Raw genomic sequence first — 144,179 nt, 5'->3', positions numbered from 1 at the left:
GTGAGACTGGGCAGGACGCACCGGAGTGTGCATGGGAGTGCGATGTGTGAGACAGAGAAGAGACTGGGTGAGAAATATGTGTGTGTGTGTGTGTGTGGTGGGGGGTGGTGAGATGATGATGGCATTTGTTAAGCGCTTATTATGTGCCAGGCACTGTACTAAGTGACGTGTGAGTATGTGTGAGAGAGAGAAGAGACTGGGTGAGAAATATGTGTGTGTGTGGTGGAGGGGTGAGATGCTGATGGCATTTGTTAAGCGCTTATTATGTGCCAGGCACTGTACTAAGTGACGTGTGAGTATGTGTGAGAGAGAGAAGAGACTGGGTGAGAAATATGTGTGTGTGTGGTGGAGGGGTGAGATGCTGATGGCATTTGTTAAGCGCTTATTATGTGCCAGGCACTGTACTAAGCGACGTGTGAGTATGTGTGAGAGAGAGAAGAGACTGGGTGTGAAATATGTGTGTGTGTGGTGGAGGGGTGAGATGATGATGGCATTTGTTAAGCGCTTATTATGTGCCAGGCACTGTACAAAGCACCGTATGTGTATATGTGTGTGTGAGAGAAGAGACTGGGTGAGAAATATGTGTGTGTGTCGGGGGGGGTGAGATGATGATGGCATTTGATAAGTGCTTATTATGTGCCAGGCACTGTATTAAGCACTGTGTGTGTATGTGTGTGTGTGAGAGAAGAGACTGGGTGAGAAATACGTTGTGGGGGGGGAGGTGAGATGATGATGGCATTTGTTAAGCGCTTATTGTGTGCCAGGCACTGTACTAAGCATCGTATGTGTATGTGTGAGAGAAGAGACTGGGTGAGAAATATGGGGGGCGGGGGGAGGTGAGATGATGATGGCATTTGTTAAGTGCTTATTATGTGCCAGGCACTGTAATAAGCACTGTGTGTGTATATGTGTGTGTGTGAGAGAGAGAGAAGAGACTGGGTGAGCAATATGTGGGGCGGGGGGCGGGGGGGGAGGTGAGATGATGATGGCATTTGTTAAGTGCTTATTATGTGCCAGGCACTGTACTAAGTGACGTGTGAGTATGTGTGAGAGAGAGAAGAGACTGGGTGAGAAATACGTGTGTGTGTGGTGGAGGGGTGAGATGATGATGGCATTTGTTAAGCGCTTATTATGTGCCAGGCACTGTACAAAGCACCGTATGTGTATATGTGTGTGTGAGAGAGAGAAGAGACTTGGTGAGCAATATGTGGGGCGGGGGGGGGCGGGGGGAGGTGAGATGATGATGGCATTTGTTAAGCGCTTATTATGTGCCAGGCGTGGTACTAAACGCGGTGTGTGTATGTGTGTGTGAGAGAGAGAGAGAAGAGGCTGGGTGAGAAATACCACAGTGTGTGTGTGTGTATGTGTGTGAGAGACACTGGGCGAGAGATACCACAGTGGTGGGGGGGGGGGGGGGGGTGAGTGAGAGACAGAGAGACTGGGTGAGAGATACTGCACTGTGTGTGTGGTGTGTGTGTGTGTGTGTGTGTGTGTGTTTGTGAGTGAGAGAGACTGGGGAGAGATACTGCACTCTGTGTGTCTGTGTGTGTGTTTGTGTGTGTGTGTGTGTGTGAGTGAGAGAGACTGGGTGAGAGACACTGCACTCTGTGTATGTGTGTGTTTGTGAGTGAGGGAGACTGGGTGAGAGATACTGCACTCTGTGTGTGTGTGTGTGTGAGGCTGTGCTAAAGACAACACGTGTGTGCGAGAGAGAGAGAGAGACTGGGTGAGAGATACTGCACTGTGTGTGTGTGTGTGTGTGTGTGTGTGTGAGTGAGAAAGACTGGGTGAGAAATACTGCACTCTGTGTGTGTGTGTGTGTGTGTGTGTGAGACTGCGCTAAAGATAACACGTGTGTGTGTGAGAGAGAGAGACTGGGAGAGAGATACTGTGGGGGGGGTGTGTGTGTGAGTGTGTGTGTGTGTGTACTGGGAGAGAGATACTGGGGTGTGTGTGTGTGTATATATACATCTATATATATATAGCTATAGATATATCTATATATAGATATATAGATATATATAGATATATACATAAGAAAGACTGGACAAGAGGAAGCAAGGCCTCCCAGAGCCGCCCGGCCTGGAGAGCCAGCGGCGAGGGCGAGGGCGGCGAGGAGGCCTTGGCCCGGGGAGGTCGTCCGTCCGTCCGTCCGTGTCCGTCCGTGTCCGTCCGTGTGCGTCCGCGCGCGTCCGTGTGCGGTTGGGCCTCGGGGCGTGTGGGTCGGCGGGGCTAGGAGGAGCCCTGGCGCTTGTGGTACTGCTGGCGCAGCTGGTCCAGGCGTTGGGCGCAGTGGGCGCGGGCGCGCTGCAGGGCGCGGTTCTCCTCGCTCAGGGCCGCAAACTCCCGGCCCAGCTGCTCCGCGTCCACGTTCTCCTCCTCCGCTCGGTCCAGGCGCAAAAGCAGCTCCTTCCTGCCGGGATGGAAGGACGGATGGACGGATGGATGGGGGGGACACCGGGAGGGTCCGAGGGCCCGGACCCCTCGCCCGCCCCACACCGCCGTCTCGGGGGACGAGAGGCCGCGGCCTAGCCGGGAGAGCCCGGGCCCGGCAGTAGTCGGACGACCCGCGTTCATTTATTCATACAGTCAATCCTATTTAATAATAATGATGGCATTTATTAAGCGCTTACTATGTGCAGGGCACCGTTCTAAGCGCCGGGGAGGTTACAAGGCGATCAGGTTGTCCCACGGGGAGGCTCACAGTCTTCAGATGAGGGAACTGAGGCCCACAGAATAATAATAATAATAATGATGGCATTTATTAAGCGCTTACTACGTACAGAGCACTGTTCTAAGCGCCGGGGAGGTTACAAGGTGATCAGGTTGTCCCACAGTCACAGTCTTCATCCCCATTTGACAGATGAGGGAACTGAGGCCCACAGAATAATAATGATAATGATGGCATTTATTAAGCGCTTACTACGTGCAGGGCACCGTTCTAAGCGCCGGGGAGGTTACAAGGTGATCAGGTTGTCCCACAGTCACAGTCTTCATCCCCATTTGACAGATGAGGGAACTGAGGCCCACAGAATAATAATGATAATGATGGCATTTATTAAGCGCTTACTATGTGCAGAGCACTGTTCTAAGCACCGGGGAGGTTACAAGGTGATCAGGTTGTCCCACAGTCACAGTCTTCATCCCCATTTGACAGATGAGGTCACTGAGGCCCAGAGAAGTGAAGCGACTTAATAATAATAATAATGGCATTTATTAGGCGCTTACTATGTGCAGAGCACTGTTCTAAGCGCCGGGGAGGTTACAAGGTGATCAGGTTGTCCCACGGGGGGCTCACAGTCTTAATTCCCATTTTACAGACAAGGGGACTGGGGCCCAGAGAAGTGAAGCGACTTAATAATAATAATAATAATGGCATTTATTAAGCGCTTACTATGTGCAGAGCACTGTTCTAAGCGCCGGGGAGGTTACAAGGTGATCAGGTGGTCCCACTGGGGGCTCACAGTCTTAATCCTCATTTTACAGATGAGGGAACTGAGGCCCAGAGAAGTGAAGTGACAATAATAATAATAATAATAATGGCATTTGTTAAGCGCTTACTATGTGCAAGGCACTGTTCTAAGCACTGGGTGGATACAAGGTGGTCAGGTTGTCCCATGGTGGGGGGCTCACAGTCTTCATCCCCATTTTACAGATGAGGGGACTGAGGCTCGGAGAAGTGAAGTGACTTAATAGTAATAATGATAATGGCATTTATTAAGCGCTTACCATGTGCAGAGCACCGTTCTAAGCGCTGGGGAGGTTACAAGGTGATCGGGTTGTCCCACGGGGGGCTCACAGTCTTCATCCCCATTTTCCAGATGAGGTGACTGAGGCCCAGAGAAGCGAAGTGACTTGCCCAAAGTCACCCAGCTGACAAGTGGCGGAGCCGGGATTTGAACCCAGGACCTCCGACTCCAAAGCCCGGGCTCTTTCCACTGAGCCTGAGCGGCGCCAGCGCTTAGTCCAGTGCTCTGCACACAGTAAGCACTCAATAAATACCATAAATACCATTCGGGGGACGAGAGGCCGCGGCCTAGCGGGTAGAGCCCGGGCCCAGCAGTCGGACGACCTGCGTTCAATCAATCAATCAATCAATCAATCGTATTTATTGAGCGCTGACTGTGTGCAGAGCACTGTACTAAGCACTTGGGAAGTACAAATTGGCAACACATAGAGACGGTCCCTACCCAACAGTGGGCTCACAGTCTAAAAGGGGGAGACGGAGAACAGAACCAAACATACCAACAAAATAAAACAAATAGGATAGAAATGTACAAGTAAAATAAATAAATAAATAAATAAATAAATAAATAAATAAATGCGTTCATTCATTCGTTCATTCAATCCTACTTAGTGAGCGCTTACTGTGTGAAAAGCGCTGTACTGAGCGCTCGGGAAGAACAAATGGCCAACAGATTGAGAGGGTCCCTACCCAACGACGGGCTCCTAATCCTCCCTCCGCCCCTCGGCTCTGGATTATCCACCGGCTGCGGGCAGGGAAGGTGTCCATTAGAGAGGCCGAGGGGATACAGCCCGGGCCTCGGAGTCACAAGGGCGTCTATCAATCAATCAATCAATCAATCGTATTTATTGAGCGCTTACTATGTGCAGAGCACTGTACTAAGCGCTTGGGAAGTCCAAATTGGCAACACATAGAGACAGTCCCTACCCAACAGTGGGCTCACAGTCTAAAAGGGGGAGACAGAGAACAGAACCAAACATACCAACAAAATAAAATAAATAGGATAGAAATGTACAAGTAAAATAAATAAATAAATAAATAAATAGACTAATAGACTGTGAGCCCACTGTTGGGTAGGGACTGTCTCTATATGTTGCCAACTTGTCCTTCCCAAGCGCTTAGTACAGTGCCCTGCACACAGTAAGCGCTCAATAAATACGATTGATTGATTGATTGAGCCGACTGTTGGGTACTGTCTCTATATGTTGCCAACTTGTCCTTCCCAAGTGCTTAGTACAGTGCTCTGCACACAGTAAGCGCTCAATAAATACGATTGATTGATTGATTGATTGAGCCGACTGTTGGGTAGGGACTGTCTCTATATGTTGCCAACTTGTCCTTCCCAAGCGCTTAGTACAGTGCTCTGCACACAGTCAGCGCTCAATAAATACGATTGGTTGATTGATTGATTGACTGAGCCGACTGTTGGGTGCTGTCTCTATATGTTGCCAACTTGGACTTCCCAAGCGCTTAGTACAGTGCTCTGCACACAGTCAGCGCTCAATAAATACGATTGGTTGATTGATTGATTGACTGAGCCGACTGTTGGGTGCTGTCTCTATATGTTGCCAACTTGGACTTCCCAAGCGCTTAGTACAGTGCTCTGCACACAGTCAGCGCTCAGTAAATACGATTGATTGATTGATTGATTGATTGAGCCGACTGTTGGGTGCTGTCTCTAGATGTTGCCAACTTGTACTTCCCAAGCACTTAGTACAGTGCTCTGCACACAGTCAGCGCTCAATAAATACGATTGATTGATTGATTGATTGATTGAGCTGACTGTTGGGTGCTGTCTCTATATGTTGCCAACTTGTCCTTCCCAAGCGCTTAGTACAGTGCTCTGCACACAGTCAGCGCTCAGTAAATACAATTGATTGATTGATTGATTGATTGAGCCGACTGTTGGGTGCTGTCTCTATATGTTGCCAACTTGGACTTCCCAAGCGCTTAGTACAGTGCTCTGCACACAGTCAGCGCTCAATAAATATGATTGATTGATTGATTGACCGACTGTTGGGTACTGTCTCTATATGTTACCAACTTGTCCTTCCCAAGCGCTGAGTACAGTGCTCTGCACACAGTAAGCGTTCAATAAGTACGATTGATTGATTGATTGATTGAGCCAACTGTTGGGTACTGTCTCTATATGTTGCCAACTTGTCCTTCCCAAGCGCTTAGTACAGTGCTCTGCACACAGTAAGCGCTCAATAAATACGATTGATTGATTGATTGATCGAGCCAACTGTTGGGTACTGTCTCTATATGTTGCCAACTTGTCCTTCCCAAGCACTTAGTACAGTGCTCTGCACACAGTAAGCACTCAGTAAATACGATTGATTGATTGATTGATTGATTGAGCCGACTGTTGGGTACTGTCTCTAGATGTTGCCAACTTGTCCTTCCCAAGCGCTTAGTACAGTGCTCTGCACACAGTCAGCGCTCAATAAATACGATTGATTGATTGATTGATTGAGCCGACTGTTGGGTGCTGTCTCTATATGTTGCCAACTTGTCCTTCCCAAGCGCTTAGTACAGTGCTCTGCACAGAGTAAGCGCTCAATAAATACGATTGATTGATTGATTGATTGAGCCGACTGTTGGGTGCTGTCTCTATATGTTGCCAACTTGTCCTTCCCAAGCGCTTAGTACAGTGCTCTGCACACAGTCGGCGCTCAATAAATACGATTGATGGATGATGGATGAGCCCGTTGTCGGGGGGGGACCGTCTCTCTATGTCGCCGACTTGTCCTTCCCAAGCGCTTAGTCCAGCGCTCGGCACGCGGTAAGCGCTCAATAAATACGACTGAATGAATGGACGAAAGGACCTGGGTTCCAATCCCGGCTCCGCCACTTGTCTGCTGGGTGTGGCCTTGGGCCGGTCACATCACTTCTCTGAACCTCAGTCTCCTCATCTGTAAAATGGGGATGAAGACCGCGAGCCCCCCGTGGGACAACCTGATCGCCTTGTATCCCCCCCAGCGCTTAGAACAGTGCTTGGCACATAGTAAGCGCTTAACAAATACCGTCATTATTACTGTATTGTTATATTGAACTCTCCCAAGCGCTTAGTACAGTACTCTCTACAGAGAAGCAGCGTGACTCAGTGGAAAGAGCCCGGGCTTGGGAGTCAGAGGTTGTGGGTTCTAATCCCGCCTCCGCCCCTTGTCAGCTGTGTGACTTTGGGCCAGTCGCTTCACCTCTCTGGGCCTCAGTGACCTCATCTGGAAAATGGGGGTGGAGACTGTGAGCCCCACGGGGGACAACCTGATCACCTCGCATCTATCCCAGCGCTTAGAACAGTGCTCGGCACATAGTAAGCACTTAAATACCATTATTATTATCATTATTAAAGTGTTCAATAAATATGATCGACTGGCTAACTGCTGGGTGACCTTGGGTGAGGCACTTCACTTCTCTGGGCCTCAGTTCCCTCATCTGTCAAATGGGGATGAAGACTGGGAGCCCCAAGTGGGACAACCTCATCACCTTGTATCCTCCCCAGCGCTTAGAACAGTGCTCGGCACATAGTAAACGCTGAACAAATGCCATCATTGTTATTATAAGCGTTCAATAAATAGGATTGACTGACCGCTGAGTGAACTTGGGTGAGGCACGTCACTTTTCTGGGCCTCAGTTCCCTCATCTGTAAAATGGGGGTTAGGACGGTGAGCCCCACGTGGGACAGGGGCTGCGTCCAACAAGCGCTTAGTACAGTGCTCTGCACATAGTAAGCGCTCAATAAATACGATTGATGATGATGATGATTTATCATGTATCTACCCCCAGTGCTTACTACAGTGTCTGGCACGTAGGAAGCGCTTAACAGTTACCAGTATTGTTACATTAGTTATCATGATATAATGACAATAATAGGTTGTCTCTCCCCCAGCGCTTAGTACAGTGCCTGGCACCTAGGAAGCGCTAAACAGTGACCACTATCATTACATTAGTAATCATGATATAATGACAGTAATAAGCTGTCTCTCCCCCAGCGTTTAGTACAGTGCCTGGCACCTAGGAAGTGCTTAACAGTTACCATTATTGTTACATTAGTAATCATTATATAACGATAAGTTGTCTCTATCCCAGCGTTTAGTACAGTGCCTGGCACGTAGGAAGCGCTTAACAGTGACCACTATTATTACATTAGTAATCATGATCTAATGACAATAATAAGCTGTCTCTCCCCCAGCGTTTAGTACAGTGCCTGGCACCTAGGAAGCGCTTAACAGTGACCACTATTATTACATTAGTAATCATGATCTAATGACAATAATAAGCTGTCTCTCCCCCAGCGTTTAGTACAGTGCCTGGCACCTAGGAAGCGCTTAACAGTGGCCACTATTATTACATTAGTAATCATGATATAATGACAGTAATAAGCTGTCTCTCCCCCAGCGTTTAGTACAGTGCCTGGCACCTAGGAAGTGCTTAACAGTTACCATTATTGTTACATTAGTAATCATGATATAACGATAAGTTGTCTCTATCCCAGCGTTTAGTACAGTGCCTGGCACGTAGGAAGCGCTTAACAGTGACCACTATTATTACATTAATAATCATGATATAATGACAATAATAAGCTGTCTCTCCCCCAGCGTTTAGTACAGTGCCTGGCACCTAGGAAGCGCTTAACAGTGACCACTATTATTACATTAGTAATCATGATCTAATGACAGTAATAAGCTGTCTCTCCCCCAGCGTTTAGTACAGTGCCTGGCACCTAGGAAGCGCTTAACAGTGGCCACTATTATTACATTAGTAATCATGATATAATGACAATAATAAGCTGTCTCTCCCTCAGCGTTTAGTACAGTGCCTGGCACCTAGGAAGCGCTTAACAGTGACCACTATTATTACATTAGTAATCATGATATAATGACAATAATAAGCTGCCTCTCCCCCAGCGTTTAGTACAGTGCCTGGCACCTAGGAAGCGCTTAACAGTTACCATTATTGTTACATTAGTAATCATGATATAATGATATATAATGATATAATGACAATAGTAAGTTGTCTCTCCCCCAGGGTTTAGTACAGTGCCTGGCACCTAGGAAGCGCTTAACAGTGACCACTATTATTACATTAGTAATCATGATATAATGACAATAATATGTTGTCTCTCCCCCAGCGTTTAGTACAGTGCCTGGCACCTAGGAAGCGCTTAACAGTTACCATTATTGTTACATTAGTAATCATGATATAACGATAAGTTGTCTCTATCCCAGCGTTTAGTACAGTGCCTGGCACGTAGGAAGCGCTTAACAGTGACCACTATTATTACATTAATAATCATGATATAATGACAATAATAAGCTGTCTCTCCCCCAGCGTTTAGTACAGTGCCTGGCACCTAGGAAGCGCTTAACAGTGACCACTATTATTACATTAGTAATCATGATCTAATGACAGTAATAAGCTGTCTCTCCCCCAGCGTTTAGTACAGTGCCTGGCACCTAGGAAGCGCTTAACAGTGACCACTATTATTACATTAATAATCATGATATAATGACAATAATAAGCTGTCTCTCCCCCAGCGTTTAGTACAGTGCCTGGCACCTAGGAAGCGCTTAACAGTGACCACTATTATTACATTAGTAATCATGATCTAATGACAATAATAAGCTGTCTCTCCCCCAGCGTTTAGTACAGTGCCTGGCACCTAGGAAGCGCTTAACAGTGGCCACTATTATTACATTAGTAATCATGATATAATGACAGTAATAAGCTGTCTCTCCCCCAGCGTTTAGTACAGTGCCTGGCACCTAGGAAGCGCTTATCAGTTACCATTATTGTTACATTAGTAATCATGATATAATGATATATAATGATATAATGACAATAGTAAGTTGTCTCTCCCCCAGGGTTTAGTACAGTGCCTGGCACCTAGGAAGCGCTTAACAGTGACCACTATTATTACATTAGTAATCATGATATAATGACAATAATATGTTGTCTCTCCCCCAGCGTTTAGTACAGTGCCTGGCACCTAGGAAGCGCTTAACAGTTACCATTATTGTTACATTAGTAATCATGATATAACGATAAGTTGTCTCTATCCCAGCGTTTAGTACAGTGCCTGGCACCTAGGAAGCACTTAACAGTGACCACTATTATTACATTAATAATCATGATATAATGACAATAATAAGCTGTCTCTCCCCCAGCGTTTAGTACAGTGCCTGGCACCTAGGAAGTGCTTAACAGTGACCACTATTATTACATTAGTAATCATGATCTAATGACAGTAATAAGCTGTCTCTCCCCCAGCGTTTAGTACAGTGCCTGGCACCTAGGAAGCGCTTAACAGTGACCACTATTATTACATTAGTAATCGTGATCTAATGACAATAATAAGCTGTCTCTCCACCAGCGTTTAGTACAGTGCCTGGCACCTAGGAAGCGCTTAACAGTTACCATTATTGTTACATTAGTAATCATGATATAACGATAAGTTGTCTCTATCCCAGCGTTTAGTACAGTGCCTGGCACCTAGGAAGCGCTTAACAGTGACCACTATTATTACATTAATAATCATGATGTAATGACAATAATAAGCTGTCTCTCCCCCAGCGTTTAGTACAGTGCCTGGCACCTAGGAAGCACTTAACAGTGACCACTATTATTACATTAGTAATCATGATCTAATGACAGTAATAAGCTGTCTCTCCCCCAGCGTTTAGTACAGTGCCTGGCACCTAGGAAGCGCTTAACAGTGGCCACTATTATTACATTAGTAATCATGATATAATGACAATAATAAGCTGTCTCTCCCTCAGCGTTTAGTACAGTGCCTGGCACCTAGGAAGCGCTTAACAGTGACCACTATTATTACATTAGTAATCATGATCTAATGACAATAATAAGCTGTCTCTCCCCCAGCGTTTAGTACAGTGCCTGGCACGTAGGAAGCGCTTAACAGTGACCACTATTATTACATTAATAATCATGATATAATGACAATAATAAGCTGTCTCTCCCCCAGCGTTTAGTACAGTGCCTGGCACCTAGGAAGCGCTTAACAGTTACCATTATTGTTACATTAGTAATCATGATATAATGACAATAATAAGCTGTCTCTCCCCCAGCGTTTAGTACAGTGCCTGGCACCTAGGAAGCGCTTAACAGTGACCATTATTATTACATTAGTAATCATGATATAATGACAATAATAAGTTGTCTCTCCCCCAGCGTTTAGTACAGTGCCTGGCACCTAGGAAGCGCTTAACAGTTACCACTATTATTACATTAGTAATCATGATCTAATGACAATAATAAGCTGTCTCTCCCCCAGCGTTTAGTACAGTGCCTGGCACGTAGGAAGCGCTTAACAGTGACCACTATTATTACATTAATAATCATGATATAATGACAATAATAAGCTGTCTCTCCCCCAGCGTTTAGTACAGTGCCTGGCACCTAGGAAGCGCTTAACAGTTACCATTATTGTTACATTAGTAATCATGATATAATGACAATAATAAGCTGTCTCTCCCCCAGCGTTTAGTACAGTGCCTGGCACCTAGGAAGCGCTTAACAGTGACCATTATTATTACATTAGTAATCATGATATAATGACAATAATAAGTTGTCTCTCCCCCAGCGTTTAGTACAGTGCCTGGCACCTAGGAAGCGCTTAACAGTTACCACTATTATTACATTAGTAATCATGATCTAATGACAATAATAAGTTGTCTCTCCCCCAGCGTTTAGTACAGAGCCTGGCACTTAGGAAGCGCTTAGCAGTTACCACTATTATCACATTAGTAATCATGATATAATGACAATAATAAGCTGTCCCTCCCCCAGCGTTTAGTACAGTGCCTGGCACCTAGGAAGCGCTTAGCAGTGACCACTATTATTACATTAGTAATCGTGATCTAATGACAATAATAAGCTGTCTCTCCCCCAGCGTTTAGTACAGTGCCTGGCACCTAGGAAGCTGTTAACATTTACCATTATTATTACATTAGTAATCATGATATAATGACAATAATAAGTTGTCTCTCCCCCAGCGTTTAGTACAGTGCCTGGCACCTAGGAAGCATTTAACAGTTACCATTATTGTTACATTAGTAATCATGATATAATGACAGTAATAAGTTGTCTCTCCCCCAGCGTTTAGTACAGTGCCCGACACGTAGGAAGCGCTGAGGTGTGTGGGCCGGGGGCCCTCGTGTGGCCAGGGACCAGAACTGCAGGCCGTCCGGGGGTTGGGGGGGGGAACGTATTGGACCCCAAAGAAAACATCTTGTTTTTTATCAATCAATCAATCGTCTTTATTGAGCGCTTACTGTGTGCAGAGCACTGTACTAAGCGCTTGGGAAGTCCAAGTTGTCAACATATCCCACTGCTATTTTGTCTTTTGATGATGCTGGGGTTTGAGAAGCGCTTACTATGTGCCAAGCACTGTTCTGAGCGCTGGGGGAGACACAAGGCGATCAGGTTGGCCCACATGGGGCTCCCAATCTTCATCCCCATTTTCCAGATGAGGGAACTGAGGCCCAGAGAAGTGAAGCGACTTGCCCAAAGTCACACAGCTGGCAGTTGGCAGAGGCGGGATTCGAACCCGTGACCTCCGACTCCCAAGCCCGGGCTCTTTCCACTGGGCCACGCGGTGGGTGCTCATTACAGAGAAGCAGCAGCGTGCTGTAGAGGACAGAGCCCGGGCTTTGGAGTCAGGGTGTCTTGGGTTCGAATCCCGGCTCCGCCACTTGTCCGCTGTGTGACCTTGGGCAAGTCACTTGACTTCTCTGGGCCTCGCTTCCCTCATCTGTCAAATGGGGATGAAGACTGTGAGCCCCACGTGGGACAACCTGATCACCTTGTATCCCCCCACAGCGCTTAGAACAGTGCTTGGCACAGAGTAAGCGCTTAACAAATACCATCATTATCATTATTATTATTCTCTGAGCCTCAGTTCCCTCATCTGTCAAATGGGGATGAAGACTGTGAGCCCCACGTGGGACAACCTGATCACCTTGTATCCCCCCTCAGCGCTTAGAACATTGCTTGGCACAGAGTAAGCGCTTAACAAATACCATCATTATCATTATTATTATTCTCTGAGCCTCAGTTCCCTCATCTGTCAAATGGGGATGAAGACTGTGAGCCCCACGTGGGACAACCTGATCACCTTGTATCCCCCTACAGCGCTTAGAACAGTGCTTGGCACATAGTAAGCGCTTCACAAATACCATCATTATCATTATTATTATTCTCTGAGCCTCAGTTCCCTCATCTGTCAAATGGGGATGAAGACTGTGAGCCCCACGGGGGACAACCTGATCACCTTGTATCCCCCCTCAGCGCTTAGAACATTGCTTGGCACAGAGTAAGCGCTTAACAAACACCATCATTATCATTATTATTATTCTCTGAGCCTCAGTTCCCTCATCTGTCAAATGGGGATGAAGACCGTGAGCCCCCCCGTGGGACAACCTGATCACCTTGTATCCCCCCACAGCGCTTAGAACAGTGCTTGGCACATAGTAAGCGCTTCACAAATACCATTATTATTATTATTATTCTCTGAGCCTCAGTTCCCTCATCTGTCAAATGGGGATGAAGACTGTGAGCCCCACGTGGGACAACCTGATCACCTTGTATCCCCCCTCAGCGCTTAGAACATTGCTTGGCACAGAGTAAGCGCTTAACAAATACCATCATTATCATTATTATTATTCTCTGAGCCTCAGTTCCCTCATCTGTCAAATGGGGATGAAGACCGTGAGCCCCACGGGGGACAACCTGATCACCTTGTATCCCCCTACAGCGCTTAGAACAGTGCTTGGCACAGAGTAAGCGCTTAACAAATACCATCATTATCATTATTATTATTCTCTGAGCCTCAGTTCCCTCATCTGTCAAATGGGGATGAAGACTGTGAGCCCCACGGGGGACAACCTGATCACCTTGTATCCCCCCCTCCAGTGCTTAGAACAGTGCTTGGCACATAGTAAGCGCTTCACAAATGCTGTCATTATTATTATTATGAAAACTGTGAGCCTCACGTGGGACAACCTGACCACCTTGTGTCCCCCCGCAGCGCTTAGAACAGTGCTTGGCACATAGTAAGCGCTTCACAAATGCCATTATTATTATTATTATTATTATTCCTTGAGTCTCAGTGACCTCATCTGTCAAATGGGGATGAAAACTGTGAGCCCCACGTGGGACAACCTGATAACCGCCCCGCCCCCCCCCCCCCCCAGCGCTTAGAACAGTGCTTGGCACATAGTAAGCGCTTCACAAATGCCATCATCATCATTATTATCATTATTCCTTGAGTCTCAGTTCCCTCATCTGTCAAACGGGGATGAAGACTGTGAGCCCCACGTGGGACAGCCTGATCACCTTGTATCCCCCCCCCCAGCGCTTAGAACAGTGCTTGGCACATAGTAAGCGCTTCACAAATGCCATCATCATTATTCCATATTTATTACTCTATTTATTTTACTCGTACATATCTATTCTATTGATTTGATTTTGTTAATACGTTTGGTTTTGTTGTCCGTCTTCCCCTTCTAGACTGTGAGGCCACTGTTGGGTAGGGACTGTCTTTATATGTGGTCAACTTGGACTTCCCAAGCGCTTAGTCCAGTGCTCTGCACCCAGTAAGCGCCCAATAAATACGATTGATTGATTGATTGACTGGTCCCCTCCCAAGGTGGGAGCCTGAGGCAGGGTGACAGGGGGACAAGGGGGGGACTCACTTCCTCTCTTGAAGCCGGGCGATCTCCCTGTTGACCTCGTGGTATTCTTCGGCGATCTGGCAGTGCTGCTTGAACACTTGTATGGACTCCTTGTTGCCATGGCAGGGAGGGAGAGGCTTTGGGGGAGAGGCCACACCACATCACTGAGGTCTGTGTCACCATCAGCGTCCACCAAGTCCCCCCCCTCTCGCCCCCCAAATCCTCCAGGGTCCCCGCGACCCCCTGAGTTCACTCGTTCAATCGTACTTATTCATTCCTTCATTCAATCGCATTTATTGAGCGCTTACTGGGTGCGGAGCACTGGACTAAGCGCTTGGGAAGTCCAAGTTGGCAACAGAGAGAGACGGGCCCTACCCAACGGCAGGCCCACATTCATTCATTCATTAAATCGTATTTATTGAGCGCTTACTGGGTGCAGAGCACTGGACTAAGCGCTTGGGAAGTCCAAGTTGGCAACAGAGAGAGACAGGCCCTATCCAACGGCGGGCTCACATTCATTCATTCATTAAATCGTATTTATTGAGCGCTTACTGGGTGCAGAGCACTGGACTAAGCGCTTGGGAAGTCCAAGTTGGCAACAGAGAGAGACGGGCCCTACCCAACAGCGGGCTCACATTCATTCCTTCATTCCATCCTATTTACTGAGCGCTTACTGGGTGCACAGCACTGGACTAAGCACTTGGGAAGTCCAAGGTGGCAACATAGAGAGACGGTCCCTACCCAACAGCGGGCTCACAGTCTAGAAGATAATAATAATAATAATAATAATAATAATAATAATGACACTTGTTAAGCAGCGTGGCTCAGTGGAAAGAGCCCGGGCTTTGGAGTCAGAGGTCGTGGGTTCAAACCCCGGCTCTGCCACTTGTCAGCTGGGTGACTTTGGGCAAAGTCACTTCACTTCTCTGGGCCTCAGTTACCCCATCTGTAAAATGGGGATTAAGACTGTGAGCCCCACGTGGGACAGCCTGATCACCTTGTATCTACCCCAGGGCTTAGAACAGTGCTTTGCACATAGTAAGCGCTTAACAAATACCAACATTATTATTATTATTATTATTATTAAGCGCTTGCTATGTGCAAAGATACGAGGTGATCAGGTTGTCCCACGGGGGGCTCCCAGTCTTCATCCCCATTTGACGGATGAGGGAACTGAGGCACAGAGAAGTGCATTCATTCATTCATTCATTCATTTGTATTTATTGAGCGCTTACTGTGTGCGGAGCACTAAGCGCTTGGGAAGTCCAAGTTGGCAACATCTAGAGACAGTCCCTACCCAACAGTGGGCTCACAGTCTAGAAGATAATAATAATAATAATAATAATAATAATAATGACACTTGTTAAGCGCTTGCTATGTGCAAAGATATGAGGTGATCAGATTGTGCCACGGGGGGCTCACAGTATTCATCCCCATTTTACGGATGAGGGAACTGAGGCCCAGAGAAGTGAATTCATTCATTCATTCATTCAATCGTATTTATTGAGCGCTTACTGTGTGTGGAGCACTGGACTAAGCGCTTGGGAAGTCCAAGTTGGCAACGTCTAGAGACGGTCCCTACCCAACAGTGGGCTCACAGTCTAGAAGGGGGAGACAGACGATAAAACAAAACACTTTAACAAAATAAAATAAATAGAATAAATATGTCCAAGTAAAATAAATAGAGTAATAAATCCCGTCTCCGCCACTTCTCAGCTGTGTGACTTTGGGCAAGTCACTTCACTTCTCTTGGCCTCAGTTCCCTCATCTGTAAAATGGGGATGAAGACTGTGAGCCCCCCGTGGGACAACCTGATCACCTTGTATCCCCCCAGCTCTTAGAACAGTGTTTTGCACATAGTAAGCGCTTAACAAATACCATTATTATTATTATTGCTACTGCTATTTGTGGTTTGGGGGGATTAATCAGGGAAGACCTCCCGGAGCAGGGGGGAGAGCAGTGGTCTGGGCTTGGGAACGGAGAAGCGGCGTGGCTCAGTGGAAAGAGCCCGGGCTTTGGAGTCAGAGGTCACGGGTTCAAATCCCGGCTCCGCCAATTAATAATAATAATGATGATGGCATTTATTAAGCGCTTACTATGTGTAAAGCACTGTTCTAAGCGCTGGGGAGGTTATAAGGTGATCAGGTTGTCCCATGTGAGGCTCAGCGTCTTAATCCCCATTTTACAGATGAGGGAACCGAGGCACAGAGAAGTGAAGTGACTTGCCCAAAGTCACCCAGCTGACAGCTGGCGGAGCCGGGATTTGAACCCACAACCACTGACTCCAAAGCCCGGGCTCTTTCCACTGAGCCACGCTGCTTCTCTGATTTGTCAGCTGGGTGACTTTGGGCGAGTCACTTCACTTCTCGGAGCCTCAGTGACCTCATCTGCAAAATGGGGATGAAGACCGGGAGCCCCACATGGGACAATCTGATCACCTTGTATCCTCCCCGGCGCTCAGAACAGTGATTTGCACATAGTAAGCGCTTAATAAATGCCATTATTATTATTATTAATGGAAGCGGAGGGGTCACTGAGGTTCCCGAGGTGCATCCGGTGGCTGGACGGATTTAACAGGCTACCAGAACCGCTCCGGGAACGTGGGCCCGGCCCGTCGGCACGTGGCAGACCTATAATAGAGCCGACCCAACCCTCGGAAAGTCCCTGGCGTCCATCCCTGGGCCCAAGGTTGGGAGTTCGAGGGCACCGCCCCACGGTCGGGGCGTTGGACGGGCCGGGCCCGGTCACCGGGGGAGAGCCAGGGATGGGTGGACGGACAAGGGACAGTCAGCGTCCTAGCCTGTGAGCCCGCCGTTGGGTAGGGACCGTCTCTCTATGTTGCCAACTTGGACTTCCCAAGCGCTCAGTACAGTGCTCTGCACACAGGAAGCTCTCAATAAAGACGACTGAATGAATGAAAGGGTTCGAATAATCTGCGCTGGTCACAGGAAGCGCTCAATAAATACGACTGAATGAATAAAAGGGTTCGAATAGTCTGCGCTGGTCACAGGAAGCGCTCAATAAATACGACTGAATGAATGGAAGGGTTCGAATAGTCTGCGCTGGGCACAGGAAGCGCTCAATAAATACGACTGAATGAGTGGAAGGGTTCGAATAGTCTGCGCTGGTCACCGGGGGACAGCTGAGGATAATAATAATAATGGTATTTGTTAAGCGCTTACTATGTGCCAAGCTGGGGGGGATACAAGGTGATCGGGTTGTCCCACGTGGGGCTCCCGGTCTTCATCCCCATTTTCCAGATGAGGGAACGGAGGCCCAGAGGAGTGAAGTGACTCGCCCAAAGTCACCCAGCTGACAATTGGCGGAGTCGGGATTTGAACCCGTGACCTCTGACTCCAAAGCCCGGGCTCTTTCCTACTGAGCCACGCTGCTTCTCCAGGGATCGTCCGGTTGGCTCTTCCATCATCATCATCAATCGTATTTATTGAGCGCTTACTAGGTGCAGAGCACTGTACTAAGCGCTTGGGAAGTCCAAGTTGGCAACATATAGAGACAGTCCCAGACGGTTGAGCCCACTGTTGGGTAGGGACCGTCTCTCCATGTTGCCAACTTGGACTTCCCAAGCGCTTAGTACAGTGCTCTGCACACAGGAAGCGCTCAATAAATACGATTGATTGATTGATTGATTGATTGATTCCGACCCAGACGCACGATTTCGGAGGGGACTGATGGTCTTTGGGGCGGCGGGCCTGACGCTGGCCGCTCCGTCCCCTCTCTAGTCCAGTGCTCTGCACACAGTAAGCGCTCAATAAATACGATTGAATGAATGAAAGGGTTCAAATAGTCTGTGCTGGTCACCGGGGAACAGTCGGGGATAATAATAATAATAATAATGGTATTTGTTAAGTGCTTACTATGTGCAAAGCACTGTTCTAAGCGCTGGGGGGGATACAAGGCGATCAGGTTGTCCCACGGGGGGCTCACAGGGTTCATCCCCATTTTCCAGATGAGGGAACTGAGGCACAGAGAAGTGAAGTGACTTGCCCAGAGTCACACAGCTGACAATGGGCGGAGCCGGGATTTGAACCCATGAATAAGTGCTTAACAAATGTCACAATTATAATAATAATAATAATAATGGCATTTATTAAGCGCTTACTATGTGCAAAGCACCATTCTAAGCGCTGGGGAGGTTACAAAGGTGATCAGGTTGTCCCATGTGGGGCTCCCAGTCTTCATCCCCATTTTCCAGATGAGGGAACTGAGGCCCGGAGAAGTGAAGTGACTAGCCCAAAGTCACCCAGCTGACAATTGGCGGAGCCGGGATTTGAACCCACAACCTCTGACTCCAAAGCCCGGGCTCTTTCCACCGAGCCACGCTGCTTCTCTAATTATGTTGTTTCTTAAGCGCTTACTATGTGTCCGGCACTTAGAACAGTGCTCCAGCGCTTAGAACAGTGCTTTGCACATAGTAAGCGCTTAATAAATACCATCATTATTATTATTATTCTTATTCTCTGGGCCTCAGTAAGCCCACGTAGTAAGCGCTTAACAAATACCGTCATTATTAATCTAAACTCTGGGATGGATCCAAGGTCATCAGATTGGACACAGTCCCCGTCCCTCGTGGGGCTCGCGGTCAGTCATTCGGTCTTATTTATTGAGCGCTTACTGTGGGCAGGGCACTGTACTAAGTGCCTAAATAGGAGGGAAAGCGGGAGGACTGAGGCCCGGGGAAGTGAAGTGACTTGGCCAAGGTCACACAAACAAACGAGCCTGGATTAGAACCCAGATCCTGCGACTCTCAGACCCGGGATCTTTCCACCGGGCCACGCTCCTCCAGGCTGCGGGCGCCTCGTGGGCAGGGAATGTGTCCGTTTAATAATAATAATAATAATAATAATAATAATAATAACAATTATTATTATTATTATTATAACGTGGCTCAGGGAAAAGAGCCCGGGCTTTGGAGTCAGAGGTCGTGGGTTCAAATCCCGGCTCCGCCAATTGTCAGCTGTGTGACTTTGGGCAAGTCCCTTCACTTCTCCGTGCCTCAGTTCCCTCGTCTGTAAAATGGGGATTAAGACTGTGAGCCTCCCGTGCGACAACCTCATTCATTCGATCGCATTTATTGAGCGCTTACCGAGTGCAGAGCACTGTACTAAGCGCTTGGGAACTATAAGTTGGCAACATAACCTCATCACCTTGTAACCTCCCCAGCGCTTAGAACAGTGCTTTGCACATAGTAAGCGCCCAATAAATGCCATCATTGTTATTATTATTATTATTATTATTAATGGCATTTATCAATCAACCAATCATATTTATTGAGCGCTTACTGTGTGCAGAGCACTGTACTAAGCGCTTGGGAAGTACAAGTTGGCAACATAACCTCATCACCTTGTAACCTCCCCAGCGCTTAGAACAGCGCGCTGCACATAGTAAGCACTCGATAAATGCCATCATTATTATTATTATTATTATTAATGGCATTTATCAATCAATCAACCAATCAATCGTATTTATTGAGCGCTTACCGTGTGCAGAGCACTGTACTAAGCACTTGGGAAGTACAAGTTGGCAACATAACCTCATCACCTTGTAACCTCCCCAGCGCTTAGAACAGTGCTTTGCACATAGTAAGCGCCCGATAAATGCCATCATTGTTATTATTATTATTATTATTATTAATGGCATTTATCAATCAACCAATCATATTTATTGAGCGCTTACTGTGTGCAGAGCACTGTACTAAGCGCTTGGGAAGTACACGTTGGCAACATAACCTCATCACCTTGTAACCTCCCCAGCGCTTAGAACAGTGCGCTGCACATAGTAAGCGCTCGATGAATGCCATCATTGTTATTATTATTATTATTATCATTAATGGCATTTATCAATCAATCAATCAATTGTATTTATTGAGCACTTACTGTGTGCACAGCAGTGTACTAAGCGCTTGGGAAGTACAAGCTGGCAACATAACCTCATCACCTTGTAACCTCCCCAGCGCTTAGAACAGTGCGCTGCACATAGTAAGCACTCGATAAATGCCATCATTATTATTATTATTATTAATGGCATTTATCAATCAATCAACCAATCAATCGTATTTATTGAGCGCTTACCATGTGCAGAGCACTGGACTAAGCGCTTGGGAAGTACAAGCTGGCAACATAACCTCATCACCTTGTAACCTCCCCAGCGCTTGGAACAGTGCTTTGCACATAGCAAGCGCTTGGTAAATGCCATCATTGTTATCATTATTATTATTATTAATGGCATTTATCAATCAATCAACCAATCAATCATATTTATTGAGCACTTACCGTGTGCAGAGCACTGGACTAAGCGCTTGGGAAGTACAAGCTGGCAACATAACCTCATCACCTTGTAACCTCCCCAGCGCTTGGAACAGTGCTTTGCACATAGCAAGCTCTCGATAAATGCCATCATTGTTATCATTATTATTAATGGCATTTATCAATCAATCAACCAATCAATCATATTTATTGAGCGCTTACCGAGTGCAGAGCACTGTACTAAGCGCTTGGGAAGTACAAGTTGGCAACATAACCTCATCACCTTGTAACCTCCCCAGCGCTTAGAACAGTGCTTTGCACATAGCAAGCGCTCGATAAATGCCATCATTGTTATTATTATTATTATTATTAATGGCATTTATCAATCAATCAATCGTATTTATTGAGCACTTACTGTGTGCAGAGCACTGTACTAAGCGCTTGGGAAGTCCAAGTTGGCAACCTATAGAGACGGTCCCTACCCAACAGTGGGCTCACAGTCTAGAGCGCTTATCAATCAATCAATCAATCGTATTTATTGAGCGCTTACTATGTGCAGAGCACTGTACTTATCAAGCGCTTACTATTGTTGTACCGTTCTCTCCCCGGCGCTTAGTACAGTGCTTCGCACCCAGTAAGCATTCCACCAATACGACCGAAGAGATGAATGAGTCTTCCTGTCGAAAACATTGATCGCACCCGCTCCACCGTGGTGGGCCCCATCCGAGGAGGGGAAACCGAGTCACGGGGGCGCCCCCTTCCCGCCCCACGCTCCGGCCCGGCGTTGAGGGAGCCGGCGTGCGGAATTCCTCCCCGGCTATTCCTGCCCAGGGCTGTCGGGACTCGGTGGAAATAGAAGCACCGCTTATTACAGGCCCAAACACGCACACATTCCTGGCCTAGCGCCGGGAAAATCCCGGAGGTCAGCGGCCCGGTGCTCACGGAATGACCTGGCTAGGGAAATAAATCATTTGGCGCGGGGTTCGCGGGCCCTCTCGTTGGCTCCCTTTCCCAATCCGGAAAGTCTAATAATGGTGCCCGGCATTCCAGAGCCATGGAGCAAGTGGCTGGGAGTGAAAGGGGCGAGGGAGCTCCGGTGCCCGCGATCCATTCGCTCATCCCATTCCACCCTATTTATTGAGCGCTTACAGGGCGGGGGGCACTGGGCTATTTCGGTACATATTTATTACCGCATTTACTTCATCAATGATGCGTAGGATGTCGAACGGCTGTCTCCCGGCGGGCAAGAGGGCAATTGAACGAGTTAAAGGACTTTACTGATCAATCAATCGTATTTATTGGGCGCCTACTGTGTGCAGAGCACTGGACTAAGCGCTCGGGAAGTCCAAGTTGGCAACATATAGAGACGGTCCCTTTTAGATTGGGTCTCTATATGTTGCCAACTTGGACTTCCCGAGCGCTTAGTACAGTGCTCTGCACGCAGTAAGCGCTCAATAAATACGATTGATGATGATGATGATGGTCCCTATCCAACAGTGGGCTCACAGTGTGCGGTGAGGAAAAATGGTTTCAAAGAGACGTTTTTCCCTTGGGAAGGGAAAGGGAAAGGCTGTGGTTGCCTCGGCTTATTTTTCGCTCAGACAGTAAGCCCCATGTGGGACAAAGACCATGTCTTATTTTATTTTCTTTATTTAATTTGTTTATTTTTCTAGACTGTGAGCCCGCCGTTGCGTAGGGACCGTCTCTATATGTTGTTGGGTAGGGACTGTCTCTATATGTTGCCAACTTGTACTTCCCAAGCGCTTAGTCCAGTGCTCTGCACACAGTAAGCGCTCAATAAATACGATTGAATGAATGAATGAATGAATGCTGCCAACTTGGACTTCCCAAGCGCTTAGTCCAGTGCTCTGCACACAGTAAGCGCTCAATAAATACGGTTGATTGATTGATTTTGTTAATATGTTTTGTCTTCTAGACTGTGAGCCCACTGTTGGGTAGGGACCGTCTCTATATGTTGCCGACTTGTGCTTCCCAAGCGCTTAGTCCAGTGCTCTGCACACAGTAAGTGCTCAATAAACACGATTGAATGAATGAATGAATGAATGTTGCCAACTTGGACTTCCCAAGCGCTTAGTCCAGTGCTCTGCACACAGTAAGCGCTCAATAAATACGATTGATTGATTTTGTTAATATGTTTTGTCTTCTAGACTGTGAGCCCGCTGTTGGGTAGGGACCGTCTCTAGATGTTGCCGACTTGGACTTCCCAAGCGCTTAGTCCAGTGCTCTGCACACAGTAAGCGCTCAATAAATACAATTGATTGATTGATTTTGTTGTCTGTCTCTCCCTTCTAGACTGTGAGCCCACCGTTGGGTAGGGACCGTCTCTAGACATTGCCAACTTGGACTTCCCAAGCGCTTAGTCCAGTGCTCTGCACACAGTAAGTGCTCAATAAATACGATTGATTGATTGATTGATTGATTTTGTTGTCTGTCTCCCCCTTCTAGACTGTGAGCCCTCTGTTGGGTAGGGACCGTCTCTAGATGTTGCCAACTTGTACTTCCTAAGCGCTCAGTCCGGTGCTCTGCACACAGTAAGCGCTCAATAAATACAATTGAATGAATGAATATAGAGGAGCAGCGTGGCTCAGTGGAAAGAGCCCGGGCTTTGGAGTCAGGGGTCATGGGTTCAAATCCCGGCTCCGCCAACTGTCAGCTGGGTGACTTTGGGCGAGTCACTTCACTCAATAAATACGATTGAATGAATGAATGAATGAATGAATGAATGAATGAATGAATGAACTTCTCTGGGCCTCAGTGACCTCATCTGGAAAATGGGGATTAAAAAACTGTGAGCCCCCCGTGGGACAACCTGATCACCTTGTAACCTCCCCAGCTCTTAGAACAGTGCTTTGCACATAGTAAGCGCTTAACAAATACCATCATTATTATTATTATTATTATCCATTCACTCATCCAATTCCACCCTATTTATTGAGCGCTTACTGGGTGTGGGGCACTGGACTATTTTTGTACATATTTATTACGCCATTTATTTTATCAATGATGATAGAGGAGCAGCGTGGCTGAATGGAAAGAGCCCGGGCTTTGGAGTCAGAGGTCATGGGTTCAAATCCCGGCTCCACCAACTGTCAGCTGTGTGACTTTGGGCAAGTCACTTCACTTCTCTGGGCCTCAGTTCCCTCATCTGGAAAATGGGGATGAAGACTGTGAGCCCCGCGTGGGACAACCTGATGATCCTGCATCTCCCCCAGCGCTTAGAACAGTGCTTGGCACGTAGTAAGCACTTAATAAATGCCATCATTATTATTATTTATCTATTTTGATGGTATTGACGCCTGTCTACTTGTTTTGTTTTGTTGCCTGTCTCCCCCCCCCGACTTATAAGGTAGGGACCATCTCTATCTGTTGCCGAATTGTACTTTCCATGCGCTCAGTACAGTGCTCCGCACACAGGAAGCGCTCAATAAATACGATTGAATGAATGACTCAATGCACGAAGACTAAGCTTGGGAGACTACAAGACGACAACAACCAACAGACATTCTCTTTCCAGAATAACAATATATGACACATTCCCTGTCCACGTACTCTCCGAAGCGCTTAGTACAGCAATCTGCACGCAGTAAGCGCTCAATAAGTACCACTGATTGATTCATTGGCTCATTGTGGGGAGGGAACGTGCGTACTGACTCTGTTACCAATTGATCGGTGGTATTTATTCATTCATTCATTCATTCAATTGTATTTATTGAGCGCTTACCGGGTGCAGAGCACTGTACTAAGCGCTTGGGAGACTACAATGCAACCATAAAGAGATATCCCCTGCCCCACAGAACGGTAGAAGACACGTTCCCTGCCCACGTACTCTCTGAAGCATAAAGTACAGTGCTCTGCACACAGTAAGCGCTCAGTTAGTACCACTGATTGACAGATTGAATGAGTTTACTGCTTGCAGAGCACTGTACTAAGCGCCTGGGAGAGTCTTATCTTGTGCCGTCTCCCTTCTTAGCTCACCGGCGTGGGCATCAATGGCCCCAAGGTACGGGTACCATCAGTCGGCCTCCCGTCCCCGTTAGCTGGCAAGCAGGGCGCCGTCCGTATTGATCAATCAATAATCAATAAATAAATATTAATAAAACGACAGATTGATCAATAATGATAGCTTAATAAATGTCATTATTAATCAATCCATCGTTTTGATTAATATTTATTCACATTAATGTCTTGTCTCCCCCTCTAGACTGTCAGGGTAGTACTGCCCTACACACTTGGGAGAGTATACTGTGATTTTATTTATTATTTATTTTATTTTTATTATAAATTATATTTATAAATTATATATTTTATAAATTATATTAAAAGAAATTATTTTATTGTATTTATGTATCCGTTGTGTCGTCCTCTCCCGAACGCGTGGTGCTCCGCACGTAGTAAGCGTTCAGTCAATACCACTGATTGAATGATTGATTGGGCACTTACTGTGCACAAAACACTGCTCTAAGCATGTAAATTATATATTTTATAAATTATATCAAAAATAAATTATTTCCTTTTCTTTATGTATCTGTTGTGTCGTCCTCTCCCGAACGCGTGGTGCTCCGCACGTAGTAAGCGTCAGTAAATACCATCGATTGAATGATTGATTGGGCACTTACTGTGCACAAAACACTGCTCTAAGCATGTAAATTATATATTTTATAAATTATATCAAAAAAAATTATTTCCTTTTATTTATGTATCTGTTGTGCCGTCCTCTCCTGAACGCGTGGTGCTCCGCACATAGTAAGCGTCAGTAAATACCATCGATTGAATGATTGATTGGGCACTTACTGTGCACAAAACACTGCTCTAAGCATGTAAATTATATATTTTATAAATTATATTAAAAATAAATTATTTCCTTTTATTTATGTATCTGTTGTGTCGTCCTCTCCCGAATGCGTGGTGCTCCGCACATAGAAAGCGTTCAGTAAATACCACTGATTGAATGATTGATTGGGCACTTACTGTGCACAAAGCACTGCCCTACACGCTTGGGAGAGCATACTGTGATTTTTTATTTTATTTTATTTTAATCATAAATTATATTTATAAACTATATATTTTATAAATCATATTAAAAATAAATTATTTTATTTATGTATCTGTTGTGTCGTCCTCTCCCGAACGTGCGGTGCTCCGCACATAGTAAGCGTTCAGTAAATACCATTGATTGAATGATTGATTGGGCACTTACTGTACACAAAGCACTGCCCTACACACTTGTGAGAGTATACTTATGTACGTAGCTGTGATTTTATTTATTTTTATTAACGTCTGTCTTCCCCTCTAGACTGCAAGGATAGGGAATGTTTGTGCTATTTCTGTTGTGTCGTCCTCTCCCGAACGCATGGCGCTCTGCACATAGTAAGCGCTCAGATTGAATGATTGATTGGACACTTACTGTGCACAAAGCATTACCCTACACGCTTGGGAGAGTATGCTGTGATTTTATTTATTATTTTATTTTTTTATTATAAATAATATATTTTATAAATTATACTATTATTATACTATTATACTATTATACTATTATTTATGTATCTGTTGTGTCGTCCTCTCCTGAACGCGTGGCACTCCGCACATAGTAAGCGCTCAGATTGAATGATTGATTGGACACTTACTGTGCACAAAGCACTGCTCTGCATGCTTGGGAGAGCATACTGTGATTTTATTTATTATTTTATTTTATTTTTATTCTAAATTATATTTATAAATTATATATTTTATAAATTATACTAAAAATAAATTATTTTATTTTATTTATGTATCTGTTGTGTCATCCTCTCCCGAACGCGTGGTGCTCCGCACATAGTAAGAGCTCAGATTGAATGATCGATTGGACACTTACTGTGCACAAAGCACTGCGCTACACGCTTGGGAGAGTATGCTGTGATTTTATTTATTATTTTATTTTATTTTATTTGTAAAGTATATATTTTATAAATTATATTAAAAATAAATTATTTTATTTAATTTATGTATCTGTTGTGTCGTCCTCTCCCGAACGCGTGGTGCTCTGCACATAGTAAGCGTTCAGTAAATACCATTGATTGAATGATTGATTGGGCACTTACTGTGCACAAAACACTGCCCTAAGCACTTGGGAGAGTATACTTATGTACATAGCTGTCATTTTATTTATTTATATTAACGTCTGTCTTCCCCTCTAGTCTGCAAGGATAGGGAATGTTTGTGCTAATTCTGTTGTGTCGTCCTCTCCCGAACGCGTGGCGCTCCGCACATAGTAAGCGCTCAGATTGAATGATTGATTGGACACTTACTGTGCACAATGCACTGCCCTACACGCTTGGGAGAGTATGCTGTGATTTTATTTATTATTTTATTTTTTTATTATAAATAATATATTTTATAAATTATACTAAAAATAAATTATTTTATTTTATTTATGTATCTGTTGTGTCGTCCTCTCCCGAACGCGTGGCACTCCGCACATAGTAAGCGCTCAGATTGAATGATTGATTAGACATTTACTGTGCACAAAGCACTGCCCTACACGCTTGGGAGAGCATGCTGTGATTTTATTTATTATTTTATTTTATTATAAATTATATTTATAAATAATATATTTTATAAATTCTACTAAAAATAAATCATTTTATTTTATTTATGCATCTGTTGTGTCGTCCTCTCCCGAACGCGTGGCGCTCCGCACATAGTAAGCGCTCAGATTGAATGATTGATTGGACACTTACTGTGCACAAAGCACTGCCCTGCATGCTTGAGAGAGCATGCTGTGATTTTATTTATTATTCTATTTTATTTTTATTCTAAATTATATTTGTAAATTATATATTTTATAAATTATATTAAAAATAAATTATTTTATTTTATTTATGTATCTATTGTGTCGTCCTCTCCCGAACGCATGCTGCTCCGCACATAGTAAGCGTTCAGTAAATACCATTGATTGAATGATTGATTGGGCACTTACTGTGCACAAAACACTACCCTAAGCACTTGGGAGAGTACACTTATGTACGTAGCTGTGATTTTGTTTATTTTTATTAACGTCTGTCTTCCCCTCTAGACTGCAAGGATAGGGAATGTTTCTGCTATTTCTGTTGTGTCGTCCTCTCCCGAATGCGTGGCACTCCGCACATAGTAAGCGCTCAGATTGAATGATTGATTGGACACTTACTGTGCACAAAGCACTGCCCTACACGCTTGGGAGAGTATGCTGTGATTTTATTTATTATTTTATTTTATTTTATTTGTAAATTATATATTTTATAAATTATATTAAAAATAAATTATTTTATTTTATTTATGTATCTGTTGTGTCGTCCTCTCCCGAACTCGTGGTGCTCCGCACATAGTAAGTGCTCAGATAGAATGATTGATTGGACACTTACTGTGCACAAAGCACTGCCCTACACGCTTGGGAGAGCATGCTGTGATTTTATTTATTATTTTATTTTATTTTTATTCTAAATTATATTTATGTTATATATTTTATAAATTATACTAAAAATAAATTATTTTATTTTATTTATGTATCTGTTGTGTCGTCCTCTCCCGAACGCGTGGCGCTCCACACATAGTAAGCGCTCAGATTGAATGATTGATTGGACACTTACTGTGCACAAAGCACTGCGCTACACGCTTGGGAGAGTATGCTGTGATTTTATTTATTATTTTATTTTATTTTATTTGTAAATTATATATTTTATAAATTATATTAAAAATAAATTATTTTATTTTATTTATGTATCTGTTGTGTCGTCCTCTCCCGAACGCGTGGTGCTCCGCACATAGTAAGCGTTCAGTAAATACCATTGATTGAATGATTGATTGGGCACTTACTGTGCACAAAACACTGCCCTAAGCACTTGGGACAGTATACTTATGTATGTAGCTGTCATTTTATTTATTTATATTAACGTCTGTCTTCCCCTCTAGTCTGCAAGGATAGGGAATGTTTCTGGTAATTCTGTTGTGTCGTCCTCTCCCGATCGCGTGCTGCTCCGCACATAGTAAGCGCTCAGATTGAATGATTGATTGGACACTTACTGTGCACAAAGCACTGCCCTACACGCTTGGGAGAGCATGCTGTGATTTTATTTATTATTTTATTTTATTTTTATTCTAAATTATATTTATGTTATATATTTTATAAATTATACTAAAAATAAATTATTTTATTTTATTTATGTATCTGTTGTGTCGTCCTCTCCCGAACGCGTGGCGCTCCGCACATAGTAAGCGCTCAGATTGAATGATTGATTGGACACTTACTGTGCACAAAGCACTGCCCTACACGCTTGGGAGAGTATACTGTGATTTTATTTTTTATTTTATTTTATTTTTATCATGAATTATATTTATAAACTATATATTTTATAAATTATATTAAAAATAAATTATTTTATTTACATATCTGTTGTGTTGTCCTCTCCCGAACGCGTGGTGCTCCGCACATAGTAAGCGTTCAGTAAATACCATTGATTGAATGATTGATTGGGCACTTACTGTGCACAAAACACTGCCCTAAGCACTTGGGAGAGTATACTTATGTACGTAGCTGTGATTTTATTTATTTATATTAACGTCCGTCTCCCCCTGTCAAATACGATTGAATGAATGAATGAATGAAGTGGCGGAGCAGAGATTTGTACCAATGACCTCTGACTCCCTTCATTCATTCATTCATTCAATCGTATTTATTGAGCGCTTACTGTGTGCAGAGCACTGTACTAAGTGCTTGGGAAGTACAAGTTGGCGACTCCAAAGGCCGGGCTCTTTCCACTGAGCCACGCTGCTTCTTGATAAAACAGTAACCGACCTCCATTTTCCAGATGAGGGAACAGAGGCCCAGGGGAGCGAAGCGACTTCATTCGTTCATTCCGTCATATTTATTGAGCGCTTACTGTGTGCAGAGCACTGTACTAAGCGCTTGGGAAGTCCAAGTTGGCAACATAGAGAGACGGTCCCTATCCAACAGCGGGCTCACATTCAATCATTCATTCCATCGCATTTATTGAGCGCTTACTGTGTGCAGAGCACTGGACTAAGCGCTTGGGAAGTCCAAGTTGGCAACATAGAGAGACGGTCCCTACCCAACAGCGGGCTCACATTCATTCATTCATTCTATCGGATTTATTGAGCGCTTACTGTGTGCAGAGCACTGGACTAAGCGCTTGGGAAGTCCAAGTGGGCAACATAGAGAGACGGTTCCCTACCCAACAGCGGGCTCACAGTCTAGAAGGGGGAGACAGAGAATAAAACAAAACATATTAACAAAATAAAATAAATAGAATAAATTTATGCCCAAGGTCACCCAGCAGGCAAGCGACGGAGCAGGGATGAGACCCCCCGTAAGTCCCCGTGTCACCCGGGCCCGGGCTTCGTTCCCAGTGGATTTACCTGGAGCTGCTGGTCCAGGTCTGGGAAGGCCGAGGGAACGGCTTCTTCCTGGGAATCGGCGTCTGCAGGGAAGGGAGATCGGAGCGGTGAGAGGTGTGAAGCGAGGCCGCGAAGGCCGGCCTCGCAAACACGCACACAAACACACTCCGGTGACACTCTGCTGGGGTCACCATCGGATCTCTAGGCCGTGAGCTCGTTGCGGGCGGGGAATGGGCCCATTTCATTCCTCCGTTCTGTCCGTAACAATAATAATTGTTATATTGTTAAATAATTAATTGTTAAATAATTGTTAAATAATAATAATAACAATAATAATGATCACCTTGTAACCTCCCCAGTGCTTAGAACCGTGCTTTACACATAATAATAATAATGATAGTATTTGTTAAGCACTTACTATGATGAGGATGGCATTTATCAAGCGCTTACTACGTGCAAAGCACCGTTCTAAGCGCTGGGGAGGTTACAAGGTGATCAGGTGGTCCCAAGGGGGGCTCACAGAGAAGCAGCGTGGCTCAGTGGTAAGAGCCTGGGCGTTGGAGTCAGAGGTCATGGGTTCAAATCCCGACTCCACCACTTGTCAGCTGGGTGACTTTGGGCAAGTCACTTCACTTCTCCGGACCTCAGTTTCCTCATCTGGAAAATGGGGATTAAGTGTGTGAGCCCCACGTGGAACAACCGATCACCTTGTATCTCCCCAGCGCTTAGAACAGTGCTTTGCACATAGTAAGTGCTTAATAAATGCCATCATCATCATCGTAGTAAGTGCTTAACAAATACTATCACTATTATTATTATTATGTGCAAAGCACTGTTCTAAGCACTGGGGGGGTTACAAGGTGATCAGGTTGTCCCATGGGTGGGGGCTCACAGAGAAGCAGTGTGGCTCAGTGGAAAGAGCCCGGGCTTTGGAGTCAGAGGTCATGGGTTCAAATCCCGGCTCCACCAATTGTCAGCTGGGTGACTTTGGGCAAGTCACTTCACTTCTCTGGGCCTCAGTTCCATCATCTGGAAAATGGGGATGAAGACTGTGAGCCCCACGTGGGACAACTGGATCACCTTGTATCTCCCCAGTGCTTAGAACAGTGCTTTGCACATAGTAAGCACTTAATAAATGCCATCATCATCATAGTAAGCGATTAACAAATACTATCATTATTATTATTATTATTATTATGTGCAAAGCACTGTTCTAAGCACTGGGGGGGTTACAAGGTGATCAGGTTGTCCCATGGGTGGGGGCTCACAGAGAAGCAGCGTGGCTCAGTGGAAAGAGCCCGGGCTTTGGAGTCAGAGGTCGTGGGTTTGAATCCTGGCTCCGCCACTTGTCAGCTGGGTGACTTTGGGCAGTCACTTCACTTCTCTGGACCTCAGTTACCTCATCTGGAAAATGGGGATTAAGACCGTGAGCCCCCCGTGGGACAACTTGATCACCCTGTAGCCTCCCCAGCACTTAGAACAGGGCTTTGCACATAGTAAGCACTTAATAAATGCCATCATTAATGAATTAATTAATCTCCATGGGGGATTAAGACTGTGAGCCCCCCGTGGGACAACCTGATCACCTTGTAACCTCCCCAGTGCTTAGAACAGTGCTTTGCACAAAGTAAGCACTTAATAAATGCCATCATTAATTAATTCATCCCCATTTTACAGATGAGGTAACTGAGGCCCGGAGAAGTGAAGTGACTTGCCCAAAATCACACAGCTGACAACTGGCAGAGCTGGGATTTGAACCCATGACTCCCTTCTAGACTGTGAGCCCACTGTTGGGTAGGGACCGTCTCTCTATGTTGCCAACTTGGACTTCCCAAGCGCTTAGTCCAGTGCTCTGCACACAGTAAGCGCTCAATAAATACGATTGAATGAATGAATGAATGACCACTGATTTCAAAGCCTGTGCTCTTTCCACTGAGCCACGCTGCTTCTCTGGGAGCTTACTGTGTGCACGGCACTGTACTGAGCGCTTGGGAAAGCACGATACGATAATAAATGGACACATTCCCTGCCCACGACGAGCCTACAGTCTAGATGAGGGAGACAGGCATCGATACAAATAAATAAATAGGGATATATGTGCTTTAGGGCCGGGAGCGGGGGAAGAACAAAGGGAACAATTTGGGGTGATGCTGGAGGGAGGGGGAGAAGAGAAAAGCAGTGTGGCTCAGTGGCAAGAGTCAGGCTGGGGAGTCTGAGGTCATGGGTTCTAATCCCAGCTCCGCCACTTGTCTGCTGTGTGACTCTGGGCGAGTCACTTCACTTCTCTGGGCCTCAGTTCCCTCATCTGTAAAATGAGGATGAAGACTGCGAGCCCCCTGAGGGACAACCTGATCACCTTGCCTCCATCCCAGCACTTAGAACAGTGATTGACACAGAGTAAGCGCTTAACAAATACCAACATTATTATTATTAAAAGGGGGGTGCCTAGTCTGGAGGAGATAATAATAATAATGAAGGCATTTATTAAGCACTTACTATGTGCAAAGCACTGTTCTAAGCGCTGGGGAGGTTACAGGGTGATCAGGTTGTCCCACCGGGGGCTCACAGCCTTAATCCCCATTTTACAGATGAGGGAACTGAGGCACAGAGAAGTGAAGTGACTTGCCTAAAGTCACACAGCTGACAATTGGCAGTGCGAGGATTTGAACCCATGACCTCTGACTCCAAAGCCCGGGCTCTTTCCACTGCTTCTCTAATGGGTCTTCAATAAGGCTTTGAAAGAGGGAAGAGTCATTGTCCATTTATTAACGTATCGTCCTCTGTCCGGCACTTAGTCCGGTGCCCTGCACAGAGTAAGCACTTAACAAATACCAACGTTATTATTATTATTAATATTATTAATAAAAGGGGAGCACCTAGTCTGGAGGAGATGGGCCTTCAATAAGGCTTTGAAAGAGGGGAGAGTCATTGTCCATTTATTATCGTATCGTCCTCTCTCCGGCACTTAGTCTGTTGTTCTACACAGAGTAAGCGCTTAACAAATACCAACGTTATTATTATTATTATTATTATTAATAATAATAATAATAATAATAATAATAATAATAATAAAAGGGGGGTGCCTAGTCTGGAGGAGATAGGTCTTCAATAAGGCTTTGAAAGAGGGGAGAGTCATTGTCCATTTATTATCGTATCATCCTCTCTCCGGCACTTAGTCCGGTGCTCTGCACAGAGTAAGCGCTTAACAAATACCAACGTTATTACTATTATTATTATTAAAAGGGGGGTGCCTAGTCTGGAGGAGATGGGTCTTCAATAAGGCTTTGAAAGAGGGGAGAGTCACTGTCAATCAATCAATCAATCAATCATATTTATTGAGCGCTTACTGTGTGCAGAGCACTGTATTAAGCGCTTGGGAAGTACAAGTTGGCAACATATAGAGACATTATCCATTTATTAATGTATCGTCCTCTCTCCGGCACTTAGTCCAGTGCTCTGCACAGATTAAGCGCCTAACAAATACCAACGTTATTACTATTATTATTAATAAAAGGGGGGTGCCTAGTCTGGAGAAGATGGGTCTTCAATAAGGCTTTGAAAGAGGGCAGAGTCATTGTCCATTTATTATCGTATCGTCCTCCCTCTGGCACTTAGTCCGGTGCTCTGCACAGAGTAAGCACTTAACAAATACCAACGTTATTATTATTGTTATTATTATTATTATTATTATTGAAAGGGGGGCTCCTAGTCTGGAGGAGATGGGTCTTCAATAAGGCTTTGAAAGAGGGGAGAGTCATTGTCCATTTATTAACGTATCATCCTCTCTCCAGCACTCAGTCCAGTGTTCTGCACATAGTAAGTGCTCAATAAATACTATTGATTGATGGATCTAAAGTGCTCCTCTAACCATGTTCACCTATTTTTTTAAAGTGGTATTAAGCACTTCCTACGTGCCAGACACTGTCTTAGGCGCTGGGGTGGATGCAAGCAAATTGGGATGGGCACATCCATTCATTCATTCAATCGTATTTATTGAGCGCTTACTGTGTGCAGAGCACTGTACTAAGCGCTTGTAGTACATGTCCCTGTGGCACATGGGGCTCACAGTCTCCATCCCCATTTTCCAGATGAGGTCACTGAGGCCCGGAGAAATGAGCTTATTCCTCTGCCCGCCCCTCCAGACTGCAATCTGGGTTGCAATGAACTCTCTGTCGCTTAGTACAGTGCTCTGCACATAGTCAGTGCTCGATAAATACCACTGACCGATTGATTGCACAGCCACACTGACTCCCAATCAGTCAACTGTATTTCCCTTCTAGACTGTGAGCCCGCTGTGGGGTAGGGACCGTCTCTATATGTTGCCGACTTGGACTTCCCCAGCGCTTAGTACAGTGCTCTGCACACAGTAAGCGCTCAATAAATGCGATTGATTGAATGAATGAATGAATGAATGAGCGCTTACTGTGTGCTGAGCCCTGTACTAAGCACTTGGGAGAGGACAATATAACAGTAAACAGACACAGTCCCTGCCCACAGTGAGCTTTCAGCCTAGAGGAATCCAATTTTCTGAATCAAAGATTGTATTACCTTTCACTGACTGTTATATTGTTATAAATTATATATATATATATATCTAATAATAATAATAATAATGGCATTTATTAAGCACTTACTATGTGCCAAGCACTGTTCTAAGTGCTGGGGTAGATACAAGGTAATGAGGTCACCCCACGTGGGGCTCGCAGTCCTCATCCCCATTTTCCAGATGAGGGAACTGAGGCCCAGAGGATAATAATAATAATTAGAATGATGGCATTTGTTAAGCGCTTACTATGTGCCAAGCACTGTTCTAAGCGCTGCGGAGGTTACAAGGTGATCAGGTTGACCCTCGGGGGGCTCACAGTCTTCATGCCCATTTTCCAGATGAGGGAACTGAGGTGTAGAGAAGTGACTTTATTTTATTTATTTTATTTTGTTAGTATGTTTGTTTTGTTCTCTGTCTCCCCCTTCTAGACTGTGAGCCCGCTTTTGGGTAGGGACCGCCTCTAGATGTTGCCAACTTGTACTTCCCAAGCGCTTAGTACAGTGCTCTGCACACAGTAAGCGCTCAATAAATACGACTGAGTGATTGATTGACTTGACCAAAGTTACACAGCTGACAATTGGCGGAGCCGGGATTTGAACCCACGGCCTCCAACTCCAAAGCCCGGGCTCTTTCCACTGAGCCACGCTGCTTATGTTTTAATAATAATAATATTATTATTATTATTATTATTAAATGAGTCACACTGCCTACTTGTTTTGTCTAGTCTGTCTCCCCCTTCTAGACTGTGAGCCCACTGTTGGGTAGGGACCGTCTCTATACGTTGCCAACTTGGACTTCCCAAGCGCTTAGTACAGTGCCCTGCACACAGTAAGTGCTCAATAAATAGATTGGATGAATGAATGAATGAATGTAGTTATAATGTGTCTGTTATATTATATTGTCCTCTTCCAAGGACATAATACAGTGCTCTGCACACAGTGAGCGCTCAATAAATACAGCTGATTGACTGACTTCCTTCCAAGCCCCCTCTTCAAGGATGCTCACCTCACTAATCTCCAAATCCCTGGCCCTGTCTTCCCAATAGCCACCTCAGCGCTTTACTGGTTTATTGATTCATTCACTCAACCGTATTTACTGAGCGCTTGCTGTGTGTAGAGCACTGTACTAAGCGCTTGATGATGATGATGGTATTTGTTAAGCACTTACTATGTGCCCAGCACTGTTCTCTATTCAGAGAAGCAGAGAAGCGGCGTGGCTCAGTGGACAGAGCCCGGGCTTTGGAGTCAGAGGTCATGGGTTCAAATCTCTGCTCCGCCACTTGTCAGCTGGGTGACTTTGGGCGAGTCACTTCACTTCTCTGGGCCTCAGTTCCCTCATCTGGAATATGGGGATTAAGACTGTGAGCCCCCCGTATCCCCCAGCACTTAGAACAGTGCTTTGCACATAGTAAGCGCTTAATAAATGCCATTATTATTCACTTCTGTTCATCTCTTTCCCTCAATTTTACCATGACTCCTCTTCTACCTAGGTCTATTTTGCGTTTGCCCGCCACCGCCATTAGAGTGGAAGCCCCTTCAGGGCAAGGAGCATTTCTCCTCTAGATTGGAAGCTCGTTGTCGGCAGGGATCGGGTCTGCTAATTCTGTTGTATTGGGCTCTCCCGGGGCTCTGCACATAGTAAGCGTTCAATAAATACCGTTGATGGATTGATTTAATTGTGTGTTCTCAAGTGCATAGGACAATGCTCTGAACACAACAGGTGTCCTGTCCAGTGCTTAGCACACAGCGGGAGTCCGGTAAAACGCCTGCTTGGGGAGTAAGGGGAGGAGAGGGATGGAGTGGACGGGGAAAAAGTGGATGGAATGGACGGGGAAAAAGTGGATGGAGTGGACGGGGAAAAAGTGGATGGAGTGGATGGGGGAAAAGTGGATGGAGTGGATGGGGGAAAAGTGGATGGAGTGGACGGGGGAAAAGTGGATGGAGTGGATGGGGGAAAAGTGGATGGAGTGGATGGGGAAAAAGTGGATGGAGTGGTCCGGAAAAAAAAGTTGTGGAGGAGAGAAGCAGCGTGGCTCGGAGCTTGGAGTCAGAGGTCATGGGTTCTAATCCCGCCTCTGCCACTTATCAGCTGTGTGACTTTGGGCAAGTCACTTAGCTTCCCTGGGCCTCAGTTCCCTCATCTGGAAAATGGGGATTAAGATTGTGAGCCCCCCGTGGGACAACCTGATCACCCTGTATCCCCCCCAGCGCTTAGAACAGTAAGTAAGCGCTTAACAAATACCATTATTATTATTATTATTATTAGAAGGGAAAGGACCTTGGAGATGGAGAGTTGTATTAATGCCCGTCTCTCCCTCTGGCCTGTAAGCTTCTTCTGGGCAGGGGCCATGTCTACCAAGGCCCTCGGTATGGCGCTTTGCACACAGTGGGTGCCCACTGAATGCGGGTGAGGGTGGTAGTGGGGTGAAGAGGGAAGAAGAACGGGGGCTGGTAAGCATGCGGCCAACAGAGGGAAAACCCAGGATGGGCCTGGGGGTCTTCGGTCCAGCGGGGATGGACAGCGCGGCCCCCAGACCTCCCTTGAGCCGGAGGTCGAGAGGCCGGGATGGGGAGACCAGAGGTGTCAGGGAGGCTGGGGGTAATAATAATAATAATAATAATTGTTCTAAGCGCTGGGGAGGTTACCAGGTGATCAGGTTGCCCCGCGGGGGCTCACAGTCTTCACCCCCATTTTCCAGATGAGGGAACTGAGGCCCAAAGAAGTGAAGTGACTTGCCCAAAGTCACACAGCTGACAATTGGCAGAGCCGGGATTTGAACCCATGAACTCTGACTCCAGAGCCCGAGCTCTTTCAACTGAGCCACGCCGCTTCTCAAGCTGGGGAGGCTGGAGGGGGGACCAGAGAGGTCCAGGAGGCCGGGGGAGATGGACCAGAGAGGTTTTGGGGGGGGAGACCAGAGACGTCAGGGAGGCCGGGGGTGGACCGGAGAAGTTGGGGAGGTTGGAGGGGGGACCAGAGAGGTCCAGGAGGCTGGGGGGAACGGACCAGAGAGGTTTGGGGGGGGGGACCAGAGAGGTTTGGGGGGGGGACCAGAGATGTCAGGGAGACCGGGGGTGGACCGGAGAAGTTGGGGAGGTTGGAGGGGGGACCAGAGAAGACCAGGAGGCCAGGGCGACAGATCAGAGAGGTTTAGGGGGGAAGACCAGAGATGTCAGGGAGGCCGGGGGTGGACCAGAGAAGTCGGAGAGGCTGAAGGGGGGACCAGAGAGGTCCAGGAGGTTGGGGGGATGGACCAGAGAGGTATAGGGGGGAGACCAGAGAAGTCAGGGAGGCCGGGGGTGGACCGGAGAAGTTGGGGAAGTTGGAGGGGGGACCAGAGAAGACCAGGAGGCTGGGGCGACGGACCAGAGAGGTTTAGGGGGGGAAACCAGAGACGTCAGGGAGTCCAGGGGTGGACCAGAGAAGTCGGAGAGGCTGAAGGGGGGACCAGAGAGGTCCAGGAGGCCGGGGGGGACAGACCAGAGAGGTATAGGGGGGGAGACCAGAGACATCAGGGAGGCTGTGGGTGGACCAGAGAAGTCGGAGAGGCTGAAGGGCGGACCAGAGAGGTCCAGGAGGCCGGGGGGACAGACCAGAGAGGTTTGGGGGGGAGACCAGAGACGTCAGGGAGGCCGGGGGTGGACCAGAGAAGTCGGAGAGGCTGAAGGGGGGACCAGAGAGGTCCAGGAGGCCGGGGGGAATGGACCAGAGAGGTATAGGGGGGAGATCAGATACGTCAGGGAGGCCGGGGGGTGGACTACAGAGGTTGGAGAGGCTGGAGGGAGGCCCAGAGAGGTCGGAGGGAGGAGAGGACGGGGTCATTTCCCCCCCACCGTCCCCACCCCCCGGGGGTTCGGGTGGTACCTGGGGCATCACTGAGGCTGAAGGCGATGCGCACGGGCCTGTGGGCGGCCACCGTGGCCGTCGGGATCATGTGGGCGCCGGAGGCTTCGCTGTCCTCGGAGGCATCCAGCTGCACGGACACAAGCGGGAAAGCATCCTCAGAGGCCTGGGGAGCGGATTCCCGCGGCCCCCCGGGGGCTCTTAGAAATGAAAATGGTATTCGTGAAGCGCTCGCTATGTACTGAATAAGCGCTGGGGTCGATGCCGGGTAATCAGGTTGGACACAGTCCCTGTCTCATATGGGGCTCACGGCCTTAACTCCCATTTTACAGATGAAGCGACTGAGGCACGGAGAAGTGAAGTAAGAATAATAATAATGATGGCATTTGTTAAGCGCTTACTATGTGCAAAGCACTGTTCTAAGCGCTGGGGAGGATACAAGGTGATCAGGTTGCCCCGCGTGGGGCTCACAGTCTTCATCCCCATTTGACAGATGAGGGAACTGAGGCACAGAGAAGTTAAGTGACATGTCCCAAGTCACACAGCTGATAAGCGGCGGAGCGGGCATTTGAACCCGTGACCTCTGACTCCCAAGCCCGGGCTCTTTCCACTGAGCCACGCTGCTTCTCTGAAGTGAAGTGACTCACCCAAAGTCACCCAGCTGACAAGTGTCGGAGCCAGGATTTGAACCCGTGACCTCTGACTCCCAAGCCCGGGCTCTTTCCACTGAGCCACTCTATTTATTTATTCATTTTACTTGTACATATAACTATTCTATTTATTTTATTTTGTTAATATGTTTGGTTTTGTTCTCTGTCTCCCCATTCTAGACTGTGAGTCCACTGTTGGGTAGGGACCGTCTCTATATGTTGCCAACATGTACTTCCCAAGCGCTTAGTACAGTGTTCTGCACACAGTAAGCGCTCAATAAATACGATTGATTGATTGATTGATTCTAGACATGCGGACACATGGGGGGAGTTTACCCGTCCCCCCACCTCGCCGCTCTCCTCCGCCAAACCAGCCCGCACACTCGGTTCCTCTAATGCCAACCTCCTCACTGGGCCTCCATCTCACCTATCTAATAATAATGGCATTTATTAAGCGCTTACTACATGCAGAGCCCTGTTCTAAGCGCTGGGGAGGTTACAAGGTGATCAGGTTGTCCCACGGCGGGCTCCCAGTCTTCACCCCCGTTTTCCAGATGAGGGAACTGAGAGAAGTGAAGTGACTCACCCAAAGTCACTCAGCTGACAATTGGCGGAGCCGGGATTTGAACCCAAGACCTCTGACTCCAAATCAATCAATCGTATTTATTGAGCGCTTACTGTGTGCAGAGCACTGGACTAAGCGCTTAGCACTGTACTAAGCCCAGGCTCTTTCCACTGAGCCTCCTCCTTCCTCTCCCCCCCTCCTCCTCTCCATCCCCCCCCGCCTTACCTCCTTCCCTTCCCCACAGCACCTGTATATATGTATATATGTTTGTGTGGATTTATTACTCTATTAATTTATTTTACTTTTACATATCTATTCTATTTATTTTATTTTGTTAATATGTTTTGTTTTGTTGTCTGTCTCCCCCTTCTAGGCCGTGAGCCCACTGTTGGGTAGGGACTGTCTTTACATGTTGCCAACTTGGACTTCCCAAGCGCTTAGTACAGTGCTCTGCACACAGGAAGTGCTCAATAAATACGATTGAATGAATGAAGGAATTTATTGAGCGCTTACTGTGTGTAAAAGCAGTGCACTAATTGCTTGGGAGTGCACAATACACCAGTAGACAACTCCACACTTGTGTACTCACTGTGGGCGGGGAATGAGTCTGCTTATTCATTCATTCATTCATTCAATCGTATTTATTGAGCGCTTATTGTGTGCAGAGCACTGTACTAAGCGCTTGGGAAGTCCAAGTTGGCAACATACAGAGACGGTCCCTACCCCACAACGGGCTCACAGTCTAGAAGGGGGAGACAGACTCCGCCACACGTCTGCTGTGTGACCTTGGGTAAGTCACTTAACTTCTCCGGGCCTCAGTTCCCTCATCTGTAAAATGGGGATGAAGACTGTGAGCCCCCCGTGGGACAACTTGATCACCTTGTATCCCCCCCCAGCGCTTAGAACAGTGCTTTGCACATAGTAAGTGCTTAACAAATACCATCATCATCATTATTATTATTATTAAAACACAACATGACATGTGGACGGGTGTCAAGTCGTTAGAACAAATAGAATTAAAGCTAAATGCCCATAATTAACAAAATAAATAGAATAGTAAATATGTACAAGTAAAATAGAGTAATAAATCTGTACAAACGTATATACAGGTGCTTATTGTTCTAGTGTCCTCTCCCAAGTGCTCAGTACAGTGCTCTGCACACAGTAAGCGCTCAATAAATACGACCAAATCAGTGACGGAGTACTTACTAGATACTACTTCTGAATGTATCGCTTTACCCTCGTGGGCTGGGAATTTACCCTCAGTGCTGAGGACAGTGTCCTGCACCCGAAGGGCACTGAGTGAATGCCACTGCTGCTACTACCGACATAATACTAATACTAATAATAATTATGTTTATAATGATAGTAATAATAATAATAATGATGATGGGGGTAGATACAAGCAGCATGGCTTAGTGGAAAGAGCCCAGGCTTGGGAGTCAGAGGTCAATCAATCAATCAATCGTATTTATTGAGCGCTTACTGTGGGCAGAGCACTGTACTAAGCGCTTGGGAAGTACAAGTTGGCAACATAGAGAGATGGTCCCTAACCAACAGTGGGCTCACAGTCTAGAAGGGGGAGACAGAGAACAAAACAAAACATATTAACAAAGTAAAATAAATAGAATAGATATGTACAAGTAAAATAAATAATGTCATGGGTTCTAATCCTGGCTCCACCACTGGTCAGCTGTATGACTTTGGGCAAGTCACTTCACTTCTTTGTGCCTCAGTTCCCTCATCTGTAAAATGGGGATGAAGACTGGGAGCCCCATGTGGGACAACCTGATCACCTTGTATCTATCCCGGCGCTTAGAACAGTGCTTTGCACATAGTAGGCGCTTAACAAATGCCATCATTATTATTATTATCATTATCTGTAAAATGGGGATTAAGACTGTGAGCCCCACATGGGACAACCTGATCACCTTGTATCTATCCCGGCGCTTAGAACAGTGCTGTGCACATAGTAGGCTCTTAACAAATTCCATCATTATTATTATTATCATTATCTGTAAAATGGGGATGAAGACTGTGAGCCCCATGTGGGACAACCTGATCACCTTGTATCCCCCCCAAGTGCTTAGAACAGTGCTTGGCACATAGTAAGCGCTTAACAAATGCCATCATTATTATTATTATCATTATCTGTAAAATGGGGATGAAGACTGTGAGCCCCATGTGGGACAACCTGATCACCTTGCATCCCCCCAAGTGCTTAGAACAGTGCTTTGCACATAGTAAGCGCTTAACAAATGCCATCATTATTATTATTATCATTATCTTTAAAATGGGGAAGAAGACTGTGAGCCCCCCGTGGGACAACCTGATCACCTTGTATCCCCCGCAACGCTTAGAACAGTGTTTTGCACAAAGTGAGCGCTTAACAAATGCCATCATTATTATTACCAATACCTGTAAAATGGAGATGAAGACTGTGAGCCCCACGTGGGACAACTTGATCACCTTGTATCCCCCCCAACGCTTAGAACAGTGCTTTGCACAAAGTGAGTGCTTAACACATAGTAAGCACATTCCCTGTCATCATCATCATCATCATCATCATCAATCGTATTTATTGAGCGCTTACTATGTGCAGAGCACTGTACTAAGCGCTTGGGAAGTACAAATTGGCAACATATAGAGACAGTCCCTACCCAACAGCGGGCTCACAGTCTAAAAGGGGGAGACAGAGAACAAAACCAAACATACTAACAAAATAAAATAAATAGAATTTATTTATTCTATTCATCTGTCATTCATTCATCCATTCATTCATTCCATCGTATTTATTGAGCGCTTACTGTGTGCAGAGCACTGTACTAGGCGCTTGGGAAGGACAAATTGGCAACATATAGAGACGGTCAAGCAAGAAGGGGAACCCCTAAACCCAAGGTGGTCCCAGGGTGTTCTCGACCCTTCGCACTCCCATCTGCTCCCTTGAACCACTAAGAATGATTCATTGAGTCAGTCAGTCAGTCGTATTTATTGAGCGCTTACTGTGTGCAGAGCACCGTACTAAGCGCTTGGGAAGTCCAAGTAGGCAACATATAGAGGCGGTCCCTACCCAACAGTGGGCTCCCAGTCTAGAAGGGGGAGACAGACGACAAGACAAAACATGTGGACGGGTGTCAAGTCCTCAGAATAAATAGAAATAAAGCTAGATGATAATGGTTGTGGCATTTGTTAAGCGCTTACTGTGTGCCGGGTGCTGTACTAAGCTCTGGGGCAGATAATAATAATAATGATGGCATTTATTAAGCGCTTACAATGTGCCAATAAATACTCTATTTATTTATTTATTTTACTTGTACATTTCTATCCTACTTATTTTATTCTGTTGGTATGTTTGGTTCTGTTCTCTGTCTCTCCCTTTTAGACTGTGAGCCCACTGTTGGGTAGGGACTGTCTCTATGTGATGCCAATTTGTACTTCCCAAGCGCTTAGTACAGTTCTCTGCACATAGTAAGCGCTCAATAAATACGATTGATTGATTGATTGATTGATTGCCAAGCACTGTTCTAAGCGCTGGGGAGGTTACAAGGTGATCAGGTTGTCCCACGGGGGGCTCACAGTCTTAATCCCCATTTTAATAATTATAATAATGATGGCATTTGTTAAGCGCTTACTATGTGCAAAGCACTGTTCTAAGCGTTGGGGAGGTTACAAAGTGATCAGGTTGTCCCAGAGGGGGCTCGCAGTCTTCATCCCCATTTTCCAGATGAGGGAACTGAGGCCCAGAGAAGTGAGGAGGGGAGGTTACAAGGTGATCAGGTTGTCCCATGTGGGGCTCACAGTCTTAATCCCCATTTTAATAATTATAATAATGATGGCACTTGATTAAGCGCTTACTACGTGCAAAACACTGTTCTAAGCATTGGGGGGATACAAGGTGATCAGGTTGTCCCACGTGGGGCTCACAGTCTTCATCCCTATTTTAATAATTACAATAATGATGGCATTTGTTAAGCGCTTACTATGTGCAAAGCACTGTTCATTCATTCATTCAATCGTATTTATTGAGGACTTACTGTGTGCAGAGCACTGTACTAAGCGCTTGGGAAGTCCAAGTCGGCAACATTATAGAGACGGTCCCTACCCAACAGCGGGCTCACAGCAGTGTGGCTCAGTGGAAAGAGCCCTGGCTTTGGAGTCAGAGGTCATGGGTTCAAATCCCAGATCCGCCAGCTGTCAGCTGTGTGACTTTGGGCAAGTCACTTCACTTCTCTGGGCCTCAGTTCCCTCGTCTGTAAAATGAGGATTAAGACCGCGAGCCCCCCGTGGGACAACCTATACATGTCTATTCTATTGTACATATCTATTCTATTTATTCTATTTATTTTATTTTGTTAGTATGTTTTGTTTTGTTCTCTGTCTCCCCCTTTTAGACTGTGAGCCCACTGTTGGGTAGGGACTGTCTCTATATGTTGCCAACTTGTACTTCCCAAGCGCTTAGTACAGTGCTCTACACACAGTAAGCGCTCAATAAATACGATTGATGATGATGATGATGACAACCTGATCACCTTGTAACCTCCCCAGCGCTTAGAACAGTGCTTTGCACGTAGTAAGCGCTTAATAAATGCCATCACTATTATTAGAAGCGTACTAAGCGGCCAGAGCCCGGGCTTGGGAGTCAGAGGGCGTGGGTCCCCATCCCAGCTCCGCCACCTGTCTGCTGTGTGACCTTGGGCAAGTCACCTCACCTCTCTGGGCCTCAGTTCCCTCATCTGGAAAATGGGCACGGGGTGTTTGAGCCCCACGCGAGGCAGCCTGATGACCCTGTATCACTCCAGGAGGCGGGGAGGCCGGGGCCTGGAGAGAGTGGGGGGATTTTGGGGGGCTGGAAGGGGCAGAGGGGGTGTTGAAGGCTGGGGAGAGTGGGGGGACACACTCAGGGGCTTAGAGGGGGGCTCTGGGGTCCGGAGGGAGTGACCGAGGGGGGCAAGGAGGTGGGAGAGAGGGGAGAGAAGGACCTCCAACCCCTGGGGACCGGAGAGGGTGGAAGAGAGGGTCAGTGGGCTAGAGAGAGCAGGTGAAGGGGTCTGAGGATGAGATAATAATAATCTTGAAGGTATTTGTTAAGCGCTTACTATGTGCCGAGCACTGTTCTAAGCGCTGGGGGAGATACGAGCTCATCTCGGTCTTCGTCCCCCTTTTTTACACATGAGGTCACTGAGGCCCAGAGAGAAGTGAAGCGACCAAAGGCACCCAGCTGACAAGCGGTGGGGTGGGATTAGAACCCATGACCTCTGACTCCCGAGCGGGCGAGGGGGTCCCGGGGGCTGGAGAGAGTGGGGGGACACACTCGGGGGCTGGAGGGGGGCTCTGGGGTCCGGAGGGAGTGACCGAGGGGAGAGAAGGCCCTCCAACCCCTGGGGACTGGAGAGGGTGGAAGAGAGGGTCAGTGGGCTAGAGAGAGCAGATGAAGGCGTCTGAGGATGAGATAATAATGATCTTGAAGGTATTTGTTAAGCGCTTACTATAATAATAATAATAATAATGGCATTTATTAAGCGCTTACTATGTGCAAAGCACTGTTCTAAGCGCTGGGGAGGTTACAAAGTGATCGGGATTTGAACCCATGACCTCGGACTCCAAAGCCCGGGCTCTTTCCACTGAGCCACGCTGCTTCTCAGTTGAAGGTATGAAGGTAATCTTGAAGGTATTTGTTAAGCTCTTACTAAATAATAATAATAATAATGGCATTTGTGAAGCGCTTACTATGTGCGAAGCACTGTTCTAAGCGCTGGGGAGGTTACAAAGTGATCAGGTTGTCCCAGAGGGGGCTCCCAGTCTTCATCCCCATTTTCCAGATGAGGGAACTGAGGCCCATGGAAGTGAAGTGACTCCTCCAAAGTCCCACAGCTGACAAGTGGCAGAGGCAGGATTCGAACCCATCACCTCTGACTCCAAAACCACGCTGCTTCTCTAAGTAGTTTAAGAAACTACATTTCCCACAGAATCCCAGGATAGAGTTTTTAACAGACTGGCTAGCTACTGAAACTCGCAGCCCCAATAGCCAACACAAAGAGAGGGCTTCCTAGCCCCCATATCTCTCCCTGCCTCTATCGACTCTGTGGTACTCTCTCAAGCGCTTAGTACAGTGCTCTGCACGCAGTAAGCTCCCAATCAGTACAGCAGATGTGCCCTGTTCTAAGCACTGGGGGAGGGACAAGCTCAGCTCAGTCTTCATCCCCCTTTTTTAAACATGTGGTCACTGAGGCCCAGAGAGAAGTGAAGCGACCAAAGTCACCCAGCTGACAAGCGGCGGGGTCGGGATTAGAACCCACGACCTCTGACTCCCGAGCGGGAGAGGGGGGTCCCGGGGGCTGGAGAGAGTTGGGGTGGGGTGGGCTTTCCAGGGGGTGAAGGAGGAGCCCCGGGGGGCTGGACGGAGAAGAGGGACAGGCCAGAGGGCTGGAAGGATGGTTGTCCCAGTGGCCCACTAGATAGCCTTCCGAGGGGCCTGGGGGTGGGGCTGGGGGGCTGGACAGTGGGGCTGGACGCTGGACACTGGGCCTGGGGGCTGGAGTCTGGTTGCTTGGGCTGGATGCTGGGGGCTGGACAGGGGGGCTGGATGCCGGACACTGGGGCTGGACAGTGTGTCTGGTCACTGGACACTGGGGCTGGGGATTGGATACTGGGGGCTGGACAGGGGGTCGGGACGCTGGACCCTGGGGCTGGGCAGTGGGTCTGGACTCTGGACACTGGGGCTGTGGGGCTGGACAGTCGGTCTGGATGCTGGACACTGGGGCTGGGGGCTGCATGCTGGAGTCTGGTTGCTTGGGCTGGATGCTGGGGGCTGGACAGGGGGTCGGGACGCTGGGCCCTGGGGCTGGGGGCTGGACACTGAGTCCGGACGCCGGACACTGGGGCTGGGGGCTGCATGCTGGGGCTGGATGCTGGTGTCTGGTTGTTTGGGCTGGATGCTGGGGGCTGGGCACTGGGTCTGGATGCTGGACAGTGGGGCTGGGGGCTGGATGCTGGGGGCTGGACAGGGGGTCTGGATGCCGGACACTGGGGCTGGACAGTGGGTGTGGACGCTGGACACTGGGGCTGGGGGCTGCATGCTGGGGCTGGACACTGGAGTCTGGTTGCTTGGGCTGGATGCTGGGGGCTGGACTCTGGACACTGGGGCTGGGGGCTGCATGCTGGAGTCTGGTTGCTTGGGCTGGATGTTGGGGGCCGGAAAGGGGGTCTGGACGCCGGGCACTGGGGCTGGGGGCTGGACAGGGGGTCTGGACGCCGGACACTGGGGCTGGGGGCTGCATACTGGAGTCTGGTTGCTTGGGCTGGATGCTGGGGGCTGGACAGGGGGTCTGGACGCCGGACACGGGGGCTGGGGGATGGATGCTGGAGTCTGGTTGCTTAGGGCTGGATGCTGGGGGCTGGACAGGGGGGCTGGATGCCGGACACTGGGGCTGGGGGCTGGACAGTGGGTCTGGACGCTGGACACTGGGGCTGGGGACTGGATGCTGGGGCTGGACGCTGGAGTCTGGTTGCTTGGGCTGGATGCTGGGGACTGGACGGGGGGCTGGACGCCGGACACTGGGGCTGGGGACTGGATGGTGGGGGCTGGACAGTGGGGCTGGACGCCGGACACTGGGGCTGGGGGCTGGACACGGGGTCTGGATGCCGGACACTGGGGCTGGGGGCTGGACAGTCGGTCTGGACGCTGGACACTGGGGCTGGGGGCTGCATGTTGGAGTCTGGTTGCTTGGGCTGGACGCTGGGGGCTGGACGGGGGTCTGGATGCCGGACACTGGGGCTGGGGGCTGGACAGTGGGTCTGGACGCTGGACACTGGGGCTGGGGGCTGCATGCTGGAGTCTGGTTGCTTGGGCTGGATGCTGGGGGCTGGACAGGGGGGCTGGACGCTGGACCCTGGGACTGGGGGCTGGACACTGGGGCTGGATGCTGGACAATGGGGCTGGATGCTGGGGGCTGGACAGGGGGTCTGGACGCCGGACACTGGGGCTGGGGCTGGACAGTGGGTCTGGACGCCGGACACTGAGGCTGGGGGCTGCATGCTGGAGTCTGGTTGCTTGGGCTGGATGCTGGGGGCTGGACGGGGGGCTGGACGCTGGACCCTGGGGCTGGGGGCTGGACAGGGGGTCTGGATGCCGGACACTGGGGCTGGGGGCTGGACAGTGGGTGTGGACGCTGGACACTGGGGCTGGGGGTTGGATGCTGGGGCTGGACGCTGGAGTCTGGTTGCTTGGGCTGGATGCTGGGGGCTGGACACTGGATGCCGGACACTGGGGCTGGGGGCTGGGGGGGTCTTACCTCCTCGGGTCCCCTGCCTGCCTCCGGACGGTCCAGCGCCGACCTGTGCCCGCGGCCTCCTTCGTCACAGATGGCAGAGCCCCCGGCGGGCGGCCACTACACCATCCAGGGCCTCAGGCAGGGGGGAGGAGGAGGAAGGGAGGGAGGGAGGACACAGGACCCTTCCCACAAAGCTGGACCCTCAGAACCCCCAGGACCGCTCGCCGTCCCAGGGGGACGGACAGAGGGGTCTGTGTGGGGGGTGTCTGTGTGTGTCTGTGTGTGTCTGTGTGTGTCTGTGTGTGGGGAGGGGTCTCTTCAGTCCCACAGATGGAGGAGGGGTCCAAAGAAGCAGCAGACGCCCCCTCCCCCCCCTTCCCCTCCCCCGCCCCCTCCCCTCCCACCGAAAATCCAAGAGACCATTGCTTCACACCTCCGGAATTCGTCCATTCATTCAATGGTATGTATTGAGCGCGTCCTGTGTGCAGAGCACTGGACTAAGCGCTGGGGAAGTCCAAGTCGGCCGCATCTAGAGACGGTCCCTACCCAACAGCGGGCTCACATTCATTCCTTCTTTCCATCCTATTTACTGAGCGCTTCCTGTGTGCAGAGCACTGGACTAAGCGCTTGGGAAGTCCAAACTGGCAACATCTGGAGACGGTCCCTACCCAACATTGGGCTCACATTCATTCATTCATTCATTCAATCGTATTTACTGAGCTCTTACTGTGTGCAGAGCACTGTACTAAGCGCTTGGGAAGTCCAAGTTGGCAACATCTAGAGACGGTCCCTACCCAACAGCGGGCTCACATTCATTCATTCATTCATTCAATCGTATTTATTGAGCGCTTCCTGTGTGCAGAGCACTGTACTAAGCGCTTGGGAAGTCCAAATTAGCAACATAGAGAGACGGTCCCTACCCAACGGAGGACTCACATTCATTCATTCATTAAATCGTATTTATTGAGCGCTTACTGTGTGCAGAGCACTGGACTAAGCGCTTGGGAAGTCCAAGTTGGCAACATCTAGAGACGGTCCCTACCCAACAGCGGGCTCACATTCATTCCTTCATTCCATCCTATTTACTGAGCGCTTCCTGTGTGCAGAGCACTGTACTAAGCGCTTGGGAAGTCCAAGTTGGCAACATAGAGAGACGGTCCCTACCCAACAGAGGACTCACATTCATTCATTCATTAAATCGTATTTATTGAGCGCTTACTGTGTGCAAAGCACTGTATTAACCGCTTGGGAAGGACAAGTTGGCAGCATCTAGAGACAGTCCCTACCCAACAGCGGGCTCACATTCATTCATTCATTCCATCGTATTTATTGAGCGCTTCCTGTGTGCAGAGCACTGGACTAAGCGCTTGGGAAGTTCAAGTTGGCAACATCTGGAGACGGTCCCTACCCAACAGCGGGCTCACATTCATTCCTTCATTCCATCCTATTTACTGAGCGCTTCCTGTGTGCAGAGCACTGGACTAAGTGCTTGGGAAGTCCAAGTCGGCAACATCTAGAGACGGTCCCTACCCAACAGCGGGCTCACAGTCTAGAAGGGGGAGACAGACGATAAAACAAAACACATTAACAAAATAAAATAAATAGAATAAATATGTACAAGTAAAATAAATAGAGTAATAAATCCGTACAAACATATATACATATTTAGACTGTGAGCCCACTGTTGGGTAGGGACTGTCTCTATATGTTGCCAACTTGGACTTCCCAAGCGCTTAGTACAGTGCTCTGCACACAGTAAGCGCTCAATAAATACGATTGATTGATTGATTGATTCCGAGACTGAGCCCCCTTTTTCCTCTCCCCCTCCCCATCCCCCCCGCCTTACCTCCTTCCCCTCCCCACAGCACCTGTATAGATGGATATATGTTTGTACGGATTTATTACTCTATTTATTTTATTTGTACCTATTTATTCTATTTTATTTTGTGAATATGTTTGGTTTTGTTGTCTGTCTCCCCCTTCTAGCCCATGAGCCCGCTGTTGGGTAGGGACCGTCTCTAGATGTTGCCAACTTGGACTTCCCAAGCGCTTAGTACAGTGCTCTGCACACAGTAAGCGCTCAATAAATACGATTGAATGAACGAATGGATGAATAGGAGGGGGAGACAGACAACAAAATGCCCCGGCCCTCGGCTGGGCTCCCACCCTGCGCGCTACGCTGCGCCCCACACCCATGGCCTTGCAGAGAAGCAGCGTGGCTCAGTGGAAAGAGCCCGGGCTTTGGAGTCCGAGGTCGTGGGTTCAAATCCCGGCCCCGCCAATTGTCAGCTGGGTGACTCTGGGCGAGTCACTTCTCTGGGCCTCAATTCTCCCATCTGTCAAATAACAGTAATAATAATAATGGCACTTGTTGAGCACTTACTACTGTCAGATAACAATAATAATGATAATAAGGCATTTGTTAAGCGCTTACTATGTGCCAGGCACTGTTCTAAGCGCTGGGGGGATACAAGGTGATCAGGTTGTCCCACGTGGGGCTCACAGTCTTCATAATAATAATAATTATAATGATGATGGTATTTGTTAAGCGCTTACTATGTGCCAAGCACTGTTTTAAGCACTGGGGGGATACAAGGTGATCAGGTTGTCCCACGTGGGGTTCACAGTCTTCATAATAATAATAATAATAATAATGATGATGGTATTTGTTAAGCGCTTACTATGTGCAAAGCACTGTTCTAAGCAGTGATCAGGTTGTCCCACGGGCTCACAGTCTTCATAATAATAATGATGATGATGGTATTTGTTAAGCGCTTACTATGTGCCAAGCACTGTTCTAAGCGCTGGGGGGGGGGTACAAGGTGATCAGGTTGTCCCACGTGGGCCTCACAGTTATAATAATAATAATGATGATGCTATTTGTTAAGCGCTTACTATGTGCAAAGCACTGTTCTAAGCGGTGATCAGGTTGTCCCACGTGGGGCTCACAGTCTTCATAATAATAATAATGATGATGGTATTTGTTAAGCGCTTACTATGTGCCAAGCACTGTTCTAAGCGCTGGGGAGATACAAGGTGATCAGGTTGTCCCACGTGGGGCTCACAGTCTTCATAATAATAATAATAATAATGATGATGGTATTTGTTAAGAGCTTACTATGTGCAAAGCACTGTTCTAAGCGGTGATCAGGTTGTCCCACGTGGGGCTCACAGTCTTCATAATAATAATAATGATGAGGGTATTTGTTAAGCGCTTACTATGTGCCAAGCACTGTTCTAAGCGCTGGGGAGATACAAGGTGATCAGGTTGTCCCACGTGGGGCTCACAGTCTTCATAATAATAATAATAATAATGATGATGGTATTTGTTAAGAGCTTACTATGTGCAAAGCACTGTTCTAAGCGGTGATCAGGTTGTCCCACGTGGGGCTCACAGTCTTCATAATAATAATAATGATGAGGGTATTTGTTAAGCGCTTACTATGTGCCAAGCACTGTTCTAAGCGCTGGGGGGGATACAAGGTGATCGGGTTGTCCCACGTGGGCCTCACAGTCTTCATAATAATAATAATAGTATTTGTTAAGCGCTTACTATGTGCAAAGCACTGTTCTAAGCGGTGATCAGGTTGTCCCACGGGGGTCTCACAGTCTTCATAATACAAATGATGATGATGGTATTTGTTAAGCGCTTACTATGTGCAAAGCACTGTTCTAAGCGCTGGGGGGGGCATACAAGGTGATCGGGTTGTCCCACGCGGGGCTCACAGTCTTCATAATAATAATAATAGTATTTGTTAAGCGCTTACTATGTGCCAAGCACTGTTCTAAGTGCTGGGGGGGGATACAAGGTGATCGGGTTGTCCCACGGGGGGCTCACAGTCTTCATAATAATAATAATAATAATAATAATAATAATAATAATAATGGTATTTGTTAAGCGCTTACTATGTACAAAGCACTGTTCTAAGCGGTGATCAGGTTGTCCCACGTTGGGCTCACAGTCTTCATAATAATAATAATGATGATGGCATTTATTAAGTGCTTACTATGTGCCAAGCACTGTTCTAAGCGCTGGGGAGGATACAAGGTGATCGGGTTGTCCCACGTGGGGCTCACAGTCTTCATCCCCATTTGACAGATGAGGGAACTGAGGCCCAGAGAAGCGAAGTGACTCGCCCAAAGTCACACAGCTGATAAGTGGCAGAGCAGGGATTTGAACCCATGACCTCGGACTCCCAAGCCCGGGCTCTTTCCACTGTGCCACACTGCTTCTCCGATAAATACGATGGAATGAATGAACTGAACGAATGCAAGGTTGCGGGAAGCAGCGTGGCTCAGTGGAAAGAGCCCGGGCTTTGGAGTCAGAGGTCATGGGTTCAAATTCCGGTTCCACCAGTTGTCAGCTGTGTGACTTTGGGCGAGTCACTTCACTTCTCTGGGCCTCAGTTCCCTCATCTGGAAAATGGGGATGAAGACAGTGAGCCCCACGTGGGACAACCTGATGATCTTGTATCCCCCCCAGCACTTAGAACAGTGCTCAGCACATAGTAAGCGCTTAACAAATACCATTATTATTATCATAAGCGTTCAATAAATATGACTAACTGCCGTGTGACCTTGGGCGAGTCACTTCACTTCTCTGGGCCTCAGTTCCCTCATCTGGAAAATGGGGATGAAGACAGTGAGCCCCACGGGGGACAACCTGATGATCTTGTATCCCTCCCCAGCGCTTAGAACAGTGCTTGGCACATAGTAAGCGCTTAACAAATATCATTATTTATCATTATTATTACTTAGTACAAGCACTGAACCAAGCTCGCTCTCTTCCTCCCTTCAAAGCCCTACTGAGAGCTCACCTCCTCCAGGAGGCCCTCCCACCCTGAGCCCCCTTTTTCCTCTCCTCCTCCCCATCCCTCCACCTACCCCCTTCCCCTCCCCACAGCACCTGTATATATATCTGTACAGATTTATCACTCTATTTAATTTTACTTGTCCATATTTACTATTCTATTTATTTCGTTAATGATGCGCATTTAGCTTTAATTCTATTTATTCTGACGATTTTGACACCCGTCTCCATATTTTGTTTCGTTGTCTGTCTCCCCCTTCTAGACCGGGAGCCCGTTGTCGGGTAGGGACCGTCTCTAGATGTTCCCGACTTGGACTTCCCAAGCGCTTAGTCCAGTGCTCTGCGCACAGTAAGCGCTCAATAAATACGATTGAATGAATGAATGAATACTACCATTATTATTACTATTAGTATTATTATTATCATCATTATTATTACTTAGTACGATGTCCGGCGCACAGCAAGCACTTAACTAATATTATTATTATCATCATTATTATTATTAAGTACGGTGTCTGGCGCACAACAAGCACTTAACTAATACTATTATTGTTGTTATTATTATTATTATTATTATCAGGTTGTACACGTGGGGCTCGCAGTTTCGATCCCCCTTTTCCAGACTTTTCCAGGGAACTGAAGCCCAGAGGAGGGAAGTGACTTGCCCAGGATCACCCAGCAGAGGAGAAGCAGCGCGGCTCAGTAGAAAGAGCCCGGGCTTTGGAGTCAGAGGTCACGGGTTCAAATCCCGCTCCGCCAGTTGTCAGCCGTGTGACTTTGGGCAAGTCACTTCACTTCACCCTCGTCCCCCTCTCCATCCCCCTCATCTTACCTCCTTCCCTTCCCCACAGCACCTGTATATATGTTTGTACATATTTATTACTCTATTTATTTATTTTACTTGTACATATCTATTCTATTTATTTTATTTTGTTACTATGTTTGGTTTTGTTCTCCGCCTCCCCCTTTTAGACTGTGAGCCCACTGTTGGGTAGGGACTGTCTCTAGATGTTGCCAACTTGTACTTCCCAAGCGCTTAGTCCAGTGCTCTGCACACAGTAAGCGCTCAATAAATACGATGATTGATTGATTGATTGATTGATTGATTCTCTGGTCCTCAGTTCCCTCATCTGTAAAAAATGGGGATTAAAACCGTGAGCCCCCCGTGGGACAACCTGATCACCTTGTAACCTCTCCGGCGCTTAGAGCAGTGCTTTGCACGTAGTAAGCGCTTAATAAATGCTAGTATTATTATTATTATCATCATCATCAATCGTATTTATTGAGCGCTTACTGTGTGCAGAGCACTGTACTAAGCGCTTGGGAAGTACAAATTGGCAACACATAGAGACAGTCCCTACCCAACAGTGGGCTCACAGTCTAAAAGGGGGAGACAAAACCAAACATACTACAAAATAAAATAGAATGGATATGTACAAGTAAAATAAATAAATTAATTAATAGAGTAATAAATATGTACAAACGTCTATACATATATACAGGTGCTGTGGGGAAGGGAAGGAGGTAAGATGGGGGGATGGAGAGGGGGACGAGGGGGAGAGGAAGGAAGGGGCTCAGTCTGGGAAGGCCTCCTGGAGGAGGTGAGCTCTCAGTAGGGCCTTGAAGGGAGGAAGAGTGGCGGAGCCAGGATTCGAACCCAGGCCCTTCTGCTTCCCGGGCCCAGGCTCTACCCGCTTGTCACCCTGCTGCCCTACTGAGAGCTCACCTCCTCCAGGAGGCCTTCCCAGACTGAGCCCCTTCCTTCCTCTCCCCCTCGTCCCCCTCTTCATCCCCCCATCTTACCTCCTTCCCTTCCCCACAGCACCTGTATGTATGTATGTACATATTTATTACTCTATTTATTTTACTTGTACATATCTATTCTATTTATTTTATTTTGTTAGTATGTTTGGTTTTGTTCTCCGCCTCCCCCTTTTAGACTGTGAGCCCACTGTTGGGTAGGGACCGTCTCTCAATGTTGCCAACCTGGACTTCCCAAGCGCTTAGTCCAGTGCTCCGCACCCAGTAAGCGCTCAATAAATACGATTGATTGATTGATTGCTGGCTGCCCGGAATTTCTCCGGCCCGCGCTGACTCATCAAACGTCTGGGCGGCAGCAAAAATGCCCTCGGTCTTGGGGCGAAGCCGGAAACCGGAGAGCGGCGTGAGCCGGGGCGAGCCAGGGCCAGCGGGGTATCAGGTTCTTTTACGAACAATTTTCAAATCAAGCCATCACCCCTAAATAGCCCGCCGCCACGCCCTGGCCTCCCCCGCAAGCCGCCGCTCGAGGCCTGGTTCCGCACGAGGGAGAGGCCTGGAGGCTGCAGGGTTGCAGGGGAGAGGCCGCAGAACTGGACGGACGGAGGCCGGAGAGCCAGAGGCGGGAACGCCGCAGGCTGGAGAGGCCAGAGGAGAAAGAGTTGGAGGCCAGGGGGCTGCTGGAGGCCAGAGAGATGGAGGCTGGGGAGATGCAGTATGGAGGGCTAGAGGCTGGAGAGCTGGAGGCTGAAGGCTGGAAGGCTAGAGGCTGAAGGCTGGAAGGTTAGAGGCTGGAGAGCTGGAGGCTGAAGGTTGGAAGGTTAGAGGCTGGAGAGCTGGAGGCTGGAAAGCTGGAGGCTGGTGACTGGAGGCTGGAGAGATAGCGAGCTAGAGGCTGGAGGGCTAGAGGCTGAAGGCTGGAAGGTTAGAGGCTGGAGATCTGGAGGCTGGAGGGCCAGAGGCTGAAGGCTGGAAGGTTAGAGGCTGGAGAGCTGGAGACTGAAGGTTGGAGAGCTAGAGGCTGGAGAGCTGGAGGGCAGAACGCTGGAAGACTGGAGGCTGGAAGGTTGGAGGCAGGAAGGCTGGAGGGCCAGAGGCTGGAGAGCTAGAAGCTGAAGGCTGGAAGGTTAGAGGCTGGAGAGCTGGAGGCTGAAGGCTGGAAGGTTAGAGGCTGGAGAGCTGGAGGCTGGTGAACTGGAGGCTGGAGAGATAGCGAGCTAGAGGCTGGAGAGCTAGAGTCTGAAGGCTGGAAGGTTAGAGGCTGAAGACTGGAAGGTTAGAGGCTGGAGAGCTGGAGGCTGAAGGCTGGAAGGTTAGAGGCTGGAGAGCTGGAGGCAGGAAGGCGGGAGGTTGGTGAGCTGGAGACTGGAGAGCTGGAGGCTGGAGAGATAGCGAGCTAGAGGCTGGAGGGCTAGAGGCTGAAGACTGGAAGGTTAGAGGCTGGAGAGCTGGAGGCTGGAGGGCCAGAGGCTGAAGGCTGGAAGGTTAGAGACTGGAGAGCTGGAGGCTGAAGGCTGGAAGGTTAGAAGCTGGAGAGCTGGAGACTGAAGGTTGGAGAGCTAGAGGCTGGAGAGCTGGAGGGCAGAATGCTGGAAGACTGGAGGCTGGAAGGTTGGAGGCAGGAAGGCTGGAGGGCCAGAGGCTGGAGAGCTAGAAGCTGAAGGCTGGAAGGTTAGAGGCTGGAGAGCTGGAGGCTGAAGGCTGGAGGTTAGAGGTTGGAGAGCTGGAGGCTGGTGAACTGGAAGCTGGAGAGATAGCGACCTAGAGGCTGGAGGGCTAGAGGCTGAAGACTGGATGGTTAGAGGCTGGAGAACTGGAGGCAGGAAGGCTGGAGGGCTAGAGGCTGAAGACTGGAAGGCTAGAGGCTGGAGAGCTGGTGGCTGAAGGCTGGAAGGTTAGAGACTGGAGAGCTGGAGGCTGAAGACTGGAAGGTTAGAGGCTGGAAAGCTGGAGGTTGAAGGCTGGAAGGTTAGAGGCTGGAGGGCAGGAGGCAGGAAGGCTGGAGGTTGGAGAGCTGGAGGCTGGTGAACTGGAGGCTGGAGAGATAGCGAGCTAGAGGCTGGAAGGCTAGAGGCTGAAGACTGGATGGTTAGAGGCTGGAGAACTGGAGGCAGGAAGGCTGGGAGGCTAGAGGCTGAAGCCTGGAAGGTTAGAGGCTGGAGGCTGGAGGGCTAGAGGCTGAAGGCTGGAAGGTTAGAGGCTGGAGAGCTGGAGGCTGAAGGGCCAGAGAAGTGTAGCCTAGTGGAAAGAGCACACCATGGGACAGTTACTCATTCATTCATTAAATCGTATTTAGTGCAAGGCACTCTACTAAACGCTTGGGAGAGGACAATCTGACAATATAGCAGTCACATTCCCTGCCCACGACAAGCTCCCGGACTAGGGGGGTAAACAGACATTAATAATAATAATAATAATAGACTGTGAGCCCACTGTGGGGTAGGGACCGTCTCTCTATGTTGCCAACTTGTACTTCCCAAGTGCTTAGTACAGTGCTCTGCACACAGTAAGCGCTCAATAAATGCGATTGAATGAATGAATAATAATAATAATAATAATAATAATGGTGTTTGAAGCACTGTTCTAAGCACTGGGGGGGGGATACAAGGTGATCAGGTGGTCCCACGTGGGGCTCACAGTCTTCATCCCCATTTTACAGATGAGGGAACTGAGGCATGGAGAAGTGAAGTATCTTGCCCAAGGTCACACAGCAGACGAGTGGCGGAGCCGGGATTAAAACCCACGTCCTCAGACTCCCAAGCCCGGGCTCTCTCCATTAAGCCACGCTGCTATATTGTACTCTCCTAATTGCTTAGTACAGTGCTCCGCACAGAGCAGGCGCTCAGTAAATACAAATGATTAGTCAATAGGTGGCTTAGTGGAAAGAGCCCGGGCATTGGAGTCAGAGGTCATGGGTTCAAATCCCGGTTCCGCCACTTGTCAGCTGGGTGAATTTGGGCAAGTCACTTCACTTCTCCGGGCCTCAGTTCCCTCATCTGGAAAATGGGGATTAAGACTGTGAGCCCCACGTGGGACAACCTGATAACAGTGCTTTGCACATAGTAAGCGCTTAACAAGTACCAACATTATTATTACTATTGTTATTGTAACCTCCCCAGCGCTTAAAACAGTGCTTGGCACATAGTAAGCGCTTAATAAATGCCATCATTATTATTATTATTATTGTTGTAACCTCCCCAGCGCTTAAAACAGTGCTTGGCACATAGTAAGCACTTAATAAATGCCATTATTATTATTATTATTATTATTATTATCATAGAAGCCCCTGCCCTGTGAGCCCACTGTTGGGTAGGGACCGTCCCTATATGTTGCCAACTTGTACTTCCCAAGCGCTTAGTACAGTGCTCTGCACACAGTAAGCGCTCAATAAATACGATTGATTGATTGATTGATTCTGCAGTCCAGCTAACCCACCTTCTGGGGTCAGGGCTGATCTCTTCGCCCCTCCCTCTGTCCCCCCAACTCTCTTCTAACAATAATAATAATGTTGGTATTTGTTAAGCGCTTACTACGTGCCAAGCACTGTTCTAAGCGCTGGGGGGGATACAAGGTGATCAGGTTGTCCCGCGTGGGGCTTACAGTTTCATCCCCATTTGACAGATGAGGGAACTGAGGCCCAGAGAAGTGAAGTGACTTGCCCAAAGGCACCCAGCTGGCCGGGATTCGAACCCATGACCCCTGGCTCCCAAGCCCGGCCTCTTTCCACTGAGCCGCGCTGAGAGAAGTAAAATGACTTGCCCACGGTCCCACCGCAGACACGTGTCTCCCCCTCCTAGCCCGTGAGCCCGTTGGTGGGTAGGGATGGTCGCGATCTGGTGCCGAATTGAACTTTCCGAGCGCTTAGTCCAGTGCTCTGCGCACAGTAATCTCACTTCTCTGTGCCTCAGTTCCCTCATCTGTAAAATGGGGTGAAGACTGTGAGCCCCCCGTGGGACAACCTGATCACCTTGTAGCCTCCTCAGCGCTTAGAACAGGGCTTCTCGACTGTGAGCCCGCTGTTGGGTAGGGACCGGCTCTATATGTTGCCGACTTGGACTTCCCAAGCGCTTAGTACAGTGCTCTGCACACAGTAAGCGCTCAATAAATAAGATTGAATGAATGAATGCTTTGCACATAGTAAGCGCTTAACAAATGCCATTATTATTATTATTATTATTATTATTACCCCTACTTTCCAGTTGAGGGAACTGAGGCCCGGAGAAGTAAAATGGGGATGAGGACTGTGAGCCCCCCGTGGAACAACCTGATCACCTTGTATCCTCCCCAGCGCTTAGAACAGTGCTTTGTACTTAGTAAGTGCTTAACAAATGCCATTATTATTATTATTATTATTATTATTACCCCCATTTTCCAGCTGAGGGAACTGAGGCCCGGAGAAGTAAAACGGGGATGAAGACTGTGAGCCCCCCGTGGAACAACCTGATCACCTTGTATCCTCCCCAGCGCTTAGAACAGTGCTTTGCACACAGTAAGCGCTTAACAAATGCCATTGTTATTATTATTATTATTATTACCCCCACTTTCCAGTTGAGGGAACTGAGGCCCGGAGAATTAAAATGGGGATGAAGACTGTGAGCCCCCAGTGGAAAAACCTGATCACCTTGTAGCCTCCCCAGCGCTTAGAACAGTGCCTTGCACATAGTAAGTGCTTAACAAATGCCATTATTATTATTATTATTATTATTATTATTATTATTATTATTATCCCCACTTTCCAGTTGAGGGAACTGAGGCCTGGAGAAGTAAAATGGGGATGAAGACTGTGAGCCCCCCATGGAACAACCTGATCACCTTGTATCCTCCCCAGCGCTTAGAACAGTGCTTTGCACATAGTAAGCGCTTAACAAATGCCATTATTATTATTACTATTATTATTATTATCCCCATTTTCCAGTTGAGGGAACTGAGGCCCAGAGAAGTAAAATGGGGATGAAGACTGTGAGCCCCCCGTGGAACAACCTGATCACCTTGTATCCTCCCCAGTGCTTAGAACAGTGCTTTGCACATAGTAAGTGCTTGTACTTCCCAAGCGCTTAGTCCAGTGCTCTGCACACAGTAAGTGCTCAATAAATACGATTGAATGAATGAATGAATGAATGAACAAATGCCGTTATTATTATTATCATTATTACCCCCACTTTCCAGTTGAGGGAACTGAGGCCCAGAGAAGTGAAGTGACTTGCCCAAAGGCACACAGCTGACAAGTGGCGGAGCCGGGATAATAATAATAATAATAATAATAATGATGGCATTTATTAAGCGCTTACTATGTGAGAAGCAGCGTGGCTCAGTGGAAAGAGCCCGGGCTTTGGAGTCAGAGGTCATGGGTTCGAATCCTGCCTCCTCCATTTGTCAGCTGTGTGACTTTGGGCAAGTCACTTCACTTCTCTGGGCCTCAGTTCCCTCAACTGGAGAGTGGGGGTAATAATAATAATAATAATAATAATAATAATAATTCATTCATTCAGAGAAGCAGTGTGAAGCAAGTCACTTCACTTCTCTGGGCCTCAGTTCCCTCATCTGTAAAATGGGGATTAAGACTGTGAGCCCCCCATGGGACAACCTGATCACCTTGTATCTTCCCCAGTGCTTAGAACAGTGCTTTGCACATAGTAAGCGCTTAATAAATGCCATTATTATTATTATTCATTCAATCGTGTTTATTGAGCGCTTACTGTGTGCAGAGCACTGTACTAAGCGGTTGGGAAGTCCAAGTTGGCAACATATAGAGACGGTCCCTACCCAACGGCGGGTTCCCAGTCTTAATAATGGCATTTGTTAAGCACTTACTATGTGCAAAGCACTGTTCTAAGCACTGGGGAGGATCCAAGGTGATCAGGTTGTTCCACGGGGGGCTCACAGTCTTCACCCCCATTTTACTTCTCTTTTCCTTTTTCCTTTTTACTTTACTTTTTACTTGTGCATCCAGCTTTATTTCTATTTATTCTGATGACTTGACACCTGACCACATGTTTTGTCGCCCGTCTCCCCCTTCTCGACTGTGAGCCCGTTGTTGGGTAGGGACCGTCTCTACATGTTGCCGACTTGGACTTCCCAAGCGCTTAGTACAGTGTTCTGCACAGAGTAAGCGCTCAAGAAATACAATCGAATGAATGAATGAATGAATCCCCATTTGGCTTCTCCGGGCCTCCGTTCCCTCAACTGTAAAATGGGGATGAGCCCCACGTGGGGCTCATCGTCTTAATCCCCATTTGTAAAATAAAAGTAGTATTTGCCGGTAAGACCCTCTATCATTGATTTTGTACAGATTTATTACTCTATTTATTTTACTTATACATATTTACTATTCTATTTATTTTATTTTGTTACTATGTTTTGCTTTGTTGTCTCTCTCCCCTTTCTAGACTGTGAGCCCACTGTTGGGTAGGGACTGTCTCTATATTTTGCCAACTTGTATTTTCCAAGCGCTTAGTCCAGTGCTGTGCACACAGTAAGCGCTCAATAAATGCAAATGAATGAATGAATGAATGAATGAAGACCGCGAGCCCCCCCGGGGGACGAGCCGGTCACCTTGCAAGCAGCGCTTAGCACAATGCTCTGCACACAGTAAGCGCTTAATAAATACAATTGGTTGGTGATCGATTGATTTATACGTGCCACCTTCATCAAAGCACCGTAACCCACGCGGCGCCGGGCCCGGAGTAGGAGCCGAGGCCTGCGCTCGGCGTCCGCGCCGTCCGGCCCGGGGATGGGCTGGACTGGCAGGGCCGGCTGCGGGCTGGACGGCGGGGATTAGGCGAAGGATGGGATGCGATGGGTCAGAATAGACCCTCGACGGGGGGTCGGGCCGCTTCCCGGGGAAGGGTAACCGGAGACGGCGGGCCGGGTTCCGGACGGGCCTTTCCCCACCCAGACACGCTCCCCTCCGCCCTCAGACGGGCCGCGGGCCTTTCGGGGCCTGGCAGGGCGCCCCGATGACTCAAGACATCAAAATAACGCCGCCGGGCCCGCCGCCGAAGGTCGAGGCCCGGTCCAGGCTCGCCCTCCGACTGGGCCTCGGTGTCCCCCCTGAGGCTACGGAGGAGAAATATTACTCGACCGATTGATTCTATTGGTCCACGTTTATTCTATTCATTTTATTTTGTTACTACGTTTCGTCTAGCTCGGGATTAGAACCCGTGACCTCTGACTCCCAAGCCCGGGCTCTTTCCACTGAGCCACGCCCCAGCACTTAGTATCAGTCAATCAATCAATCAATCGTATTTATTGAGCGCTTACTGTGTGCAGAGCACTGGACTAAGCGCTTGGGAAGTACAAATTGGCATCACACAGGGACGGTCCCTACCCAACGGCGGGCTCACGGTCTAAAAGGGGGAGACGGAGAACAGAACCAAACATACCAACAAAATAAAATAAGTAGGATAGAAATGTACAAGTAAAATAAATAAATAAATAAATAAATAGAGTAATAAATATGTACAACCATATATACATATATACAGGTGCTGTGGGGAAGGGAAGGAGGCAAGATGGGGGGATGGAGAGGGGGATGAGGGGGAGAGGAAAGAAGGGGCTCAGTCTGGGAAGGCCTCCTGGAGGAGGTGAGCTCTCAGCAGGGCCTTGATTCATTCAGTGGTATCTATTGATACCCTCTCCCCCTCGTCCCCCTCTCCATCCCCCCATCTTACCTCCTTCCCTTCCCCACAGCACCTGTATATATGTATATATGGTTGCACATATTTATTACTCTATTTATTTATTTATTTATTTTACTTGTACATTTCTATCCTATTTATTTTATTTTGTTGGTATGTTTGGTTTTGTTCTCTGTCTCCCCCTTTTAGACTGTGAGCCCACTGTTGGGTAGGGGCTGTCTCTATGTGTTGCCAATTTGTACTTCCCAAGCGCTTAGTCCAGCGCTCTGCACATAGTAAGCGCTCAATAAATACGATTGATTGATTGATTGATTGAGCGCTTACTGTGTGTAGAGCGCTGGACTAAGCGCTTGGGAAGTCCAAGTCGGCAACATCTAGAGACGGTCCCTACCCAACAGCGGGCTCACGGTCTAGAAGGGGGAGACGGACAACAAAGCAAAACATACTCACAAAATAAAATAGATAGAATAAATGTGTACAAGTAAAATAAATAGAGTAATAAATCCGTACAAACATCTATACATCATCATCATCAATCGTATTTATTGAGCGCTTACTATGTGCAGAGCACTGTACTAAGCGCTTGGGAAGTACAAACTGGCAACATATAGAGACAGTCCCTATCCAACAGTGGGCTCACAGTCTAAAAGGGGGAGACAGAGAACAAAACCAAACATACTAATAAAATAAATAGAATAGATATGTACAAGTAAAATAGAGTAACAAATATGTACAAACATATATACATATATACTGGTGCTGTGGGGAAGGGAAGGAGGTAAGGCGGGGGGGGATGGGGAGAGGAAAAAGGGGGCTCAGGGTGGGAAGGCCTCTTGGAGGAGGTGAACTTTTAGTAGGAATTGGAAGGGAGGAAGAGAGCGAGCTTGGAGGAGGTGAGGAGGGAGGGAATTCCGGGCCAGGGGGAGGACGGGGGCCGGGGGTCGATGGCGGGACGGGCGAGAACGAGGCCCGGTGAGGAGATTAGTGGCGGAGGAACGGAGGGTGCGGGCTGGGCTGGAGAAGGACAGAAGGGAGGTGAGGTAGGAGGGGGCGAGGGGATGGACAGCCTGGAAGCCCAGGGTGAGGAGTTTCTGCCTGATACGCAGATTGATTGGTAGCCATTGGAGATTTTTGAGGAGGGGAGTAACATGCCCAGAGCCTTTCTGGACAAAGACAATCCGGGCAGCGGCGTGAAGTATGGATTGAAGTGGGGAGAGACACGAGGATGGGAGATCGGAGAGAAGACTGATGCAGTAGTCCAGGTGGGATAGGATGAGAGCTTGAACGAGCAGGGTAGCGGTTCGGATGGAGAGGAAAGGGCGGATCTTGGCGATGTTGCGGAGCTGAGACCGGCAGGTTTTGGTGATGGCTTGGATGTGAGGGGTGAACGAGAGAGCGGAGGCGAGGACTAGCGCAGCCTGGGGCCTTCCGGAGGGTCAGAGGAGGCCACAGATGGGCAACCCCTTGCCACTCATTCATTCATTCATAGGGACTGTCTCTATATGTTGCCAACTTGTACTTCCCAAGCGCTTAGTCCAGTGCTCTGCACACAGTAAGCACTCAACAAATACGATTGATTGATTGACTTATTGAGCGCTTAATGTGCGCTTGGAAAGTACAAGTCAGCAACAGATAGAGACGGTCCCTACCCAACAATGGGCTCCCAGTCTGGAAGGGGGAGACAGACAACAAAACAAAACAGGTAGACAGGTGTCAAAATCGTTAGAATAAATAGAATCATAGCTATTCTGCGCATCATTAACAAAATTAATAGAACAGTAAATATGTGCGAGTAAAATAAACAGATCATCAATCATCAATTGTATTTATTGAGCGCTTACTATGTGCAGAGCACTGTAACAGATACAGATAACCCAAGCTGTCCCGAATTTCACAGTCAGAACAGGAAGCTCAACTCAACTCCCACCAGAAAGATTCTGGATAATCCATTGTCCAAAGCCTTCACTAATCGATCAATCAATCGTATTTATTGAGCGCTTACTGTGTGCAGAGCACTGTACTAAGCTCTTGGGAACATAGAGAGATGGTCCCTACCCAACAGTGGGCTCACAGTCGACAAGGGGGAGACAGACAACAAAACCAGAGGGTCTCTTTCCCCCTGGATCGGTGAAACCAAATGGGTATTTTTCCCCCTGGATCCGCGGATGCCCTCTCTCCGGGGCCCGGAGCGGAAAGGGATGCCCACGGCGGGCCGAGGCCTCGGGGCCCGCGCCCGGCGACACCGGATCCGTCCGTGACCTCGTCTCCATCCCCCGGGGCCTGGCTGGAGATGTTTCCAAATCCAGTTCCTCCCCCGGGGTCTGGGCCCGGGCTCTGCCAAATACCTTTCCGAAGATTCCCTGGAGGCTTTTTCCAGCGGGAACTTTAGCCGGCGGGTTCCTGGAAAGTCGAAGGCGGGCCCTGAGGCCGGGCAAGGCCGGCTGGGGTCCCTGCTCCCGGGCATCGCCGGGTCATCCGCTTCGACCCCGGCTGCCCCGTGCTAAGCGCTCAGTCCAGTGCTCTGCGCAAAGTAAGCGCTCGACAAAGACGATCAAACGAATGACCTTCCCGTCCAATGGCCCTCTGCTCTCCTCGTCTTCAAAAGTCCTATTGAATTCATTCATTCATTCATTCAATCGTATTTATTGAGCGCTTACTGTGTGCAGAGCACTGTACTGAGCGCTTGGGAAGTCCAAGTTGGCAACATATAGAGATGGTCCCTACCCAACATTGGGCTCACAGTCTAGAATTCATCATCAAAATAATAGTGGTATCTGTTGAGCGCTCGATAAAGACGATCGAACGAATGACGTGGGACCTTGACCTTCCCATCCAACGGCCCTCCGCTCTCCTCGTCTTCAAAAGTCCTACTAAATTCATTCATTCATTCATTTAATTGTATTTATTGAGCGCTTACTGTGTGCAGAGCACTGTACTAAGCGCTTGGGAGGTACAAATCGGCAACGTGTGGAGACGGTCCCTACCCAACAACGGGCTCACGGTCTAGAAGGGGAAGACAGACGACCAAACAAAACAAGTCGACAGGCGTCAATACCATCAGAATAAATAGAATTATAGCCGAAGGGCCTGGGTTCTAATCCTGACTCTGCCACTTGTCTACTATGTCACCTTGTCCTTCTCTGTGCCTCAGTTCCCTCATCTGTAAAAGGGGGATTAAAAGTCGGTTAATTGTATTTACCGTGTGCAGCGCGCTGTACTAAGTGCTTTGGGAGAATACAATACAATAATAATAATAATAGTGATGATGGCATTTATTAAGCGCTTACTATTCATTCAATCGTATTTTTTGAGCGCTTACTATGTGCAGAGCACTGTACTAAGTGCTTGGGAAGTACAAGTCGGCAACATACAGAGATGGTCCCTACCCAACAACGGGCTCACGGTCTAGAAGGGGAAGACAGACGACAAAACAAAACAAGTCGACAGGCGTCAATACCATCAGAATAAATAGAATTATAGCCGAAGGGCCTGGGTTCTAATCCTGCCTCTGCCACTTGTCTACTATGTCACCTTGTCCTTCTTTGTGCCTCAGTTCCCTCATCTGTAGAAGGGGGATTAAAAGTCAGTTAATTGTATTTATCGTGTGCAGCGCACTGTACTAAGTGCTTGGGAGAATACAGTACAATAATAATAATAATAGTGATGAAGGCATTTATTAAGCGCTTACTATTCATTCAGTCGTATTTGTTGAGTGCTTACTGTGTGCAGAGCACTGTACTAAACGCTTGGGAAGTACAAGTCGGCAACATGTAGAGACGGTCCCTACCCAACAACGGGCTCACAGTCTAGAAGATGTGCAAAGCAATCAATCAATCAATCAATCATATTTATTGAGTGCTTACTTTGTGCAGAACACTGTACTAAGCGCTTGGGAAGTACAAGTCGGCAGCATATAGAGATGGTCCCTACCCAACAACGGGCTGACAGTCTAGAAGATGTGCAAAGCACTGTTCTAAGCGCTGGGGAGGTTACAAAGTAATCACCTTCCCTGCACACAACGAGTTTACAGTGTAGAGGGATCCCCAGTGTGGGACATAACGTGGGTCCAACCTGATTGGTTCCTATCTACCCCAGTGTTTAATAAATAAATGAATAATAAATAATAATAATGGCATTTACTAAGCGCTTACTATGTGCGAAGCACTGTTCTAAGCGCTGGGGAGGTTACAAGGTGATCACCTTCCCTGAACACAACGAGCTTACACTGAAGAGGGATCCCCAGTGTGGGACATAACGTGGGTCCAACCTGATTAGTTCCTATCTACCCCAGCGTTTAATAAATAAATGAATAATAAATAATGATGGCATTTATTAAGCGCTTACTATGTGCAAAGCACTGTTCTAAGCGCTGGGGAGGTTACAAGGTGATCACCTTCCCTGCACACAACGAGCTTACAGCGAAGAGGGATCCCCAGTGTGGGACATAACGTGGGTCCAGCCTGATTAGTTCCTATCTACCCCAGCGTTTAATAAATAAATAAATAATAATGATGGCATTTATTAAGCGCTTACTATGTGCAAAGCACTGTTCTAAGCGCTGGGGAGGTTACAAGGTGATCAGGTTGCCCCACGGGGGGCTCACAGTCTTCATCCCCATTTGACAGATGAGGGAACTGAGGCCCAGAGAATAATGATAATAATAATGGCATTTATTAAGCACTTACTATGTGCAAAGCACTGTTCTAAGCACTGGAGAAGTGAAGTGATTTGCCCAAAGTCACCCAGCTGACAATTGGTGGAGCCAGGATTTGAACCCACGACCTCTGACTCCAAAGCCCGGGCTCTTTCCACTGAGCCACGCTGCTTCTCGAATACAGCGCTGGCACCTATTAAACGCTTTAAAAAATACCATTAAAAAAGTCCCCAAACACTGTCCATCCCATCCCCAGGTGAACACAGGGTCCCTGGGCTCCAAACTCGATAATAATAACAATAATAATGATGGCATTTGTCAAGCGTTTACTATGTGCCAAGCACTGTTCTAAGCACTGGGGAGGTTGCAAGGTGATCAGGTTGTCCCACGGGGGACTTACAGTCTTAATCCCCATTTTCCTGATGAGGGAACTGAGGCCCAGAGAAGTGAAGTGCCTTGCTCAAAGTCACCCAGCTGACAATTGGCGGAGCCGGGATTTGAACCCACGACCTCTGACTCCAAAGCCCGGGCTCTTTCCACTGAGCCACGCTGCTTCTCTAATACGGTGCTGGCACCTATTAAATGCTTTAAAAATACCATTAAAAAAGTCCCCAAACACCGTCCATCCCATCCCAGGTGAACACAGGGTCCCAGGGCTCCAAACTCGATAATAATAATAATAATAATAATAATAATAATGGCATTTGTTAAGCGCTTACTATGTGCCAAGCACTGTTCTAAGCACTGGGGAGGTTGCAAGGTGATCAGGTTGTCCCACGGGGGGCTTACAGTCTTAATCCCCATTTTCCAGATGAGGTCACTGAGGCCCAGGGAAGTGACTTGCCCAAAGTCACCCAGCTGACAATTGGCGGAGCTGGGATTTGAACACAGGACCTCTGACGCCAAAGCCCGGGCTCTTTCCACTGAGCCACGCTGCTTCTCGAATACAGTGCTGGCACCTATTAAACGCTTTAAAAAATACCATTAAAAAAGTCCCCAAACACCGTCCATCCCATCCCCAGGCGAACACAGGGTCCCTGGGCTCCAAACTTGATAATAATAATAATAATAATAATGGCATTTGTTAAGCGCTTACTATGTGCCAAGCCCTGTTCTAAGCGCTGGGGAGGTTGCAAGGTGATCAGGTTGTCCCACGGGGGACTTACAGTCTTAATCCCCATTTTCCAGATGAGGTCACTGAGGCCCAGGGAAGTGACTTGCCCAAAGTCACCCAGCTGACAATTGGCGGAGCTGGGATTTGAACCCATGACCTCTGACTCCAAAGCCCGGGCTCTTTCCACTGAGCCACGCTGCTTCTCGAATACAGCGCTGGCATCTATTAAACGCTTTAAAAAATACCATAAAAAAGTCCCCAAACACCGTCCATCCCATCCCAGGTGAACACAGGGCCCCTGGGCTCCAAACTCGATAATAATAATGTTGGCATTTGTTAAGCGCTTACTGCGTGCCAAGCACTGTTCTAAGCGCTGGGGAGGTTGCAAGGTGATGAAGTTGTCCCACGGGGGACTTACAATATTAATCCCCATTTTCCAGATGAGGTCACTGAGGCCCAGGGAAGTGACTTGCCCAAAGTCACCCAGCTGACAATTGGCGGAGCCGGGATTTGAACCCACGACCTCTGACTCCAAAGCCTGGGCTCTTTCCACTGAGCCATGCTGCTTCTTGAATACAGTGCTGGCACCTATTAAACGCTTTAAAAAATACCATTAAAAAAGTCCCCAAACACCATCCATCCCATCCCCAGGTGAACACAGGGTCCCAGGGCTCCAAACTCGATAATAATAATAATAATAATAATGGCATTTGTTAAGCGCTTACTATGTGCCAAGCACTGTTCTAAGCGCTGGGGAGGTTGCAAGGTGATCAGGTTGTCTCACGGGGGGACTTACAGTCTTCATCCCCATTTTCCAGATGAGGTCACTGAGGCCCAGAGAAGTGACTTGCCCAAAGTCACCCAGCTGACAATTGGCGGAGCCGGGATTTGAACCCACGGCCTCTGACTCCAAAGCCCGGGCTCTTTCCACTGAGCCACGCTGCTTCTCGAATACAGCGCCGGCACCTATTAAACGCTTTAAAAAATACCATTAAAAAGCCCCCAAACACCGTCCATCCCATCCCAGGTGAAGACCGTGAGCCCGTTGTTGGGTAGGGACCGTCTCTCTATGTTGCCGACTTGGACTTCCCAAGCGCTTAGTACAGTGCTCTGCACACAGTAAGCGCTCAATAAATACGAAAGCGCTCAATAAATACGATTGAAGGAACACAGGGTCCCCGGGCTCCAAACTCGATTCCTTGGAGTTGGCGGGGGTCAGGGCCGGCCCAGCCTGGCTTCGCACCTGAAGACCTCCGCGCTTCCCCGTCGGCTCACCCCGTTCCCAAAATTGCGGGGAATTTTCCCCCCTCCCCGGACGGTCACCCGCTATTTCGGGGTCGGCGTCTCCCAAGGTCCTAAATAAGCCGGCTCCCAGCTGGCTTCGTATTCAGGGAGAAGGACCGGTGTCAGGGAATTTCCATCAGCACGTTACAAATAGGCCGCGATGGGGTGTGGGAGCGGGACCCCGCCAGAAGCAGGGATGAGGTAACGCTCCATCCGTGGCACTTTCGGGAGCAAATGCTTCCCGCCCCTTGCTGGAAAGGCGACGGGAGAGGGAAGCATTCCTTCAATCCTATTTATTGAGCGCTTACTATGTGCACAGCACTGTACTAAGCGCTCGGGAAGTCCAACTTGGCAACATAGAGAGACGGTCCCTACCCAACGGTGGGCGGTGGGGCCTGGTGGAAAGCGCCCGGGCCTGGGAGCGTGAGGGTGGGGTTCGGTTGCTTGGCCGTTTTTGGGTAGGGACCGTCTCTATCTGTTGTTGACTTGTACTTCCCAAGCGCTTAGTACAGTGCTCTGCACACAGTAAGCGCTCAATAAATACGATTGAATGAATGAATCGATCGGTGGTATCTGTTCTAGACTGTGAGCCCGCTGTTCGGTAGGGACCGTCTCTTTATGTTGCCGGCTTGGACTTCCCAAGCGCTTAGTCCAGTGCTCCGCACACAGGAAGCGCTCAATAAATACTACTGACTCAATCAATCAATCGTATTTATCGAGCGCTTACTGTGTGCCGAGCACTGGACTAAGCGCTTGGGAAGTCCAAGTTGGCAACATAGAGAGACGGTCCCTACCCAACAGTGGGCTCAATTAATCAATCAATCAATCGTATTTATGGAGCGCTTTCTGTGTGCAGAGCACTGTACTAAGCGCTCGGGAAGTCCAAGTTGGCAACATAGAGAGACGGTCCCTACCCAACAGTGGGCTCACAGTCTTGAATCAATCAGTCAATCAATCGAATTTATTGAGCGCTTACTGTGTGCAGAGCACTGTACTAAGCGCTTGGGAAGTCCAAGTTGGCAACACATAGAGACAGTCCCTACCCAACAGCGGGCTCACAGTCTAGAAGGGGGAGACACAGAACAAAACCAAACATACTAACAAAATAAAATGAATAGAATAGATATGTACATGTAAGATAAATAAATAGAGTAATAAATATGTACAAACATATATACATATATACAGGTGCTGTGGGGAAGGGAAGGAGGTAAGATGGGGAGGATGGAGAGGGGGACGAGGGGGAGAGGAAGGAAGGGGTTTGAACGTACGTTTGTACGTATTTACTACTCTATTTATTCATTTATTTTACTTGTACATGCTTATTCTATTTATTTTATTTTGTTAATATGTTTTGTTCTGTTCTCTGTCTTCCCCTTCTACACTGTGAGCCCACTGTTGGGTAGGGACTGTCTCTATATGTTGCCAGCTTGTACTTCCCAAGCGCTTAGTACAGTGCTCTGCACACAGTAAGCGCTCAATAAATACGATTGATTGTAGGGGTTTGAAGGGGGAGACAGAGAACAAAACAAAACATATTAACAAAATAAAATAAATAGAAGATGGACAAGTAAAATAGAGTAATAAATACATAAAAACATATATACATAGAATATATATAATAAATGCCATTATTATTATTATTATTATTATTATTATTATTATTATAAATCAGGGTGATGCAGAAGGGAATGGGAGAAGAAGAAATGAGGGCTTAGTCAGGGAAGGCTTCTTGGAGGAGTTGGGCCTTTTGGAAGTCTTGGAAGGTGGGGAGAGGTCACCTGACTTCTCAAGCGCTTAGTACAGTGCTCTGCACACAGTTAGAGCTCAATAAATACGATTGATTGATTGATTGATTCTCTGGGCCTCAGTTCCCTCATCAGCAAGACAGGGATTCAATACTTGTTCTCCCTCCTCAACTGTGAGCCCCACGTGGGACTTTGGGCAAGTCACTTCGCTGCTCTGTGCCTCAGTTCCCTCATCTGTAAAATGGGAATTGAGCCCCACATGGGACAACCTCATCACCTTGTATCGACCCCAGCGCTTAGGAGAAGGAGCGTGGCTCAGTGGAAAGAGCCCGGGCTTTGGAGTCTGAGGTCGTGGGTTCAAATCCCGGCTCCGCCAATTGTCAGCGGTGTGACTTTAGAAACGCCACTTCTCTTTTAGGCACTCAAGTAAGTGCTTAATAAATGCCATTATTATTATTATTATCTGTAATAGTGGGGATTAAGACTGTGAGCCCAAGTGGAACATGGACTGTGTCCAACCCGACTAGCCTGTATCCACCCCAGCGCTTAGTACACTTCCTGACACACAGTAGGTGCTTAAATACCGTAAAAAAAGCTTACATTACATCAAATTCTGCAAGAAGATTGGCAACACCTAATAATAATGACATTTATTAAGCGCTTACTATGTGCCAAGCACTGTTCTAAGCGCTGGGGAGCTTACAAGGTGATCAGGTTGCCCCACGTGGGGCTCACAGTCTTCATCCCCATTTGACAGATGAGGGCACTGAGGCAATACAATCAATCCATCGAATGAATGGTCAGGAAAGATTAAAAAAAAAACGCTCCTGTAGATTGTTAAACCACTAACGCACCTTGGCCTCAGTCATTCGTTCAGAGGTCATGTGCCTTTCAATCCCTTTTAACCCTTTTAATCCCTTGTAACCTCCCCAGCGCTTAGAACAGTGCTTTGCACATAGTAAGCGCTTAATAAATGACATTATTATTATTATTATTATTATTATTATTTTAATTCCTTTAAAGCAGGAGACCTGTGAAGAAGCAATTTTGCTTCTCCACTGAGGCCCCTCCACCCCAACCCCTACTTCCCCAGCTGTTCAAACAATCATCCAGAAATTCAGAAAACAGACCCCTTCTATGCTAGCACCCTGCAGAAAGGAATACATTTCTTCATGATTGGACTCCCTCTCTATTCCCCAGCCTGGGAAGTGCACTTATTTATTTATTTATTTATTTATTTATTCATTTATTTATTTATTTATTTATTTATGCATTCATTTATTTATTTATTTTAATGGTATTTATTAAGCACTTACTATGTGCAAGGCACTGTTCTAAGCCCTGGGGAGGTTACAAGGTGATCAGGTTGTCCCACGGGGGGTAACCTAAGCCACTTTGCTGCCGCAACTGTCATGATTTAATCAATCAATCATATTTATTGAGCGCTTACTGTGTGCAGAGCACTGGACTAAGCGCTTGGGAAGTCCAAGTGGGCAACATAGAGAGACGGTCCCTACCCAAAAGTGGGCTCACAGTCTTGTTCATATCTATTCTATTGATTTTATTTTGTTAATATGTTTGGTTTTGTTGTCTGCTTCCCCCTTCTAGACTGTGGGCCCACTGTTGGGTAGGGACCGTCTCTAGATGTTGTCAACTTGTACTTCCCAAGCGCTTAGTACAGTGCTCTGCACACAGTAAGTGCTCAATAAATACGAATGAATGAATGAATGAGCCAGGCTGCTTTCTCAACCTCTCCCTTTCCCCTCCCCACATCACCTGTATATATGTTTGTACATATTTATTACTCTATTTATTTTACTTGTACATATTTATTCTATTTATTTTATTTTGTTAATATGTTTTGTTTTGTTGTCTGTCTCCCCCTTCCATACCGTGTCTCTATGTTGTCGTATTTCTCTATTTATTCTATTTGCACATATTTATTCTATTTATTTTATTTTGTTAATGTGTTGTGTTTTGTTGTCTGTCTCCCCCTTCCAGACTGTCTCTCTTTGTTGCCGTATTTATTACTTTATTTATTTATTCTATTTGTACATATTTATTCTATTTATTTCATTTTGTTAATATGTTGTGTTTTGTTGCTTGTCTCCCCCTTCCAGACTGTCTCTCTATGTTGCCGTATTTACTAGTCTATTTTATTTGTACATATTCATGCTATTTATTTTATTTTGTTAATATGTTGTGTTTTGTTGTCTGTCTCCCCCTTCCAGACTATGTTGCCGTATTTACTACTCTATTTATTTATTCTATTTGTACCTATTTATTCTATTTATTTTATTTTGTTAATATGTTTTGTTGTCTGTCTCCCCCTTCCAGACTGCCCCCTATGTTGCCGTATTCATTACTCTATTTATACATATTTATTCTATTTATTTTATTTTGTTAATATGTTGTGTTTTGTCTGTCTCCCCCTTCCAGACTGTCTGTGTTGCCGTATTTATTACTCTATTTGTACATATTTATTCTATTTATTTTATTTTGTTAATGTTTTGTTTTGTTGTGTCTCCCCCTTCCAGACTGTCCCTCTATGTTGCCATATTTATTACTCTATTTATACATATTTATTCTATTTATTTTATTTTGTTAATGTTTTGTTGTCTGTCTCCCCCTTCCAGACTGTCTCTCTTTGTTGCTGTATTTACTACTCTATTTATTTATTCTATTTGTACCTATTTATTCTATTTATTTTATTTTAATGTTTTGTTTTGTTGTCTGTCTCCCCCTTCCAGACCGTCTATGTTGCCCTATTTATTACTCTATTTACTTATTTTACTTGTACATATTTATTCTATTTATTTTATTTTGTTAAAATATTGTGTTTTGTTGTCTGTCTCCCCCTTCCAGACCGTCTATGTTGCCCTATTTATTACTCTATTTATTTACTTATTTTACTTGTACATATTTATTCTATTTATTTTATTTTGTTAAAATGTTGTGTTTTGTTGTCTGTCTCCCCCTTCCAGCCTGTCTCTCTATGTTGCCGTATTTATTACTCTATTTATTTATTTTATTTGTCCATATTTATTCCATTTATTTTATTGTTACTATGTTTTGTTTTGTTGTGTCTCCCCCTTCCAGACTGTCTCTCTACGTTGCCGTATTTATTACTCTATTTATACATATTTATTCTATTTATTTTATTTTGTTAATATGTTTTGGTGTGTCTTTCCCTTCCAGACTGTCTCTCTTTGTTGCTGTATTTACTACTCTATTTATTTATTCTATTTGTACCTATTTATTCTATTTATTTTATTTTGTTAATATGTTGTGTTTTGTTGTCTGTCTCCCCCTTCCAGACTGTCTCTCTTTGTTGCTGTATTTACCACTCTTATTTATTTATTCTATTTGTACCTATTTATTCTATTTATTTTATTTTGTTAATATGTTTTCTTTTGTTGTCTGTCTCCCCCTTCCAGACTGTCTCTCTTTGTTGCTGTATTTACGTATTTATTACTCTATTTATTTATTCTATTTGTCCATATTTATTCTATTTATTTTATTTTGTTACTATGTTTTGTTTTGTTGTGTCTCCCCCTTCCAGACTATGTTGCCGTATTTATTACTCCATTTATACATATTTATTCTATTTATTTTAGAACGAACGAACGAACGAACGAACGAACGAACGAACGAACGAACGAACGAACGAACGAACGAACGAACGAACGAACGAACGAACGAACGAACGAACGAACGAACGAACGAACGAACGAACGAACGAACGAACGAACGAACGAACGAACGAACGAACGAACGAACGAACGAACGAACGAACGAACGAACGAACCCGCCTTCCCAACCTCTCGCGAGAGGTTAGGGAAGGAACGAACGAACCTACCTGCTTTCTCAACCTCTCGCGAGATTAGAGAACGACGAACCAACCTGCTTTCTCAACCTCTCGCGAGATTAGAGAACGAACGAACCGACCTGCTCTCTCAACCTCTCGCGAGGTTAGGGAACGAACGAACCGACCTGCTCTCTCACCCTCTCGCGAGGTTAGGGAAGCGGGAGGAGGTGCGCGCGCAGCTGCGGCGTGCTGACGTACAGGCGAGCGTGCGTCGAGTGGTCCTCCGTCGGCGGTGAGGCGCGGTTGAGGGAGTCGCCATGGCGCTTCACGTCCCCAAGGCCCCCGGCTTCGCCCAGATGCTCAAGGATGGAGCCAAGGTGCCGTCGGACGGACCGGACGGGAGGGAGGGAGGGACCGGAAGGGACAAACGGACGGGACGGGACGGGACGGGAGGATGATGGGGATGGCGATGGCCGCGGCGATCCCAGAAGGTTCCAGAAGGGGGCGCTCCGGAGCCGCGCATGCGTGCGTGCGCGCGCGCGCCCGCGGCCGGCGCACGTGGGGGCCGCTCCCGGGCGCGCACGCGCACTTTGCCCCCATCCCCTCACGGCCCAATAATCATCATCATAATAATAATAACAACATTTATTAAGCGCTTACTACGTGCAAAGCACTGGTCTAAGCGCTGGGGAGGTTGCAAGGGGATCAGGTGGTCCTACAGGGGGCTCCCAGCCTTATCCCCCCATTTTCCAGATGAGGGAACTGAGGCACAGAAAAGTGATTTTGCCCAAAGTCATAATAATGATGCTAATAATAGTACTTGTTAAGCGTTTACTATGTGCAAAGCACTGTTCTAAGCGCTGGGGAGGTTACAAGGTGATCAGGTGGCCCTACAGGGGGCTCCCAGCCTTATCTCCCCCATTTTCCAGATGAGGGAACTGAGGCACAGAAAAGCGATTTTGCCTAAAGTCATAGTAATGATGCTAATAATAGTACTTGTTAAGCGTTTACTATGTGCAAAGCACTGTTCTAAGCGCTGGGGAGGTTACACCGTGATCAGGTGGCCCTACAGGGGGCTCCCAGCCTTACTCCCCCGTTTTCCAGGTGAGGGAACTGAGGCCCGGAGAAGTGAAGTGATCTGCCCAAACTCATAATAATAATGCTAATAATAGTACTGGTTAAGCGCTTACTATGTGCAAAGCACTGTTCTAAGCGCTGGGGAGGTTACAAGGGGATCAGGTGGTCCTACAGGGGGCTCCCAGTCTTCATCCCCATTTTCCAGATGAGAGAACTGAGGCACAGAAAAGGGATTTTGCCCAAAGTCATAATAATAATGCTAATAATAGTAGTTGTTAAGCGCTTACTATGTTCAAAGCACTGTTCTAACCGCCGGGGAGGTTACACGGTGATCAGGTGGTCCTAACAGGGGGCTCCCAGTCTTCATCCCCATTTTCCAGATGAGGGAACTGAGGCCTGGAGAAGTGAAGTGATTTGCACAAAGTCATGATAATAATGCTAATAATAGTACTTGTTAAGCGCTTACTATTTGCAAAGCACTGTTCTAAGCGCTGGGGAGGTTACAGGGTGATGAGGTTGTCCCACGGGGGGCTCACAGGCTTCATCCCCATTTTCCAGGTGTGGGAACTGAGGCCCGGAGAAGCGAAGTGACTTGCCCAAAGTCATAATAATGATGACAATAATAGTAGTTGTTAAGCGCTTACTATGTGCCAAGCACTGTTCTAAGCGCTGGGGAGGTTACAAGGTGATCAGGTTGTCCCACGTGGGGCTCACAGGCTTCATCCCCATTTTCCAGGTGAGGGAACTGAGGCCCGGAGAAGTGAAGTGACTTGCCCAAAGTCATAATAATGATGATAATAATAGTACTTGTTAAGCGCTTCCTATGCGCAAAGCACTGTTCTAAGCGCTGGGGAGGTTACAAGGTGATCAGGTTGTCCTACAGGGGGCTCCCAGTCTTCATCCCCATTTTCCAGATGAGGGAACTGAGGCCCGGAGAAGTGAAGCGACTTGTCCAAAGTCACACAGCTGAGAAGCGGCAAAGCCCGGGATTAGAACCCATGACCTCTGACTCCCAAGCCCGGGCTCTTTCCACTGAGCCACGCTGCTTCTCTCCCAAGCACTTAGTACAGTGCTGTGCGTACAGTAAGCGCTCAGTAAATACAACTGAATGTTCCTTGGGGCCAAGGTGACCCAACCGCTCTGGGACCTTTTTTTTAAAAAAAAAAAATAAATGGTAAGTGTTAGGCGCTTACTATGTGCCGAACACGGTTCTAAGCGCCACGGTGGGTACGAATGAATTCGATCGGACACAATCGCGGTCTAAGTAGGAGGGAGAACGGGTCTGCCCATTTTACAGTCGAGGAAACTGAGGCGCAGAGAAGCGATCGATCGTAGCGTGGCTCAGTGGAAAGAGCCCGGGCTTGGGAGTCAGAGGTCATGGGTTCAAATCCCACCTCTACCAATTGTCAGCCGTGTGACTTTGGGCAAGTCACTTAACTTCTCTGTGCCTCTGTGACCTCATCTGTAAAATGGGGATTAAGACCGTGAGCCCCCCGTGGGACAAACTGATCACCTCGTATCCTCCCCAGTGCTTAGAACGGTGCTTTGCACGTAGTAAGTGCTTAACAAATGCCATTATCATTATTATTATTATTATTATTATTGAGCGCTTACTGTGTGCAGAGCACTGGACTAAGCGCTTGGGAAGTCCAAGTTGGCAACATCTAGAGACGGTCCTTACCCGACAGCGGGCTCATGGTCTAGAAGGGGGAGACAGAGAACAAAACCAAACATATTAACAATATAAAATAAGTAGGATAAATATGTACAAGTAAAATAAATACATAAATAGAGTAATAGAGAAGTAAAGTGACTTAGCCAGGGTCACACGGCAGAGCCGGGGGTGGCAACCGGGTCCTTGGGCTGTGGCCACCGGGCCACACGGCGAGCCCCGGCCTCATCCGAGTCCCCCCGCGGGACGGAGGTGCCCTCCCTCCCTCTGAGCCCCCCGTGGGCCCACCTGATCATCATCATCATCATCAATCGTATTTATTGAGCGCTTACCGTGTGCAGAGCACTGTACTAAGCGCTTGGGAAGTACAAATTGGCAACATATAGAGACAGTCCCTACCCAGCAGTGGGCTCACAGTCTAAAAGGGGATCACCCGATCACCTTGTAACCTCCCCAGCGCTTAGAACAGTGCCTTGCATGTAGTAAGCGCTTAATAAATGCCATTATTATTATTATTTGGACTCCCTCCGGCGCGTCCGTCCACCCCGGTGACCCTGGACCTTTCCTCCCCCTCGCCGCCAGCATTATTCCGGACTGGAGGAGGCCGTGTACAGGAACATACAAGCGTGCAAGGAGCTCGCCCAGACCACCCGCACCGCCTACGGCCCCAACGGTAATCAATCAATCAATCAATCGTATCTATTGAGCGCTTACTGTGTGCAGAGCACTGTGCTAAGCGCTTGGGAAGTCCAAGTTGGCAACGTATATACGGAGGAGAGGCCGGACCTCCCCGGGAGGCGTCTGCCGCGGGTTGAAAGGGCAACAACGTCCCTCCTCCGCCCCCCCGGCAGGCTAGACTGGAAGCTCCCGGTGGGCAGGGGGACGTTCCTACGGATTCGTCGGGACGCCGGCCGCTCACGGGAATTGCTTTTTTAGGAATGAACAAGATGGTTATCAATCACCTGGAGAAGCTCTTCGTGACCAACGACGCGGCTACTATATTACGAGAACTGGAGGTGAGGCGTCTCCCAAGCGCGGCGGGGTCTTTTTGGGAGCCGCGGGGCCGGGGGAGTCCCCCAAGTTGACGATTGTCGGCCGAGGGACCGCCCTTGCTGAATGAAGTTGGCCCAGTAACGGGGGAATTAGTATTTGCTAAACACTTACTACGTGTCCGGCACTGACCTAAGCGCTGGGGTAGATACAAGTTGATCTTGGACATATTTACTATTCTATTTATTTTATTTTGTCACTGACCCACCAAGGGCTTACAGCTTAAGTGAAATGAAGTTGGCCCAGTAATGGGAGAATTAGTATTTGTTAAACGCTTACTATGTGTCAAGCCCTGGGGTAGATACAAATTGATCTTGGCCATATTTACTATTCTATTTATTTTATTTTGTCACTGACCCACGAAGGGCTTACAGCTTAAGTGAAATGAAGTTGGCCCAGTAATGGGAGAATTATTAGTATTTGTTAAACGCTTACTATGTGTCAAGCACTGGGGTAGATACAAATTGATCTTGGACATATTTACTATTCCATTTATTTTATTTTGTCACTGACCCACCTGAGGCTTACAGCTTAAGTGAAATGAAGTTGGCCCAGTAATGGGAGAATTAGTATTTGTTAAATGCTTACTATGTGTCAAGCACTGGGGTAGATACAAATTGATCTTGGACATATTTACTATTCTATTTATTTTATTTTGTCACTGACCCACCAAGGGCTTACAGCTTAAGTGAAATGAAGTTGGCCCAGTAATGGGAGAATTAGTATTTGCTAAACGCTTACTATGTGTCCGGCACTGTCCTAAGCGCTGGGGTAGGTACAAGTTGATCTTGGACATATTTACTATTCTATTTATTTTATTTTGTCACTGACCCACCAAGGGCTTACATATTCAGTGAAATGAAGTTGGCCCAGTAACGGGGGAATTAGTATTTGCTAAACGCTTACTATGTGTCCGGCACTGTCCTAAGTGCTGGGGTAGGTACAAGTTGATCTTGGACATATTTACTATTCTATTATTATTCTATTCTATTATTCTAATAGAATACTATTAGAATATTTACTATTTACTATTAGAAATTTACTATTCTATTATTATTATTATTATTTATTTTATCCTGTGAATATATTTTGTTTTGTTGCCTGCCTCCCCCTTCTAGACTGTGAGCCCGTTGTTGGGCAGGGGCCGTTTCTAGCTGTACTCTCCCAAGCGCTTAGTACAGTGCTCTGCACACAGTAAGCGCTCCATTCATTCATTCATTCAGGCGTATTTATTGAGCGCTTACTGTGCGCAGAGCACTGTACTAAGCGCTTGGGAAGTACAAGTTGGCAACATTCATTCATTCATTCGATCGTATTGAGCGCTTACTGTGCACAGAGCACTGTACTAAGCGCTTGGGAAGTACAAGTTGGCAACAGTCATTCATTCATTCGATCATATTGAGCGCTTACTGTGCGCAGAGCACTGTACTAAGCGCTTGGGAAGTACAAGTTGGTGACATTCATTCATTCGATCGTATTGAGCACTTACTGTGCGCAGAGCACTGTACTAAGTGCTTGGGAAGTACAAGTTGGCAATATTCATTCATTCAATTGTATTTATTGAGCGCTTACTGTGCGCAGAGCACTGTACTAAGCGCCTGAGAAGTACAAGTCGGCAACGTATAGAGACGATCCCTACCTGACAACGGGCTCACAGTCTAGAAGGGGGAGACAGGCAACAAAACAAAATATATTAACAAAATAAAATAAATAGAATAGGAAATATGTACAAGATCAACTTGTACCTACCCCAGCGCTTAGAACAGAGCTTGACACATAGTAAGCGTTTAGCAAATACTAATTCTCCCATTACTGGGCCAACGTCATTTCACTTAAGCCATAGGTGGGTCAGTGACAAAATGAAATAAATAGAATAGCAAATATGTACAAGATCAACTTGTTTCTACCCCAGTGCTTAGAACAGAGCTTGACACATAGTAAGCGTTTAGCAAATACTAATTCTCCCATTACTGGGCCAACTTCATTTCACTTAAGCTGTAAGCCTTTGGTGGGTCAGTGACAAAATAAAATAAATAGAATAGTAAATATGTCCAAGATCAACTTGTATCTACCACAGTGCTTAGAACAGTGCTTGACACACAGTAAGCGTTTAGCAAATACTAATTCTCCCGTTACTGTGCCAACTTCATTTCACCTAAGCTGTAAGCTTCAGGTGGGTCAGTGACAAAATAAAATAAGTAGAATAGTAAATATGTCCAAGATCAACTTGTATCTACCACAGTGCTTAGAACAGTGCTTGACACACAGTAAGCATTTAACAAATACTAATAATTCTCCCATTACTGGGCCAACTTCATTTCACTTAAGCTGTAAGCCTCAGGTGGGTCATTGACAAAATAAAATAAATAGAATAGTAAATATGTCCAAGATCAACTTGTATCTACCCCAGTGCTTGACACATAGTAAGCGTTTAACAAATACTAATTCTCCCATTACTGGGCCAACTTCATTTCACTTAAGCTGTAATCCTCAGGTGGGTCAGTGACAAAATAAAATAAATAGAATAGTAAATGTGTACAAGATCAACTTGTATCTACCCCAGTGCTTGACACATAGTAAGCGTTTAACAAATACTAATAATTGTCCCATTCCTGGGCCAACTTCATTTCACTTAAGCTGTAAGCCTTAGGTGGGTCAGTGACAAAATAAAAGAAATAGAATAGTAAATATGTACAAGATCAACTGGTATCTACCCCAGTGCTTGACACATAGTAAGCGTTTAACAAATACTAATTTTCCCATTACTGGGCCAACTTCATTTCACTTAAGCTGTAAGCCTCTGGTGGGTCAGTGACAAAATAAAATAAATAGAATAGTAAATATGTCCAAGATCAACTTGTATCTACCCCAATGCTTAGAATACTGCTTGACACACAGTAAGCGTTTAGCAAATACTAATTCTCCCATTACTGGGCCAACTTCATTTCACTTAAGCTGTAAGCTTCAGGTGGCTCAGTGACAAAATAAAATAAATAGAATAGTAAATATGTCCAAGATCAACTTGTATCTACCCCAGTGCTTGACACATAGTAAGCGTTTAACAAATACTAATAATTCTCCCATTACTGGGCCAAGTTCATTTCACTTAAGCTGCAAGCCTTTGGTGGGTCAGTGACAAAATAAAAGAAACAGAATAGTAAATATGTCCAAGATCAACATGTATCTACCCCAGTGCTTAGAACAGTGCTTGACACATAGTAAGCGTTTAGCAAATACTAATTCTCCCGTTACTGTACCAACTTCATTTCACTTAAGCTGTACAAAATAAAATAAATAGAATAGTAAATATGTACAAGATCAACTTCTATCTACCCCAGTGCTTGACACATCAATCAGTCAATCAATCGTATTGAGTGCTTACTGTGTGCAGAGCCCTGTACTAAGCGCTTGGGAAGTCCAAGTTGGCAACATCTAGAGACGGTCCCTACCCAACAGTGGGCTCACAGTGTAGAAGGGGGATGATCAGGTGACCTGATCATCTTCTATCTGCCCCAGCGCTTAGAACAGTGCTTGACGTAGAGTAAGTGCTTAATAATAATAACCACTGTAGTATTTGTTAAGCACGTACTATGTGCTAGGCAGTGAAATAAGCACTGGGGTAGATGGACTGAATGAACTGCTTGGGTCCATTTCCTTGCCCTTTGGTCAAAGGAGCCCACCGGGCATCCCCTGGCAGCGAGCCGCCCCGGGAGGGAGGAGGAGGAAGGTGTTTTGGACGCCCCGAGGAGGGTTCAGACGGACAAGGGAGGGGCGTCAGGATGATCCGGGCCTCTTCCTCGCCCCAGGTCCAGCACCCGGCTGCCAGGATGATCGTGATGGCCTCCCACATGCAAGAGGAAGAGGTGGGCGACGGCACCAACCTGGTCCTGGTGCTGGCGGGCGCGCTGCTGGAGCTGGCGGAGGAGCTGCTCCGGATGGGCCTGTCCGTGGCCGAGGCGAGTGGCGCCCCGCGAGACGCCGGCCCCGTGGTCCTCGCTCGTCTCCCCCATCCTTCATCCCGCGCGGTTCCTTCTGCTCCCCCGGGCGGGTCCTCGCCGAGGCCGGGCGGGCCCGCGGGCCGGGATCCGCGTCCCTTCTCCCGGCCGGGTGGGTCGCCGCCGACAAGCCGTGACCACCGGCCTCCCTCCCTCCCTCCCTCGGCTCAGGTGATCGAGGGCTACGAGACCGCCTGTCGCAAGGCCCACGAGATTCTCCCCGACCTGGTGTGCCGCTCCGCCAAAAACCTGAGAGACGTGGAGGAGGTGGCCTCCCTGCTCCAGACCTCCGTCATGAGCAAGCAGTACGGCAACGAGGCCTTCTTGGCCAAGATGATCGCCCAGGCTTGCGGTGAGGGGCCGGGCGGGGGGGGCCCCGGCGGCCTGGGAGGGCACTCGTTCGGTCGGTCGTATTTACTGAGCGCCTACCGTGTGCAGAGCACTGTTCTAAGCGCTTGGGAAGGACAGGTAGGGCAGCCGGGCCTCCCTCCCTCACCGAGTTGCCTTTCCTTGCTCCTGGTGGGCGCGGAGCCCGCTGTTGGGTAGGGACCGTCTCTAGACGTTGCCAACTTGGACTTCCCAAGCGCTTAGTACGGTGCTGTGCACACAGTAAGCGCTCAATAAATACGATTGATTGATTGACCGTCTCTATATTATCATCAATCGTATTTATTGAGCGCTTACTGCGTGCAGAGCACCGTACTAAGCGCTTGGGAAGTGCAAGTTGGCAACATCTAGAGACAGTCCCTACCCAACAGTGGGCTCACAGTCTAGAAGGGGGAGACAGAGAACAGAACCAAACATACTAACAAAATAAAATAAATAGAATAGATATGTACAAGTAAAATAAATCATCATCATCATCATCCATCGTATTTCTTGAGCGCTTACTATGTGCGGAGCACTGTACTAAGCGCTTGGGAAGTACAAATTGGCAACATATAGAGACAGTCCCTACCCAACAGGGGGCTCACAGTCTAACAACTAGTTAGACTAATTAGTTAGTTAGACTAGTTAGACAGTCTAACAACAACAACAATTACTAACAAAATAAAATAAATAGAATAGATATGTACAAGTAAAATAAATAGAGTAATAAATATGTACAAACATATATACAGGTGCTGTGGGGAAGGGAAGGAGGTAAGATGCGGGGGATGGAGAGGGGGACGAGGGGAAGTTATATGTTGCCAACTTGTACTTCCCAAGCGCTTAGTACGGTGCTCTGCACCCAGTAAGCGCTCAATAAATACGATTGAGTGGATGAATGAATGAAAGGGGTGGCTTCCAGGGCTATGCCCTGTCGTCGATGTTCTGCTTTTTTCCTCTCTCTCTCTTCCTGACGCCCCCGCTCCTTCCTCAACAGTGGCTATCTTTCCCGACTCGGGTCACTTCAACGTTGACAACATCAGGGTGTGCAAAATACTGGTGAGCCGCGGAGCCGCCTCTTTCAAAGACTTGGCCGGGCATCGGTTGGCAGGCCACCCTCCCCGGAGGACAGAACGGCTCTCCGTTGGCCGTCAAGCCGCCGCGGGGCTTACCCGGTCCCTCCGTGGCCCCCGGGGTGGGAGGAGTCCTCACCCGCCTCCGGCCGTGAGGGCCTAGGTGGTCCCTAGGGGCCCGACGGACCCCCGGAGAGAGGGCTGGGGGAGGCGTCCCGCGGGCGTCGGACGCCGCGGTGGGCATCGTCGGCTGCCGTTCCCCCCTTAGGGTGCCGGGATCCACTCGTCTTCGGTGCTGCACGGCATGGTCTTCAAGAAAGAGACCGAAGGGGACGTCACGTCCGTAAAAGACGCCAAGATAGCCGTGTACTCCTGTCCGTTCGACGGCATGATCACCGAGACCAAGGTAGCCGGGTTGCCCGGGCGCGGGACGGTCGGGCGAGGTGGGGGGATAGTGAGGACCCAAGCGTTGGCTCGCCCTCGCCCCGTCAAGTGCTCCTGCCTTCTGAGATGGCAGCCGGATTGTGAAGTCCACTTGGCCGCCGCCGCGGATGGGATGAGGTCCGGTGGGGTGGGGTGGTCTTCCCTCACCTCGCCTCTGGCTAATCCGTGTGTCCGAGGAGCTGCGGTCCGGGAGGCCTAAGGGCTGCCCGCCCACCTTCTCCTCTCTGTCAGTCGGTCTTAGGTATCGAGCGCTCACTGTGGGCCGAGCACTGTTCTAAGCGCTTGGGAGAGTACAGTATAATTATAATAATAATAATAATGATGATGGTACTTGTTAAGCACTTACCATGTGCAAAGCGCCGTTGTAAGCGCTGGGGGATACAAGGTGATCAGGTTGTCCCACAGTCTTAAACCCCGTTTTCCAGATGAGGGAACTGAACCCCAGAGAATAATAATACTAATAATAATGATGGTATTTGTTAAGCGCTTACTATGTGCAAAGCACCGTTGTAAGCGCTGGGGGATACAAGGTGATCAGGTTGCCCCACAGTCTTTAACTCCATTTTCCAGATGAGGGAACTGAGCCCCAGAGAATAATAATACTAATAATGATGATGGCATTTATTAAGCGCTTATTATGTGCAAAGCACCGTTGTAAGCGCTGGGGGATACAAGGTGATCAGGTTGTCCCACAGTCTTAAACCCCATTTTAATGCTAATAATAATGATGGCATTTATTAAGCGCTTACTATGTGCAAAGCACCGTTCTAAGTGCTGGGGAGGTTACAAGGTGATCAGGTTGTCCCACAGTCTTAAACTCCATTTTCCAGATGAGGGAACTGAGCCCCAGAGAATAATAATACTGATAATAATGATGGCATTTATTAAGCACTTACTATGTGCAAAGCACCGTTCTAAGCACTGGGGAGGTTACAAGGTGATCAGGTTGTCCCACAGTCTTAAACCCCATTTTCCAGATGAGGGAACTGAGCCCCAGAGAATAATAATACTAATAATAATGATGGCATTTATTAAGCGCTTATTATGCGCAAAGCACCGTTGTAAGCGCTGGGGGATACAAGGTGATCAGGTTGCCCCACAGTCTTAAACCCCATTTTCCAGATGAGGGAACTGAGCCCCAGAGAATAATACTAATAATAATGATGGCATTTATTAAGCGCTTATTACGTGCAAAGCACCGTTGTAAGGGCTGGGGGATACAAGGTGATCAGGTTGTCCCACAGTCTTAAACCCCATTTTCCAGATGAGGGAACTGAGCCCCAGAGAATAATAATAATGATGCTGGCATTTATTAAGCGCTTACTATGTGCAAAGCACCGTTCTAAGCGCTGGGGAGGTTACAAGGTGATCAGGTTGTCCCACAAAGGGCTTATAGTCAATCCCCATTTTCCAGATGAGGGAGCTGAGGCCCAGAGAAGTGAAGCGACTTGCCCAGAGTCACACAGCTGACAATTGGCAGAGCTGGGATTTGAACCCATGACCTCTGACTCCAAAGCCTGGGCTCTTGCCACTGAGCCACGCTACACCTTCCCCGTTACCACAGCGAGCTTACGGCCGCGTGGCTCAGTGGAAAGAGCCCGGGCTTTGGAGTCAGAGGTCGTGGGTTCAAATCCCGGCTCCGCCAATTGCCGGCTGCGTGACTTTGGGCAGATCACTTCTCTGTGCTTCAGTTACCCCATCTGTAAAATGGGGATTAAGACCGTGAGCCCTCCGTGGGACCACCTGATCACCTTGTCACCTCCCCAGCGCTTAGAACGGTGCTTTGCACATAGTAAGCGCTTAATAAATGTTATCATCATCATCATTATTATTATTACAGTTTAGTGGGGTGTTGGAGGGCGGGCGCCTCGCGGCTGAATTCGGTTCGCCATCATCATCATCAATCGCATTTATTGAGCGCTTACTGTGTGCAGAGCACTGTACTAAGCGCTTGGGAAGTCCAAGTTGGCGACACATAGAGGCGGTCCCTACCCACCAGTGGGCTCACAGTCTAAAAGGGGGAGACAGACAACAAAACCAAACATCCCTGCTCCAACACCTGTCTGCTGTGTGACTACGGGCAAGTCACTTCACTTCTCTGGGCCTCAGTTCCCCCATCTGTCAACCGGGGCTGAAAACTGTGAGCCCCCCGTGGGCCAACCTGATCACCTCGTAACCTCCTCAGCGCTTAGAACGGTGCTTTGCACGTAGTAAGCGCTGAACAAATGCGATCATCATCATTATCCTGACAAAATAAAATCAACAGAAGAGATATGTCCGAGTAAAATGTAAATAAATAGAGCGATAAAGTGTCCGCCCGGGAGGACGCCGTCGAATCGGGTGAAACGATTAGGACGACGGCGGCGGCCGGACCTTTTCTTCCCCGGCAGGGAACGGTCCTGATCAAGAACGCCGAGGAGCTGATGAGTTTCAGCCAAGGGGAGGAGAACCTGATGGACGCCCAAGTCAGGGCCATCGCCCAGGCCGGGGCCAACCTCATCGTGACCGGGGGCAAGGTGGCCGACATGGCCCTTCACTACGCCAACAAATACAACCTCATGCTCGTCAGGTAGGGGCCGTCCCGGCGGGCGGGCGCGGGGGCCGGCGAGGAAGCCCCCTCGACCGCCCGCCCTCGTTTCTTTCGCAGGCTGAACTCCAAGTGGGACCTGCGCAGGCTGTGCAAGACGGTCGGAGCCACGGCCCTCCCCAGGCTGGTGGGTGCCCGGGGGGAGACGGGCGGGCGCGAGGTGGGTGGGCGCGTGGCGGGGGGTCTCACCTCGCCCTCCCTCCGCAGACGCCCCCGGTGCTCGAGGAGATGGGCCACTGCGACAGCGTCTACCTCACGGAGGTCGGAGACACTCAGGTGGTGGTGTTCAAGCACGGTGAGTTGGGGGCCCGGAGCGCGACGGGGCCCGGCCGTCCGTCCCCCTGACCCGGCCCCCCGACCGCGGCCTCTTGCAGAGAAGGAGGACGGCGCCATCGCCACCATCGTGCTGCGCGGCTCCACGGACAACTTGATGGACGACGTCGAGCGGGCGCTGGACGACGGCGTCAACACCTTCAAAGTGCTCACCAGGGTGGGTGGCCGTCCCTCCCGCTTTGGGGCCCCCTCCTTCCTCTCCCCGCGGCACCTGTACATACATATACGGAAGCAGGAGAAACGGCGTGGCTCGGCGGAAAGAGCCCGGGCTCTGGAGTCAGAGGTCATGGGTTCAAATTCCGCCCCGCCAACCGTCAGCCGGGTGACTTTGGGCCACTCACTTCACTTCCCTCGTCTGGAAAATGGGGATTAAAACTGTGAGCCCCCCGTGGGACAACCTGATCACCTCGTAACCTCCCGAACGCTTAGAACAGTGCTTTGCAATCAATCAATCAATCAATCGTATTTATTGAGCGCTTACAATGTGCAGAGCACTGTACTAAGCGCTTGGGAAGTACAAATTAGCAACACATAGAGACAGTCCCTACCCAAAAGTTTGCACATAGTAAGCGCTTAACAAATACCATTATTATTATTACGTATATATGTTTGTACGATTTATTACTCTATTATTTTACTTGTACGTATTTACTCTATTTTACTTTGTCAGTATCTTTTGTTGTCTGTCTCCCCCCCAATAATAATAATAATGGCATTTATTAAGCGCTTACTATGTGCAAAGCACCGTTCTAAGCGCTGGGAGGGTTATAAGGTGATCAGGTTGCCCCATGGGGGGGCTCACAGTTTTAATCCCCGTTTTACAGATGAGGGAACTGAGGCACAGAGAGTTAAGTGACTTAATAATAAAGAGAGTTAAGTGACTTAATAATAATAATAATGATGGTATTTGTTAAGCACTTACTATGTGCACTTATTACTCTATTTATTTATTTATTTATTTATTTTACTTGTACATTTCTATCCTATTTATTTTATTTTGTTGGTATGTTTGGTTCTGTTCTCTGTCTCCCCCTTTTAGACTCTGAGCCCACTGTTGGGTAGGGACTGTCTCTATGTGTTGCCAATTTGTACTTCCCAAGCGCTTAGTACAGTGCTCTGCACATAGTAAGCGCTCAATAAATACGATTGATTGATTGATTGATGTGCAAAGCACTGTTCTAAGCGCTGGGGAAGATACAAGGTGATCAGGTTGTCCCACGGGGGGCTCACAGTCTTAGTCCCCATTTTACAGATGAGGGAACTGAGGCCCAGAGAAGTGAAGCGACTTGCCCAAAGTCACACAGCTGACAATTGGCAGAGCTTCTAGACCGTGAGCCCGCTGTTGTGTAGGGACCGTCTCTCTATATATTGCCAACTTGTAGTTCCCCAGCGCTCAGTCCAGTGCTCTGCGCACAGTAAGCGCTCGATAAATACGATTGAATGATTGTGCCCACACCCCCGGCTGTGCCAACTGGTATTTCCCAAGCGCTCAGTCCAGTGCTCTGCACACGGTAAGCGCTCAATAAATACGATCGAACGATTGTGCCCAGGACAGACCCCCGCTCCGGCGGCATCTCAGGTCTCCCACCTGTGGGTCCTGAGCATCTCACCGTCCACCCCGCGGTTAAGGGTGGGCGCAGGCCCGCGGCGCTCTAAATAAGCCAATCAATCGTATTTATTGAGCGCTTACTGTACTAAGCGCAATGTCTCCTCATCCCGCAGGACAAGCGCCTCGTTCCCGGCGGAGGAGCCACGGAGATCGAGCTGGCCAAGCAAATCACGTCGTATGGGGAGGTACGCTCTCGCTCCCTCCCTTCTCCCCTCGGGCCCGAGCGGATAAACCTGAGAGGGACCCCTCGGCCTTGTTTCAGACCTGCCCCGGACTCGAGCAGTACGCCATCAAGAAATTTGCCGAGGCGTTCGAGGCCGTCCCCCGGGCCCTGGCGGAGAATTCGGGCGTCAAGGCCAACGAGGTCATCTCCAAGCTTTACGCCGTTCACCAGGAAGGGAACAGAAACGTCGGGCTGGATATCGAGGTAAGGGCCCGTCCGGGGGGGGGGAGGCCCCGCTCGCGTCGTGTGCGTCGGCATCGCGCCCTCACCGCTCCCCCCTCGCCCCGGGCCAGGCGGAAACCGCCGCCGTCAAGGACATGTTGGAAGCCGGGGTGCTGGACACCTATCTGGCCAAGCACTGGGCCATCAAACTGGCCACCAACGCCGCCGTCACGGTCCTCAGGGTCGACCAGGTGAGCGGCCCGACCCGCGGGGGTGGGAGGCTCACCGTCCCCGTCCGCGCGTGCCACGTTCCTGGTCGCCGGGGCCCCAAGCCGCAGCGCTTCACGCGTAGTAGGCGCCTGACAAGCACCATCGTTCGCCCGATAAGGGCGAGGGGCAAGGGGAAACCCAAGCCTCGCGCCTCACGTGCCCCGAGTCTCCAACTCAGGTGGCCTCGGGGTGTGAAGTCCGGGAGCGGGGCGTCCTCACCGTCTCGGCCCGCGTCCTTTGCAGATCATCATGGCCAGGCCGGCGGGCGGCCCGAAGCCCCCGACGGGCAAGAAGGACTGGGACGAGGACCAGAACGAGTGAGCGCCCGGCTCCCGGGGCAGCCGGCGGACCAGGGTCCCCCCCCCCTCCCTTCCCACGCCCCCCTCTAACTTAAAAAGGTGCCCTCGGTCCCGTAACCGAATAAACGCCGTTTCCACTCGGCGCCCCGTCTCCGCGGCCTGAGGACGCGAGGGTGCCGGCTCCCACGACCCGAAGTTGGTGTGAATTTTTACTTATTCTCTGAGCAGAAAAAATCAGCGCCGGAGAGCCAGGGGCGTGGGGGGGGAGCACGGCCGCCTCCGGCCCGCTTCCCGGGTCCAAGGTAACCGTTTTCCTTCGGGCGGAGGCGGGATCGTCCCCGGATGCCCGCGGCTCCGCCGTCACAGGATGCGTTCGTAGAAGAGGAGGTAGGCCTGGGAGCCGAGCACGCGCGTGGTGGGCACGGCCTGCACGTGGGTGTCGCTGACGTGGAACCACTGTCCCTTGGCCGACTCGCTCTCGGGCTCTGTGGGCGGAGAGGGAAGCTGAGGCCGGGGCCGGCGGGGCGGGGGGCGGCCCCGCGGCGGGTCCGGCGGGCGCTCACCTTTCGGCATCTCCCCCCGGAGAACCAGGTGGGCGAGGCGGCGGCCGGGGGGCCGCGTCCTGGCGTAGGCCGTGTAGTGTCCCGACCGCATGGTCCCGCTGTGCTCCACGACGCCGTACAGCGAGTACAGGACCCGCGCGTGGCCCTCGGGGACGTTCTGCCGGCGGGGCGGGGGCGGGGACGGATGAAGCGGGCCCGCGGACCCCCGCTGCCCCACCGCGGACCCCCGCTCCCACCGGCCACCCACCTTGCACTTGGTGGTGCAGAAAGGAGCCAGGTCCATCACTTCGGGAAACTTGACGTGCCGGTTCACCTTGCGCAGGGCAAACCCGGCCTGCGGACGGAAAAGGGGCCGATTCACGCGGAGCCGGGGGGATTGCAAGCGCCCGCAATAAATGAGGGCATATAATAAGCGCTCACTATGTGCAAAGCAGTGTTCTAAGCGCTGGGGAGCTTACAAGGTGGTCAGGCTGTCCAGTCTTCACCCTCATTTGACAGATGAGGGAGCTGAGACCCGGAGAAGTGACTTGTCCAAAGTCACCCAGCTGACAATTGGTGGTGGCAGGATTTGAACCCATGACCTCTGACTCCAAAGCCCGGGCTCTTTCCACTGAGCCACGCTGCTTCACTGTGAGCCCCCCGTGGGGCAACCTCATCACCTTGTAACCTCCCCAGCGCTTAGAACAGTGCTTTGCACGTAGTAAGCGCTTAATAAATGCCATCATTAATGGGGATAATTGGGCAGGACACAGCCGCCCTCCCACAATCTCCCACGTCAGAGCCGTCCCACGGTGGGACTGTTTCTCTTCCTCCCTACTGAGCTGCCCGGCCCCCGGGCACCGAAGGGGTGACCCCGTTGTCGGGTGGGGACCGTCTCTATGTTGCCGACTTGGACTTCCCAATCAATCAATCAATCAATCGTATTTATTGAGCGCTTACTGTGTGCAGAGCACTGTACTAAGCGCTTGGGAAGTACAAGTTGGCAACATCGAGAGACGGTCCCTACCCGACAGTGGGCTCACAGTCTAGAAGGGGGAGACAGAGAACAAAACCAAACATACTAACAAAATAAAATAAATAGAATAGATATGGACAAGTAAGACAAATAAATAGAGTAATAAATCCGTACAAACATATATACAGGTGCTGTGGGGAAGGGAAGGAGGAAAGATGGGGGAGATGGAGAGGGGGACGAGGGGGAGAGGAAGGAAGGGGCTCAGTCTGGAAAGGCCTCCTGGAGGAGGTGAGCTCTCAGTGGGGCCCAAGCGCTTAGTACAGTGCTCTGCACACGGTAAGCGCTCAATAAATACGATTGAATGAATGAATGAATGATGAGCATGGTGCTAAACACCGGGATAGAATGGGGATAATTGGGCGGGACACGGTTCTCAACTTGGACTTCCCAAGCACTTAGTCCAGTGCTCTGCACACAGTAAGCGCTCAATAAATACGACAATGAATGAATGAATGAATGGACCCCGTCAGAGCCGTCCCATGGTGGGACTGTTTCTCTTCCCTCCCTACTGAGCCCGCCCGGCCCCCCGGCGTGATCCCTTCTAGACCGTCTCTCTATGTTGCCGACTTGGACTTCCCAAGCGCTTAGTACAGTGCTCTGCACACCGGAAGCGCTCAATAAATATGAATGAATGAATCACCTGTTGAAATCTCTTCAAGTGCAGCGTTAGAATGGGGGGAGCCAAGGAGATGAGCATCTGCTTTTTGGCGTTAGTGTAAACGTGCTTCCTTTCGCCTGGAGAGAGAAAAGGGCCTCTGTGAGAGACGACGGAGGGGAGGGGGGATGTCCTGGACGTTTCTCAACTTGGAAAGGAACAATACCGGCTGGCATTTAAGCGCTTACTCTATGCCAAGCACCTATAGCTTTAATTCTATGTGTTCTGACGACTCTGACGCCCGTCCACGTGTTTTGTTTTGTCATCCGTCTCCCCCTTCTAGACCGTGAGCCCTTTGTCGGGTAGGGACCGTCTCTATCTGTTGCCGACTTGTACTTCCCAAGCGCTTAGTACGGTGCTCTGCACACAGTAAGCGCTCAATAAATACGATTGAATGAATGACCATCTCTATATGTTGCCAACTTGTCCTTCCCAAGCGCTTAGTCCAGTGCTCTGCACACAGTAAGTGAACAATAAATACGATTGAATGAATGAATGACCGTCTATATGTTGCCAACTTGTACTTCCCAAGCGCTTAGCCCAGCGCTCTGCACACAGTAAGCGCTCAATAAATACGACTGAATGGATGAATGACTGTCTATATGTTGCCAACTTGGACTTCCCAAGCGCTTAGCCCAGCGCTCTGCACACAGTAAGCGCTCAATAAATATGACTGAATGAATGACCGTCTCTATATTTTGCCAACTTGTGCTTCCCAAGCGCTTAGTCCAGTGCTCTGCACACAGTAAGCGCTCAATAAATACAATTGAATGGATGAATGACTGTCTATATGTTGCCAACTTGGACTTCCCAAGCGCTTAGCCCAGTGCTCTGCACACAGTAAGCGCTCAATAAATATGATTGAATGGATGAATGACTGTCTATATGTTGCCAACTTGGACTTCCCAAGCGCTTAGCCCAGCGCTCTGCACACAGTAAGCGCTCAATAAGTATGATTGAATGAATGAATGACTGTCTCTCTATGTTGCCAACTTGTCCTTCCCAAGCGCTTAGTCCACTGCTTGGCACACAGTAAGCGCTCAATAAATACGATTGAATGAATCAATGACCGTCTCTATTTGGTGCCAACTTGGACTTTCCAAGCACTTAGCCCAGCGCTCTGCACACAGTAAGCGCTCAATAAATATGAATGAATGAATGACCGTCTCTCTATGTTGCCAATTTGTAGTTCCCAAGCGCTTAGTCCAGTGCTCTGCACACAGTAAGCGCTCAATAAATACGATTGAATGAATGACCATCTCTATATGTTGCCAACTTGGACTTCCCAAGTGCTTAGTCCAGTGCTCTGCACACAGTAAGCGCTCAATAAATATGACTGAATGAATGAATGACCGTCTCTCTATGTTGCCAACTTGGACTTCCCAAGCGCTTAGTCCAGCGCTCTGCACACAGTAAGCGCTCAATAAATACGATTGAATGAATGAATGACCGTCTCTCTGTTGCCAACTTGGACTTCCCAAGCGCTTAGCCCAGCGCTCTGCACACAGTAAGCGCTCAATAAATAGGAATGAATGAATGACCGTCTCTCTATGTTGCCAACTTATCCTTCCCAAACGCTTAGCCCGGTGCTCTGCACACACTAAGTGCTCAATACAACTGAATGAATGAATCTGTTGCCAACTTGGGCTTCCCAAGCGCTTAGTCCAGCGCTCTGCACACAGTAAGCGCTCAATAAATACGACTGAACGAGTGACTCCGGGCAGGCCACAGGCGAGGCGGGCCTCCGCCGGGGGCACCCAGGGAGGGAGGGAGGGAGGGGCCGAGGGTACCTGGGCCGCCGGCCTTGGCGGCTCCGTGGCGGCGGCGGCGGGTACAGACGGCGCAGAGGAGCCGGTCGGCCGCCCGCAGCTTCTCGTTGCGGGTGAACTGGTAGAGGCAGTGACGGACGGAGCCCTCGTCGGCCATGGCGGCCTCCCGCCCGGCCAGCGTGCAGAAGGCCGCCTCCGGGTCCCGGCCGCCCGCCTCGCCCGCCTCGCCCGCCGCGCCCGCCTCGCCCGCCGCGCCCGCCTCGCCCTCCCCGCCCGCGGGCCTCGGGGCGGCGTCCAGGCAGAGCCCCGCCAGGCGGGCGGCCAGGTCCTCTCCCCTGACCCCCGCTTCGGCCGCTTCGCTCCCGGGGCTCGGGGCCGCGGCCTCGTCCCGGCTCGGCCCGTTCGAACTCGCTTCCGCCCCTTTCTCCGGGCGGGCCGCCGCCGCCGCCGCTTCTTCCTCCTCCTCCTCCTCCTCCTCCTCCTCGGCGGCGTCCGGCGCGGCGCTGGGCTCTTCCGGAGTGGAGGGTCCGCTCCCCTCGGGGGCGGCCGGGGGCAGCGGGCGGCGGCTGCCGTCCAGGTGAAGCACTCGCCCTTGGACTTTCTGCTGGCGGCGCTGGGTCTGCGGGGTGGACGGAGCCCTGACGGTAACCGGGGGTAAGCGCTCACTACGCGCCGGGCGCCGTACTAGGCGCCAGCCAGTCGGGCTGGACGCGGCCCCTGCCCTACGTGGGGCTCACGGTCCCAACCCCCCTTAGAGGTAAACTGAGGCACGGGACGGGTGAAGTGACTCGCCCAAATCAATCAATCAGTCGTATTTATTGAGCGCTTACTATGTGCAGAGCACTGTACTAAGCGCTTGGGAAGTACAGATTGGCAACACATACAGTCCCTACCCAACAGTGGGCTCACAGTCTAAAAGAGTGGGCTCACAGACTAAAAGTCACGGGGCAGACAGGTGGCGGGATTAGAACTCATGACCGGGTTCACCATCCGGCCTACAGAATTACTAACTACCGAGAGCTCACCTCCTCCAGGAGGCCTTCCCGGACTGAGCCCCCTTTTTCCCTCTCCTCCTTCCCCTCCCCACAGCACCTCAACAGATATTTGCACAGATTGATTACTCTATCTTACTTGGACACATTTACTATTCTATTTATTTCGTTAATGACGCCCATCTAGACTTCTAGCCCGTGAGCCCGCCGTTGGGTAGGGGCCGTCTCTATATGTTGCCAACTTGAACTTCCCGAGCGCTTAGTACAGTGCTCTGCGCACAGTGAGCGCTCAATAAATACGATTGATTGATTTCCAGAGAAGCAGCGTGGCTCAGTGGAAACATCCCGGGGCTTTGGAGTCAGAGGTCGTGGGTTCAAATCCCAGCTCCGCCACTTCATTCATTCAATCGTATTTATGGAGCGCTTACTGTGTGCAGAGCACTGGACTAAGCGCTTGGGAAGTCCAAGTTGGCAACATATAGAGACGGTCCCTACCCAACAGTGGGCTCACAGTCTATAATAATAATGATGGCAAATAAGCGCTTAATAAATGCCATCATTTTTTTCTTTTGAGAAGCAGCATGGCTCAGTGGAAAGGGCCCGGGCTTTGGAGTCAGTGGTCACGGGTTCAAATCCCGGCTCCGCCACTTCTCAGCTGTGTTACTTCGGGCAAGTCACGTCACTTCTCTGGGCCTCAGTCACCTCATCTGTAAAATGGGGATGAAGACTGTGAGCCGCCCCCGTGGGTCAACCTGATCACCTTGTAGCCTCCCCAGCGCTTAGAACAGTGCCTTGCACATAGTAAGTGCTTAATAAATGCCATTATTATTGTATCCTCCCCAGCACTTAGAACAGTGCTTTGCACATAGTAAGCGCTTAATAAATGCCATCATTATTATTATTGTATCCTCCCCAGCAGTTAGAGCAGTGCTTTGCACAGTTAGCGCTTAATAAATGCCATTATTATTATTGTATCCTCCCCAGTGCTTAGAACAGTGCTTTGCACATAGTAAGCACCTACCAAACACCATCATTATTATTATTTATTCTGATGGACTTGACACCTGTCTACATGTTTTGTCTCGTTGTCTGTCTCCCCCTTCTAGACTGTGAGCCCGTCGTCAGGTAGGGACTGTCTCTATATGTCACCGACTTGGACTTCCCAAGTGCTTAGTACAGTGCTCTGCACACAGGAAGCGCTCAATAAATACCTTTGAATGATTGAATTGTCCCCCTTCTAGACTGTGAGCCCGCTGTTGGGTAGGGACCGTCTCTCTATGTTGCCAACTTGGACTTCCCAAGCGCTTAGTCTGGTGCTCTGCACACAGTGAGTGCTCAATAAATACGATTGAATGAATGAATGAGTGAATACGATGCAATGAATGAATGGGGGAGAGGGGAAACAGGGAAAAACCCTGGGGTTCACACATGCAAGGAGCAGAAAAATAATAATAATAACGATGGTATTTGTTAAGTGCTTACTATGTGCCAAGCACTGTTCTAAGTGCTGGAGAGGTTACAATCAATCAATCAATTGCATTTATTGAGCGCTTACTGTGTGCAGATCACTGTACTAAGCGCTTGGGAAGTCCAAGATGGCAACATCTAGAGACAGTCCCTACCCAACTGTCTAAAAGGGGGAGACAGAGAACAAAACCAAACATACTAACAAAATAAAATAAATGGAATAGATATGTACAAGTAAAATGAATAAATAAATAAGCAAAATAAATAAATAGATAAATAGGTTGCCCTGGAGACAGAGAACAAAACCAAACATACTGACAAAATAAAATAAATAGAATAGATATGTACAAGTAAAATGAATAAGTAAAATAAATAAAGAAATAAATAGGTTGCCCTGGAGACAGAGAACAAAACCAAACATACTGACAAAATAAAATAAATAGAATAGATATCTACAAGTAAAATGAATAAATAAATAAGTAAAATAAATAAATAAATAAATAGGTCGCCCCAGAGACAGAGAACAAAACCAAACATACCGACAAAATAAATAGAATAGATATCTACAAGTAAAATAAATAAATAAATAATTAAATAAATAAATAAATAAATAGGTTGCTCCAGAGACAGAGAACAAAACCAAACATACTGACAAAATAAAATAAATAGAATAGACATGTACAAGTAAAATGAATAAATAAGTAAAATAAATAAAGAAATAAATAGGTTGCCCCGGAGACAGAGAACAAAACCAAACATACTGACAAAATAAAATAAATAGAATAGATATCTACAAGTAAAATGAATAAATAAGTAAAATAAATAAATAAATAAATAGGTCGCCCCAGAGACAGAGAACAAAACCAAACATACTAACAAAATAAAATAGAATAGATATGTACAAGTAAAATGAATAAATAAATAAATAAAATAAATAAGTTGCCCCACTGGGAGGCTCCCGGTTTTCATCCCCATTTTCCAGATGAGGGAACTGAGGCCCAGAGAAGTGAAGCGACTCGCCCGAAGTCACACAGCCGGGATCTGAACCCAAAGCCCGGGCTCTTTCCACTGAGTGCCGCTGCTTCTCAAAGTGATGTGAAAATCAGAGGGTGGAGCTTTTTGGTCGGTGGGTAGGTGGGTGGGTGGGTGGGTGGGAGGGTCGGGGTCCCGGACCAACCTTGGCCTGTTTCTTGGCCTGTTTCTTGGCCTGCTTCTGCAGGTGCTTGCTGAGGCCCGCGGCGGGTTCGGTTCTGGCTTTGACGTAGCGCTCGCTGTCCCCGTCCCCCTCGTCCCCTCCGCTGGCTCCGTCCCGGTCTTCCTCGGACTTCGGCACGTCCTTCCCGTTGGGGCTTTTCCTTCCGCTCTGAAAACGGGCGGATCGGCCCGGCCGAGGGCACCGGGCGGGCGCCGCCGCGTGTGGAGGGGCTCCGCTCGGCCTCTCCCCACCCGGAGTCCACGCCGTCCCTCCCCGTCCTCCAATCCCCAACCTGCTCCGCAGCCCTGCCGAGAGCCCCGGTTATTTGTTGAGCGCTTACTACGCGCTGGGCAAAGTAATGATAAAGAAGGCATTTAATTACGCGCTTACTATGTGCCAAGCGCTGTTCTAAGTGCTGGGGTAGCTACAAGGTGATCTATTACTATGGATCACTATTACTCTATTTATTGCTCTATTATTTTATTTGTACATCACTATTACTCTATTATTTTATTTCACTATTATTCTATTATTTGTACATATTTATTTTATTTGTCCATATTTATTCTATTTACTTCATTTTGTTACTATGTTTTGTTTTGTTGTCTGCCTCCCCCTATAAATACGGTTGATTGATTGATTGATTGGAGTCCACACCGTCCCTCCCCGTCCTCCAATCCCCAACCGGCTCCTCAGCCCTGCCGAGAGCCCCGGTTATTTGTTGAGCGCTTACTACGCGCCGGGCAAAGTAATGATAAAGATGGCATTTAATTACGTGCTTACTACGTGCCAAGCGCTGTTCTAATCGCTGGGGTAGATACAAGGTGATCTATTGCTATAGATCACTATTACTCTATTGCCCTATTATTTTATTTGTACATCACTGTTACTCTATTACTCTATTATTTTATTTCACTATTACTCTATTACTCTATTTTATTTGTCCATATTAATTTTATTTGTCCATATTTATTCTTATTTATTTCATTTCGTTAATATGTTTTCTTTTGTTCTCTGTCTCCCCCTTCCAGACTTTAACCCCGCTGTTGGGTAGGGACTGTCTCTCTATGGTGCCAACTTGCAGTTCCCAAGCGCTTAGTACAGTGCTCTGCACACAGTAAGCGCTCAATAAATACAGTTGATTGATTGATTGGAGTCCACACCGTCCCTCCCCGTCCTCCAATCCCCAACCGGCTCCTCAGCCCTGCCGATAACCCCGGTTATTTGTTGAGCGCTTCCTACGCGCCGGGCAAAGTAATGATAAAGATGGCATTTAATTACGCATTTACTACGTGCCAAGCGCTGTTCTAAGCGCTGAGGTAGATACAAGGTGATCTATTACTATAGATCACTATTACTCTATTTATTGCTCTATTATTTTATTTGTACATCACTATTACTCTATTTATTACTCTATTATTTTATTTCACTATTACTCTATTTATTACTCCATTTATTTTATTTGTACGTATTTATTTTATTTGTCCATATTTATTCTATTTACTTCATTTTGTTACTATGTTTTGTTTTGTTGTCTGTCTCCCCCAATAAATACGGTTGATTGATTGATTGGAGTCCACGCCGTCCCTCCCCGTCCTCCAATCCCCAACCTGCTCCTCAGCCCTGCCGATAACCCTGGTTATTTGTTGAGCGCTTATTACGCGCTGGGCAAAATAATGATAAAGATGGCATTTAATTACGCGCTTACTATGTGCCAGGCGCTGTTCTAAGCGCCGGGGTAGCTACAAGGTGATCTATTACTATAGATCACTATTACTCTATTTATTGCTCTATTATTTTATTTGTACATCACTATTACTATTTATTACTCTATTATTTTATTTCACTGTTACTCTATTACTCTATTTTATTTGTCCATATTTATTTTATTTGTCCATATTTATTCTATTTACTTCATTTTGTTAATATGTTTTGTTTTGTTGTCTGCCTCCCCCTAGAAATACAGTTGATTGATTGATTGGAGTCCACGCCGTCCCTCCCCGTCCTCCAATCCCCAACCTGCTCCTCAACCCTGCCGATAACCCCGGTTATTTGTTGAGCGCTTACTACGCGCCGGGCAAAGTAATGATAATGATGGCATTTAATTACGCGCTTACTATGTGCCAAGCGCTGTTCTAAGCGCTGGGGTAGATACAAGGTGATCTATTACTATAGATCACTATTATTCTATTTATTACCCTATTATTTTATTTGTACATCAGTATTACTCTATTACTCTATTTTATTTCACTATTACTCTATTATTTTATTTGTACATATTTATTTATTTTATTTGTCCATATTTATTCTACTTACTTCATTTTGTTACTATGTTTTGTTATGTGGTCTGTCTCCCCCTTCCAGACTGTGCGCCCGCTGTTGGGTAGGGACCGTCTCTCTATGGTGCCGACTTGCACTTCCCAAGCACTTAGTACAGTGCTGTGCACACAGTAAGCGCTCAATAAATACGACTGATTGACTGATTGGTTGATTGATAACCGCAGTTATTTGTTGAGCGCTTACTACACGCCAGGCAAGGTAATGATAATGATGGCATTTAATTACACGCTTACTATGTGCCAAGCACTGTTCTAAGCGCTGGGGTAGACACAAGGTGATCTATTACTATAGATCACTATTACTCTATTTATTACTCTATTATTTTATTTCATTATTACTCTATTTTATTTGTACATATTTGTCCATATTTATTCTATTTATTTCATTTCGTTACTAGGTTTTCTTTTGTTGTCTGTCTCCCCCTTCCAGACTGTGAGCCCGCTGTTGGGTAGGGACCGTCTCTGTATGTTGCCAACTTGCACTTCCCAAGCGCTTAGTACAGTGCCCTGCACACATTAAGCGCTCAATAAATACGGTTGATTGATTGATTGGAGTCCACACCGTCCCTCCCCGTCCTCCAATCCCCAACCTGCTCCTCAACCCTGCCGATAACCCCGGCTTACTATGTGCCAAGCGCTGTTCTAAGCGCTGGGGTAGATACAAGGTGATCTATTGCTATAGATCACTATTACTCTATTTATAATTTTACTTGTACCTATTTATCACTCTATTTTATTTGTACATATTTATTCTATTTATTTCATTTTTTTTTACTATGTTTTGTTTTTTTTCTCTGTCTCCCCCTTCCAGACTGTGAGCCCGCTGTTGGGTAGGGACCGTCTCTAGATGTTGCCAACTTGAACTTCCCAAGCGCTTAGTCCAGTGCTCTGCACCCAGTAAGCGCTCAATAAATACGATTGAATGAATGAATGAATGAATGAATGAAATGCTGTCATTATCACTATTATTTAAGGATTTAACAGCCCTTTAGCACTTAGAACAGTGCTTTACACATAGTAAGTGCTTAACAAATACCATCATCATCATTATCATTATTATTATTATTCCCGTGGGGAGGGCAACCTTCAGACAGAAGAGGAGGAGGGCGGCTTTACACAAAGTAAGCGCTTAACAAATACCATCATTATTATTATTATTAGTCCTGTGGGGAGGGCGACCTTCAGACAGAAGAGGAGGAGGGTGGCTTTACACATAGTAAGCGCTTAACAAATGCCGTCATTATTACTATTATTAAAGGATTTAACAGCCCTTCAGCGCTTATAACAGTGCTTTACACATAGTAAGCACTTAACAAATACCATCATTATTATTATTATTATTATTATTATTATTATTATTCCCGTGGGGAGGGCAACCTTCAGACAGAAGAGGAGGGCGGCTTTACACATAGTAAGCGCTTAACAAATGCCGTCATTATTACTATTATTAAAGGACTTGACACGCTTTAGCGCTTAGAACAGTGCTTTACACATAGTAAGCGCTTAACAAATACCATCATTATTATTATCATTATTCCCGTGGGGAGGGCAACCTTCAGACAGAAGAGGAGGAGGGTGGCTTTACACATAGTAAGCGCTTAACAAATGCCGTCATTATTACTATTATTAAAGGATTTAACAGCCCTTCAGCGCTTAGAACAGTGCTTTACACATAGTAAGCACTTAACAAATACTATCATCATCATTATCATTATTATTGTTATTATTCCCGTTGGGAGGGCAACCTTCAGACAGAAGAGGAGGAGGGCGGCTTTACACGTAGTAAACGCTTAACAAATGCCGTCATTATTACTATTATTAAAGGACTTGACACGCTTTAGCGCTTAGAACAGTGCTTTACACATAGTAAGCGCTTAACACATACCATCATTATTATTATCATTATTCCCGTGGGGAGGGCAACCTTCAGACAGAAGAGGAGGAGGGTGGCTTTACACATAGTAAGCGCTTAACAAATGCCATCATTATTACTATTATTAGAGGACTTAACAGCACTTCAGTGCTTAGAACAGTGCTTTACATATAGTAGGCGCTTAACAAATAGCATCATTATTATTATTATTATTATTATTATTCCCGTGGGGAGGGCAACGTTCAGACAGAAGAGGAGGAGGGCGGCCTTACCTGGTCGTCTAACACGGGGAGAGACAGATCGAGGAAAGATTCATGAACCAGGGACACCTGCACCAACAAACGAAAAGCAAATTAGGGGACGACCCCCAACACGCGAGGCCTAATGGACGGCACATCTCCTCCAGGAAGCCTTCCCTGATTAAGCCCCAACTTGGCGCTTAATAAACGCCATCGTTATCCAGCGCTAAGAACGGTGCTTCGCACATAGTAAGCGCTTAATAAATGTCATCATCATTATTATCATTACCACTCCCCCGCCCCCTTTTCCGCCACCCCTTTTATTCACCCCTCCCGCAGCAACAGAGCGCTTTATCTATAGCCACAGTTGATTTATAGAGAAGCAGCGTGGCTCAGTGGAAAGAGCCCGGGTTTTGGAGTCAGAGGTCGTGGGTTCAAATCCTGGCTCCGCCAATTGGCAGCTGGGTGACTCTTCTAGACTGTGAGCCCACTGTTGGGTAGGGACCGTCTCTATCTGTTGCCAACTCGTGCTTCCCAAGCGCTTAGTCCAGTGCTCTGCACACAGTAAGCGCTCAATAAATACGATTGATTGACTCTGGGCAAGTCGCTTCACTTCTCTGGGCCTCAGTTCCCTCATCTGTCAAATGGGGATGAAGACTGTGAGCCCCCCGTGGGACAACCTGATCACCTTGTAACCTCCCCAGCGCTTAGAACAGTGCTTTGCACATAGTAAGCGCTTAATAAATGCCATTATTATTATATACACATATATGTATACACACATGTATATACACATATATGTATATAATACATATATAATACATATGTATTATAATATATATAATACATGTATTATAATACATATAATACTTTTAGACTGAGAGCCCACTGTTGGGTAGGGACTGTCTCTATGTGTTGCCAATTTGTACTTCCCAAGCGCTTAGTACAGTGCTCTGCACATAGTAAGCGCTCAATAAATACGATTGATGATGATGATGATAATAAATGCCATTATTATTATATACACATATATGTATATACACACGTATATACACATATACGTATATAATACATATATAATATATATGTATTATAATACATATAATACTTTTAGACTGTGAGCCCACTGTTGGGTAGGGACTGTCTCTATGTGTTGCCAATTTGTACTTCCCAAGCGCTTAGTACAGTGCTCTGCACATAGTAAGCGCTCAATAAATACGATTGATGATGATGATGATGATATATGTGGGCTCACCGTTCGGCACTCGTCGCACATGATGGTGCTCGTCAATTCGCCCCCAAATATTCGGTCCACGAAGCTCGGCGTCGACCTCTTCTTTTCGTACTCTAGAATCGGACGGGACAGAGAGGGGTGGTCCCCGGGCCCCCGGGGCTCCAGTCCGCCCGGTTGCCGCGCCCCCTCGAACCCTGCTCTCGGGGGGCACGGCCCGGGTGGGCGCGGGCGGTGCCTCCGAACGGCAGTGAGGGTCAGTCTGCCCACCGCACGCAAGCCCACCGGGCCCGGGGCCCGGGAAGAGGAGGCCAGTTTGGACCCCCGGCGGGCACCGCCGCCCCCCACCCAGATTTAGCTTCCAGGATGGGGAAGGATTGAGCCACCTTGTACTTCCCAAGCGCTTAGTACAGTGCTCTGCCCACAGTAAGCGCTCCATAAATATGACTGAATGAATGAATGAATTGAGCCCGGGCTTTGGAGTCCTAGGTCAGGGGTTCAAATCACGCCTCTCCAACCATCAGCTGTGGGACTTCGGGCAGGTCGCTTCACTTCTCCGGGCCTCAGTTCCCTCATCTGTCAAATGGGGTCGAAGACTGGGAGCCCCCTGTGGGACAACCTGATCAACCCTGTAACCTCCTCGGCGCTTGGAACAGTGCTTTGCACATAGTAAGCGCTTAATAAATGCCGTTATTATTATTATTACTGGGGACACAGTGTGGGAGTGGTATTACTGAGAAGCAGCGTGGCTTAGTGGAAAGAGTGCGGGGGAGATTAAATACGATCGAATGAAGGAATGAATAGTAAGGGCTGGGAAAGACCCCACAGGTGGGAGGTGGGCACAGGGGGGATTAAATATGGTTGAATGAAGAATGAATAAGTGCCAGGAAAGACCCCACAGGTGGGACGTGGGCATGGGGGAGATTACGATCGAATGAAGGAATGAATAGTAAGGGCCGGGAAAGACCCCACAGGTGGGAGGTGGGCACGGGGGGGATTAAATATGATTGAATGAAGAATGAATAAGTGCTGGGAAAGACCCCACGGGTGGGAGGTGGGCACGGGGGGGATTAAATATGATCGAATGAAGGAATGAATAGTAAGTGCCGGGAAAGACCCCCCAGGTGGGATGTGGGCACGGAGGAGATTAAATACAACTGAATGAAGGAATGAATAGTAAGGGCTGGGAAAGACCCCAGGGGTGGGAGGTGGGCACAGGGGGGATTAAATATGATTGAATGAAGAATGAATAAGTGCCGGGAAAGACCCCACACGTTGGAGGTGGGCATGGGGGGGGGGGGGGGGGGGGTTAAATACGACCGAATGAAAGAATGAATAGTAAGTGCCGGGAAAGAACCCACAGGTGGGAGGTGGGCACAGGAGGGAATAAATACGATCGAATGAAGGAATGAATAGTAAGTGCCGGGAAAGACCCCACAGGTGGGAGGTGGGCACGGGGGGGGGGGGGGGGGGGGGGGGCGGGGCGGGGATTAAATACGATCAAATGAAGGAATGAATAGTAAGTGCCGGGAAAGACCCAACAGGTGGGATGTGGGCACAGGGGGATTAAATACGATCAAATGAAGGAATGAACAGTAAGTGCCAGGAAAGACCCCAAAGGTGGGACGTGGGCACAGGGGAGATTAAATACGATCGAATGAAGGAATGAATAGTAAGGGCTGGGAAAGACCCCACAGGTGGGAGGTGGGCACAGGGGGGATTAAATGTGATTGAATGAAGAATGAATAAGTGCTGGGAAAGACCCCACGGGTGGGAGGTGGGCACAGGGGGGATTAAATACGATCGAATGAAGGAATGAATAGTAAGTGCCGGGAAAGACCCCACAGGTGGGACGTGGGCACGGGGGAGATTACGATCGAATGAAGGAATGAATAGTAAGGGCCGGGAAAGACCCCACAGGAGGGACGTGGGCATGGGGGGTAATAAATATGATCAAATGAAGGAATGAATAAATGCTGGGAAACACCCCACAGGTGGGAGGTGGGCACGGGGGGGATTAAATACGATCGAATGAAGGAATGAATAGTAAGTGCCAGGAAAGACCCCACAGGTGGGAGGTGGGCAGGGGAGGGAATAAATACGATCGAATGAAGAATGAATAAGTGCCGGGAAAGACCCCACAGGTGGGAGGTGGGCATGGGGGAGATTAAATACGATCAAATGAAGGAATGAATAGTAAATGCTGGGAAAGACCCCACAGGAGGGAGGTGGGCATGGGGCGGGGGGAATAAATACAATCGAATGAAGGAATGAATAGTAAGTGCCGGGAAAGACCCCACAGGTGTGACATGGGCATGGGGGGGAATAAATACAATCGAATGAAGGAATGAATAGTAAGGGCCAGGAAAGACCCCACGGGTGGGAGGTGGGCAGGGGAGGGAATAAATACAATCGAATGAAGGAATGAATAGTAAGTGCCGGGAAAGACCCCACAGTTGGGAGGTGGGCACGGGGGGGTTCCCAGCGTGACTCTCCCGCCCCCCACAAGCCCCCGCCCACGGAGCCGCCGCGGTCACCTTACCCTTCACTCTCCTCCGGAGTTCTTCGTCCGGCTTCTCGGTGGACTTGCCGAGTGCTTTCAGGATCCCGACGCTCACTCTCTGCCAGGCGGGAGCGCCGTCATTCATTCGGTCGGGATTTATTGGGCGCTTACTGTGTGCGGAGCACTGTCGGTTCCTCCGTCCCGGCCTCCCCCCGGGGACCCGGCGCCGCTCACCTGGCTCTCCTCGGCTCTCATGCCGTCCAGTAGATAGCGGAGCAGCTCCTGGCTGTCTTGCTGCTGGTAGCCCCGGAAGCGGGCGGCCCTGCGGGAAACGGGGGGCGCTTATTAGCTAGCCGGGGGCAGAGGGGCCCGGACCACTGCCCGTTCCGCCGGCGGCACGCCCCGGGGGCGACCCGTCCCCGCACGGAGAGCCGCCCCTTCGTCCCACCATCCGCATCCTGAGCGAGAGCTAATTCTGCAGTGATACTACTAATTATGGCATTTATTAAGCGCTTACTATGTGCAAGGCACTGTTCTAAGCGCTGGGGGGGATACAGGGTGATCGGGTTGTCCCACGGGGGGCTCACAGTCTTCACCCCCATTTTCCAGATGAGGGAACTGAGGCCCAGAGAAGTGAATAATGATAATAATAATAATGGTGGCATTTATTAAGCGCCAGGGGTGTTACAAGGTGATCAAGTTGTCCCACATGGGGCTCCCAGTCTTCACCCCCATTTTCCAGATGAGGGAACAGAGGCCCAGAAAAGTGAATAATAATAACAATGATGGCATTTATTAAGCGCTTACTATGTGCAAAGCACTGTTCTAAGCGCCGAAGGGGATACAAGGTGATGAGGTTGTCCCACGGGGGGCTCACAGTCTTCACCCCCATTTTCCAGATGAGGGAACTGAGGCCCAGAGAAGTGAATAATAATAATGGCATTTATTAAGCGCTTACTATGTGCAAAGCACTGTTCTAAGCGCTGGGCGGGATACAAGGTGATCAAGTTGTCCCACGGCGGGCTCCCAGTCTTCACCCCCATTTTCCAGATGAGGGAACTGAGGCCCAGAGAAGTGAATAATAACAACAATAATAGTAACAATAATAATAATGGCACTTATTAAGTGCTTACTATGTGCAAAGCACTGTTCTAAGCGCTGGGGGGATACAAGGTGATCAGGTGGTCCCACGGGGGGCTCCCAGTCTTCACCCTCATTTTCCAGATGAGGGAACTGAGGCCCAGAGAAGTGAATAATAATAATAATAATGATGATGATGGCATTTATTAAGTGCTTACTATGTGCAAAGCACTGTTTTAAGCACTGTTCTAGACTGTGAGCCCACTGTTGGGTAGGGACCGTCTCTATATGTTGCCAACTTGTACTTCCCAAGCGCTTAGTCCAGTGCTCTGCACACAGTAAGCGCTCAATAAATACGATTGAATGAATGAATGGGGGGGATACAAGGTGATCAGATTGTCCCACATGGGGCTCCCAGTCTTCATCCCCGTTTTCCAGATGAGGGAACTGAGGCCCAGAGAAGTGAAGTGACTCGCCCAAAGTCACCCAGCTGACGGCGGAGCCGGGATTTGAACCCATGACCTCTGACTCCGAAGCCCGGGCTCTTTCCACTGAGCCACGCTGCTTCTCCCAGTAGCGTCCTCTCCCCCAAACGCTCAGTACAGGGTTTTGTACATTCGTATCGATGTCCGTCTCCCTGCCTCTAGACTGTCAGCTCGTCGTGGGCAGGGAACGTGTCTGTTTATCGTTGTACCGTCCTCTCCCAAGCGCTTAGTGTTCATTCACTCATTCAATCGTATTTATTGAGCGCTTCCTGTGTGCAGAGCACTGGACTAAGCGCTTCGGAAGTACAAGTTGGCAACATATAGAGACGGTCCCTACCCGACAACGGGCTCACGGTCTAGAAGGGGGAGACAGACATGCATTGAAGCAGCGTGGCTCAGTGGAAAGAGCCCGGGCTTTGGAGTCAGAGGTCACGGGTTCCAATCCCGCCTCCGCCGCTTGTCAGCTGTGTGACTTGGGGCAAGTCACTTCACTTCTCTGGGCCTCAGTTCCCTCATCTGTAAATTGGGGATTAAGACTGTGAGCCCCACGTGGAACAACCCGATCACTTTGTATCTCCCCACACCCCCGGTGCTTAGAACAGTGCTTGGCACATACTAAGCGCTTAACAAATACCAACATTATTATTATTATTATTATTATTATTGTTATTATTATTGTTATTATCTGGCCCTCAGTTCCCTCATCTGTAAATTGGGGATTAAAACTGTGAGCCCCACGTGGGACAACCTGATCACCTTGTATCTATCCCAGCGCTTAGAACAGTGCTTGGCACATAGTAAGCGCTTAACAAATACCAACATTATTATTCTTCTTCTTCTCTGGGCCTCAGTTACCTCATCTGTAAATTGGGGATTAAAACTGTGAGCCCCACGTGGGACAACCTGATCACCTTGTATCTATCCCAGCGCTTAGAACAGTGCTTGGCACATAGTAAGCGCTTAACAAATACCAACATTATTATTATTATTATTATTTTCTGGCCCTCAGTTACCTCATCTGTAAATTGGGGATTAAATCTGTGAGCCCCACATGGGACAACCTGATCACCTTGTATCTATCCCAGCTCTTAGAACAGTGCTTGGCACATACTAAGCGCTTAACAACTACCATCATTATTATTATTCATTCATTCAGTGGTATTTACTGAGTGCTTACTATGTAGAGCACTGTACTAAGCCCTTGGAAAGTACAATTCCAGCAACAAATAGAGACAATTCCTGTCCTCAGTCAATCAATCAATCGGATTTATTGAGCGCTTACTGTGTGCAGAGCACTGTACTAAGCGCTTGGGAAGTCCAAGTTGGCAACACATGGACACGGTCCCTACCCAACAGTGGGCTCCCAGTCTAGAAGACTCTCTGCACACAGTAAGCGCTCAATAAATATGATCAAATGAATGAAACTGAATGAGCAGTAAGCACTCAATAAATGCAGCTGATTGACAGCGTTCTCCCAAGCGCTCAGTCCATTCATTCAATCGTATTTATTGAGCGCTTGAACGAGCAGTAAGCACTCAATAAATGCAACTGATTGACAGCGTTCTCCCAAGCGCTTAGTCCACTCATTCAATCGTATTTATTGAGCGCTTGAACGAGCAGTAAGCACTCAATAAATGCAACTGATTGACAGCGTTCTCCCAAGCGCTTAGTCCATTCATTCAATCGTATTTATTGAGCGCTTCCTGTGTGCAGAGCACTGGACTAAGTGCTTGGGATGTACAAGTTGGCAACAAATAGAGACGGTCTCTACCCAAAAATGGGCTCACAGTGCTCTGTACATAATAATAATGGCATTTATTAAGCGCTTACTATGTGCACAGCACTGTTCTACGCACTGGGAAGGTTACAAGGTGATCAGGTTGTCCCATGGGGGGGCTCACAGTCTTCATCCCCATTTTCCAGATGAGGGAACTGAGGCCCAGAGAAGTGAAGTGACTTGCCCAAAGTCACCCCAGCTGACAGTTGGCGGAGCCGGGATCTGAACCCGGGACCTCTGACTCCAAAGCCCGGGCTCTTTCCACCGGACCGCGCTGCTTCGCTTGGGATGAATTTAGGGGAACTGGTTGGGATTCCCGCCCAGAGCCTACGTGCGGGGAACGGGGCAGTTGGATGCCCGGGTTGGAGGTCACGGGTTCGAATCCAGGCTCCGCCACACGTCCGCTGGGTGACCTCGGGCGAGTCGCTTCGCTTCTCTGAGCCTCAGTCCCCTCCTCTGGAAAATGGGGATGAAGACCGGGAGCCCCGCGGGGGGCCAACCTGATCGCCTTGCATCCCCCCCCCCCCCAGCGCTTAGAACAGTGCTCGGCACATAGTAAGCGCCTAACAGATGCCATCTAAAAAATAAAAATAAAAAAGCGGGGGCCCGATACTCACTTTTTACAGACCTGAGCGAAGAGTTCCCGGGGGGTGACGGGCCCCTTGGCGTTCTCCTGCATCTCGCCGAGGAACTGGCTTAGGGCGAGGGTCAGCGGGCCGGGGGGCTCCAAGGCAATCTCCAGAGGCTCCTGGGAGGAGGGGGCACGGGCTGGGGGAGAGGGCCGCCCACCCACCCGCCCGCCCCCGTCTCCCCCCCCCCCCCCCAGAAAGAGGCGTCACCTACAGTCAGCGCCAGGTCGGGGGGCTCGATGCGGACGATCGTCCCGGACATCTTCACCTCTTTGAGCAGCTCCCGGAGCACGGGGGTCTGGGACAGGTTCTGGGGGGGGGCGACGGCCCAGCTGGACGCTGCCCCCCCACACCCCCTCCCCGAAGGCCGCGCGGCCCCGAGCCCACCCGCACCGCCGGTCGGTCGGTGGTGTTTCCGGAGCCTTTACTGCGCGCGGAACGCTGCGCTGAGCGCTTGGGGGGGGCCGACTGCAAGCTCGCTGTGGGCCGGCGACGTGTCGGCTAACTCTGCTCTCCCAAGCCATTCGTCTCTGGATTGCTATGCTTGACTTTCCCAAGCGCTTAGTAATAATAATAATAATAATAATGATGGCATTTATTAAGCGCTTACAATGTGCAAAGCACTGTTCTAAGCACTGGGGGGGATACGAGGTGATCAGATTGTCCCCCGTGGGGCTCACAGTCTTCATCCCCATTTGACGGATGAGGGAACTGAGGCCCACAGAAGTGAAGGCCCAGAGAAGGGGGTCCTCTCCCTCTCGTCCCCCTCTCCCCACAGCACCTATATATATATGTATATATGTATGCTTTCCCCACAGCACCTATATATATGTATATATGTATGCTTTCCCCACAGCACCTATATACATGTATGTTTATATGTATATATGTATGCTTTGCACATAGTAAGCGCTTAACAAATGCCAATTATTAATGCCAATTATTATTATTATGTTTGTACATATTTATTATGTACAAACATTTATTATGTTTGTACATATTTATTACTCTATCGATTTATTTTACTTGTACGTATCTATTCTATTTATTTTATCTTGTTAATATGTTTGGTTTTGTTGTCTGTCTCCCCCTTCTAGACTGTGAGCCCGCTGTTGGGTAGGGGCCGTCTCCAGATGTTGCCAACTTGTCCTTCCCAAGCGCTTAGTCCAGTGCTCTGCACACAGTAAGCGCTCAATAAATACGACTGATTGATTGAATAGTAATAATAATAACGGCATTTGTTAAGCGCCTACAGTTAAGCACTGAGGGGATACAAGGTGATCAGATTGTCCCACGTGGGGCTCACAGTCTTCATCCCCATTTGACAGATGAGGGAACTGAGGCCCAGAGAAGTGAAGGCCCAGAGAAGGGGGTCCTCTCCCCCTCTCCCCACAGCACCTGTATATATGTATATATGTTTGTACATATTTATTACTCTATTTATTGATTTATTTTACTTGTACGTATCTATTCTATTTATTTTATTTTGTTAATACGTTTGGTTTTGTTGTCTGTCTCCCCCTTCTAGACTGTGAGCCCGCTGTTGGGTAGGGGCCGTCTCCAGATGTTGCCAACTTGTCCTTCCCAAGCGCTTAGTCCAGTGCTCTGCACACAGTAAGCGCTCAATAAATACGACTGATTGATTGAATAATAATAATAATAATGGCATTTGTTAAGCGCCTACAGTTAAGCACTGCGGGGGATACAAGGTGATCAGATTGTCCCCCGTGGGGCTCACAGTCTTCATCCCCATTTGACAGATGAGGGAACTGAGGCCCAGAGAAGTGAAGGCCCAGAGAAGGGGGTCCTCTCCCCCTCTCCCCACAGCACCTGTATATATGTATGTACATATTTATTACTCTATTTATTGATTTATTTTACTTGTACATATCTATTCTATTTATTTTATTTTGTTAGTATGTTTGGTTTTGTTCTCTGCCTCCCCCTTCTAAACTGTGAGCCCACTGTTGGGTAGGGACTGTCTCCTATATGTTGCCAACTTGGACTTCCCAAGCGCTTAGTCCAGTGCTCTGCACACAGTAAGCGCTCAATAAATACGACTGATTGATTGATTGACTAATAATAATAATAATAATAATAATGGCATTTGTTAAGCGCTTACTATGTGCAAAGCACTGTTCTAAGCACTGGGAAGTGACTTGCCCACAGTCACACAGCTGGCAAGTGGCGGAGCCGGGATTTGAACCCGTGACCTCTGACTCCCGAGCCCGGGCTCTTTCCACTGAGCCACGCTGCTTCTCTATTTACCGACTGTTTTGTTGTCTGTCTCCCCCTTCTAGACTGTGAGCCCCGTTGTTGGGTGGGGACCGTCTTGGAGAAGCAGCGTGGCTCAGTGGAAAGAGCCCGGGCTTTGGAGTCGGAGGTCACGGGTTCAAATCCCGGCTCCGCCAATTCATTCATTCAATTGTATTTATTGAGCGCTTACTGTGTGCAGAGCACTGGACTAAGCGCTTGGGAAGTACAAGCTGGCCAATTGCCAGCTGTGTGACTCTGGGCAAGTCACTTCACTGCTCTGGGCCCTCAGTTCCCTCATCTGGAAAATGGGGATGAAGACTTGGAGCCCCCCGGGGGGCAACCCGATCACCTTGCAACCTCCCCAGCGCTTAGAGCGGTGCTTTGCACAGAGTAAGCGCTTAATAAATGCTATCATTATTAGTACTGTTATTATGTTGCCAACTCGTTCTTCCCAAGCGCTTAGTCCAGTGCTCTGCACACAGTAAGCGCTCAATTAATTCACTCATTCATTCATTCAATCGCATTTATTGAGCGCTTACTGTGTGCAGAGCACTGGACTAAGAGTAAGCGCTCAATAAATTAATTCATTCACTCATTCAATCGCATTTATTGAGCGCTTACTGCGTGCAGAGCACTGGACTAAGAGTAAGTGCTCAATAAATCCATTCATTCACCCATTCAATCGTATTTATTGAGTGCTTACTGTGTGCAGAGCACTGGACTAAGCGCTTGGGAAGTCCAAGTCGGCAACATAGAGAGACGGTCCCTACCCAACAGCGGGCTCACGGTCTAGACAAGTGGTGGAGTCAGAATTAGAACCCAGGTCCTCTAACTCGGTCTAGAAGGGGGACAACAAATACGACTGAATGAATGAATAAATAATAACAATAATGTTGGTATTTGTTAAGCGCTTACTATGTGCCAAGCACTGTTCTAAGCGCTGGGGGGGATACACGGTAATCAGGTTGTCCCATGGGGGGCTCACGGTCTTAATCCTCATTTTACAGATGAGGGAACTGAGGCCGGGGGGCTCCCAGTCTTCACCCCCATTTTCCAGATGAGGAAACTAGAGCGCGGCTCAGTGGAAAGAGCCCGGGCTTTGGAGCCAGAGGTCGCGGGTTCAAATCCCGGCCCCCGCCAACTGTCAGCTGGGTGACTTTGGGCGAGCCACTTCACTTCTCTGGGCCTCGGTTCCCTCATCTGGAAAATGGGGATGAAGACCGTGAGCCCCCCGTGGGACCCCCTGATCGCCTTGTAACCTCCCCAGCGCTTCGAACGGTGCTTGGCACGTAGTAGGCGCTTACTAAATGCTATCATTTATTATAATGATGATGATGATGGCATTTATTAAGCGCTTACTATGTGCAAAGCACTGTATAAACGACGGCTACGTTCCCTGCACGTGAGTTTACAGTCCGGGTCCATCGGCCCTCCCCGAGCCTCGTCCGCTCAGTCGTATTTACTGAGCGCTTCCTGGGTGCAGAGCGCTGTACTAAGCGCTCGGGAAGTCCAAGGAGAGACGGTCCCGACCCGACGGGGGTGGGGGGGGGATCACGGTGTATCCCGGCGGCTACCTGCATGACGGCGTTGAAGAAGCAGGTGTTGCCCAGGTTGCTGAGCCCCCGGACGGGTCCGAGGCGGCCGGGGCTGGGGGGGACGCCCCCGTCGCCCGGCCCCTCTCTCCGCTCCCTCTGCTGCTCGTTCCTGCTGTCCTTCTCCAGCTTCTTGTTCGCCAGCTCGGCCCCTGGGAGGCAGGGCCGGCGGGTGGGCGCGCGCCCCGGCCCCTCGGCCCCCCGGCCCCCCCGGCCCCTCGGCCCGCCCGCCCGCCGCCCCCGGCACCGCGCCCCGCCGCGGGACGTTGCCGGCCCCGTGTACTGAGCGCGCGGCGACCGGGAGAGCTGCGTGTTGTGGACGACAATAACCAGCGTGGTATTGGTTAAGCGCTTACTACGGGCCGGGCACTGTACGACTACTACTACTACTAATAATAATAATGATGGCATTTGCTAAGTGCTTACTACGGGCCGGGCACTGCACTGCTACTACTACTGATAATAATAAGAATGATGGCATTTGTTAAGCGCTTACTACGGGCCGGGCACTGTACTACTACTACTACTAATAATAATAATGATGGCATTTGTTAAGCGCTTACTACGGGCCGGGCACTGTACTACTACTACTACTAATAATAATAATGATGGCATTTGTTAAGCGCTTACTACGGGCCGGGCACTGTACTACTACTACTACTACTACTACTACTACTAATGATGGCATTTGTTAAGCGCTTACTACGGGCCGGGCACTGTACTACTACTACTACTACTACTAATAATAATAATGATGGCATTTGTTAAGCACTTACTACGGGCCAGGCACTGTACTACTACTACTACTACTACTACTACTACTACTAATAATAATGATGGCGTTTGTTAAGCGCTTACTACGGGCCGGGCACTGCACTACTACTACTACTACTACTACTAATAATAATAATGATGATGGCATTTGTTAAGTGCTTACTACGGGCCAGGCACTGTACTACTACTACTACTACTACTAATAATAATAATAATGATGGCATTTGTTAAGCACTTACTACGGGCCGGGCACTGTACTACTACTACTACTACTACTACTAATAATAATAATAATGGCATTTGTTAAGCACTTACTACGGGCCGGGCACTGTACTACTACTACTACTACTACTACTACTACTAATAATAATAATGATGGCATTTGTTAAACGCTTACTACAGGCTGGGAACTGTACTACTACTACTACTACTACTACTAATAATGATGGCATTTGTTAAGCGCTTACTACGGGCCGGGCACTGTACTACTACTACTACTACTGATAATAATAATGATGATGGCATTTGTTAAGCGCTTACTATGTGCAAAGCACTGTTCTAAGCGCTGGAGGGGATGCAACGTGATCAGGTTGGCCCACGTGGGGCTCACAGTCAATCCCCAATTTACGGATGAGGGAACTGAGGCTCAGAGAAGTCAAGTGAGTTGCCGAAGGTCACACAGCAGATGTGTGGCGGAGTCCGGATTCGAACCCAAGACCTCTGACTCCAGTGCCCAGGCTCTTTCCATTGAGCCATGCTGCTTCTCTACTACTACTACTACTAATAATAATAATGATGGTATTTGTTAAGCACTTACTTTGTGCCGGGCACTGTAGTACAGTGCTCGGCACACAGTAAGCGCTCAATAAGTACGACTGAATGAACAGTGCTTTGCACATAGTAAGCGCTTAATAAATGAGCCCGTTGTTGGGTAGGGACCGTCTATGTTGCCAACTTGGACTTCCCAAGCGCTTAGTACAGTGCTCTGCACATAGTAAGTGCTTAATAAATGAGCCCACTGTTGGGTAGGGACCGTCTATGTTGCCAACTTGGACTTCCCAAGCGCTTAGTCCAGTGCTCTGCACACAGTAAGCGCTCAATAAGTACGACTGAATGAATGAACAGTGCTCTGCACATAGTAAGCGCTTAATAAATGAGCCCGCTGTTGGGTAGGGACCGTCTCTATATGTTGCCAACTTGTACTTCCCAAGCGCTTAGTCCAGTGCTCTGCACACAGTAAGCGCTCAATAAGTACGACTGAATGAATGAACAGTGCTTTGCACATAGTAAGCGCTTAACAAATGGGCCCACTGTTGGGTAGGGACCGTCTCTCTATGTTGCCGACTTGGACTTCCCAAGCGCTCCGCCCCGCCCACAGTAAGCGCTCAATAAATCCGATCGAATGAATAAATGCCATCATTATTATTATTATTATGATGAAAACCACGGTTGTGTGATGATAATCACAATAACGATGGCACTTATTAAGCGCTTACTATGTGCGAAGCACCGTTCCGATCCGACAGTAACGTGAAGGCGAGCCGAGGAGAAGCTGCCCCGAGGCCGGGCCCGAGGCCGAGGGGGAGGGTTGGGCACCGCTCGGTCCAGTGCTCTGCACATAGTAAGCGCTCAATAAGTACGACAATGAATGAATGAATGGACGGAGGGGGTGAGGGGGCCGGGGCGAACCTTGGGCGAGCAGCGGGGCGCTTCCTGGACCCGGCGTCCCGCGGCCGGCGTGTTTCCTGACGTACTCCACGGTCTGGCCCAGCTGCTTGGAGACGCTGTAGTGAACGGCGTCGTCGCATAAGTAGCACCTGTTGCCCGCCGGCGAGGGGTGGAGCGTCAGCTTTCTAGCCCGCCAGCCCGCTGTCGGGGCCGCACCGTCTCTACATGTGGCCGACTTGGACTTCCCAAGCGCTTAGTACAGCGCTCTGCACGCAGGAAGCGCTCAATAAATACGATTGAATGAATGAATATGTTGCCGACTTGTCCTTCCCGAGCGCTTAGTCCAGTGCTCTGCACACAAGTGCTCAATAAATATGACAATGAATGAATGACTGTCTCTATATGTTGCCGACTTGGACTTCCCAAGCGCTTAGTCCAGTGCTCTGCACACAGTAGGCGCTCAATAAATACGACTGAATGAATGAGTGAATGAATGTTGGGTAGGGACCGTCTCTAGATGTTGCTGACTTGGACTTCCCAAGCGCTTAGTCCAATGCTCTGCACACAGGAAGCGCTCAATAAATACGATTGAATGAACGAATATGTTGCCGACTTGTACTTCCCAAGCGCTTAGTCCAGCGCTCTGCACGCAGGAAGCGCTCAATAAATACGATTGAATGAATGAATGACTGTCTCTATATGTGGCCGACTTGGACTTCCCAAGCGCTTAGTCCAGTGCTCTGCACGCAGGAAGCGCTCAATAAATACGATTGAATGAATGAATGACTGTCTCTACATGTGGCCGACTTGGACTTCCCAAGCAATGAATGAATGACCATCTCTATATGTTGCCAACTTGTACTTCCCAAGCGCTTAGTCCAGTGCTCTGCACACAGTAAGTGCTCAATAAATACGATTGAATGAATGAATGACCGTCTCTAGATGTTGCCGACTTGGACTTCCCAAGCGCTTAGTCCAATGCTCTGCACACAGGAAGCGCTCAATAAATACGATTGAATGAACGAATATGTTGCCGACTTGTACTTCCCAAGCGCTTAGTCCAGCGCTCTGCACGCAGGAAGCGCTCAATAAATACGATTGAATGAATGAATGACTGTCTCTATATGTGGCCGACTTGGACTTCCCAAGCGCTTAGTCCAGTGCTCTGCACGCAGGAAGCGCTCAATAAATACGATTGAATGAATGAATGACTGTCTCTACATGTGGCCGACTTGGACTTCCCAAGCAATGAATGAATGACCATCTCTATATGTTGCCAACTTGTACTTCCCAAGCGCTTAGCCCAGTGCTCTGCACGCAGGAAGCGCTCAATAAATACGATTGAATGAATGAATGACTGTCTCTATATGTGGCCGACTTGGACTTCCCAAGCACTTAGTCCAGTGCTCTGCGCACAGTAAGCGCTCAATAAATACGATTGAATATGTTGCCGACTTGTACTTCCCAAGCGCTTAGTCCAGTGCTTTGCACACAGGAAGCGCTCAATAAATACGATTGAATGAATGAATGACTGTCTCTACATGTTGCCGACTTGGACTTCCCAAGCGCTTAGTCCAGTGCTCTGCACACAGTAAGCGCTCAATAAAGATGATTGAATGAATGAATGAATGAATGAATGAATGTTGGGTGGGCACCGTCTCTAGATGTTGCTGACTTGGACTTCCCAAGCGCTTAGTCCAGTGCTCTGCACACAGGAAGCGCTAAATAAATACGATTGAATGAATGAATGTCTCCATATGTTGCCAACTTGTACTTCCCAAGCGCTTAGTCCAGTGCTCTGCACACAGTAAGCGCTCAATAAATACGATTGAATGAATGAATATGTTGCCGACTTGTACTTCCCAAGCGCTTAGTCCAGTGCTCTGCACGCAGGAAGCGCTCAATAAATACGATTGAATGAATGAATGACTGTCTCTATATGTGGCCGACTTGGACTTCCCAAGCGCTTAGTCCAGTGCTCTGCACGCAGGAAGCGCTCAATAAATACGATTGAATGAATGAATGACTGTCTCTACATGTGGCCGACTTGGACTTCCCAAGCAATGAATGAATGACCGTCTCTATATGTTGCCAACTTGTACTTCCCAAGCGCTTAGTCCAGTGCTCTGCACACAGGAAGCGCTCAATAAATACGATTGAATGAATGAATGAATGAATGTTGGGTAGGGACCGTCTCTAGATGTTGCCGACTTGGACTTCCCAAGCGCTTAGTCCAGCGCTCTGCACGCAGTAAGCGCTCAATAAATACGATTGAATGAATGAATGTTGGGTAGGGACCGTCTCTAGATGTTGCCGGCTTGTACTTCCCAAGCGCTTAGTCCAGTGCTCTGCACACAGGAAGCGCTCAATAAATACGATTGAACGAATGAATGACCGTCTCTCTATGTTGCCAACTTGTACTTCCCGAGCGCTTTTAGTCCAGTGCTCTGCACACAGTAAGCGCTCAATACGACTGATTGAATGAATGAATGAATGAAAAACTTGGACTTCCCAAGCGCTTCGTCCAGTGCTCTGCACACAGGAAGCGCTCAATAAATACGACTGAATGAATGAATGAAAAACTTTGACTTCCCAAGCGCTTAGTCCAGTGCTCTGCACACAGTAAGCGCTCAATAAATACAATTATATGAATGAGAGACAGAGAAATTCAAATTATAGGATACTATATAATTATAGTATAAGTTATATGAAGCGCTTAGTCCAGCACTCTGCACACAGGAAGCGCTCAATAAATACGACTGAATGAATGAATGAAAAACTTGGACTTCCCAAGCGCTTAGTCCAGCGCTCTGCACACGGTAAGCGCTCAATAAATACGACTGACTGAATGAATGAATGAAAAACTTGGACTTCCCAAGCGTTTAGTCCAGCGCTCTATAAATACGGCTGAATGAATGAATGAATGAAAAACTTGGACTTCCCAAGCGCTTAGTCCAGCGCTCTGCACACGGTAAGCGCTCAATAAATACGACTGACTGAATGAATGAAAACCTTTTACTTCCCAAGCGCTTAGTCCAGCGCTCTGCACACAGTAAGCGCTCAATAAATACGACTGAATGAATGAATGAATAAGTGAAAAACTTGGACTTCCCAAGCGCTTAGTCCAGCGCTCTGCACACGGTAAGCACTCAATAAAGACGACTGAATGAATGAATGAATGAAGGAAAAACTTGGACTTCCCAAGCGCTTAGTCCAGCGCTCTATAAATACGGCTGAATGAATGAATGAATGAATGAAAAACTTGGACTTCCCAAGCGCTTAGTCCAGCGCTCTGCACACGGTAAGCGCTCAATAAATACGACTGACTGAATGAATGAAAACCTTTTACTTCCCAAGCGCTTAGTCCAGCGCTCTGCACACAGTAAGCGCTCAATAAATACGACTGAATGAATGAATAAGTGAAAAACTTGGACTTCCCAAGCGCTTAGTCCAGCGCTCTGCACACGGTAAGCACTCAATAAAGACGACTGAATGAATGAATGAATGAAGGAAAAACTTGGACTTCCCAAGCGCTTAGTCCAGCGCTCTATAAATACGGCTGAATGAATGAATGAATGAATGAAAAACTTGGACTTCCCAAGCGCTTAGTCCAGCGCTCTGCACACGGTAAGCGCTCAATAAATACGACTGACTGAATGAATGAAAACCTTTTACTTCCCAAGCGCTTAGTCCGGCGCTCTGCACACAGTAAGCGCTCAATAAATACGACTGAATGAATGAATGAATGAAAAACTTGGACTTCCCAAGCGCTTAGTCCGGCGCTCTGCACACGGTGAGCGCTCAATAAAGACGACTGAATGAATGAATGAATGAAGGAAAAACTTGGACTTCCCAAGCGCTTAGTCCAGCGCTCTATAAATACGGCTGACTGACTGAATGAATGAATGAAAAACTTGGACTTCCCAAGCGCTTAGTCCAGCGCTCTGCACACGGTAAACGCTCAATAAATACGACTGAATGAATGACTGAATGAATGAAAAACTTGGACTTCCCAAGCGCTTAGTCCAGCGCTCTATAAATACGACTGAATGAATGAATGAATGAATGAAAAACTTGGACTTCCCAAGCGCTTAGTCCAGCGCTCTGCACACGGTAAGCGCTCAATAAATACGACTGACTGAATGAATGAAAACCTTTTACTTCCCAAGCGCTTAGTCCGGCGCTCTGCACACAGTAAGCGCTCAATAAATACGACTGAATGAATGAATGAATGAAAAACTTGGACTTCCCAAGCGCTTAGTCCGGCGCTCTGCACACGGTGAGCGCTCAATAAAGACGACTGAATGAATGAATGAATGAAGGAAAAACTTGGACTTCCCAAGCGCTTAGTCCAGCGCTCTATAAATACGGCTGACTGACTGAATGAATGAATGAAAAACTTGGACTTCCCAAGCGCTTAGTCCAGCGCTCTGCACACGGTAAACGCTCAATAAATACGACTGAATGAATGACTGAATGAATGAAAAACTTGGACTTCCCAAGCGCTTAGTCCAGCGCTCTATAAATACGACTGAATGAATGAATGAATGAAAAACTTGGACTTCCCAAGCGCTTAGTCCAGCGCTCTGCACACGGTAAGCGCTCAATAAATACGACTGACTGAATGAATGAAAACCTTTTACTTCCCAAGCGCTTAGTCCGGCGCTCTGCACACAGTAAGCGCTCAATAAATACGACTGAATGAATGAATGAATGAAAAACTTGGACTTCCCAAGCGCTTAGTCCGGCGCTCTGCACACGGTGAGCGCTCAATAAAGACGACTGAATGAATGAATGAATGAAGGAAAAACTTGGACTTCCCAAGCGCTTAGTCCAGCGCTCTATAAATACGGCTGACTGACTGAATGAATGAATGAAAAACTTGGACTTCCCAAGCGCTTAGTCCAGCGCTCTGCACACGGTAAACGCTCAATAAATACGACTGAATGAATGACTGAATGAATGAAAAACTTGGACTTCCCAAGCGCTTAGTCCAGCGCTCTATAAATACGACTGAATGAATGAATGAATGAATGAAAAACTTGGACTTCCCAAGCGCTTAGTCCAGCGCTCTGCACACGGTAAGCGCTCAATAAATACGACTGACTGAATGAATGAAAACCTTTTACTTCCCAAGCGCTTAGTCCGGCGCTCTGCACACGGTAAGCGCTCAATAAATACGACTGAATGAATGAATGAATGAAAAACTTGGACTTCCCAAGCGCTTAGTCCGGCGCTCTGCACACGGTGAGCGCTCAATAAATACGACTGAATGAATGAATGAATGAAAGAAAAACTTGGACTTCCCAAGCGCTTAGTCCAGCGCTCTATAAATACGGCTGACTGAATGAATGAATGAATGAAAAACTTGGACTTCCCAAGCGCTTAGTCCAGCGCTCTGCACACGGTAAGCGCTCAATAAATACGACTGACTGAATGAATGAAAACCTTTTACTTCCCAAGCGCTTAGTCCGGCGCTCTGCACACGGTAAGCGCTCAATAAATACGACTGAATGAATGAATGAATGAAAAACTTGGACTTCCCAAGCGCTTAGTCCAGCGCTCTGCACACGGTGAGCGCTCAATAAATACGACTGAATGAATGAATGAATGAAAGAAAAACTTGGACTTCCCAAGCGCTTAGTCCAGCGCTCTATAAATACGGCTGACTGAATGAATGAATGAATGAAAAACTTGGACTTCCCAAGCGCTTAGTCCAGCGCTCTGCACACAGTAAGCACTCAATAAATATGACTGAATGAATGAATGAAAACCTTTTACTTCCCAAGCGCTAAGTCCAGCGCTCTGCACACGGTAAGCGCTCAATAAATACGACTGAATGAATGAATGAATAAGTGAAAAACTTGGACTTCCCAAGCGCTTAGTCCGGCGTTCTGCACACGGTAAGCGCTCAATAAATACGACTGAATGAATGAATGAATGAAAGAAAAACTTGGACTTCCCAAGCGCTTAGTCCAGCGCTCTATAAATACGACTGAATGAATGAATGAATGAAAAACTTGGACTTCCCAAGCGCTTAGTCCGGCGCTCTGCACACGGTAAGCGCTCAATAAATACGACTGACTGAATGAATGAAAATCTTTTACTTCCCAAGCGCTTAGTCCGGCGCTCTGCACACGGTAAGCGCTCAATAAATACGACTGAATGAATGAATGAATAAGTGAAAATCTTCCCAAGCGCTTAGTCCAGCGCTCTGCACATGGTAAGCGCTCAATAAATACGACTGAATGAATGAATGAATAAGTGAAAAACTTGGACTTCCCAAGTGCTTAGTCCAGCGCTCTGCACACGGTAAGTGCTCAATAAATACAACTGAATGAATGAATGAAAAACTTGGACTTCCCAAGCGCTTAGTCCAGCGCTCTATAAATACGACTGAATGAATGAATGAATGAATGAAAAACTTGGACTTCCCAAGCGCTTAGTCCAGCGCTCTGCACATGGTAAGCGCTCAATAAATACGATTGAATGAATGAATGAATGAATGAATGAAAAACTTGGACTTCCCAAGCGCTTAGTCCGGCGTTCTGCACACAGTAAGCGCTCAATAAATACGATTGTATGAATGAAAAAGAGAGACACAGAAGTTCAAATTATAGGATACTATATGATTATAGTATAAATTATACGAAGCGCTTAGTCCAGCGCTCTGCACACGGTAAGCGCTCAATAAATACGACTGACTGAATGAATGAATGAAAAACTTGGACTTCCCAAGTGCTTAGTCCAGCGCTCTATAAATATGGCTGAATGAATGAATGAATGAATGAAAAACTTGGACTTCCCAGGCGCTTAGTCCAGCGCTCTGCACACGGTAAGCGCTCAATAAATACGACTGAATGAATGAATGAAAACCTTTCACTTCCCAAGCGCTTAGTCCGGCGTTCTGCACACAGTAAGCGCTCAATAAATACGATTGTATGAATGAAAAAGAGAGACACAGAAGTTCAAATTATAGGATACTATATGATTATAGTATAAATTATACGAAGCGCTTAGTCCAGCGCTCTGCACACGGTAAGCGCTCAATAAATACGACTGACTGAATGAATGAATGAAAAACTTGGACTTCCCAAGTGCTTAGTCCAGCGCTCTATAAATATGGCTGAATGAATGAATGAATGAATGAAAAACTTGGACTTCCCAGGCGCTTAGTCCAGCGCTCTGCACACGGTAAGCGCTCAATAAATACGACTGAATGAATGAATGAAAACCTTTCACTTCCCAAGCGCTTAGTCCAGCGCTCTGCACACGGGAAGCGCTCAATAAATACGATTGATCGATGGAAGGGCCAGGTGGCACCGTGCCTCGCCGGGTCGTGGGCCCCCCCGGGGTCACGCCGGTGCCCACCCCGCGCCCGCCGCTCACCAGACGGTCCAGTCCTCCAGGCTCAGGACCAGGGCGTGGGGGTCCGACCTCGGGGCCTCAAAATGCTTCAGCGCGTGCTGCTGTTTGGACTCCCTGCCGCAGCCCTGGCCGAGCGGGAGGGAGCGGGGGGGGTCACCGGCCGGGGGTCGAGGGGGGCTTGGGGGGGCCGCTTCCCCCCCCCCCACCCTCCCACCGGGCCCGGGGAGGTTACCTGATGGCCGCACTTGAGGCACAGCCAGACGGAGGGCTTCTCGGCGGCGGCGGCCTGGTCCCGGGCGCGGTTGTCGTCGCGGCAGTCCTGGCACGCTCCCCACTCCGCCGGGCCCGCCAGGGCCTTCTTGAGCGTCCCCTGCTCCAGCCCCTTGCGCACGTGCCTGCAGCCGGACACTGGGGGAGACGCCCCCACGGAGAGGCGGCCACGGCCTCAGGCGAGTTGTGATATTAAACGCATTTGTGGAGCCCCCCTTTTAGACTGCGAGCCCACTGTTGGGTAGGGACCGTCTCTCTATGTTGCCAATTTGTCCTTCCCAAGCGCTTAGTCCAGTGCTCTGCACATAGTAAGCACTCAATAAATACGATTGATTGATTGATTGATTGATTTTACTTGTACATATCTATTTATTTTATTTTGTTACTATGTTTGGTTTTGTTCTCTGTCTCCCCCTTTTAGACTGGGAGCCCACTGTTGGGTAGGGACCGTCTCTCTATGTTGCCAATTTGTCCTTCCCAAGCGCTTAGTACAGTGCTCTGCACATAGTAAGCGCTCAATAAATACAGTTGATTGATTGATTTTACTTGTACATATCTATTCTATTTTATTTTGTTACTACGTTTGGTTTTGTTCTCTGTCTCCCCCTTTTAGACTGTGAGCCCACTGTTGGGTAGGGGCCGTCTCTCTATGTTGCCAATTTGTCCTTCCCAAGCGCTTAGTACAGTGCTCTGCACATAGTAAGCGCTCAATAAATACGATTGATTGATTGATTGATTTTACTCGTACATATCTATTCTATTTATTTTATTTTGTTACTACGTTTGGTTTTGTTCTCTGTCTCCCCCTTTTAGACTGTGAGCCCACTGTTGGGTAGGGACCGTCTCTATATGCTGCCAATTTGTACTTCCCAAGCACTTAGTACAGTGCTCTGCACATAGTAAGCGCTCAATAAATATGATTGATTGATTTATCCGGCGCTTATTACGTGCCAAGCCCTGCCTCGGAGAATAATCATAATAATTATAATAAGGACTAAGCCTCTCCCCACCCTGGGAGAGTTATATAAATGCATTTATTCGGCGCTTATTACGTGCCAAGCCCTGACTCAGAGAATAATCATAATAATTATAATGAGGGCGGTGTTTGCTAAGCGCTTACTCTGTGCCGAGCGCTGTTCGAAGCGCTGGGGAGGTTACAAGGGGATCAGGTTGTCCCACGGGGGGCTCACAGTCTTCATCCCCATTTGACAGATGAGAGAACTGAGGCCCAGAGAATAATAATTATAATGATGGTATTTGTTAAGCACTTACTCTGTGCCGAGCACTGTTTGAAGCGCTGGGGAGGTTACAAGGGGATCAGGGGGTCCCACGGGGGGCTCACAGTCTAAATCCCCATTTTCCAGATGAGGGAACTGAGGCACAGAGAATAATAATTATAATGATGGTATTTGTTAAGCGCTTACTCTGTGCAAAGCAGTGTTCTAAGCGCTGGGGAGGTTACAAGGGGATCAGGTTGTCCCACGGGGGGTGCACACTCTTCATCCCCATTTGACAGATGAGAGAACTGAGGCCCAGAGAATAATAATTATAATGATGGTATTTGTTAAGCGCTTACTCTGTGCCGAGCACTGTTTGAAGCGCTGAGGAGGTTACAAGGGGATCAGGGGGTCCCACGGGGGGCTCACAGTCTTCATCCCCATTTGACAGATGAGGGAACTGAGGCACAGAGAATAATTATAATGATGGTATTTGTTAAGCGCTTACTCTGTGCCGAGCACTGTTTGAAGCGCTGGGGAGGTTACATGGGGATCAGGGGGTCCCACGGGGGGCTCACAGTCTTCATCCCCATTTGACAGATGAGGGAACTGAGGCACAGAGAATAATTATAATGATGGTATTTGTTAAGCGCTTACTATGTGCAAAGCACTGTTCTAAGCACTGGGGGGGATACAAGGTGATCAGGTGGTCCCACGGGGGGCTCACAGTCTTCATCCCCATTTGACAGATGAGGGAACTGAGGCCCAGAGAATAATAATAATAATAATTATAATAAGGATGGTATTTGTTAAGCGCTTACTCTGTGCAAAGCACTGTTCTAAGCGCTGGGGGGGATACAAGGTGATCAGGTGGTCCCACGGGGGGCTCACAGTCTTCAGTTCCCTCCTCTGTAAAATGGGGGTGAAGACTGTGAGCCCCACGGGGAACCACCTGATCACCTTGTATCCCCCCCAGCGCTAAGAACAGTGCTTTGCACACAGTAAGCGCTTAAAAAATGCCATTATTATTATTATTCACCCCCATTTCATTCATTCATTCATTCATTCAATCGTATTTATTGAGCGCTTACTGTGTGCAGAGCACTGTACTAAGCGCTTGGGAAGTCCAAGTCGGCTACAGATAGAGACGGTCCCTACCCGACGACGGGCTCACAGTCTAGAAGGGGGACAATTCAATCATTCAAAGCTATTTATTGAGCGCTTACTGTGTGCAGAGCACTGTACTGAGCGCTTGGGAAGTCCAAGTCGGCTACAGATAGAGACGGTCCCTACCCGACGACGGGCTCACAGTCTAGAAGGGGGACAATTCAATCATTCAAAGCTATTTATTGAGCGCTTACTGTGTGCAGAGCACTGTACTGAGCGCTTGGGAAATCCAAGTCGGCGACATATAGAGACGGTCCCTACCCGACGACGGGCTCACAGTCTAGAAGGGGGACAATTCAATCATTCAAAGCTATTTATTGAGCGCTTCCTGTGTGCAGAGCACTGGACTAAGCGCTTGGGAAGTCCAAGTCGGCGACATATAGAGACGGTCCCTACCCGACGACAGGCTACAGTCTAGAAGGGGGGCAATTCAATCATTCAAAGCTATTTATTGAGCGCTTACTGTGTGCAGAGCACTGTACTAAGCGCTTGGGAAGTCCAAGTCGGCTACAGATAGAGACGGTCCCTACCCGACGACAGGCTACAGTCTAGAAGGGGGGCAATTCAATCATTCAAAGCTATTTATTGAGCGCTTCCTGTGTGCAGAGCACTGGACTAAGCGCTTGGGAAGTCCAAGTCGGCGACATATAGAGACGGTCCCTACCCGACGACAGGCTACAGTCTAGAAGGGGGGCAATTCAATCATTCAAAGCTATTTATTGAGCGCTTACTGTGTGCAGAGCACTGTACTAAGCGCTTGGGAAGTCCAAGTCGGCTACAGATAAAGACGTTCCCTACCCGGCGATGGGCTCACGGTCGGTCCTTTTAGATTGTGAGCCCACCGTTGGGTAGGGACTGTCTCTAGATGTTGCCAACTTGGACTTCCCAAGCGCTCAGTACAGTGCTCGGCACACAGTAAGCGCTCAATAAATACGATTGATTGATTGATAGAAGGGGGAGGATTGTCCGGCCACTTACCTAGCGCCTCCGGAGAGTGGTCGGCCAGCTCGGCCCTGCCCTTGGCCCGCTTCTTGCCCATCGCAGAGGTTCGTGCCCGGCTCCGGGCCTGGGGGCGGCTCAGACACAGCCGGGCATGGGAGACCCCCCTTCAGGCCCGACTCGGGGGCCGCACGCCGAGCCCTGTGGGAAGGGGAATCAGAGGACGTGGGTTCGAATCCCGGCCCCTGCCTGCTGGGTGACTTTGGGCCAGCCACTTCACTTCTCTGGGCCTCGGTTCCCTCATCTGTCAAATGGGGATGAAGACTGAGAGCCCCCCCGGGGGACAACCTCATCACCTAGAGAAGCAGCGTGGCTCAGTGGAAAAGAGCCCGGGCTTTGGAGTCAGAGGTCATGGGTTCGAATCCCGGCTCCGACAATTGTCAGCTGGGTGACTTCGGGCAAGTCACTTTACTTCTCTGAGCCTCAGTTCCCTCATCTGTAAAATGGGGATGAAGGCTGTGAGCCCCACGTGGGACAACCTGATCACTCTGTATCCCCCCAAGCGCTTAGAACAGTGCTTTGCACATAGTAAGCGCTTAACAAATGCCAACATTATTATTATTACCTTGTATTCCCCCAGCGCTTAGAACAGTGCTTTGCACATAGTAAGCCCTTAACAAATGCCATTATTATCATTATTATTATGAAGACTGTGAGCCCCCCATGGGACAACCTGATCACCTTGTAACCTCCCCAGTGCTTAGAACAGTGCTTGGCACATAATAAGCGCTTAAATGCCATCATTATTATTATTATTATGAAGACTGTGAGCCCCCCGTGGGACAACCTGATCACCTTGTATCCCCCCCAGCGCTTAGAACAGTGCTTGGCACATAGTAAGCGCTTCACAAATACTATTATTAAGTGTGGCTCAGTGGAAAGAGCCCGGGCTTGGGAGTCAGAGGTTATAATAATAATGATAATAATGGAATTTATTAATTTATTTTACTTGTACATATTTATTTTACTTGTACGTATTTATTCTATTTATTTTATTCTGTTAATATGTTTTGTTTTGTTCCCTGTCTCCCCCTTCTAGACTGTGAGCCCACTGTTGGGTAGGGACCCTCTCTAGATGTTGCCAACTTGTACTTCCCAAGCGCTTAGTACAGTGCTCTGCACACAGTAAGTGCTCAATAAATACGATTGAATGAATGAATGAATGAATGAATGAAGAGCTTACTAAGTGCAAAGCACTGTTCTAAGCGCTGGGGAGGTTACAAGGTGATCAGGTGGTCCCACGGGGGGCTCACAGTCTTCATCCCCATTTTCCAGATGAGGGAACTGAGGCCCAGAGAAGTGAACTGACTCGCCCAAAGTCCCACAGCTGACAAGTGGCGGAGCCAGGATTTGAACCCACGACCTCTGACTCCAAAGCCCGGCCTCTTTCCACTGAGCCACGCTCCTTCTCCACTAATGATGGCATTTGTTAAGCGCTTACTATGTGCAAAGCACTGTTCTAAGCGCTGGGGAGGTTACAAGGTGATCGGGTTGTCCCACGGGGGGCTCACAGTCTTCATCCCCATTTTCCAGATGAGGGAACTGAGGCCCAGAGAAGTGAAGCGACTCGCCCAAAGTCACCCAGCTGACAATTGGCGGAGCCGGGATTTGAACCCATGACCTCTGACTCCAAAGCCCGGGCCCTTTCCACTGAGCCACGCTGATGGGTTCTAATCCCGGCTCTGCCGCTCATCAGCTGTGTGACTTGGGGCAAGTCGCTTCACTTCTCTGGGCCTCGGTTCCCTCCTCTGTAAAATGGGGATAATGATAATAATAATAATAATGGCATTTGTCAAGCGCTTACTATGTGCCAAGCACTGTTCTAAGCGCTGGGAAGGTTACAAGGTGATCAGGTTGTCCCACACGGGGCTCACAGTCTTCATCCCCATTTTCCAGATGAGGGAACTGAGGCCCAGAAAAGTGAAGTGACTTGCCCAAAGTCACAAAGCGGACAATTGGCAGAGCTGGAGATGAAGACTGATGAAGCCTGTGAGCCCGCCGTGGGACAACCTGATCACCTCGTAACCTCCCCAGCGCTTAGAACAGTGCTTTGCACATAGTAAGCGCTTAATAAATGCCATTATTATTATTATCATTATTATTATTAATCCTGGCTCCACCGCTTGTCAGCTGTGTGACTTTGGGCATAGTCGCTTCACTTCTCTGGGCCTCAGTTCCCTCGTCTGTAAAATGGGGATGAAGACTGGGAGCCCCCCGAGGGACAACCTGATCACCTTGTATCTACCCCAACTCTTAGAACAGTGCTTGGCACATAGTAAGCGCTTAACAGATACCAACATTATTATTATTACCCTCTGGGCCTCAGTTCCCTCATCTGTAAAATGGGGATGAAGACTGAGAGCCCCAAGTGGGACAACCTAATAACCCTGCATCTCCCCCAACTCTTAGAACAGTGCGTGGCACATGGTAAGAGCTTAACAGATACCAACATTATTATTATTATTATCCTCTGGGCCTCAGTTCCCTCATCTGTAAAATGGGGATGAAGACTGTGAGCCCCAAGTGGGACAACCTAATAACCTTGTATCTCCCCCAGCGCTTAGAAGAGTGCTTGGCACATAGTAAGCGCTTAACAGATACCACCATTATTTTATTATTATTATTACCCTCTGGGCCTCAGTTCCCTCATCTGTAAAATGGGGATGAAGACTGTGAGCCCCAAGTGGGACAGCCTAATAACCTTCTATCTCCCCCAAAGCTTAGAACAGTGCTTGGCACATAGTAAACGCTTAACAGGTACCAAAATTATTATTATTATTATTGTTACCCTCTGGGCCTCAGTTCCCTCGTCTGTAAAATGGGGATGAAGACTGTGAGCCCCAAGTTGGACAACCTGATAACCTTGTAACCTTGAGAAGCAGTGTGGCTCAGTGGAAAGAGCCCGGGCTTTGGAGTCCGAGGTCATGGGTTCAAATCCCAGCTCCACCAATTGTCAGCTGGGTGACTTTGGGCGAGTCACTTCACTTCTCGGGGCCTCAGTGACCTCATCTGGAAAATGGGGATGAAGACTGGGAGCCCCCCCGTGGGACAACCTGATCACCTTGTAACCTCCCCAGCGCTTAGAACAGTGCTTGGCACATAGTAAGCGCTTAACAAATGCCACCGTTAATTAGTTAATTAATTCTCTGTGCCTCAGTGACCTCATCTGTCAAATGGGGATGAAGACTGTGAGCTCCACGTGGGACAACCTGATCGTCTTGTAACCTCCCCAGCGCTTAGAACAGTGCTTGGCACATAGTAAGCGCTTAACAAATGCCACCATTAATTAGTTAATTAATTCTCTGTGCCTCAGTGACCTCATCTGTCAAATGGGGATGAAGACTGTGAGCCCCATGTGCGATAACCTGATCACCTTGTAACCTCCCCAGCGCTTAGAACAGTGCTTTGCACATTGTAAGCGCTTAATAAATGCCATCATTATTATTATTAGAACAGTGCTTTGCACATAGTAAGCGCTTAACAAATGCCACCATTAATTAGTTAATTAATTCTCTGTGCCTCAGTGACCTCATCTGTCAAATGGGGATGAAGACTGTGAGCCCCCCGTGGGACAACCTGATCACCTTGTAACCTCCCCAGCGCTTAGAACAGTGCTTTGCACACTGTAAGCGCTTAATAAATGCCATCATTATTATTATTAGAACAGTGCTTTGCACATAGTAAGCGCTTAACAAATGCCACCATTAATTAGTTAATTAATTCTCTGTGCCTCAGTGACCTCATCTGTCAAATGGGGATGAAGACTGTGAGCCCCATGTGCGATAACCTGATCACCTTGTAACCTCCCCAGCGCTTAGAACAGTGCTTTGCACATTGTAAACGCTTAATAAATGCTATCATTATTATTATTATAACAGTGCTTTGCACATAGTAAGCGCCCCAGCGCTTCTTGTATCTCCCCCAGCGCTTAGAACAGTGCTTTGCACATAGTAAGCGCTTAATAAATGCCATCATTATTATTATTAGAACGGTGCTTTGCACATAGTAAGTGCTTAATACCATTATTATTATTATTATTATTATTATTGTATCTCCCCCGGCGCTTAGAACAGTGCTTGGCACATAGTAAGCGCTTAACAGACACCAACGTTATTCTTCCTCTTCTTCTCTGGGCCTCAGTTCCCTCGTCTGTAAAATGGGGATGGGGACTGCGAGGCCCACGGGGGACAAGGCCTGCGGCCAACCCGATTTGCTGGGCTCCATGCCGGCGCTTAGTACAGCGTTGGGCACATAGTAAGCGCTTACCGAATACAATAAAAACTCATAATTATTACTCTGGGAAGTGACTGACCTTAGGCGAGTGTCGGGGCGCCGCGGCCCGGGAGTCAAGCCCGGAGGGCTGCCGGGAAGAGGCGCCGGACGCCCACGTGCGCCGAGGCCCCGCCCCCCCCGCCGCCTCCCATTGGCCGGGCTCCCCCCGTGACTGACGGGCTCGGCGACCAATGGCTGCGCGATACCCGGGCCCCGCCCCCTCCGCCTCCCATTGGCCGGGCCACCGCCCGACTGACGTTCTCGGCAACCATTGGCTGCGCGGGATCCGGGCCACGCCCCCCCAGTTGGCTGGAATCCTCCTTTAACTGACGGGCGCGGCGACCAATAGCTGCACCTGAGCCGGGCCTGGGCCCGCCCCCCAACCACCTCCCATTGGTCGGGTCGCTCCCCCGACTGACGTACACGGCGACCAATGGCTGCGCGGGAGCCGGGACCCGCCCCCTGCCACCTCCCATTGGCCTGGACCCTCCTTTAACTGACGTCCTCGGCGACCAATGGCTGCGCGGCATCCGGGCCCCGCCCTCTCCCCCTCCCATTGGCCGGGCCGCTCCTTTAACCGACGGGCACGGTGGCCAATAACTGCGCGGGAGCCGGGCCTGGGCCCGCCCCCCGCCGCCTCCCATTGGCCGGGCCGCCCCCCTGACTGACTTACACGGTGACCAATGGCTGTGCATGATCCAGGTCCCGCCCCCCGCCGCCTCCCATTGGCCGGGCCGCTCCCCTGACTGACTTACACGGCGACCAATGACTGTGCGGGATCCCGGCCCCGCCGCCTCCCACTGGCCGGGACCCTCTAACTGACGGGCACAGTGACCAATAGCTGCGCGGGATCCAGGCCCCGTCCCCCACCGCCCCTCATTGGCCGGACCGCTCCCTTGATTGACGGGCCCGGCGACCAATGGCTGCGCGGGAGCCGGTTCAATCAATCAATCGTATTTATTGAGCGCTTACTTTGTGCAAAGCACTGTACTAAGCGCTTGGGAAATACAAGTTGGCAACATATAGAGACAGTCCCTACCCAACAGTGGGCTCACAGTCCTGGCTCCGCCCCGCATTGGCCGGGCCCCACCCCCCGTCACCTCCCATTAACTGACGGGTGCGACGACCAATAGCCGCGCGGGAGCCGGGTTCGGGCCCGCCCCCGCCACCACCTTCCTTTGGCCAGCCCTCTCCCTTGACTGACGGGCGCGGCGGCCAATGGCTACGCGGGAGCCGGTCCCCGCCCTCTCCACCTCCCATTGGCCGGGACCCTCCTTTAGCTGACGGGCACGGCGACCAATAGCTGCGCGGGAGCCGGGCCTGGGCCCGCCCCCCACCCCCCACGCCTCCCATTAGACGAGCCGCCCCCCGACCGACGCGCTCGGCGACCAATGGCAGCGCGGGGTCCGGGCCCCGCCCTCTCCACCTCCCATTGGCCGGGACGCTCCCTTGACTGACGGGCGCGGTGACCAATAGCCGCGCGGGACCCTGGCCTGGGCCCGCCCCCGCCACTACCTCCCATTGGCCGGTCCCTTGACTGACGGGCGCGGCGGCCAATGGCTGCACGGGATCCAGGCCCCGCCCCACGCCACCTCCCATTGGCTTTGCCGCTTCCCTCGAGTGACGGGCCCGGCAGCCAATGGCTGCGCGGGAGCCGGGCCCCTCCCTTAACTGGCGGGCGCGGCGACCAATAGCTGCGCGGGAGCCGGTCCAGGGCGCTCGGCCTTACCTGAGACGGGTGTTGCGTCCATCGCTGTGGCGCCTCCGGGCGCGCCTCGTCCCTGCTCCGCCCCCTGCTCCTCCGGGGTCCGTCTGCGGGCAGGCGCCACCTCTGGCCAGAGGGACCCCAGGCCGCCCTGCAGCCACTTCCGGGACGGGGCATTGTGGGAAAGGTGGGGCGGCCGGAAGCCCCGCGCAGGCGCAGTCGGAAGCACCTGCTCGGGACGGGCTAAGGCGGCGTCGACGACGGCGTTGACGGCGGCGCCCCCTGGCGGCCGGCGAAGGTTCGAGCCCACGAGGCACCTCAGTCATTCATTCATTCATTCATTCAGTCATCATCATCATCATCAATCGTATTTATTGAGCGCTTACTGTGTGCAGAGCACTGTACTAAGCGCTTGGGAAGTACAAATTGGCAACATAATTGGCAGTCGTACTTATTGAGCGCCTACTGCGTGCCGAGCACTGGACTGAGCGCTTGGGAGAGGACAAATCGTTAACTACAATCGTTGAGTCCCCAAAGGGTTATTTGGAGAAGCAGCGTGGCTCAGTGGAAAGAGCCCGGGCTTGGGAGCCAGAGGTCATGGGTTCGAATCCCGGCTCCGCCCTAAGTCTGCTGTGTGATCTTGGGCAAGTCACTTAACTTCTCTGGGCCTCAGTTACCTCATCTGTAATATGGGGATTAAGACTGCGAGCCCCACGTGGGACAACCTTTTAGACTATGAGCCCGCTGTTGGGTAGGGACTGTCTCTATATGTTGCCAATTTGTACTTCCCAAGCGCTTAGTACAGTGCTCTGCACATAGTAAGCGCTCAATAAATACGATTGATGATGATGATGACAACCTGATCAGCCTGTATCCTCCCCAGCGCTTAGAACAGCGCTTTGCACATAGTAAGCGCTTAACAAATGCCAATTATTATTATTATTATTTGGGGGGGGGGAGGCCTAGAGGCCCAGGAAGCTGCCCCAGGCCTGCATTCATTCATTCAATCATCCATCCATCCATTCATTCATCCATTCCTTCATTCAGTCGTATTTATTGAGCGCTTACTACGTGCGGAGCACTGGACTAAGCGCTTGGGAGAGGACAGATCGGCAGCAACTACAACCATTGAGTTCCCCAAAGGGTTATTTGGGGGGTGGAGGCCTAGAGGCTGCCCAAGGCCTGCATTCATTCATTCAATCATCCATCCATCCATTCATTCATCCATTCCTTCATTCAGTCATATTTATTGAGCACCTACTGCATGCAGAGCACTGGACTAAGCGCTTGGGAGAGGACAGATTGGCAACAATTACAATCATTGAGCCCCCAAAGGGTTATTTGGGAGGGGGAGGCCTTGACTGGATGTGAGGCCCGGCCCAGGCCCAGGAGGCTGCCTGAGGCCACCATTCAGTCATTCATTCATCCATCCATTCATTCATCAATTCCTTCATTCAGTCGTATTTATTGAGCGCCTACTGCATGCTGAGCACTGGACTAAGCACTTGGGAGAGGACAAATCATTAACAGCTACAATCGTTGAGTTCCCCTAAGGTTTTTTGGGAGGGGGAGGCCTTGACCGGATGTGAGGCCCGGCCCAGGAAGCTGCCCAAGGCCTGCATTCAGTCATTCATTCATTTATTCATTCATTCAATCATATTTATTGAGCGTCTCCTGCGTGTGGAGCACTGGACTAAGCACTTGGGCGAGGATAAATCGGCAACAACTACAAATGTTGAGTTCCCCAAAGGCTTTTTGTTTGTACTTCCCAAGCTCTTAGTACAGTGCTCTGCACACAGTAAGCACTCAATAAATACGATTGATTGATTGATTGAGAGGGGGAGGCCTTGACCGGACGTGAGGGCCAGCCCAGGCAGGCTGCTCAAGGCCTGCATTCAGTCATTCATTCAATCATTCATTCATCCATCCATTCATTCATTAATCTGTTCCTTCATTCAATCATCATCATCATCATCGTCAATCGTATTTATTGAGCGCTTACTATGTGCAGAGCACTGTACTAAGCGCTTGGGAAGTACAAATTGGTAACATATAGAGATTCAATCGTATTTATTGAGTGCTTACTGCGTGCTGAGCACTGGACTAAGCACTTGGAAGAGGACAAATCCGCAACAGCTACAATCGTTGAGTTCCCCAAAGGTTTTTTGGGAGGGGGAGGCCTAGGAGGCTGCCCAAGGCCTGCATTCAGTCATTCCTTCCTTCCTTCATTCATTCAGTCGTATTGAGCGTTTACTGTGTGCTGAGCACTGGACTAAGCACTTGGAAGAGGACAAATCCGCAACAACTACAATCGTTGAGTTCCCCAAAGGGTTATTTGGGAGGGGGAGGCCTTGACCGGACGTGATGCCCGGCCCAGGCACAGGAGGCTGCCCAAGGCCTGCATTCATTCATTCATTCATTCATTCATTGTCGTATTTATTGATCGCTTACGGTGTGCAGAGCACTGGACTAAGCGCTTGGGAGAGAACAGATCGGCAACAACTACAATCGTTGAGTCCCCAAAGGGTTTTTTGGGAGAAGGAGGCCTTGACCGGACGTGAGGCCCGGCCCAGGAGGCTGCCCGAGGCCTGCATTCATTCATTCATTCATTCAATCATATTTATTGAGCACTTACTTCTTGCAGAGCACTGGACTAAGCGCTTGGGAGAGTTCAGATCGGCAACAACTACAATCGTTGAGTTCCCCAGAGTCTTTTCGGAGAAGGCAGTGTGGCTCAGTGGAAGGAGCCCGGGATTGGGAGTCAGAGGTCATGGGTTCAAATCCCGACTTGGCCACCTGTCAGCTGGGTGACTTTGGGTGAGTCACTTCACTTCTCTGGGCCTCAGTACCCTCATCTGGGAAATGGGGATGAAGACTGTGAGCCCCCTGTGGGGCAACCTGATTGCCTTGTATCCCCCCCCAGCACTTAGAACAGTGCTTCGCACATAGTAAGCGCTTACCAAATGCCGTCGTTATTATTATTATTTTTGAGAGGGGAGGCCGGATGTGAGGGCCAGCCCAGGAGGCTGCCCAAGGCCTGCATTCATTCATTCAATCGTATTTTTTGAGCGCTTACTGTGTGCAGAGCACTGGACTAAGCGCTTGGGAGAGAGAGAAGCAGCGGGGCTCAGTGGAAAGAGCACGGGCTTTGGAGTCAGAGGTCGTGGGTTCAAATCCCGGCTCCCCCACTTGTCAGCTGTGTGACTTTGGGCGAGTCACTTCACTTCTCTGGGCCTCAGTTCCCTCAACTGTAAAATGGGGATAAAGGCTGTGAGCCCCCCGTGGGACAACCTGATCACCTTGTAAGCTCCCCAGCGCTTAGAACGGTGCTTGGCACGTAGTAAGCGCTTAATAAACGCTATCATTATTATTATTATTAGGACAAATCGGCAACAACTACAATCGCTGAGTTCCCCAAAGGCTTTTCGGGAGGGGGAGGCCTTGACCTCAAGTCACTTATCTTCTCATCTGGGAAATGGGGATGAAGACTGTGAGCCCCCCGTGGGACCACCTGATCACCTTGTAACCTCCACAGTGCTTAGAACAGTGCTTTGCACGTCGTGAGCGCTTAATAAATGCCGTCATTATTATTATTGACCGGACGTGCGGGCCGGCCCAGGAGGTTGCCCAAGGCCTGCGGCCCCCTCCTCCGCCCCGCTCTCCGGGCCCACCCTGGCGGTCCCGGGAAGTCTGGCATTCCCGGTCCCGGACCCCGACGGCCCAAGCGGGAATCCCCCGCCCCGTCTCCGTGCGGGGAGGGCCCGCAGAGCGACGCCTTCTCTCCGCCAGGCCCGGCCCCGGCGCCGTCACGCCCACCCTGTCCGAGACGACGGAGGCCCAGCTGTCCGAGTTCGAGCTGCTGTCCAGTATGTTCCCCGGCGAGGCCGAGCTGGTGGTGGGCGACCCCGTGGCCCTGGCGGAGCTGAGGGAGTTCGTGGAGAAACGGAGCCCGGAGCCGCCCGCCGCCGCCCTCCGCTACACGCTCAACGTGCCGGTGGAGGTGGCCGACGGCCCCGGGGTAACGCGGAGGGGACGGGGAGGGACCGTCTCGACTTCCCAAGCGCTTAGTACAGTGCTCTGCACACAGGAAGCGCTTGATAAATACGATCGGTTGATTGACGGGGCCGGCCGGCGGGTGCGGGGAGCTCAGACCCGGGTCCGCCCCATCCTTCCAGGTGGTGCTCGCCGTCGAGTGCATCCTCCCTCTCCGGTACCCGGCCGTCCTGCCCGAAATCACCGTCAGGTAAGAAATGTGAGCCCGCTGTTGGGTAGGGACCGTCTCTATGTGTTGCCAACTTGGGCTTCCCAAGCGCTTAGTCCAGTGCTCTGCACACAGTGAGCGCTCAATAAATACGATTGAATGAGTGAATAAGAATGGCATGTCCCGACGACAGCAGCCGGGGAGGGGGCTGCCGTCCCAGGATCCCGAAGGGCAGGAAATTCCGGCCGCCCCGACGGGACTGGGAGTCCAAAGGATTTTAATTCCAGCTCCCCATCTTGCCCGCTGTGTCATCAGGATGGTATTCGTTAAACGCTTACTATGGGCCTTCTATCAATCAATCAATCGATGATGATGATGATGATGGCATTTATTAAGCGCTCACTATATGCAAAGCACTGTTCTAAGCGCTGGGGAGGTTACGAGGTGATCAGGTTGTCCCATGGCGGGCTCACGGGATTAATCCCCATTTTACAGATGAGGTAACTGAGGCACAGAGAAGTGAAGTGACTTGCCCAGAGTCACACAGCTGACAATTGGCAGAGCCGGGATTTGAACCCATGACCTCTGACTCCAAAGCCCGTGCTCTTTTCCACTGAGCCACGCTGCTTCTCTATCAATCAATCGTATTTATTGAGCGCTTACTGACTGGACTAAGCGCTTGGGAAGTACAAGTCGGCAACACATAGAGACAGTCCCGACCCAACAGCGGGCTCACAGTCTAGAAGGGGGAGACAGAGAACAAAACCAAACATACTAACAAAATAAAATAAATAGAATAGATATGGACAAGTAAGATAAATCAATAAACAGAGTAATAAATATGTACAAATATATATACATATATACAGGTGCTGTGGGGAAGGGAAGGAGGTAAGATGGGGGGATGGAGAAGGGGACGAGGGGGAGAGGAAGGAAGGGGCTCTAGACTGTGAGCCCGCTGTCGGGTAGGGACCGTCTCTATATGTTGCCAGCTTGTACTTCCCAAGCGCTTAGTACAGTGCTCTGCACACAGTAAGCGCTCAATAAATACGATTGAATGAATGAATAAGAATAAGAATGGCGTGTCCCGACGACAGCAACCGGGGAGGGGGCTGCCGTCCCAGGATCCCGAAGGGTCCCCCGACAGGACTGGGAGTCGAAAGGATTTTATATGTTTGTATGTATTTATTAAATTTATTTTTATATGTTTGTATTGTATTTATTATTTATTTTACTTGTACAAATCTATTCTATTTATTTCATTTTGTTAGTATGTTTGGTTTTGTTCTCTGCCTCCCCCTTCTAGACTGTGAGCCCACTGTTGGGTAGGGACCGTCTCCATATGTTGCCAACTTGTACTTCCCAAGCGCTTAGTCCAGTGCTCTGCACACAGTAAGCGCTCAATAAATACGATTGATTGATTGATTTTAATTCCAGCTCCCCATCTTGCCCGCCGTATCATCAGGATGGTATTCGTTAAACGCTTACTATGGGCCTTCTATCGATCAATCAGTCGTATTTATTGAGCGCTTACTGTGTGCAGAGCACTGGACTAAGCGCTTGGGAAGTCCAAGTTGGCAACATCTAGAGACGGTCCCTACGCAACAGCGGGCTCACAGTCTAAAAGGGGGAGACAGAGAACAAAACCAAACATACTAACCAAATAAAATAAATAGAATAGATATGTACAAGTAAAATAAATAGAGTAATAAATCTGTACGAACATATATACATATATACAGGTGCTGTGGGGAAGGGAAGGAGGTAAGATGGGGGGGATGGAGAGGGGGACGAGGGGGAGAGGAAGGAAGGGGCTCAGTGTGGGAAGGCCTCCTGGAGGAGGTGAGCTCTCAGTAGGGCCTTGAAGGGAGGAAGAGAGCTAGCTTGGCGAGCCCGCTGTCGGGTAGGGACCGTCTCTCCATGTTGCCTAATTGTACTTCCCAAGCGCTTAGTCCAGTGTTCTGCACCCGGTAAGCGCTCAGTACATATGATTGAATGAATGAATTGAATGACTGAATGAGAAGCAGCGTGGCTCCGCGGAAAGAGCGTGGACTTTGGAGCCAGAGGTCATGGGTTCGGATCCTGCCTCTGCCACTTGTCAGCTGTGTGACTTTGGGCAAGTCACTTCACTTCTCTGGGCCTCAGTTACCTCACCTGTAAAATGGGGATCAATCAATCAATCAATCAATCGTATTTATTGAGCGCTTACTATGTGCAGAGCACTGTCCTAAGCGCTTGGGAAGTACAAATTGGCAACACATAGAGACAGTCCCTACCCAACAGTGGGCTCACAGTCTAAAAAAGGGGGAGACAGAGAACAGAACCAAACATACCAACAAAATAAAATAAATAGGATAGAAATGTACAAGTAAAATAAATAAATAGACAGAGTAATAAATATGTACAACCATATATACATACATACAGGTGCTGTGGGGAAGGGAAGGAGGGGAGATGGGGGGATGGAGGATGAAGATTGTGAGCCCCCCGTGGGACAGCCTGATCACCCTGTATCCCCCCCAGCGCTTAGAACAGTGCCTTGCACATAGTAAGCGCTTCATAAATGCCATAAAAAAAAAAAAATGAATGATTGAGGCTGGTGTCTTTTTGCCGCCAGGTCCCCGGCCCTCGGCAGGACGCGGCAGGGCGAGCTGAACGGCGCGCTGAGCTCCCACCTGCGGGCCGGCGGGCGCGGGGAGGTCTGCGTCCTGCGGGCCGCCGAGTGGGTGCGGGAGCACGGCGCCGGGTACGCGGGCGCGGAGCCCCCGGCCCCCCGGCCCCCCGGCCCCCCGGCCCCCGCCTCGCCCGCCGCCGTCTTCACCCGGCTCTGGATCTACAGCCACCACATCTACAGCAAACGCAAGCGGCGGGACGTGGTGGACTGGGCCCGGGAGCTGGCGCTGAGCGGCTTCAGCGTGCCCGGCCGGCCCGGCCTGGTCTGCGCCGAGGGGCCGCGGGACGCGTGTGAAGAGTTCTGGGCCAGGTCTGTGCTCCTCCCGCCCAAGGTCAGCCCTGGCAGCTCAATCAATCAATCAATCAATCGCATTTATTGAGCGCTTCCCGTGTGCCGAGCGCTTCCCGTGTGCCGAGCGCTTGGGAAGTCCCAAGTTGGCAACATCCAGAGACGGTCCCTACCCAGCGGCGGGCTCCCGGTCTAGTTCGTTCGTTCATTCAGTCGTATTTATTGAGCGCTTACTGTGTGCTGAGCGCTGGACTGAGCGCTTGGGAAGTCCAAGTTGGCGACACATAGAGACGGTCCCTACCCAACGGCGGGCTCACGGTTTAGTTCGTTCTTTCATTCAGTCGTATTTATTGAGCGCTTACTGTGTGCTGAGCACTGGACTGAGCGCTTGGGAAGTCCAAGTTGGCGACACATAGAGACGGTCCCTACCCAACGGCGGGCTCACAGTTTAGTTCGTTCTTTCATTCAATCGTATTTATTGAGCGCTTACTGTGTGCTGAGCACTGGACTGAGCGCTTGGGAAGTCCAAGGTGGCGACACATAGAGACGGTCCCTACCCAACGGCGGGCTCACAGTTTAGTTCGTTCTTTCATTCAATCGTATTTATTGAGCGCTTACTGTGTGCTGAGCACTGGACTGAGCGCTTGGGAAGTCCAAGGTGGCAACTATAGAGACGGTCCCTACCCAACAGCGGGCTCACAATCTAGTTTGTTCATTCAGTTGTATTTATTGAGCGCTTACTGTGTGCTGAGCACTGGACTGAGCGCTTGGGAAGTCCAAGTTGGCAACATCTAGAGACGGTCCCTACCCAGCGGCGGGCTCACAATCTAGTTTGTTCACTCAGTTGTATTTATTGAGCACTTACTGTGTGCTGAGCACTGGACTGAGCGCTTGGGAAGTCCAAGTTGGCAACATTGAGAGACGGTCCCTACCCAGCGGCGGGCTCACAGTGTAGTTCATTCATTCATTCAATCATATTTATTGAGCGCTTACTGTGTGCTGAGCACTGGACTAAGCGCTTGGGAAGTCCAAGTTGGCAACACATAGGGACGGTCCCTACCCAACAGCGGGCTCACAGTCTAGTTCATTCATTCATTCATAGTAAGCGCTCAATAAATACGATTGATTGATTGATTGATTCATTCATTCAATCATATTTATTGAGCACTTACTGTGTGCTGAGCACTGTACTAAGCACTTGGGAAGTACAAGTTGGCGACACATAGAGACGGTCCCTACCCAACAGTGGGCACACAGTCTAGAAGATTAAGGGGATTCATTCATTCATTCAGTCGTATTTATTGAACGCTTACTGTGTGCTGAGCACTGTACTAAGCACTTGGGAAGTACAAGTTGGCGACACAGAGGGACGGTCCCTACCCAACAGTGGGCTTACTGATCCCCCCGTGGGACAACCTTGTAACCTCCCCAGCGCTTAGAACAGTGCTTGGCACCTAGTAAGCGCTTAATAAGTGGCATTATTATTATTATTATTACCACCACCCGGGCGCTCTGGGCACCCTGAGGGGCTGGAGGGAGAAACTCGGGCGGGTACCACCCAGGTACAGAGGCAGTGTGGCCCAGTGGATAGAGCACGGGCCTGGGCGTCAGGAGGTCTAATCCCGGCCCCCTGAACTCCTGCCGGGATCGGGTGGAGGCGTGGTTCGACCCGCCCCGGGATGACGATGTATATATGTTTGTACATATTTATTACTCTATTTATTTATTTTACTTGTACATATCTATTCTATTTATTTTATTTTGTTAGTATGTTTGGTTTTGTCTCCCCCTTTTAGACTGCGAGCCCACTGTTGGGTAGGGACTGTCTCTATATATTGCCAATTTGTACTTCCCAAGCACTTAGTACAGTGCTGTGCACACAGTAAGCGCTCAATAAATACGGATGATGATGATGATGACGAGCCCGCCTGATAATGATAATAATAATAATAATAATGGCATTTATTTAGCGCTTACTACGTGCAAAGCACTGTTCTCAGCACTGGGGAATTTACAAGGTGATTGGGTTGTCCCTCGTGGGACAGTCTTAACCCCCATTTTCCAGATGAGGGAACTGAGGCCCAGAGAAGTTGAGTGACCTGCCCCAAGTCACCCAGCCGGCAGAGCCGGGATTTGAACCGATGACCTCCGACTCCAAAGCCCGGGCTCTTTCCACTGAGCCACGCTGCTTCAATCCATCAATCAATCGTATTTATTGGGCGCTTACCGTGTGCAGAGCACTGGACTAAGCGCTCGGGAAGTACAAGCTGGCAACATCTAGGGACGGTCCCTACCCAACAGCGGGCTCACAGTCTAGTTCATTCATTCATTCATTCAATCATATTTATTGAGCGCTTACCGTGTGCAGAGCACTGGACTAAGCGCTTGGGAAGTACAAGTTGGCAACACATAGAGACGGTCCCTACCCAACAGTGGGCTCACAGTCTAGAAGATTAAGGGGATTCGATCAATCAATCATATTGAGCGCTTACCGTGTGCAGAGCACTGGACTAAGCGCTTGGGAAGTACAAGCTGGCAACATCTAGAGACGGTCCCTACCCGACGGCGGGCTCACGGTCGTCGCCACGAGCAGCTTCCCCACTGGCTTGGGTTTCTCCCCGCCCCAGGCTGAGGAGGTTGAGCTGGAAGAGGATTTTAATCCGTCACCGGGAGGACTCACCCGTCGCCGCCGACGCCCCGGAGAGCGGGCGCAGATTCTCGTCCTTCGAGGAGAAGGTGTTCGCCGGCGGCGCGGCCGGAGGAAACCACGTGGACCTGGGCCAGCTCTACCAGTTCCTCAAGACCCGGGGTTGTGCCCACGTGTTCCGGCTCCTCTTCGGGGTGGAGGGGCAGTAGGGGCCGGCGGGGAGACGGGGGCCGGGCCTCGTCCTCCTGCGAGAAGCCGAAAATAATAATAATAATAATAATTATAATGGCGTTTATTAAGCGCTTACTACGTGCAAAGCACTGTTCTAAGCGCTGGGGAGGTGACGAGGTGATCAGGTGGTCCTACGGGGGGGCTCACAGTCTTCATCCCCATTTTACAAATAATAGTAATTCTAAGCGCTGGGGAGGTGACGAGGTGATCGGGTGGACCCACGGGGGGCTCACAGCCTTCATCCCCATTTTACAGATAATAATAATGGTATTTGTTAAGTGCTTACTACGTGCAAAGCACTGTTCTAAGCGCTGGGGAGGTGACGAGGCGATCGGGTGGTCCCACGGGGGGCTCACAGTCTTCATCCCCATTTTACAGATAATAATAAGGGTATTTGTTAAGCGCTTACTACGTGCAAAGCACTGTTCTAAGCGCTGGGGAGGTGACGAGGTGATCGGGCGGTCCCACGGGGGGCTCACAGTCTTCATCCCCATTTTAGAGATAATAATAATGGTATTTGTTAAGCGCTTACTACGTGCAAAGCACTGTTATAAGCGCTGGATAGGTTACGAGGTGATCAGGTGGACCCATGGGGGGCTCACAGTCTTCATCCCCATTTTACAGATAATAATAATGGTATTTGTTAAGCGCTTACTACGTGCAAAGCACTGTGCTAAGCGCTGGGGAGGTGACGAGGTGAGCGGGCGGTCCCACGGGGGGCTCACAGTCTTCATCCCCATTTTACAGATAATAATAATGGTATTTGTTAAGCGCTTACTATGTGCAAAGCACTGTTCTAAGCGCTGGGGAGGTGACGAGGTGATCAGGTGGACCCACGGGGGGCTCACGGTCTTCATCCCCATTTGACAGATGAGGTCACTGAGGCCCGGAGAAGTGAAGTGACTCGCCCAGAGTCACCCAGCTGACAGTTGGCGGAGCGGGGATTTGAACCCATGACCTCTGACCCCAAAGTCCGGGCTCTTTCCACTGAGCCACGCTGAGAAGCAGTTCCCTCAGTTCCCTCATCTGTAAAATGGGGATGAAGACTGTGAGCCCCCCGTGGCACAATCTGATCACCTTGTAACCTCCCCAGCGC

General features: G+C 48.7%; 4 protein-coding genes across 4 annotated transcripts; 2 read left to right on the top strand and 2 right to left on the bottom strand.

Annotated features, from left to right (window-relative positions):
* Positions 1–2,156: 2,156 nt before the first annotated feature.
* Positions 2,157–48,071, bottom strand: MAP3K7CL (MAP3K7 C-terminal like). Its single transcript, XM_038766370.1, has 5 exons — positions 47,988–48,071; positions 38,503–38,611; positions 30,114–30,175; positions 14,464–14,579; positions 2,157–2,413 (listed from the first exon to the last, which is right to left on the bottom strand). The coding sequence occupies exons 2-5, from the start codon at positions 38,570–38,572 to the stop codon at positions 2,233–2,235; spliced, it is 429 nt and encodes a 142-aa protein (XP_038622298.1). The 5' UTR covers positions 38,573–38,611; positions 47,988–48,071; the 3' UTR covers positions 2,157–2,232.
* A 26,952-nt stretch (positions 48,072–75,023) lies between these two features.
* CCT8 (chaperonin containing TCP1 subunit 8) lies at positions 75,024–90,131 on the top strand. The gene is made up of 15 exons (XM_038766076.1): positions 75,024–75,156; positions 78,111–78,201; positions 78,465–78,544; positions 82,385–82,534; positions 82,745–82,925; positions 83,940–84,001; positions 84,284–84,421; positions 86,850–87,028; positions 87,107–87,173; positions 87,254–87,341; positions 87,421–87,536; positions 89,102–89,173; positions 89,251–89,415; positions 89,505–89,624; positions 89,887–90,131. The coding sequence occupies exons 1-15, from the start codon at positions 75,097–75,099 to the stop codon at positions 89,962–89,964; spliced, it is 1,647 nt and encodes a 548-aa protein (XP_038622004.1). The 5' UTR covers positions 75,024–75,096; the 3' UTR covers positions 89,965–90,131.
* Positions 90,132–90,213: 82 nt separating this feature from the next.
* USP16 (ubiquitin specific peptidase 16) lies at positions 90,214–133,155 on the bottom strand. The gene is made up of 18 exons (XM_038766176.1): positions 133,067–133,155; positions 127,045–127,206; positions 123,645–123,820; positions 123,434–123,537; positions 116,066–116,193; positions 113,585–113,754; positions 109,969–110,064; positions 109,743–109,873; positions 106,018–106,105; positions 105,823–105,901; positions 103,305–103,396; positions 102,083–102,139; positions 97,581–97,766; positions 93,966–94,563; positions 92,161–92,255; positions 90,753–90,839; positions 90,506–90,662; positions 90,214–90,427 (listed from the first exon to the last, which is right to left on the bottom strand). The coding sequence occupies exons 2-18, from the start codon at positions 127,103–127,105 to the stop codon at positions 90,303–90,305; spliced, it is 2,430 nt and encodes an 809-aa protein (XP_038622104.1). The 5' UTR covers positions 127,106–127,206; positions 133,067–133,155; the 3' UTR covers positions 90,214–90,302.
* A 120-nt stretch (positions 133,156–133,275) lies between these two features.
* On the top strand, positions 133,276–143,074 carry RWDD2B (RWD domain containing 2B). The gene is made up of 6 exons (XM_038766077.1): positions 133,276–133,340; positions 135,687–135,859; positions 136,832–137,060; positions 137,218–137,285; positions 139,861–140,226; positions 142,833–143,074. Exons 2-6 carry the CDS (start codon positions 135,813–135,815, stop codon positions 143,059–143,061), a joined length of 939 nt encoding a protein of 312 aa, XP_038622005.1. The 5' UTR covers positions 133,276–133,340; positions 135,687–135,812; the 3' UTR covers positions 143,062–143,074.
* Positions 143,075–144,179: the final 1,105 nt, after the last annotated feature.

The sequence above is a fragment of the Tachyglossus aculeatus genome, chromosome 24 (assembly GCF_015852505.1).
Source record: "Tachyglossus aculeatus isolate mTacAcu1 chromosome 24, mTacAcu1.pri, whole genome shotgun sequence".
NCBI classification, from domain to species: Eukaryota; Metazoa; Chordata; class Mammalia; order Monotremata; family Tachyglossidae; genus Tachyglossus; species Tachyglossus aculeatus.
This window is presented reverse-complemented; position numbering and strand designations above follow the sequence as displayed.

Coding starts and splice junctions, on each gene's coding strand:
- RWDD2B (XM_038766077.1), top strand. CDS start 135,813: ATGGGTTCAAATCCCGACTTGGCCACCTGTCAGCTGGGTGACTTTGG. Junction 135,860..136,831: donor TGTCAGCTGGGTGACTTTGG/GTGAGTCACTTC, acceptor TCTCTCCGCCAG/GCCCGGCCCCGGCGCCGTCA. Junction 137,286..139,860: donor CTGCCCGAAATCACCGTCAG/GTAAGAAATGTG, acceptor TTTTGCCGCCAG/GTCCCCGGCCCTCGGCAGGA.
- CCT8 (XM_038766076.1), top strand. CDS start 75,097: ATGGCGCTTCACGTCCCCAAGGCCCCCGGCTTCGCCCAGATGCTCAAG. Junction 78,202..78,464: donor CACCGCCTACGGCCCCAACG/GTAATCAATCAA, acceptor TTGCTTTTTTAG/GAATGAACAAGATGGTTATC. Junction 87,029..87,106: donor TACAACCTCATGCTCGTCAG/GTAGGGGCCGTC, acceptor TTTCTTTCGCAG/GCTGAACTCCAAGTGGGACC.
- MAP3K7CL (XM_038766370.1), bottom strand. CDS start 38,572: ATGATCCCGACGGCCACGGTGGCCGCCCACAGGCCCGTGCGCATCGCC. Junction 30,176..38,502: donor CAGCCTCAGTGATGCCCCAG/GTACCACCCGAA, acceptor CCTTCCCTGCAG/ACGCCGATTCCCAGGAAGAA. Junction 14,580..30,113: donor ACCTGGACCAGCAGCTCCAG/GTAAATCCACTG, acceptor TCTCCCCCAAAG/CCTCTCCCTCCCTGCCATGG.
- USP16 (XM_038766176.1), bottom strand. CDS start 127,105: ATGGGCAAGAAGCGGGCCAAGGGCAGGGCCGAGCTGGCCGACCACTCT. Junction 103,397..105,822: donor ACTCCGGAGGAGAGTGAAGG/GTAAGGTGACCG, acceptor GTCCGATTCTAG/AGTACGAAAAGAAGAGGTCG. Junction 92,256..93,965: donor CGCCAAGGCCGGCGGCCCAG/GTACCCTCGGCC, acceptor TTCTCTCTCCAG/GCGAAAGGAAGCACGTTTAC.